At 37.6% G+C, this 119,120-nt stretch overlaps 22 protein-coding genes across 26 annotated transcripts; 7 read left to right on the plus strand and 15 right to left on the minus strand.

The window, feature by feature from the left end:
• Positions 1-2,579: 2,579 nt before the first annotated feature.
• On the plus strand, positions 2,580-7,047 carry LOC126790094 (ankyrin repeat protein SKIP35). Of its 2 annotated transcripts, XM_050516332.1 has the most exons (4): positions 2,580-2,693; positions 2,903-3,887; positions 4,262-4,694; positions 5,974-7,047. In XM_050516332.1, exons 2-4 carry the CDS (start codon positions 3,235-3,237, stop codon positions 6,778-6,780), a joined length of 1,893 nt encoding a protein of 630 aa, XP_050372289.1. In that variant the 5' UTR covers positions 2,580-2,693; positions 2,903-3,234; the 3' UTR covers positions 6,781-7,047. The 2 variants fall into 2 exon arrangements, with proteins under 2 accessions (XP_050372289.1, XP_050372224.1); XM_050516267.1 differs by lacking the exon at positions 2,580-2,693 and having other exon boundaries at positions 2,741-3,887.
• Positions 7,048-8,642: 1,595 nt separating this feature from the next.
• On the minus strand, positions 8,643-10,223 carry LOC126791030 (protein AUXIN-REGULATED GENE INVOLVED IN ORGAN SIZE). The gene is made up of 2 exons (XM_050517424.1): positions 9,866-10,223; positions 8,643-9,545 (listed from the first exon to the last, which is right to left on the minus strand). Exon 2 carries the CDS (start codon positions 9,190-9,192, stop codon positions 8,776-8,778), a length of 417 nt encoding a protein of 138 aa, XP_050373381.1. The 5' UTR covers positions 9,193-9,545; positions 9,866-10,223; the 3' UTR covers positions 8,643-8,775.
• A 9,579-nt stretch (positions 10,224-19,802) lies between these two features.
• Positions 19,803-21,817, minus strand: LOC126786548 (uncharacterized). Its single transcript, XM_050512397.1, has 3 exons — positions 21,677-21,817; positions 20,540-21,513; positions 19,803-20,014 (listed from the first exon to the last, which is right to left on the minus strand). The coding sequence occupies exons 2-3, from the start codon at positions 21,479-21,481 to the stop codon at positions 20,009-20,011; spliced, it is 948 nt and encodes a 315-aa protein (XP_050368354.1). The 5' UTR covers positions 21,482-21,513; positions 21,677-21,817; the 3' UTR covers positions 19,803-20,008.
• Positions 21,818-21,955: 138 nt separating this feature from the next.
• LOC126786536 (RAP domain-containing protein, chloroplastic) lies at positions 21,956-24,915 on the minus strand. Its single transcript, XM_050512386.1, has 4 exons — positions 24,863-24,915; positions 22,892-24,659; positions 22,698-22,780; positions 21,956-22,518 (listed from the first exon to the last, which is right to left on the minus strand). Exons 2-4 carry the CDS (start codon positions 24,651-24,653, stop codon positions 22,450-22,452), a joined length of 1,914 nt encoding a protein of 637 aa, XP_050368343.1. The 5' UTR covers positions 24,654-24,659; positions 24,863-24,915; the 3' UTR covers positions 21,956-22,449.
• Positions 24,916-25,121: 206 nt separating this feature from the next.
• On the minus strand, positions 25,122-30,254 carry LOC126800171 (inactive glucose-1-phosphate adenylyltransferase small subunit 2, chloroplastic). Its single transcript, XM_050527460.1, has 11 exons — positions 30,117-30,254; positions 29,716-30,008; positions 28,662-29,578; positions 28,142-28,432; positions 27,788-28,057; positions 27,532-27,702; positions 26,599-26,702; positions 26,377-26,488; positions 26,137-26,235; positions 25,735-25,854; positions 25,122-25,385 (listed from the first exon to the last, which is right to left on the minus strand). The coding sequence occupies exons 3-11, from the start codon at positions 28,857-28,859 to the stop codon at positions 25,269-25,271; spliced, it is 1,482 nt and encodes a 493-aa protein (XP_050383417.1). The 5' UTR covers positions 28,860-29,578; positions 29,716-30,008; positions 30,117-30,254; the 3' UTR covers positions 25,122-25,268.
• Positions 30,068-32,558, minus strand: LOC126800185 (6,7-dimethyl-8-ribityllumazine synthase, chloroplastic). Of its 2 annotated transcripts, none has more exons than XM_050527501.1 (8): positions 32,375-32,558; positions 32,124-32,266; positions 31,953-32,048; positions 31,495-31,590; positions 31,301-31,379; positions 31,044-31,090; positions 30,879-30,938; positions 30,068-30,365 (listed from the first exon to the last, which is right to left on the minus strand). In XM_050527501.1, exons 1-8 carry the CDS (start codon positions 32,508-32,510, stop codon positions 30,327-30,329), a joined length of 696 nt encoding a protein of 231 aa, XP_050383458.1. In that variant the 5' UTR covers positions 32,511-32,558; the 3' UTR covers positions 30,068-30,326. The 2 variants fall into 2 exon arrangements, with proteins under 2 accessions (XP_050383458.1, XP_050383466.1); XM_050527509.1 differs by having other exon boundaries at positions 32,124-32,257; positions 32,375-32,548.
• Positions 32,559-32,586: 28 nt separating this feature from the next.
• LOC126800172 (4-hydroxy-tetrahydrodipicolinate reductase 2, chloroplastic) lies at positions 32,587-35,584 on the plus strand. Its single transcript, XM_050527475.1, is given in 10 exon segments — positions 32,587-32,990; positions 32,992-33,173; positions 33,176-33,217; positions 33,347-33,480; positions 33,569-33,623; positions 33,626-33,642; positions 33,816-33,917; positions 34,537-34,646; positions 34,734-34,821; positions 35,161-35,584. Coding segments are annotated over 10 exon segments (1,203 nt in total). The 3' UTR covers positions 35,230-35,584.
• A 366-nt stretch (positions 35,585-35,950) lies between these two features.
• On the plus strand, positions 35,951-39,978 carry LOC126800163 (poly(ADP-ribose) glycohydrolase 1-like). The gene is made up of 10 exons (XM_050527447.1): positions 35,951-36,257; positions 36,344-36,529; positions 36,940-37,043; positions 37,251-37,455; positions 37,597-37,701; positions 37,858-37,976; positions 38,228-38,371; positions 38,941-39,160; positions 39,296-39,358; positions 39,682-39,978. The coding sequence occupies exons 1-10, from the start codon at positions 36,006-36,008 to the stop codon at positions 39,841-39,843; spliced, it is 1,560 nt and encodes a 519-aa protein (XP_050383404.1). The 5' UTR covers positions 35,951-36,005; the 3' UTR covers positions 39,844-39,978.
• A 125-nt stretch (positions 39,979-40,103) lies between these two features.
• Positions 40,104-42,974, plus strand: LOC126800176 (thioredoxin-like fold domain-containing protein MRL7L, chloroplastic). Its single transcript, XM_050527489.1, is given in 6 exon segments — positions 40,104-40,313; positions 40,410-40,987; positions 41,146-41,227; positions 41,321-41,430; positions 41,530-41,703; positions 42,826-42,974. Coding segments are annotated over 4 exon segments (891 nt in total). The 5' UTR covers positions 40,104-40,313; positions 40,410-40,427; the 3' UTR covers positions 41,669-41,703; positions 42,826-42,974.
• On the minus strand, positions 41,878-43,194 carry LOC126800201 (uncharacterized). Its single transcript, XM_050527521.1, has 2 exons — positions 42,860-43,194; positions 41,878-42,484 (listed from the first exon to the last, which is right to left on the minus strand). Exons 1-2 carry the CDS (start codon positions 43,192-43,194, stop codon positions 42,148-42,150), a joined length of 672 nt encoding a protein of 223 aa, XP_050383478.1. The 3' UTR covers positions 41,878-42,147.
• A 10,439-nt stretch (positions 43,195-53,633) lies between these two features.
• On the minus strand, positions 53,634-58,151 carry LOC126786373 (uncharacterized). Its single transcript, XM_050512183.1, has 6 exons — positions 57,803-58,151; positions 56,901-57,095; positions 55,593-55,709; positions 55,288-55,437; positions 54,942-55,000; positions 53,634-54,114 (listed from the first exon to the last, which is right to left on the minus strand). Exons 1-6 carry the CDS (start codon positions 57,956-57,958, stop codon positions 53,979-53,981), a joined length of 813 nt encoding a protein of 270 aa, XP_050368140.1. The 5' UTR covers positions 57,959-58,151; the 3' UTR covers positions 53,634-53,978.
• A 783-nt stretch (positions 58,152-58,934) lies between these two features.
• LOC126790203 (outer envelope pore protein 37, chloroplastic) lies at positions 58,935-62,019 on the minus strand. The gene is made up of 6 exons (XM_050516364.1): positions 61,609-62,019; positions 61,432-61,521; positions 60,720-60,893; positions 60,441-60,535; positions 59,846-59,966; positions 58,935-59,252 (listed from the first exon to the last, which is right to left on the minus strand). The coding sequence occupies exons 1-6, from the start codon at positions 61,966-61,968 to the stop codon at positions 59,121-59,123; spliced, it is 972 nt and encodes a 323-aa protein (XP_050372321.1). The 5' UTR covers positions 61,969-62,019; the 3' UTR covers positions 58,935-59,120.
• A 479-nt stretch (positions 62,020-62,498) lies between these two features.
• LOC126805088 (la-related protein 6B) lies at positions 62,499-66,570 on the minus strand. The gene is made up of 10 exons (XM_050532190.1): positions 66,091-66,570; positions 65,442-65,523; positions 65,076-65,170; positions 64,886-64,957; positions 64,581-64,660; positions 64,383-64,482; positions 63,994-64,041; positions 63,846-63,914; positions 63,344-63,496; positions 62,499-63,026 (listed from the first exon to the last, which is right to left on the minus strand). Exons 1-10 carry the CDS (start codon positions 66,505-66,507, stop codon positions 62,757-62,759), a joined length of 1,386 nt encoding a protein of 461 aa, XP_050388147.1. The 5' UTR covers positions 66,508-66,570; the 3' UTR covers positions 62,499-62,756.
• A 247-nt stretch (positions 66,571-66,817) lies between these two features.
• LOC126805087 (inositol 1,3,4-trisphosphate 5/6-kinase 4) lies at positions 66,818-71,272 on the minus strand. 2 transcript variants are annotated; one of them, XM_050532188.1, is made up of 12 exons: positions 70,896-71,272; positions 70,683-70,718; positions 69,978-70,176; positions 69,653-69,747; positions 69,267-69,335; positions 68,908-69,107; positions 68,546-68,699; positions 68,034-68,147; positions 67,834-67,896; positions 67,489-67,625; positions 67,228-67,384; positions 66,818-67,057 (listed from the first exon to the last, which is right to left on the minus strand). In XM_050532188.1, the coding sequence occupies exons 1-12, from the start codon at positions 71,007-71,009 to the stop codon at positions 66,914-66,916; spliced, it is 1,482 nt and encodes a 493-aa protein (XP_050388145.1). In that variant the 5' UTR covers positions 71,010-71,272; the 3' UTR covers positions 66,818-66,913. The 2 variants fall into 2 exon arrangements, with proteins under 2 accessions (XP_050388145.1, XP_050388146.1); XM_050532189.1 differs by lacking the exon at positions 68,034-68,147.
• A 109-nt stretch (positions 71,273-71,381) lies between these two features.
• On the minus strand, positions 71,382-74,430 carry LOC126805089 (probable uridine nucleosidase 2). The gene is made up of 9 exons (XM_050532191.1): positions 74,266-74,430; positions 73,765-73,880; positions 73,613-73,672; positions 73,329-73,514; positions 73,145-73,249; positions 72,829-72,925; positions 72,372-72,479; positions 72,142-72,277; positions 71,382-71,691 (listed from the first exon to the last, which is right to left on the minus strand). The coding sequence occupies exons 1-9, from the start codon at positions 74,315-74,317 to the stop codon at positions 71,583-71,585; spliced, it is 969 nt and encodes a 322-aa protein (XP_050388148.1). The 5' UTR covers positions 74,318-74,430; the 3' UTR covers positions 71,382-71,582.
• Positions 74,431-74,580: 150 nt separating this feature from the next.
• LOC126792310 (uncharacterized) lies at positions 74,581-76,507 on the plus strand. The gene has a single exon (XM_050518767.1). It carries the CDS (start codon positions 74,581-74,583, stop codon positions 76,396-76,398), a length of 1,818 nt encoding a protein of 605 aa, XP_050374724.1. The 3' UTR covers positions 76,399-76,507.
• Positions 76,508-76,682: 175 nt separating this feature from the next.
• On the minus strand, positions 76,683-81,831 carry LOC126791048 (uncharacterized). 2 transcript variants are annotated; one of them, XM_050520790.1, is made up of 15 exons: positions 81,535-81,831; positions 81,216-81,429; positions 81,038-81,130; positions 80,867-80,957; positions 80,587-80,650; positions 80,125-80,168; positions 79,793-79,963; positions 79,619-79,717; positions 79,159-79,227; positions 78,484-78,622; positions 78,182-78,380; positions 77,794-77,909; positions 77,628-77,664; positions 77,129-77,306; positions 76,684-76,968 (listed from the first exon to the last, which is right to left on the minus strand). In XM_050520790.1, exons 1-14 carry the CDS (start codon positions 81,667-81,669, stop codon positions 77,143-77,145), a joined length of 1,635 nt encoding a protein of 544 aa, XP_050376747.1. In that variant the 5' UTR covers positions 81,670-81,831; the 3' UTR covers positions 76,684-76,968; positions 77,129-77,142. The 2 variants fall into 2 exon arrangements, with proteins under 2 accessions (XP_050383489.1, XP_050376747.1); XM_050527532.1 differs by lacking the exon at positions 81,216-81,429 and having other exon boundaries at positions 76,683-76,968; positions 81,535-81,665.
• Positions 81,832-81,946: 115 nt separating this feature from the next.
• Positions 81,947-84,039, plus strand: LOC126805119 (probable thiol methyltransferase 2). Its single transcript, XM_050507054.1, is given in 9 exon segments — positions 81,947-82,217; positions 82,291-82,436; positions 82,513-82,599; positions 82,809-82,859; positions 82,862-82,911; positions 82,986-83,085; positions 83,272-83,318; positions 83,448-83,526; positions 83,772-84,039. Coding segments are annotated over 9 exon segments (846 nt in total). The 5' UTR covers positions 81,947-81,985; the 3' UTR covers positions 83,826-84,039.
• A 118-nt stretch (positions 84,040-84,157) lies between these two features.
• Positions 84,158-87,447, minus strand: LOC126781933 (ankyrin repeat-containing protein At5g02620-like). The gene is made up of 3 exons (XM_050510525.1): positions 86,291-87,447; positions 85,619-86,028; positions 84,158-85,238 (listed from the first exon to the last, which is right to left on the minus strand). Exons 1-3 carry the CDS (start codon positions 86,796-86,798, stop codon positions 84,387-84,389), a joined length of 1,770 nt encoding a protein of 589 aa, XP_050366482.1. The 5' UTR covers positions 86,799-87,447; the 3' UTR covers positions 84,158-84,386.
• Positions 87,448-88,962: 1,515 nt separating this feature from the next.
• On the minus strand, positions 88,963-90,588 carry LOC126794151 (polygalacturonase-like). Its single transcript, XM_050520815.1, has 4 exons — positions 90,121-90,588; positions 89,741-90,030; positions 89,405-89,633; positions 88,963-89,269 (listed from the first exon to the last, which is right to left on the minus strand). Exons 1-4 carry the CDS (start codon positions 90,565-90,567, stop codon positions 89,039-89,041), a joined length of 1,197 nt encoding a protein of 398 aa, XP_050376772.1. The 5' UTR covers positions 90,568-90,588; the 3' UTR covers positions 88,963-89,038.
• A 2,732-nt stretch (positions 90,589-93,320) lies between these two features.
• On the minus strand, positions 93,321-94,900 carry LOC126794517 (polygalacturonase-like). Its single transcript, XM_050521264.1, has 4 exons — positions 94,421-94,900; positions 94,043-94,332; positions 93,711-93,939; positions 93,321-93,562 (listed from the first exon to the last, which is right to left on the minus strand). The coding sequence occupies exons 1-4, from the start codon at positions 94,889-94,891 to the stop codon at positions 93,344-93,346; spliced, it is 1,209 nt and encodes a 402-aa protein (XP_050377221.1). The 5' UTR covers positions 94,892-94,900; the 3' UTR covers positions 93,321-93,343.
• Positions 94,901-105,252: 10,352 nt separating this feature from the next.
• LOC126786981 (polygalacturonase-like) lies at positions 105,253-107,572 on the plus strand. Its single transcript, XM_050512934.1, has 4 exons — positions 105,253-105,690; positions 106,618-106,907; positions 107,016-107,244; positions 107,354-107,572. The coding sequence occupies exons 1-4, from the start codon at positions 105,253-105,255 to the stop codon at positions 107,570-107,572; spliced, it is 1,176 nt and encodes a 391-aa protein (XP_050368891.1).
• The last annotated feature ends 11,548 nt before the right edge of the window (positions 107,573-119,120 follow it).

A 119,120-nucleotide genomic window follows, 5' to 3' on the forward strand; every position in this document is an offset into this window, starting at 1 on the left:
GAAAACGCAGAGCGGCTAGGGTGAAGTTAGGAGGTATACATAGCAAATAGGGAGGTGCAACTAGAATCTCCCATACAAGTATTAAAGATTTAATTTATTTATTATGTAAAAAAACACGATTTTGAAAGTAACAAACATAATTTATTGGGTCGCAACTAGAATCTCCCATACAAGTATTAAAGATTTAATTTATTTATTATGTAAAAAAACACGATTTTGAAAGTAACAAACATAATTTATTGGGTCGTGAGTTTGATTCAATCGGACAAGTTGTACCATCTTAGTTGAAATTTGATAAAAAAATAATTATGGAACATAAACTCTCGACAAAAATTTTCATTGTCGTGTATGTATTGTTAATATCATGAACATGAGTAGAGATGGTTGGACTATAAACATTATAACTGAGATATGTCGTGAGTTTAACTCACAATATACTCGTTGTAACTTATTAGTTGTTGTATTTAATATAAAAAAACTACGAATAAGAACATGTTAAAGTTCACTACAAAAATAAGAAAGTATGCTGAGCTAATGGGAGGGGCAACAACAACCCAATTAAAGATCCAAACTTAGCTCAATTTATTCGGGCGAAAAGGAGAGTAATAGTTTGCTTGAGTTCACTTAGCTCAATATAGTGAAGCAGCCCACCAAAGCTCGCATTGTTGGTTAGAAACAATGCATACCTAAATTTATTACCTTCTCGGTCATAAACAACTTTATCTGACTACCGTAATGTGTGAAATTTGATCATATTTTAATACGCAATCATGTTGACATCAATCTCAATATTAAATTAGAACTACTAGTGACATGTAACGATCATTATATTGACATGTCCAAATACCAGTATTATGAACATGTGAGATGTTGTCAAACTTTAAACAACATCACATTAAAAAAATTACTCTCATGCCATAACATTAAGTCATTAACCAACTAGTCCGACAACAAACTACAAGTGCGACAAAACCAAAGGCTCACACGAGGAATCGACCGGACGGGCACTCTCACAAGAAGGAAGATCAAGTAGAATAATATTTGTGAGTTGATAGATAGAAGAATATGAAATAATCATAATCATATTAATTAAGGGAATAGAGCTTATGGAACCGTTTTTGGGTAAATTTTGAAAATCCCTCAATTATCCATACATGAAAAAAAATATTGCATAAACACAATCTAATACATTGAGGGTACAACCGTACAATGGAGAAAACAATTGGGAACAAACCCAAGACCCATGTTTTAAGTAGTTTTTTTGTTTAGAATAATAAATAACCTCATTAGGCATCAAGCCAACCATGAATAAATATTGCTAGGTGAGGTAAGAGCAAGTTCCACTGCAAAGAAACATGCTTATTATTACCTACAAAACTACAAAGGAAAAACAAACCAAAAAATAACCAAGCAAACTTGAGTCCGTCAAACACAAAATAAAACGAAAATGCAATAAAAATAACTTACAATTTGAGAATAGGACTTGATGCGAAGGTATCAGGCCTAGACCCAATGGTGTACCTTTTAACCAAAACGCACAAAGAGAAACCCTACCCCAAAATTAATGTGTCAGTCCCTTAATAACTTTTAACAAACTAAATCATAAAAATAAAGAAGGAAAAATGGAAGTCCAAGGCCCAACTCTCCAAGATGCACTATTGCAACCCATAAGAGCAGGAGCCCAAAGACCCAAGCCACTCTCCCCTCTCTCCAAACAGTATAATTTGGAAAAGCTGTTAAGAGAGCCTATCGCCGATCAGTCTGGTGGCTAGCCGGCTTGGAGTGCCATGATCGCCACCCTTAACGTTAAACTCCAACTAAAGGAAGCCTAGCCTGCTATTAAAGACATTGCCTCAGATCCCTGTTGAAACAGATATAATCACCCTTGCACTGATCCACACCGCACACCGCCGCAAATCTAATTGGCCTCCAACTCAAGCCCGCGACACACCATTGTCTCCGTAAGCCAGCAACATTCCTCCTTTTTAAAAGCTATGCACCAGAACCCACAAAGCTCTCCACAACCGCCTCATGGAAGAGAAGGACAATGGAGAACACCCATTGCAGGCGAGAAACGAAGTCCTTGCCGCCCTTCCATGCAAATTCTACGGTTTGGTTTTTCTCTGCTCTGCAAGAAGTGGAGCGTCTAATGTGTTTTAAAGATTGTTTTAATTTCTCATAAATTTTATGTTTTAAGTAGTTGATTTCAAATGACCAGGTTTTTAGGAGTTGATTTCAAATTCATAAAATAACAACCCATTATCTATTTTTTTGTATGCACGACGCAATTTTAGTTATTAAATAATTTACATTCAGATCTTACCGTGTATTTTAATAATTTATTTTAACTTATATCGTTCAAACTGTATATGAAAATACACGACCCGCACTGAAAATACTCGGTCTATTTTTCTTCTTTTATACACTTTTTTATTAAAATTTCAAAATAAAAGGCCAAATAACTGGCAACAGACTAGTATTATATCAAGTAGAAATAAATAAAAAATAAAAGAATGATATGTCGTGTCGTGTATTGGACAATGTCAATAATTTTCCCAAAAATGTAAATACCTATTCTGGTTCAGGACAAAAAAAAAAGAGCAAAAAGAAAGGGAAGAAGAATGAATAATAAAAATCACAGGGTATCGCTCTCTTCTGTGAGTAGCTTTCTTCTCCACCACAATTAATCAGAGGTAACGACTATCTATATTTTCAATTCCATGTCTCTTCATTTCAGTCCGCTTATGAATCCTACTATTTAAGCCCTCATTTTCCATGCCCTCGCTGTTTCCTTTCATCTATTTCGCTCTCATCCTTAATAGATTCGGTTCAAGTTATAGGTAGCTGATTTTTTTACCTCTTTGTTTGTGAATTGTTGATTAGAGTGGTTCTGATGTTGTAGGGTTGGTTCTCGATCCCTGATATGTTGCTGGAATCCCTTTGATTCGCTAGGAGGAGGATATCAAGGGTTTTCCAGGTACTGACATTTGATTTTGGATGGTTACGATCGGTGGATTTGAACTTGTATAGGAATTCGGGGATTTTAGGGAGGAGAGATTGAGCTTCAAGAAGGAAGATTACCAGTTGGTATTTGATGGTACAGTAATTAGAATCTAGAGAAATTTCTAGGTATGTTTAGCTTGATTAGAGGGGTTTTCGCTTGTTCTATTATCTTAAATTTTGAATAAAACAACGTAAATAGGGGAGTAGCACCGTAGTCTATAGAAGGTGGCGATGGAAAAGGAGATGGTATTTGTTGAAGACAATGGTGGTTTAATTCTGGTGTCAGATGAGACTAACTCCGAAGGCCCCATATATATCAATATGGAAGATATGGAAGCCGAAGAGAGTGAAATTGATGGTCCAAGGATTGGACTTGAAGGTTATGCAGCAGAGAAAGCGGAGGGAAGTAATGTGGTTTTTTCAAGAGAAGGATCCCTTGTAAGGAAAGAGTCTAGAATGTCCACTACCTGCAATTGCAGTACCAAAAAACTCAAAGCTCGAGTTGCCATGATGGATTCCAACCCGGATAAGAAAGAGAAACTTTGGCAAGAGAAAAAGCTCAGTAGACAAGATAGGATTGAATTGGGCCGCTTGTTTCAGAGTGCTGTGAGTTCCCATGATTGGGAACTTGCAGAGAGTTTGATCTTGTCAGCTGATCCACAAACTCTAAATGATGCTCTCTGCACAACTCTGGATTCGATTTGGTTTTTGACCACACAGCAAGAGCTTTATGGGATAACTGGCTTAATTAAGAAAATCATTGTTAGTGGTGCATATGACTTTACAAGAGCTGCCTTGAGAACTTCATTTCTTGCTTCATGTGTCTCTGCCTGTCAGAGCCGAACAATGAGTCTTGCAGATACAGTCACTTTAATGGCCCAAAGGTAAGACCGCTAAGTGTAGCAATTTTACAAGAATAAAAATTCCGCGTTTAGCTATTCTCTTTTACAAGTCCTGCGGGTTCTTTTACTGAAAAACTGTAGCGAATAAGATTATTGAAACCGTGTGCTGATAGTTACTGTAATGCTATAGGAACCAAAGTTATAACTTCCTTCCCTGTGCAAAATGGTTATCCAAAGTGTTGAAAAAACCCCCTCTGTTTCGCCTACAAATGTATTCCGTGTATACTTTTTTTATTCTGCTTATTTATATCCTTGAATCATTTAGCGTGCAATGCACATTTTTTCTCTTCATCCTTGTAGTGACCTTTCATTTTTCTCTCTTGTTTTTTTTTTCTTTATGCCTTATGTTTTGATAGATTGCACGAGCGTCTACAGGAATGCAATGGAGATGAGGTCTTAAAGGCAGAGGCTGGTGCTAAGGTTCAAAAATTTACTGAATGGGCTTTGAAATGTATAGGCTTCCATTCTCGTTGTCAGGGTAATAAAGATAGGGTTAATAGCAGCTCAGGTGTTGAAATTCAACTCCAGTTATCTGCATTTAAGATATTTCTAGATATTGCTGGTAACCAGCTATCTGGGAAAGACTTCACGGAGGCCTTTGATGCTGCTTGCTTTCCCCTAACTCTCTTCTCTACTTCTTTCTATCCTGGCTGGGCTTCTGGGATATCAGCAACTGCAATTCAAGGTCTGCTGGGTATACTGGTGGAGGGGGGTGCAGACAATGTTAATCAGTGTTTCCTTGAAGCCTCTCGTTTTGGGAGTACAGAGCTTGTGCGCATCTTATTGCAGGTGATACTAGTATTTCATCCAAACATCATGATATTTTTTAAGTTGGCTAAGCTTTTAGATGTTATTTTTTTCCACTAGTACTTGGATGTTATGGTTGTCATACTAATGTTTTGCACCCAGAAGGCTGTAAAGTATATTACTACATCGTAGCAAAAAAAAAAAAAATACAATAAGCACACCATCGGGGGACCTTAGAGATAAGGTTGGCATTATCATGCTAATTTACGAGGATGCCATTTCCATACAAGCTAAAACTGGATGTAAGAACAGTAGGTAAGCAAGGGTTCAGTGCAGAATCTCAAAGGCATAATCTAGATTAGCAATTTTAGGTGTTTCCTTTTGTTTTCTGCAGGATAGAAGGTATATGTGAAACTTTATGATCTTGACACTTTATCTGCTTCTTTCCCTTAACACCTATAAAAAAAAAGGAAAAAAGAAAAAGAAGTCTTAAGCATCCGGTTAAGATCGATGTAAACCAGCCCATTATATATATGATTCAATATGCCAACTATTAAACAACTTATTGGAAACACAAGACAACCAATCAAAAATGTCATGGAAAGAATAAAAAAGAATGATAAGTAAAAACTAAAGGAGTTATTGGTTGGATCAGGAATAAAGTTCAGAGTATATACTGGTCTAAGGTCGTTCCTAGTAAGGTGGTTTCTTAGTGTAATATAATGAATTCTTAGACATTTTCTCTGACTGTTATCAGAACATGACAGGAGCAGAATGTAAAAGGGTAAGCAGAAACAAAGGATTATTCTTTTTTTCTCTTATGAATGAACAAATTATATTTATGTAACTGTATAGATAACTTATACTGAACGGCTCAGCTCAATTCGGCACTGTTCATTAGTTGATGATCAGTGGATTGGGGAATAGTATATAGGAATTGTATATCTTTTTCAAGTTTATTTGTAACCAATGGAATGTACTGATTTTATAACTAGTAGACCTGTTTTTACTTTAAATATTGTACCTTATTGTTTGGTTTCACATCTCATTGATTTTATTTAACCAGTTCCTGGTTATTTTTCTCCCGTTTCTTCTTTTACTTATATTTGTAGATCTGGACCATCGAAATATTCATCCACAAAAACTTTGTTTTATTGTTGCTAGCATTGTGTTCAAATGTATTTTTGTACTATGAACTGCCTATGTATCAAATCCTGGCAAATTTTGATAAGAAGATCTTGTTTGAATGTTTGCTTTATGGCCAATCATCAATGCATTCTGTTGTCTCATCTCTCCTTGGTATCTGGGTTTGTTTTGGTAGATTGCACAACGGAACAGTTTGGATGTGGACGTTGACCTGGCTTTGGGTTTTGCATCTCACTACTGCAAGATTGGTACTATGGAATGTCTTGTTGAAGAGGGTAATGCCATAGCCTTCTTGGGCCCTTTGATGAGAGCTGCAGAGAGGGGTTGTATGCAGGTGGTTGAGTGGTTTGTGAATAGGGGTTGCCGAGACATGGAGCTATGCCTTGCTCTGACAGCTGCAACATCTAGCAGCCAAGTTGATGTTGCTGCCTATCTCCTTCCTCATGTTCCCCATCATGTTCTTTCAGCACTAAGCATTGAAATTCTGAAGGCTGCTGGTGAAAGAAGTGGTGGGTCTCTTGATGGTGTTGCATTTCTTCTCCATTCTGACTTCTTAGGAGACCCTGCAGCTACCTATGCTGTTGCCGATAATATTGCTCGGTCTGACGACGAGGGTGTAACTCATGAGCTAAGGGCATTTCTTAGAAAGAATTGGTCCGAGGAAGCCTTCTTGGATGGAAGAAAAGAGGAACAAGAGCATTACATGAACTTTATGAGGATTTTAAAGTGGGGTGGATCTCCTATATGCTTAAGAGATCTTCCAGCCCCACTGAGGATAACAATTGCTTACCTGCCACTGTATAGGGAATGTGTCAAGGCAGGGGGCTGTTTGTTGTCACAAAGGCTGAGAGGGCAGCTTATTGAAGCTGTGAGAACGCTTGGTGGTGGGGTCTTAGAAGGGGTGAGCCAGTGCAAAGAGCTCTTAGCTTTTCTGGAGCACCATCTTCCTCCGTTTTTTCTTCAACCACCGAGCATTGTGTAGCAAGATTTCTTCCCAATATTTTGGTTTTTGCTTCTGTATTGTATCTCACGATCTGGCATATGTAATGAATAATAACATGTTAGCTCGGTCAGGTGACAAAGCTGAGAATCTGACATTTGCTAATTTTCCGTATATTCAATTTAGATTACTGCACATCTACATGAACGTATTCTAGGGTTCTGAATGTGTATTGATGTATCATTTGTGATACAGTCAACTAAGCAGTTGAAAAATCATGGGCTTGTATTTCCGACTAGGCGACTACAGTTATATATAACATTCATACTAGCCTCAATCCATTTCATTATGTTGATTACCGGTTGAATGATGGCAGGTTTACAAGGACAGTGGCCCCCAAGTTCAAACAGCAATTGGAATGCTGCAACAGCATACTGAGATGGGCACTCATCAGTCATCACTTGCTAAGTCTTGTGTTTAGAGTAGACATGCCCGAGCATCATCAGAGATGTGAATGAATAAAATCAATAAATCATATCACACCTCTTTTTTCTTGTATATCAAGGCCCTTTAACTTTTTAGAAATTTGTTAATACATGTCTTTTAGGTAAATGATAATAATAGGGTACCACTTGTAATTAGAAATGATGAAAAGGTGAAGCCCATTATTAAAGCCCAACACTCAATCTTATCAAAATGCAAGCGATTGTAATGGATAAGAACCTAGAAGATTCAACTATAACTCCTCCATATTTATTTAAGAAATATTTGATACCTCGTCAAATATTGAAAATAAATTTTTCGCACACCCTTATTATACACGCTCTATACCCACCACTTTAAGTAAATATCAAGTGTCAATTTTCTTAACAAACTTATAATTCTAATATTATAAATAATTTTTGGCATTTACTTTGGTGGTGGGCATGGGATGGACGACAAATTTACTTCCTCCTGCGCTATGTATCAAAACCTTCAACACTTGATTAAATCTTGATAAAATAGTCCCTACTCCCTAAAAACGACACTGGACCATTACTCAGTCAGCAACACGACCAACAACCCCAACCTTATCAAAACCGTCGCTCAAGGAGGAGAGATAACAAGCCAACAAATTCAAGACAAACTAAACAAAACAACCAAAAAAAGAAAAAGAAAGATGACTCAGGCCTAGGCCCAAAGAGGACCCAGGCTCTGGACCTCTGGTCATACCCAAGGTCCGGACCGAAAGGTTGAGATGGTGGCCCTACCACTACCGCCAGCTGTTGACCAAAACGTGTCCAGTCCTTGTCTACACGAAGTAAACCCACCATGAACCACAACCACACCGCGGTTTCGACCCGGATTCGAAAAACCCAGGCAGCCAATCGACGTACTCTCTCCTTAGGAATGACACTGCAACTCCACGCCTCTCCGCCGAACGACCGCCGGCCACACTTGGCTGACACCCTAATCCTTGCCAGTTGAAGCATCTAAGCCACCCAATTTTACGGCGCTCTCGATGAAAAGGTGAAGTCTTTGTTGCACATGATAATGGGTATTAGGTCGCCTCTTTTTACATCAAATTGATATAATGGTCGCTCATTTTTCATGAAAATGAATAATACAATAAGAAACAACAATTGTATTATTTGTATCAACGCATGCCTCACATATGCCACTATAAAATGTAAGGACTTTCGAAATCTCGAGACGAATTCATGTCAATATTCATTTCGAAATGTTTTTTTTTCCGATAATAGATTGGGATATATACTCAACCAAATATCAGCCGGACTGATACCTGTGGGGGAGTTTTACGCTCACTCTTACCAACTCGATCTCTTGTGATCTACTGTCATGTTTTCGCAAGATGGAGCCAATGTGAAATGCAAATAAAATCTCAACTAATTACGAACTTTGGATTAGTACAAAATGCGGTTGTATTGAACATGTTGGTGAGAAGAGAATTACAAAATTGTACGATGAACAAAACTCAAAAGAGGAGACATTAATAAAGAAATGCGCAGCATCCAAGGAAACACGATTTTAGTTTACTTACACTGTATAAGTCAAATCCCTCACATTGGAAGGCATGAAAGCCAAGATCATAAGCACTGCTAGAATGCCAATGGGTAGAAATAGCAACATGAAAGGCGGGGGAGGTAATGGTGGAAGTATCAAAGGAAGGATCAGCAGAGTCGCCGTGAGGCATACAAGCAAGAGCAAGGACTCGAGGCTAAAGTAGCTTGCTGGAATCAGTCTTCTGCTGCTACCCCTACCGTGTGATAGTGATCGACGATACAATAAAGATGATCTCTGATGATAATGTTGATGGTCTAGACCTACATTATGTCCTTCGTCCCCTTGGGGTCTTGCTTTGACATCCATATTAAGGCAACTTGAACAATGAGCTTGCAAATCAATAAAGCCTTTCGAAAGTCTCGCGTCTGCTTCAGGAACTTCAAATTTCATTTATACTAGTCCTTGGCAGCCCGCCCCCCAAAAGTGAAATTCCAGACCAAAACTCAAAAGTCTCTAATCCAGAAATGATGCCGGTTTTATACAAATCTGATATGACAATAATGCGCAATGCTCCACATGCAGAGATCAGTAATCCATTTGCGAAAGCTGAGTAATACAATCAATCAACAAGGAACCATAAATTCTCTTTTCTAATAAATATGAATCAGACTGATCCTTGATGCTTCTAGGACGTGAACAAACTTGAACGCGTACTAGATCCAAACCCCAAATCACAAGAAAACGTCACTGATTCCTCAGGTTTTTAATGGACAAACCATGATACGCCGTCCCTGAAAAGCCAACTGCAGAGAAAATTTCAATCAAAACCAGCATTGAAAGCGAAATCATTGAATCAGAGAGCATATGCTATTTAGCGGCGATCTGCATACTGGCAATCAAGTCTAAAATGCAGGTGTGGCAAAAATTTATTTCTAAAGTTTATGCCTTGTGCCTGAAACAAGCCTAAATATAGAGAGAAAAGGAGGACACCATGTAATTCACAAATTCAAACTGTTGCGTTTTCATCGATGAGAGTCAGTTTTTTTCTGGTTATAAAAGCAAAGCAATGATATAAAGCTGTGAACAGAAAAAGAGTATTATAAGAGGCCAGGAGTGTTGATACCTGTTATTGTGTGGTGTTGTCTGATTAGGGTGATCTTGGTGATAAAAGAATTTCCAAATGAGGCAGCAAGAAAGAGAGGTGGTCTTCTTTTGCATTTCAGCCACAAAGCTCTCCCAGAAAACTGCTGTTTCTCTTCTTGTCAGATTGAAAGATTGCAGAAGATTAAATTCATGAGAGGAGGTTTGAATTCTGAAACGGGTTGTTTCCAGGTTCAATTAACTAGAGATTTATTTTGATAGAGAGAAAATGAATCAGGGAAAGGAAGAAGAAAGGAAATAATATATGAATTCTTTGTATTATTATTACCAGCCATCCTTTGATGATTATTATTATGTTGAAATGTACAGACAAAGAGAGAAGGGGGGAGGGAAATGAGGTTTGGTTCAGTGAATTCCATATTCAAGTGGGGGCTTTGCTGACATGCAAGTTGCTGGTTTTGGAAAATCAGGGGGATGTGTCCCCCAAGGTTCTTCACCCCTAGACACTCTCTCTCTCTCTCTCTCTCTCTCTCTCTCTCAAATAAATAAAAAGACTCTTCTTCTCTCTACGGCAGCTAATTCAAACCGGACCAATATTCATTTTATATATTGTTTCTTCAAAAAATGATATATTTTAAGAATAAATATTTTATTTTTTTTTGTATCTGCGATATTTCTCCGATATTTATGATATATCCGATATATTTTCGATATTTTAGAAAAATATTTGAAATTTTCACTGAAAAGAATTTATTTCAACTTGAGGATGTCTCAGACTCTCGGAGATATGTTTTTGATTAATTAACCACCTCGAGCCTCGAGGTATATCAAAAAAAAAAACTAGAAGGTAGTCCATCAATCGGTTAATTTTTCATAAAAAATATCCGGATGAGGATTAAAGGCTCAAGTCTTAACTAAAAAGAGTGTAGTCATATCAGTGATAAGTGTTCTTTTTGACTTTGAGGAAATCCAAAATAAAAGATTACAGAGTAGTGTCATAAAAGTCATAAGAGGATATCCATAATTCTATGAAGTTAATTATCAATTTAGTTATCTTATTTACGATTATGGTCATGGAGAAGTATATGATCAATTATCGAGTTGAATTCATCTTTATTATTCATTTCTCGGAGAAACTGTTGGCAGCTAAAAAATATATATGACTATCGTGTTAACTATTACAATTCTTACTGTATGATTTGTATATATTAGACAGAGTATTATAATTTTGTTGACCGTGCGTCTCTCTAATTGGAAAAGTTAGACCGAGAGAGAAGCTTGCCAGTCAACGGGATATTAGCGGGTCAAGAAGGTTTTCAAATTGAAAATTGGGGCTGAGGTGGCGGTGAAGACTATGGTGGTGGCGGGGAGGCTTTTGAAGAAGGCTTTCCCAGTTGGCCAGTTTTCAATTCTTGTATAAAGCAATTTATTATTCATGTTTTTACCATGATAAGTTTTTTAGTTAATTATAATTTATCAGTGTTAATATTAGTGTTAATGCCTTATTAAATATTATATTAAATGAATTGTTTTGAATCTAGGGTGCCTAGAATAAGTTTTGTCTCAGATCTCTTTAGAAGAAAGCCCAACTTCAGCATCTTACCTTTTCAGACTCGTATTCTAATTCAGACAAACAAAAGCAACCAAAGTAATTTTTGACTTGCTTTGTGTTTGAGTGCTTAATTGATTTGACCTGTTGATTATTCATATTGGTTTCTACTTTTCTTTTTTCTTAAAAATAAATATAATTATATTCGTCTAACATATAAGTACCCACCACTAGCCCTGTGTTATTTGATTTATCCTAAGATGTTTTATATTTATAATTGTGAGGTCGCGAGTTTGACTTATAATAGATTCGTTGTAGTATTTTAGTTATTTATTTGATAAATAAAATTAAAATACCAATAACTAAAGTCTAATTCATGCGTCTTCTCATCCAATTTTGCCTTCTTAAAGAGAAAATGCTAGGGGTGGGTACGAGACGGGATGGGACGGGACGGAGCTCATCCCACGTCCCGTCCCACTCTTTTGAATCGAGACGGGATCGGAACGGGACGAGGGTTTTTAAGAATGCATCTCACTCGGGATTAATCCCGGTTGGGACATGACGAGATCGGGACAGGAAGAGATAAATCCCACCTTTTTATGAAGTTAAATAAAAACCTATATTTTTATTTTTTTCATAACAAAGTAACATTTAATAATGAAATTTTAACAAAAATAATGCATATTATGTTCAAAATATTATAAATTACCATTATTATTTGAGTGAATATAATTTTAGAGTTATTAAGAACATAAATTAGTTTCATTTTGATACAAATATATAAGAATTTTTAAGTTTTCATTAAATGTGGGACGAGACGGGACGAAGCGGGATATAAATTATTCGTCTCACGTCCCATCCCACTAGAATGAAGCGGGACGGGATTGAGATTTCCGTTTTTTATGCCCACCCCTAGAAAATACAACTTTGAATCAAACGACACGTGCAAGACAACAAACCCTTTCCAGCGGTGGTGGCAGGAGAAACAAATGTGTTTGGGAGCACAAAATCTGGTTTTCTTAGAATGCTGAAGGAGATGGTGTGAAATACTCATAATTTGGCTTTTAATTGTATCACGGGTAGAATACATAAGAAGTTATATTGTCGGACTGTTATAACTAATTACAAGGGTAAAATTACATAGTTAATACAACTTATGGGTAAACTTCTTAATCTTATGGGTAGGGGCGGATCCAAAGGCTAAGAGTGGTTGGGCTTGAATTTTGGCAAAAAAAAAACATAGGTATATACATTTTTTTTTGGTAATCAACAATTAAACACCAAAGCTTTCCCATGTTTTAAAACTCTCGGCTCCTCTCGGTCTCTTAGTCTCTCTATTAACTGGTACGTCATCTCTATCAATTTCCAAGTCCATCTCAGTCTCTCACCATCATGAATTCTACTTCTCCCTCAATCTTCTTCTCTTTTTGGTAAACATATTGTAAGTATAATCAATAGATTATTTTCAATTTGAGGAGAACTATTAATTGAGTTTTCTTATTTTATATGATTTTGTTATAGTTTGTCTCTAATTTTGTTGGGTTTTTTCTTAGAATCCCTGAGACAGAGGCAGACATGGAGTGAGATGAATCAAACATTGCTGTAGTGGTTTTTGGGTTGTCAGCATTCAAATACTGAATTGGGAATTTGAATATGTTTTTCTTTTTGGTATGAAGTCTAAGCTTTGTTTGATGATTATTACTAAATTTTATTCATAATCTTATTAATTTACGGTAGTCTAATTTTAGTCTTTTAGGTTTTATCACAATTAATTTGATATTGTTGTATTGGTATGGTAATTGCTAGTGTGTTTGCCTACATTTTGTCTAATATTGCTACTGTGTTTGCCTACTGGTATGATTATGTTTTTCCTAGTATGAACTCTAATATTTTTTTTACTTGATAGGAAACATAAGCCCATCCTAACTCTATTCATGTATCCGCTAATTAGGGGTGTTAATCGGTTTGAATGGTTCGGTTTATAGGTGATACCGAACACCAAACCGTTCTATTTATTCGGTTTGGTTCGGTTTGGTTTTTCACTTTTTTTTTCAAAAACCAATTGTGTTCGGTTTGGTTCGGTTTGGTTTTTCTCTGGTTTATATCGGTTTTTCTTTCGGTTATTTTGTAAAGAAAATCAGAGTTTCTTTCCTTTTCTATCTACTTGATTCTTAACGAAATAAAAAGAACATGCGGACAGATTTGCAAAATTCTATTTACAAGATATAGTTGCTTCACAAATGCATACAATTGCAAAAAGCCACTAAACAAGTTATACCACATTAGTAGGCATGTTGTCGTTCCAATATCTAAAATTCAAAATATTAAATTTTGACCGTCAGATGTGATCAACATATTTAAATAAGGATATGGTAAAAAATTCATCTAATGTTGATAATATTTGGGTCTCGATCGATGTGGTCAACATTAACTTAATTTCATCTAATTAAGTGAATTTGTTCTTACCCCCTCCTTCTTGACTAGTTTTTGTGGATTTTTTCATGCACACACTCTCACATATATGTGATGTAGCAGCTCGCGTAAAATTTTCAAAAATTTTACGTTCCAGGGATAAGGCTACCCATAGGGGATAATAAGCGTATAAAGGGTTGAACGCCTCGATCGGGACACAAACGTTATCGAAAATATGTGATTTTTTTACCATAACCATATTTCACAATACGTAACGCATCATGCGGACATATTTGCAAAATTCTATTTATAATATATAGTTGCTTCACAAATGCATACATTTGCAAAAAGCCACTAAACAAGTTATACCACATTAGTAGGCATGTTGTGGTTCCAATGTCTAAAATTCAAAATATTAAATTTTGACCGTCATATGTGATCAGCATATTTAAATAAGGATATCGTAAAAAATTCATCTAATGTTGATAATATTTGGGTCTCGATCGATGTGGTCAACATTAACTTAATTTCATCTAATTAAGTGAATTTGTTCTTACCCCCTCCTTCTTGACTAGTTTTGGTGGATTTTTTCATGCACACACTCTCACATATATGTGATGTAGCAGCTAGTGTAAAATTTTCAAAAATTTTACGTTCCATGGATAAGGCTACCCATAGGTGATAATAAGCGTAAAAAGGGTTGACCGCCTCGATCGGGACACAAACGTTATCAAAAATATGTGATTTTTTTACCATAACCATATTTCACTATACGTAACGCATCATGTGGAAAAATTTGCAAAATTCTATTTATAAGATATAGTTGCTTCACAACTGCATACATTTGCAATAAAACCACTAAACAAGTTATACCACATTAGTAGACATGTTGTGGTTCCAATATCTAAAATTCAAATTATGAAATTTCGACCGTCGGATGTGATCAGCATATATAAATACATATATGGTAAAAAATTCACTGAATTTTGATAAAGTTTGGGTCTCGATCGATGTGGTCAACATTAACTTAATTTCATCTAATTAAGTGAATTTGTTCTTACCCCCTCCTTCTTGACTAGTTTTGGTGGATTTTTTCATGCACACACTCTCACATATATGTGATGTAGCAGCTCGTGTAAAATTTTCAAAAATTTTACGTTCCAGGGATAAGGCTACCCATAGGGGATAATAAGCGTAAAAAGGGTTGACCGCCTCGATCGGGACACAACCGTTATCGAAAATATGTGATTTTTTTACTATAACCATATTTCACTATACGTAACACATCATGCGGACAAATTTGCAAAATTCTATTTATAAGATATAGTTGCTTCACAACTGCATACATTTGCAAAAAGACCACTAAACAAGTTATACCACATTAGTAGACATGTTGTGGTTCCAATATCTAAAATTCAAATTATGAAGTTTCGACCGTCGGATGTGATCAGCATATATAAATACATATATGGTAAAAAATTCACCGAATTTTGATAAAGTTTGGGTCTCGATCGATAACATATTTAATTATGTATATTAAAAATATCTATAAATAATATAATTTCTTTATAATATATATATATTCGGTTTTTCGGTTCGGTTTCGGTTTCCAAACGTCCCAAACCAAAACCACACCAAATCTTTCGGTTTGGTGCGGTTTTTTTGCGGTTTGGTGCGGTTTTTTTTTTCTTCGGTTTTTTTCGGTTACGGTTCGGTTATGGTTCGGTTTTTTTTCGGTTTTCGGTTTTCAATTAACACCCCTACCGCTAATGTTTACCGAGACACAATTGTGTCAAAACAAAGCGAACTCACAAATTTTAGTGGGGGCACATGCCCTCACTTGTCCTATTTGGGCTCCGCCAATGCTTTTGAGTTAAGTTTAGGTCCTTTGGATCAGAATAGCAATGGAACATAAGGGGATGAGATTGGCCACCTCGCAGGTTGGATAAAAGGAGGAGACACCCTTATCATGTGAAGATGTATCCGACGTACTTAAAAAACAATATAAACGTCTATATTTTAAATTTTAAATTTTAAATCTTAGTCGTTAATTTGGAAAAGCCGAAGCTCTAATCATAAGAACTGGAACGGTCTTCTATGATGGTATACTCATCTACTTGAAAAAAAATGGATAATTAATTTTGAATGTGTTTTGTTCTGGAATAAATGATAATTGATTTGAAATGAGAAAATAACAGGGTGGGAAAATGGAGGGCAAGTGGAGCAGAAGGTGTAGTGCAATTTATCCGACAACAGGCCCGCCGGGGTGGGAGATAGGAAATTATGATGCAGCGGCATCAGAGCATGTGGCATGTGATGTGGACCATTGAATGCTCTAATCTTCTTATTACCCACCATCTCTAAATTCATTTCAGATCAATGCATCTCTTAATTCCAATTGCAGTGCAAGCATCTGCATGTATCACGTAAATCTTTCTTTTTCCATTCAACACGCCTTCAGGGCTAACTGAATTTACCCAATTCCCATCCTTCAATTCTGTCCTCGCCTAGATGCACCCCCTTTCCTTGATTTGAATTTCAAGTATCCGATTCCTTGCACTTTCATGCTCCACCCACTTCCCTTCTCATCACACTGGCAGCACCCTATCTGGCCCATTTGGCTTCAGCAAACAAATTGTTTTTTTTTCCTTGACCTTTTTCATTGTATGAATCACACGGTACATACGTTACCATTTTGAGTTAAACACACTTGTCATTTCAAGTAAGTACACATTTTGAAAGTGATTTTGCTATACTCTATGGCAAGTCCAAATTCTTTCAATAACTCAAAAAAGAAAGACCAAACTTCACCTTTTGGAGTAAGATTTTAGAATCTCCATGATTTCCAGATCATTGAGGGACATAGTCAAATCCATTAATGTTCAACGAAAAATACATCTTAATGACTTTTTTTAATGGAACCCACTGAATTTTTATAAAACAAATGTTTGAATAGTCATTACATACTCTTATATTGTTGTCGTGCAATAGACAAGAGATCTCGAGCCAAAACTCAAACTTAGTACATAACATATGTCTATTATTTGAGAACTATCACTAAAATGAAACATAAATAAAATAAAAAAGAACCTTATTCTACGACTTATAAAAACATAGCAATATGTTAGGAATAAATCTAAATCATATCATTACTCTTAAAAGGGTCATCATCAACAAAAAAAATCAGAGCTCGAAGGCCCATATCCAAAACCGGCCCAGTGAGGCTTGTTCTCTTTGCCTCCACCACGTCAGAACCAGCTCCACCACCGGAGGACTCCAATCACGATCTCAGAGCTTTATTGTTGGCGCCGAGAGTACTTCCCCAAGGCAACCACGAGCCCTGCAAAACACAATCTCTAGCGCCGCCTGATCTGGAGGCCGAGGTGTGTGCAGACCAACAAGCTCCCATCCGGCTTCATCCTTATTATGCTCGAACTACTTAGACCATAGTTTTCCTCAAGTCCTTATCATCCTTATCATGAAAATTTCCGTATCTAAGTCCAAATACAACACTTAGACCATAGTTTTCCTCAAATGTACGATACTCTCCAGGTATGACAGAGGTCGTATATCCTAGCATGCAGTCTATCCAAGTATGACATAAATTTAACATGAATGACTTATTATGTTCTAGAAAATAAGAGAATCATGCAAACCATTACTTTAGGTACAACAATAATTTAATTCACAACTCTTAATCACAAGAAGCTAAGTTGAATATATTGCAGGTACGCCTCAAATTCATCTTCTAATTACTAGATGCAAAGCCCTAAGGTAATCAATCAAGAACTTAAACATAAAGCATTAATTCAAATAATAACTAAGAATTCATCATAAAGAAACTATAAATTCATCAATAAAAACATCAAACTACATAAACAATCATGATAGGGCATCATTCTAACCCTAGAAAAAAGTTTTAACAAACCATAACTAACAAAAACATAAAAGAAAGGTATGGTGAAGATTGATGGATGGTGTCTACTCCTTAGGTGTCTACATTGTGCTCTCGAGACCTCCACCATATGAAATTCGTTGCTTCCTTATATATGGAAGATTATTGTTCATCTTTGACTTATGTTTCATTGTAAGACTTGGTTTTAGACTCCTGACTTGATATGTGTTGTGGTTAGGTTGAGATTTGACTAAATGTATGAGATGTTGTACGGTTAGATAATGTAGATCTACCTGTCTGGAAAAGGGCCTTCAAGTCTTCTATCTGCCTTGATCACCTGTAAAAAGCAACCAAGTCAGAAGTCACTGGTGTGCCGGCCTATGACTCTCTGACACCTAAGTTAGCAAGTATTAGGTTCTTAAGCTTGGGAGGTTAAGGACTCAAGATGACATTATCTTTTTTGGAGGTTTATGGGTCCGTTTCTAGGCCTTGGGAAGAGTGTAGCTCTTCCTCATATTCGATGTGGGAGGAAGCTGTGTGAAAAGGCAGGAAGCCGCCATGAGCAACCCATTTTTAGCCACTGTGGGCGGTGTAGGCGGTGGTTTCGGGGGACGCCGACTGCCAGTTCTTGGAGGTAGCAGTGGTGGAAGCAGTTTTCTCCTTTGGCCTTACTCGGAGGTTGGCCGGAAGTGAGGGAAATCTCGCCGGAAAAGTCCTCGAGCGAGGAGGTATTAACAATATGAAACGGGAAAATCTTGAAACATCTCATGTAAAAGTAGGAATCCATTTACTCTTTTCATTTTCATCTGAATCATTGACCTTGATGTGTTGAAATTGATGCATTTGTGCCATGAAACTTGAGCTATCCATGAATGCTAATGAACCCGGGCATGTCCAACCTCTGACCTCTCGTTACTCAAACGATCATAATTTCCTCTCAGAGTGTCAAAATAAAATAAACTTCCGCATCGTTCCAATAGTATAAGGCTAATGGTCTGATTTGATCAGTGACTCTCTTAGGCGGTCGGCAAAGTTAGATGTTATGCACATGCAAATTCTGACAATGAAGTTTATAATCGTTATTTAAAATTTGTTAGCTCATTTTAGCATTTTTTCTTATCTCTTTGACACAAACCTATAAACACACTAAAATAACATAAATCAATAATAAATTAGAGAACTAAACATATAAACAAAAGATATGATGCATAAAAATATAGAATAATATGAGCACATAAAAAATCTTCCCCGCTGCCACCACAAAAGAGAAGCTTCGCCAAGCTAGGGTCATCGCATCGATCCGTTGCGGCCCAAAAGGCCAAAACGCAACCGCATGGCAAAACAACAGAACGGTAAAGGAGAGACTTGTCAACCACCTGGAGCTGCTGTCAAGATCCCAACCTGCCGCTATAGTATGATCAACGCAAGGAAAGCGCAGCCGCTTAGGGGAAAACCTAGTTTTCCATTCACAAGGTCGCTCCAAAAAGAACGGAGGCCTCATAGTGTTTTCCTTTATAGGACGTCTTCTTGTTTTTGAAATCTTTTATACATCTTAATGACTCACCATAAGGGCCGTCACATTGGCTATTATTACCTACGTACTTCACAACACTTTTATTCAACTTTTTAAAAAGAGCGGTTTATGCGTATCCAAAACCTATATCACACGAACAAACATGGATACATGATTTAATGATGTTGTGTAGAAAGATCTGCCTCAAATTCTCTGATATTTGATTATTGCCGATACCCCCTGATGAGGTCCGACAGTATATTCCTCATGCTCCAAACAGAAAATGAAAACTTTTACCCAAGACCAAGCTGAAACAACTCAGTTCATAACACCAAACTTCCAACCCAGCAAGCTAATGGAAACTCAAAACTCGGGATCAGATATCGCCGCCGGCGGATGCCGCATAGCCTAGAATTATAGGGTTTGACCTTTGCTCTCGAAAACTCGGAGCCCTCCCTTGGCAATAACTTTGCTGGCTATCCAAACACACTACGATGCTGAAACTTTGAGAAACTAGACAATAAAATGTGCAAAGCCTCCACAGTAAATAATATATGACAACAACACATAACTTTCTTATATAACCCCTATAAAGAAAAAGCTTATTTATATGATAAGTTTAAATTTTATCCAACATTTTCTGCAAACAGATAATACACTTCGACAGAAGTTAAAACTTCAAGTTCAAGCGCCTTAATAACTATTATTTTCTAAAATACTCGTACAGAAAAACAGACAACAAGCAACAACCACTAGTTTGATTGCAAGCAGATGCCAATGCCAAACCCCTCCCACTCTAGTCCTGCAGATCAAAGTTTATGAAATTCGTTACCAAACAAGCCAATGCGTGAAATGCAAATCAAGAAAATAATCAGGCTAGTAGAGTATATAATTCCCAAAAGCATGTTAAAGAGCAGCATGACACAGAGTTTAGTTTGAGATAGATGACATCAAGAGCAGGATTTTGCCATATTCCATGTTAATAATCCGTAAGCACGACTTTGTTAGTTGGTAAAAGGGATGGTGTAGATAACAAAGGTACGTTGGAGGGGTACATTGTGATTAGCAATACAGAACAATAATGCATAAGGTACCATTGTTTAGTCATTGAGAGACATCAGTCTTATGTATCCACATTGCTTTGCTATAAATCATGACCCCTTCAAGATATATATTTCAGGTTATGGTTCAAGTAATCAATCTAAAAAGAATATAGACAAATAATATAATCATGTAAAGAATGCAATGCATATACTACTATGTACAGAATGTAATGCAAATACTATTACGTAGCAGGGGAATCAGATCCAGTGAGAAGATTACATACCTCATCATCGTCATCACCTCCGTCTTCCTTGCTCTTCTTGAGGCGTGTGGTACCCCCCTCCTTGACAATGGGTAACTTCATGGCCCCGAAGGGAGTGTCAACATCGATGTGGCCTTTGATGCTATAGCCAGTACCCTTACCCCGAATCATATCCCAGAGCGCAGAGCCAAAATCCTTAGGCCGGAAGGTAATAGGAACATCAACAAAAGTGGTACCCTTCTTTGCAAGTGTGGCAGATTTGGAGAGCTCAGCGCCTCCGATGCTGACCTCAGAGAGCCAAATCTCGTAGTCTAAAGCATTGAGGCCCAAGTCAAAGTCATTCATGTTCTCGAGCTTCAAATGGAGCACTGCAACAGTCTCTTCAAAGGAGAATTTTTGAAACTTAATTTTGTCAACATCAACATCAGGTTTGTAGGGTATAGGAATCTCCCCAGTTTTCTCAAGTGGGAGAGTGAGCCTGCCGAGAACAGGGACATCCACAATGAGATCAACCTTGATCCTGTAGGGAATAATGCTTCCAGGCTCGATATCATTGTAGGTGCTCTTGATGTCATCGAAAATCAAGTGAAGTGGAACTTTGACAGTCTCTTCCCCATGGGCGTGGATTGTTCCGGCGTCGGGGATCAATCCGGACACGAGTTTCCTTCCATCACTTTCGATGAGGTAGTTGATGTCAACGAGCGGGATGGGGACCGGATTAGGATTCTTAATGAGCACATCCACCACAATCTCGGCCTTCTCAAGATTGATGCAGGGGATGTGAACTGCAGCCACATCCGCAGTGGGCTTACCGAATCCGATAGCTCCCTCGATCTTCTCCCCAATGTCGTGAATGAAATCCTTGACCTTATCAAGGAAGCCGTCGCCTTCCTCTTCTTCTTGTTTCTTCTGCCCCTTGATGCCCCGATCTACTCTTTCTGCGTCATTATAGGAGGATGCCATCGATACTAGTTGCTTGCTCGATCAACAAACGCCTTAAAAATAGATTAGCAACTTCAAATCAAATGAGTTGGTCAATCATGTACAATTGAAGAACAGAAAGCCAGCAGCAACGGATGATTCCGGAAGAGAGAATTGGTTCGATGAGATCTAGAACCATATAATCTTGAAACAAGCCAGATCCAACCAAAATGTTACCTGGAGCCGATCGATGGAGGAGACGAGCAACAGGCACAGCCGAGGATCAAACCAATTATGATTTCCCGTTTGCAGTTCTGACTTGTATGACTTCTATCACTACATCACTCCTCATCTTCATCTTCATCTTCCTTCCAATTTCCAAATAGGGGAGCTTGCTCAATAAAGTAATACTTAATATCTCTGGCCCCACGTACACGCACACGCATCACATATTCTTTATTTTCTCTTTTCTTTTCCTTTTTCAAAATTGTGGCTCCGGTCGACCCCTCCTCATCCAACAACAAATGTTTCTTTGTGAATTATATATTGCGGGATTCAGTTGATATTCAGATGGAAAATAAACCTGACTAATGTTTCATGTCTCGTCTGAAACTAACTACAGAAGTGACTAATATGAAACGAACTACATAAATGACCGGATGTGAAGATGCACGCCATGCATCGGAGATGCTCTGATGATAATATATACAAACTGTTTTCAAAGCTACGTTATCAAATATTGACAATAATCATCAACTCATGTTACAATTGCCAATAATGCACTCAAGTTTCTTGACTCTCAGAACCGATTCATCACCAGGGAATGTCAAGGGAGAGCACTAACGGTATATACTGATACTGCATCTCACTTCTCAGAATGACATTACACTAGTTGGACTTGCACCGATATCTTCTATTAACAATTTAACATGACATAGGGTGCCTGATTAAATGTACTTATCTGCCTTTCTTTCGTCCCCTCTCTTTCACCTTCATAGTGCATACCACGTCTAAAGGTGATCCTTCAGAATTTCTCTTAGGTAGTCTTCCTGCTGAAACCCACCTTCAAGTTCTTCCCACTTCAAAAAACAAAATGCAATCATGTTAGAGAACCATATCCAGAAGTTTGCTAATGATGGATCAGACTTCACAATTTACTGGTAATAAAACTTTTAATCTGTGCACTGGGCGCATATACTCAGCACAAATAATCTGAACATGATAAACATTTAAATAGTCCATGAATGTGAGAACTCACCTCTTGATGAGACAAAGACACAACTTTCCAACCAGCAGCAGTTATGTAGCGGCGTTTGAGTACAGTGTGTCCCAAGGGAGCCACTGCACAAATCAGAAGATGTTCAAATTGATTTAATTAGTGCGAGTGCAATCTTTTGACTCGAATGAATCCAAGCATACAGACATCTTGTACATAAGCTTCAGGATACTAACCAGTATTTCTTGAGAAATGAGTTGGGCCATCAATCTCCAGAGCAATCTTCTTATCAATTACAACGGCATCCAAGGTGTACCCATCCACAACATACTCTTTGATCCAATCAAGGCCAGTGCTAACAAGAAGATGAGCAACCTCCTTCTGGAAAGAGGATGTCATTTTCTGATTAAATCTCTTAGTTTTACCGGCACGTGCTATTTTCTCCTCTAGATCTCTCTTTAGAGATAAATGAAGATGTGGACACTCAAGCTTCAAGCACTGGTTCACTAGATGAACTTGAGAAGCAAACATGATATCCTCCCTATACTGTTCTGAAATTCTTTGCTCCTCAAATTGGCTAAGAGTTTTCCACACATGGGTAAAGAAATTGCGGTCCATTTGTCCTAGAACAGCATATGACCATGCTATGTTACCAAGCTGATCCCTTCTGAAACTGAGCACAGGAGCATGTGCAATGCCATTGATGTCAACATCTCCAATGTTGTCTATACCATTTTCTCTGTTGAGGTATGATTGCTCTTTGTTTGGGAAGCATATAAATTGGTGTGCATCTTTGAAAACATTATCTAGAGAATCCAGCAAAGGTTCAGCAGGCTCACATAAAGAAGCAAAAGCCCACAAAACCTGAGCAAGCTCTTGCTCTTGGAAAGTGTGAATGATATGAGATGCTCTCTTTGATAACTCTGGAAAAAGATCAGAAGCAGAGTGCTTCATGGAGGCAAAAGCACCCGCAATATTAGCGACATTCTGTGAATTGAACTCCTCAACCTCGGTTAAGGCCACCTCTGCAACTCTATCCATTTCTGACAAGTATAGCAGATCACCCCCTATCTTAGACAATGCCCAGGAGATATTAGAAATACCTTGAGCTGAACAGTCGGGTAAGGCTGTCATTGCTATTCCTACAAGCATAGACATCTCTCTTTGACGAGCAAAAGCCAATCTACGTGTCTCCAGCATTGAAACTTTTTCCATGTTCTTGGCAATTCGATGAAGAGCAGTTGCAATGTTCAAAGGGGAGAGGGGTGAGGGACTCAAGCCTTTCCCTACAGCCACGATTGTCTCTGCAGTAACCTCCAAAACTTCTTCTGCAGTTTGTGCTTCAACAATCGCCTTGTTCAAGTTAATTTCTTTCCTTCTATCAGATGGCCCTGAAAATTGGGAAAGCCGCTGAACAAAATCTTGCATGGTCTTCTCCTTTTTCTCTTCAAACATCCCACCTCCCAGCATACTTACGGTTGTTCTTAAGTCGGTAGAACCATCTAATGCATCTACACCTTGCATGTCAAAGTCTTCCTCTGAATCAAAACCTTCTAGTACTTGTTTGCTTTTCTTAATCATTTTCTCTTTCGTGGTCAGCTTCTTCTTGTTCTTTTTCTTTTTCCTCTTTTTGGTAATCATATCTTCCATTCTGTGAGACCAGCCCTTGGCTTCAATAGATTTTAGGGCAGTCTTTCTTGCCCTCACACACCAATCCATGCCCTCAGTATCTTGAAGTAGCTTTGATGTAGGTTGTTTTTTTTTCTTGTTCTCAAGCTCTCCAAGAAACTCCAATTCCCAGTCCATATTACCCTTCTCTTTTTCCTCTTCATCACTGGCGGAGCTAATGGCAGTAGTATTATCTCTGCATATATGGAAGCAGTTTCTTCTTGGAAAAACGAGCTCAACTTTCTGGGCGAGGAGCCCAGTTTTCGTCACCGGAGCAATTTGGGGTTTCAAACGAATTTGATAAGAGAAGGCATTAAGTAATCCTTGCATGTTTACCTAACAAGTTTGAGAATAAGAAGCCCAACTCAGAGAGTATTCTAATGAATCAACTTACTGAGCTAAAGACAGAAGAAACTCACCCATTCCTATAACCATATAGAAGGAAGCAAAAGATGCCCAGAAACAATATACAGTGGCAATAAACAAGCATGCAAATATAAATGAAAAAGAAAAGCACATGAGAAAAGTAGGAAACTAACCACTAGTTTTCTGGGCAAGTTGGATTTATCGAGCTGCTCCTGCTACTCCATCTCTTTCATTTCCGGTTGAGCCACGAGGATAGCAGCTCTGCACCCTTTTATACGGTCCCAACTATCCGGCCCACAATAGAGCCCATTCTAAAAAATCTTGGGCTTTAAAACAATTATGGAATGCAGTCGAATAAAGCAAGCAAGATTAAAAAGGGTGTGGAAATTACACCCCAACTTTTCATCTATAATATTTCATTGATTATAATGGACTACAATACAGCTTGTTTGAATTGTTAAAATCTTGTATTGATGGCACTTGAGTGCTATATATTTGGTATGAATGAACCAAATGAAGATGTACACGTTTTAGTTCATCTCATTAACGCTAAAAGAATGGGAAACTGTTTTAGAATTCTCAGACAACAGTGCCATCTGGGATTACAGCACTTCGAAGAACAACTACTATCCCCTCACGAATGACATAGCCATCAGCTTCTCTGTCCCCTTCCTGGGCATTGTCTTTGTTAATGATCTGCACTAAACCACCATAGTCACTTAAAGCTAGCCTGCTGAGTTATATAGTTAATTATGAAGAGATGAAATTCATGCTATCATTAATGATTAATGATACATTGGCTGGCTTCTGTAAATATGGTAACTGAATCATAATCTGTAGTGCTACTGAAGATCCTTCTATTTGCATAAACATAAAATAACACTACACAATCAATGATTCTTTAGTAAATGGCTATTTGTTGTTGACTGGGTGCTGTTGTTGTTTTAGTTTGCAGATGATTATGTCACCAAAGAAGGTAATGGGAGAACTCCTTATACTTGTTACCTAGAGAATGTACAGTGTCGTTAGCTTATAGGATTCATACCATTACATTCTTGCCAATCCTTGCATTCTTGTCTACAATAGCTTTCCTTATTTGAGTAGCTTCACCAATTCCGATGGGAATGTCTGCCCCTTTCTTGTTTTCACTATCTTCTGCCTTTGACTGCGAATGAATGGCCATTGTAGATATAACAGAAGCAACAACATGACTAGAGGATTTTGATACTGAAGTATGCATCAATGCATGTATTAATGAGACACTCACACAAATTAACAGTGAAAATTATGCAGGTAATTTTGATATGAAGTGTGAAAAAGTAAAGTGGGATGAGAAGACTAATTAAGAGAGATATTTTGTTTTCAAGTACATGATTTCCCACACCCCTTAAATATTCACAAACGAAATCAATATATGCTGGGATAGAAGATATGAGATGCCTCTTACTTGATAGAAAGTTGAACCCATGATCACTGAATCCTCAACAATTGCTCCAATTCCAATTCTTGACCTCATTCCAACTACTGTACCTTTGATCCTGCAACCCTAATCTTGTGCAAGTCAAAAAGTATGATCCGGAAACATGCAAGACAAAGTTCAGACTAATCAAAGACTACATTCATCATACACTGAGAAACAATAATCCATCATACTTTATTTTTTAATTATATCAATGCTTGGGCTTACATTGAGAACACAACCGTCTCCAACTACACTATCTGTTATCACAGAATCAGTTATAAGAGTTGGAGGCAGACAATGACGCAAAGTGTGGATTGGACTTTCTCTATCATAGAAGCTGCAATGAAATAAAGGTGAAGTCGATCTGTCTTAGTTCAATAAAGGTCCAAATATAACATAAATAAAATACCAGGACATTCAGCCTTTTCCCCTATAAAAGTTACTGACTTATATCCCACGTCTGTACTCTTTATAGTTTGCATATTTGCTTGGTAGAATGCTCCAATGTTCCTCATGTCCTCCCAGTATCCATCAAATGCATAAGCTTGTACCTGACCTCAAAAGAAAGAAAAGAATCTTTAGTACAAGTAACCATAATACTGAAGCAGCAAAGGCTACAGGAGAACTAGTTACTTGCATATATCACAGGATTTACATTATGTATAGGGTAAATTCCTCTTATGGTACCTGATGTTTGGCTACTTGGACAATTTGGTACCTGATGTATGAAAGCGGACAATTTGGTACCTAAAGTTCTCAAATTTAGGCCATTTTGGTACCTCTATCAATTTTGACCATATTTTCAGGGTTATTTCCGTCATTCTAGTCATAAACTCATTAAATTCACATTTTTCTTCATTTCTTCCTATAATTGCCTCTCTTTGGAGATAATTAAATTGATATATCTACTTTACTTAGCATCTACTTCGCATATATCGAAAATAAATGTTTTTCTTAATATACTTATTGTATCATAATTATTTTCTGCAAAGGAAATAAATTGGCTTTATGCAATTGTAATTTTTATCAAATTTTTTTTAATTACTTATAATTAAAATTAATTTAGATTGATAGCTACATTATGAAAACTTATATACGTAAATCATCACAGATACTAAGTGGATGAGTTATCAAATTTCTAGTGATAACTTAGAAGCAATTTGGAGGTATTATAAAAATGAAGTAAAGTTGAGATAAGATGACGAAAATAACCCTGAAAATATGGTCAAAATTGACATAAGTACCAAAATGGCCTAAATTTGAGAATTTTATGTACTAAATTGTCCGCTTTCATACATTAGGTATCAAATTGTCCAAGTAGCCAAACATCAGGTACCATAGGAGGAATTTACCCTTATGTATATTAGTAATAGGCAAGACCTTCATTCCACGAGATATGGCACCCGGAATCACTTCACTTCTAAAGTCATTTGCCTCGGGGAAATGCTCTTCTAGGAGCCTTTTTAATGCATCTCTGTTGATGAGATAAATTCCCATACTTGTGATAATGGTACTTGGAGCAGTACTGTTGGATTTACTTGAGCCGTCGGCCTGAATTTTCAGTTATAAGGGTTCCTCATGCAGAATATAATAAGAGGAACCATTTCTGGAAATAAGTGTGCTTAAGATAACTCACTAAGTGAATATTGGCTGGCCCTTCGTCCAACTTCAATCTGAACTCCAAAACTTGATTTTCAGAATTCACATCTAAAAAGCCAAAGCCAGGGTCATGAATAAACCTATGAACTGATGCTGCAACAGTAATGTCCGCCCTATTGTTTCGATGGGCCTTGATGAGTTCCTGGTAGTCCATTTTGTAGAGATGGTAACCAGGAAGGACCAAGAACTCAGACATCGGATACTCTTCCAGCAGCCACAGGCATCTTCTAACAGCATCAGCAGTTCCCTAAGATCAAGGTATTAGTCGTTTTAGGACAGAGGACTTGTAAGTATCTAACATAGAGAATTAAAAAAAAAACGACTTCCAGACCTGAAACCACCCATTATTATCAGGGCTTTGATATGCTGCAATTATTTCAACAAACCCGTCATTTCCAAAACCAAGTCCAGAATAAGCCCTGGAAATGTGGGAATTGAGAGAAGTCGAGTTAAATTGTGTTAGAGCATATATCCTGTGTATATTACTGCTAATGCAGTTGCTCACAACTGCATCAATCAGTCTATAACGAGCTGCGATTGGTATGGCCGCTTCTGATCTTCTCTTTGTCAATGGATGGAGTTGTGATTCTGGTCCATCCCCAAATACAATAGCTGCCACAGTCTGGGGTGAATAAATTAACATTAATTGTAAAAATGTGATGTAATTTGGAGATGCCTTAACACAAACCTTGTTAAAGAAGAAATGATTGCACTAGTATATATACAATATATTATCAAGCAAATCAAAGAACAAATGTGTTGTGATAAATGACCAGGATTAGTGAAAGCATGAGTGGAAGTTAAGCCTCAGTTTTATGTAGGATTTGCAGGATATAAGCAGGAAGTTAAACCTGATTAATGGGAGGAAACAATGCAGTGGGAGATTGAGTTTGCTGTGAATTGGATATCAATGAGCTTGGAGAAACACTAGAATGAAGCTTCAGTGAACGCTTTTCATGATTCCAATAATCTGATCCAACGATAATGGGATGCTTTGTTTGAGTATTACTATTAACAAGGGAGGGAAGACAACCCTGCAAGATCACCATGACAATGTAGAACGGCAAGTTGCAAATTGATGTATATGCTGATGTATCAAGGCATATATTGCTTCCCTTCCTCCCAACTGAGTAAAGATTAAATAGAGAGAACAAGACGGGAATATTTTGTTTTCTTCCACCTCATGACTAGTAAGGAACTCTTCCTTCATGGCCAGAGGTTAGAACCTAGAATCAAGCATTTGGGTTTTCAGCAAATCATTTTTCTAATGAAGATGTCCCTAACTAACACATGAAGGATGCCTTATATCAATCTTTCTGCTGTGTATGTATAACTTTGATTCTAAGCTTCTTATGCCTTTTGTAGTTTCTTTTTGTTGTTTTCAATTGTGCTGTCTGTCTTATAAGACTTGAATCATGGTTAACAGATGCACAAAGAGACTTCTGCAGCGACAGCTTGTTCAACATGAAAATGCCAACTGCAGATGACCATTATGCCCCAACACCCTTCTGTATATGCTATTGGGTGAACGATTGCTTGAAATAATAACTCATAAAGTAGTTTATAATTTATTCTAGGGGTCCAAGAAAAAAAAAATTAAAGTAAATAAGTCGGGCATTAGTTCAAAGGGAGGGAGTAAAAAGTAAAATCTGAGGGCATATTTGTCACTTAACTAGGAAATGCAGCTTGAGCGTTGTGGCGACTGTAATTGGGATTTTGGAATGAGTGGGGTTGAAGGTAGGCATTGGGTCATCTTTTATGCATCTCCCTGCGGTAGAACAAAATTATGTTATCAAAACCTTGTTGAATATGGAGAAATTAGGCGTATTGATTAGGACTTCCCGCATGTTTTGATACATATCCAAGTAAAGTGAGATCTTTGAAGCATATTGGAGGAACACTAACTTGGATTTTCTTTTTCATATATTATGTGTTGAGGGAGTGTAAATGTGACGGAACTTTCAAGCTCATCAGTCCGCCCTCCTCATCCCTCTCAAAACTACGCTTGTGTCCCAAGAAAACTAAGCAACTAGGTTCACATTATTGTCCAGCAGTGCTAATAGACAAACTGCAAGTCTGGTAATCAACCGGACATTGTCTCCAAACACTGCGTCATCGCTTGTAACAGCGTCATTGCCTGTCCACTTCCCAGATCTGAAAGTTCGGGTGCAAATGTACAGGAACACAAACAAGCTAGTCTGCCATCAATACAGTTTAAGTGGTACTTGACCCCATTTGGATGCGAAATAGAGACAAATTTCATGTGGCAAATCAAGAGACTTTTATTCAAAACTCTTTGTACTTACTTTCTGTTTCTTCAACATAAAGATTCATCTGGCAGGGCTTTAGTAAATCAACAAATAGCCGAACTCTGGGCTATACGTCTACCATGTCTGATCATCGCCCACACATTTTCTAACAGTTCAAAAATGGAACAACAACACCAAGCACATTGATTACAGACGATGCAGGTCAAATTTAAAATTCCATCCTCAAGAGTCAAAAGTAAGAACACACTACTTCAATTGGTGCACAAACAAAGATGCCATCTCGATCTGCAATACAAGTCAAACTGTCAAAGCGGTGTACCAAAATATCAAATACACATAAAATAAATTTATTTTTAGAATGATTTAGTAAGATACAGCAAATAAAAGAGAAAAAAAGAATTCTATTCTCAGCATGGCTCCTATTCAATACCCTTTTGTTTCACTTAAAATATCAGAGAATCAGAATTCTAATGTCTTATCTAAAATAATTGTTCTTTTACACGACAACCATGTATATTATTACAATGAAGCCCTAAATGTATTACCTTCATTTTACTCTTCTTCTTCTATCTTTTTTTTTTCTTAAGTTTTTGGGTGCAAAGGGACGCACCCTAGCTGGGGTGTGCAGATTCTGGTGATATATATATATATATATATATATATATATAGATTTTACCGTACGCTACAATGCAACATTTACTCTATAAAAATATTTATAAGGAATAGCATAATATAGGATAACGCTTCATTTCCAAACTAACGGAATACAGCAGAGAAACTAGTTGGTTTTAGACTTACAGCTGTCAAGGCAGTCTCCGCACCCTTATTACCAGATTTACCACCAGCTCGATTTAAAGCCTGCAATGTAATGATGGCACAGTAAGATCAATCCGCGCCTTTAATAAGAATATAGGACTAAAAAGTAAATAGTGCTAAATTTGATGACTTCATTGAAAGGTTTACCTGCTCCATATTATCACAAGTTAAGACACCAAATATGCATGGCACACCTAGAAACACATATAACAAGCTTATATTAGGAAACATTATTCATGGAATAACATAATAAAGAGAAACATGAATACAATATTGACAATATGACCAACCAAATAAGAGGTTCAAGGTTTGGAAAAAATATCGTAACCCCTCGTAACACTAAAGTTAGTGAGTACTAACTCCAAGACACAACTATTTAGCAACAAGGGAAACCAGGTACCAACCTGATTTTAAGCCAGCTGAGAGTACTCCAGATGCCGATGAATTAGCAACAGCATCATAGTGGGTTGTATCACCTCTTATCTACTGACAACAAGCAATTTATAGATTAGGGTGCTAGATGAAAATACAGCACAGTATGTGAACCTCTCATGGAGAGACATTATCAAAGATGCACAAAATTTGAATGGTACTATACCACAGCTCCAATGCATAAAACTGCATCAAACCTCCCCGAACTTCCAAGCTTCTGTGCAACCACACCAATTTCAAAGCTACCAGGAACCCATACCACCTGAGGAAGAAGCAAAATAAGAGTACCAAGCACAAAGTTGGTAAATAATTATTCTTTGGGTGAAAATTACTGTATTGACATGTCTCTGAATTGCAAAATGCTAAGAGGTAGCAGTTCTGCACAGTTTCACCCATTTTCTTTTTAAAAGTTAAGTTCATTAAGAAGAAAAAACAGAGATACGAGTCCTAAACTTCTATCTGATGAGATCCTGAAAGGATTTTTCCTTGAGCAATTACATGACCGACAGAAAGTTCAAACATGAAGGAGAAGCAGTCAAAGTATGCAGATAATGTGGTGAGTTGGGAATCAGAATATTTCATTTTAGTAGAATGATTAATAGGTATGAAGCAAAGGCAACATACATCAATGTCCTCATCTCGAACAGAATAATTCTTGAAAGTAGTCAAAGCTCCCTCTAGCAGTGGCTTTGTGATTATCTCATTAAACCGTGCCACAACCTTGAACAAAGAAAACAACAATTATTGATGATACGAAATGAAGATTTAGATGTTCTAAACAATACAGAAACTGACCACTGCGAAACGCAGGCCGTGAGCGGTGGTGACGGAACCCACGAGATGGCGAACAGCCGCAGTTTGAGCAAAAGAGGAACGCTCCTTCCTTTCAATTGGGGTTAGAGTTGGAGTTGCTATTGCAAATGCAGCAGCTGCGACCACTCACCATTACGAAAGATGCAAACTTGGATGAGTATATATTAGTTTTTGCAGAAAAAGATGAAAACTTGGATGAGTAAATAGTTTTGCAGAAAAAGATGGAAGCTTACGTTGAGAAGAAGAAGAAGAAGATGAAAGAGAGAGGAGTGTTTTGGGTAGCTGGTGAATCCGACGGTGATGATGACATTCGCTGAATGGGAGGCGTGACTGAACAAACCTCTGGGTTGGAGCGGAAGCAGACGCCATTTTGATTTCTGAGCAGGAGCGGCAGCAGCAGCAGCAGCAGCAGGGTTTCTTTTAGATTCAGGTGTCTCTCGTCAATATGGCCGTTGGATTACTCTTGTGGCTCAGATTGGACTTATGTCATGACCCAAAACCAAGTGAGGGTTCGTCGGCTCTTCCTTCCAATGTAGTCAAGGTTTCTATATTCATCCAAGTTTTAATCTTTCTCAAAGTTCTCAACACATGCCTTCCTGCTCGAAAGGTGTTAAAACCCCAAAGCAGGTGTGAGATGGCGTCCTTCCTGAATGCGCCAGCCAATTGTATCTCTGTTCAGCCACAAAAGCTCACACTGTTGGCTCCAACTGGGACCAGTCGAGGACTGGCTACTACTTGCAGTTTCCCCTTGATCCAAAGACCTGTGAAGAAGAAGAAGATGATGATGATGACCCCAAAGATGTCCGTTTCAGCCGCCGTGCCCCTTGAGAACCCTACTTTGCAATCATCAGGTAAACGGTTGTAGTGGTAAGATGGGGAAGGCCATTATCACTGCAGCGGAGTCTGCAGGACTTAATGTGGTTCCCTTTTCCTTTGGATCTGCCCAAGAGTGTGGCCAAACCGTCCAAATTGGCACAAAGGACATTCTAGTGCATGGTCCTTTTGAAAGAGAAACCACACTTAAATCTCTTCTAGTTTGATTGTGGTTGACTTCACTGTCCCTTCTGCAGTAAACGGTAATGATCCTAGTCCTCCTTATATCAAGAGTTTTAACGTCAATTCAAACTTTCTTTTGCTTATTACTGTTTTTGATAAATGGTTAAAATATTTCTTTATTCTTCTGCATCTTTTTTTGTCACATACAGATAATGCAGAGCTATATTGCAGAGTTGGAGTGCCCTTTGTGATGGGAACAACTGGTGGGGATAGGGATCGGTTATATAAGACCGTAGAAGAGTCAAAAGTCTGTGCAGTAATATCTCCTCAAATGGGAAAACAGGTTTATCCTTAATACCCTCATAGCCTGTATATCATTTACAACTCTGAGGCCCTCCCCTTAGTACTTAATAATCTTTACATATGAATAGGTCGTAGCATTTCTTGCATCTATGGAAATTATGGCTGAGCAATTTCCTGGAGCTTTTCTGGGTATTCCCTGCAGGTACTTCAATGTTTCTTGTGATCTATTACTGATATGATACATGGCTGAGAGATATTTCTAGGTTTTTCGCTTTTCTTTCTTCTGCTCATTTACATTGGATAAATATTTGAGCTTCTGTTTATTCACTTTATTGTCTTAAGCAGTGTGACTGATTCATCTTTCTGAAAGTTTAGGTGATGGAATCCCATCAAGCAAGTAAACTTGACACATCTGGTACTGCCAAGGCTGTTATTTCAAGCTTCCAGAAGTTGGGAGTGTCCTTCGATATGAATCAGGCATGCTAAACAGTACCTGTTGTTTTAGCTTATTATAATTTTGAAATGGTTAATTGTAGCATCTCTTTTCCTCGTCCTTATCCATGCTTCGCTCTTCTATCTGTTGGGGTGTCTGAAGATATTCAAACCGAGTGTCATTATGTGTGGTGAGAAGTGAGAACAGTGTGGTAAGGACATGGCAAATGAGAAAGCTATTTAGCTGCTTTATCACTGTTTGGAATTCATGCATTTTAATCGCATATGACAAAGAAGATACAATGGCTTTGTTTATAACTTTTTACAAAACCGCTGAGGTAGTGTTATTATTATTATTATTATTATTATTATTATTATTATTATTATTATTTTTTGCGTTAATAATGGAACATTAAAATTGGTGTTGTCTGCTAGGATCTGGCTACTATCTGGGTGTAGTATTTTACCTTTTTGCTTAAAGTGATCTTGTGATTATATTCTGGACAGTTAGAGGCCCTAAAAATTGAAGCTTACAATTTTCTAACTAAAAAAAAAAAGGGGAAATTTCCCTCTTCCTAGATCAACTTAACTGCTTTGTCTTGAAGTGTATAAGAATTAGGTATTTCTTAATCATTTTGTTTAATCGTTTAGAAATTTATATCAGATCCAATTGATAAGGGATCCCCAGCAACAGCTAGAGATGGTGGGAGTTCCAGAGGAGCATTTGTCTGGTCATGCATTTCATATGTATCACCTGACTACACCTGATCAAACGTAAGAAGAAAGATTCTCACTTCTCTCTCTAGACCATTTTGCGTAGTGTTTTAATCTTGTAAATCTTTATCAATTTTCCTTTTGCAGGGTCTCTTTTGAGTTTCAGCATAACGTTTGTGGTAGATCAATATATGCAGAAGGTACAGTTGATGCTGTAATTTTCCTTGCTAAGAAGGTAAGATTTTTATCGCTGTTTTGCTTTACTAGTTATCATAATGCTCTAATTGTGCTACATAAATTTATCATTCAATATATGGCTTCAACTGTAATCGCCATATGCTTACTGTTTGTTTTCTTTTAAAGTCAATGGGTAGATATAAATCATATAAATTTGGAATGAGCTGTCATAGGAATGATAGGATACTGAGAATCTTGTTTCTGTATGTGTATACTGGGATAGTCCTCAGTTTTTTAAAGCTAGAATAACTGTTCAAATGTGTTTGGTGGTATACTGAAATACTGGTAGGATTATCCAGTCCTTCACTTTATTACATGTCATCCTGCATCAATGCAGGTTCATTCAAAGGCAGACAAGAGGATATACAATATGAGAGATGTTCTGCGAGAGGGTAACATGCGGTGATAGTTGCTTGCATGCGAAGGGTTTGGTTGTTTGTTGATTAGCTTGAGAAGTTAGGATGTTGGTTGGAAGATCTTGGTAGAGGAAGATATGGAATGAAGCTGAGAGGAGCAGTTTTGACTTTTTTCGTTTAGAGAATATGAAAAGGTTCTTGCTCGTGTTTTAAAAAACTGTGAGAATATGTGAAGCATACTATGTTTTTGTCATGTACTCTAATATATATGTCTTCTATGTTAAGTTGTTGCGAAGTTTAATTGATGGGACATTTCTATTGTAAACAGCCAGTTTCCCTTCAAAAACAAGGGATCCAACAGGCCAAGGTTTGGGAATATGAGGATCTCCATGCTGATTGAGGAAACTTTTTTTCCGAACCCTTAAAACTTTTTCGCATGCTGCTTAGTTTTTGTGTGCGCCATGACAGTGGGTGAAACCGGCTATGCAGAAACGACACTGAAAGTGTGAGAGATAATGCCTCTACTAGTCCGACTGCAAAGAAGCACAAAAATGATAACCAAAATCATCAATACTGTCCATGTTTCAGAATAGTGAGAATACACATGACTTGTAAAAATGTCGTAGCTTTATAAAATGTATTGAGGTGATGAAATCCCATCAACTAAGTAAAGTTGAATATTTTGACACATCTGTTGCATCTGAGTGAATGGCTTAATTCTTAAGAAGAAAAAAGGTTTCATTTTTACTTAAAAATTATAAAGGCAAAAGGACAGTATATAAGTGGAGACGTAGAAGTGTAGAAGAGGGGTGGAGGAAGATCGAGCATGGAAGAGAGGGAGGACTTGAAGTCAATATTAGGCTACTTACCGGTGGTGGCACGGAGCTGGAGTCTTTTCTGGCCGTCACAGGTGGTGGAGACACTCAAGGACTTGGCCAGAGGTCCCGATCACAGTCGGGTCAATTCCGGAGAGGTTTTATTCGTAGCCATCTCCGACCTCAGGCGCTCTCTTTCTGTCTCTTCCTCTCTTCCTCTCTCTCCTTGTGCCGCAGACGGGTACGCCCTCTTCTTCGATGAGGTAGGCAACAATTGCATTACTGAATCACATGTGTTTTAGACTTAAAAAAATCACGACTACAATTTGCTTCGATCTTGCTGTTGCAGATCATGTCCAGGGAGGAATCTGCGAAATGGTTTGGAGAGGTAGTTCCCGCTTTAGCAAATTTGCTTTTGCGGTTGCCCTCTTTGTTACAGGTTCATTATCAAAATGCTGATGGGCTTATTAATGGACTCCAAACTGGTCTTCGTCTACTTGATTCGCAACAACCTGGATTAGTGTTCCTCAGCCAGGTCTAGTTTCTCTGCTTCAATTCTGCCCTTTCTTTTTGTCTTTCACATGCATGTCTCACTTGCTGCTTATGCTTTGCGTACTAACAAGTTCCAGTATTTGGCTGATTTTCTGATGCTGTCTCCGAGAAAACTGAATATTTTGAGTGCTGAAGAGTAAAGACTACATCAAATTCATTTTGGAAGGGTGGAATTTGACCTCTGAGAATTTGACTCATCCATTTTGTGCTGCTTTTTTATTTATCTGAATAGATTCGTACTGATCGAATATAGTGTGGTAATTACATGTATGACAGCTGTGCTCTTGCATAATTATGACACTGGTTTTTGTACAATCACAATCCTTCTTTACTTTGAAAGAACTTCCTACATTGTGGTAGAGTTTTGCTGAGTTTTGTGTACGCTGTTTTCAGGAACTAATTAGTGCTCTTCTTGGATGCTCTCTGTTATGTTTGTTCCCAGTTACTGATAGAAGTGTCAAACATCTCCCAACTATCAACTTTGATCATTTGTTTGAGTATGTGACACACTCTTTCCTTGGAATCTATTTCAATATTTGTACTTTTTACAACTTTCTATATCAACACATTCAGTGGTACACATAGGGGGTGCTATTTTATAGTTATCTTGCCACTCATTTTTTATGTGCTTGTTTGAGACTGTTATTAAATACATTCTAATGTTATTTACTGAAATATACTCACCATCTCATGCTTATTGGCAGCACTCTATATGACAGTTACAATCAAAAGCAGGAGAATAAGATATGGTGCATCATACATTACTTTGAAAAGATAACTTCACGCATGCCTATGGGTTTTGTCTCATTTGAGCGGAAAGTACTTCCTCTGGAACAAACTCCCCTAAAAATTTCATACCCGAAGGCTGTGTTTTGGAGTAATTCAGTCATTCCACTCTGTCGTTTTGAGGTAAAAGATGACAGATGGTTATACACAATGCCACAAGTTATAAGCAGATGAATTGTTGTTAATTCTGTGTACCAAATCTTTTGGTAATTCACTTCATGTAATCACAACAACTTGTTAAGTTTTCTTTGCATGCTATTTTAGGTTCACAGGTCAGGCTTGATAGAAGATCAATCGAGTGGAGCTCTGGAAGTTGATTTCGCTAACAAGTATATAGGGGGCGGTGCCCTTCATAGGGGTTGTGTACAGGTCTGATTATATATTCATTTTCTTCCTCAAATATGTTCACCAACATATATGCTTGCATTCCAAGTAATTTGTTTAGTTACACTTCTCCTGATTCACACACGCCATGTGCTAATTGCTGACGCACCTAATATTCTTTTATATTATCATCTGACATAGGAAGAGATCCGGTTCATGATCAACCCTGAGTTAATTGCTAGTATGCTGTTCATGCCTTCTATGGCAGATAATGAGGCTATAGAAATTGTTGGTGCAGAGAGATTTTCAAATTATACGGGGTGTGTACTCTCAGCACATATACATACATAAAACTTATGCTCTTCATACATATTTGCAGATGCATTTAATGAATCAAACATGACTCTTCTTATTGAAAGCGTATGTATAGTTTTTTAAGATTCCAGGGTTTATCCTGATCCCTGAGCATTAAGTACTTTACATATGTGTCTGTGTGTGTGTGTGTATTTCATCCATTTAATTTGGTCACTGTCGAAATGATTTCTGACTGATTTCTGTTCAAGTGGTGTAGCTATGCTTCTTCATTTCGTTTTTGTGGTGACTATGTAGACGGAAGGGATTCAGACTCTCTTGGAAGACGTAAAACCAGGATTGTTGCAATAGACGCATTATGCAGCCCAGGGATGAAACAGTATAAACAAGAGCTACTCCTCCGGTATGTATATTTTAGCTAGTTCTACTGCAATTAAACATTTATTGTATAAAATTAATAGGACATGGTGAGATGATATCAATTGAAAATTTCGAAGTGCTGGTGAGAAAGGGCAAACTCGGTACAATTTGGACAAGCAATATAGTTGAGATGCACAAGTAATTTAGGTACTGGCCATGACAGCCAGCTGCACCTGCAAATCAATGTACTGTCCCCTTTAGAAATGTTGCACATTCTAGATATAGAAAAACACGAGAAGTCCACAGGCATGTTCTTTGAAACAGGTAGACAGAGTTCAATGATTTATTGTTGTGCTGTGATGTAGATTTTTTTTTTGGGTCAAGAACTGTGATGTAGAATATATCCATAGAGAATTAAGTAAACTTCGGATATGTTGGCTATTATATGTACTTATGTAGATATGGTTCTACCTTGTTGATTTCAACAGGATTTAATGATTTCTTGTTGTGCCCTTATGTAGAATATGCCCATAGAGAAATAACTAAAGTTTGAATATGTTGGACTATATATATGTACTATCATAACTTTAACTACCTTGTTGACTTTAAAAGGGAGACCAATAAGGCGTTCTGCGGCTTTCTTCATCATTCGGAAAATGAGGAGTACAAGAGATTAGTTCAAGAGAGTGAACGATTGAACAGTGATTCTGCTGAAATTCAGTCTTCGGGTTATGTGGATGATATTGGGATTGCCACTGGGAATTGGGGATGTGGTACTTTTGGAGGAGATCATGAAGTGAAGACCATAGTTCAATGGCTTGCTGCATCTCAGGTAGTTTTGCGGAGAGATGTAATTTTCAAGATTTATTGGTACACTCAGACAATTTTACTAGGACTTCTGATGTTCAAATAAAAATAAAACGGGTTAGTAGCTGAAAATGACTGTTTGAGGTTGCATTTGTTTCAGGCACTAAGACCTTTTATTTCATACTACACTTCTGGCGTGAAGGCCTTGGAAAATCTAGACCAGGTACTGATTCTTATTGCTTGTAGTGAACGTCATTTTTTCCCTCTAACATAGCTGCTTGGCTAGCAAAGAGGGACTTCCTTTTTGTTGATGAAGTGTCTCACCACTTGCAAAATTAGTATGCGTACCAATGAATTTGAGGACCCAACTGTATTTCTTGTAATTGATAGCACAGATAAATGAATTTTATAAACAAGCAATTAATGAGATATTTGCCTATCCCATATGTTTTCAGTTTAGCTATGTGATTAATCTTGACTCAGCATTATGCCCCAATTAATTAACCAGACTGAAAGCATATTCACTCTCTTCATTTTGTGGTGTAGGTAAGCCAATGGATACAGCAGCACCAATGGACAGTAGGAGATCTCTGGGATCTGTTGGTGGAGTACTCATTGCAGAGACGGAAGGGAGATACTAATGATGGATTCTTTACATGGCTTCTTCCATCTCTACTTGCCTCTGATCATACTCGCATGTTGCCTTGATTCACTGACTGACTCTCCTTGTTGTAGCCTGTCTTCCTATCAATCCTATGTGTTGTGTATATTGCATTCATTCCTCTTTAGTATTACTAGGCTGTAAAGATTATTTTCATACTGAAATGAATGGGGTAGTTTTTTTATTTATATTTATTATTATTAGTATTATTATTATTATTATTATTATGAATGGGAATGAACAAACAGGGCGGTTGAAATGGATTTATTGCATATCATGACGAGGACTATGAACCAACAAAATTCTACTCCCCCAACAGAACTGTAATGTACTTTTCAAGGTGGGCCGCTCAGTCCGCCAGGCCCAGGTAACCAAGAGTTCGCGCCTATCAATCTGGCGACCCAAGCCCATTTTGTCACGGTTACCTTATCTGTGAGCTTGTCTGCTATCGGCTTCCGGGTTTTAGCTGGGGTTTTGCCAATTCCAGGTTCATCTACTGCGATTAGGGCTAGTTCAGGTCAGCTTTTTCTCTTTTTATATACTTTTGTTTAACTGAATCTGTTTCCAGCTACATGTAATATGAACCGTTAGTGAATCGTTGGTTTGCTTTTAGATATTTGATGCCACTGAAATGGCTCTGCAACATACCATGTATCTCTTCTCCTCATCACCAAAGAACAATTATTCATTGATTACATGTCAAGGGCATCCATTCAGTGCAGTCAGAACCAAGAAAATAGAAGGTTCCAGATTGCGTGTCTCTAGTTCAGGTGACAAAAGCGACCCCTATTTGCTGGATTCTGATGAGAGACGCGAATGGAGAGACAAGATTAGACGAGTGTTGGATAAGAACCCGGATGTGGAGGAGGAATCAGACCCTACTGAGAGGACCAGGAAAGTGCAGGACCTTCTGGCTAACTATCCTCTTGTTGTGGATGAGGATGATCCTGAATGGCCTGATGATGCTGACGGCCGCGATTTCAAGTTGGATCAACTCTTTGACAAGATTACTATTAAGAACACTCCCAGGAAGAATGAGAATGATGATGATGACTATAGCGATAATCAACTAGTGTGGCAAGATGATAATTACATTCGTCCCATCAAAGATTGAACAACTTCAGAATGGGAAGAGACCGTGTTCAAGGACATTAGCCCTCTGGTCATTCTTGTACATAATCGCTATAAAAGGTTGCCTTTCCTTCTTTTGTCTTTCCGATTTTTAACTTGTCGTTCTTATATCATCCTTATTGAAATCTATGTTTTTATTACTCAAAAATATACCAGGAAACTGCTATCTAGGTTACATTTTCTGTTTCAAATTTGTTAACATTTATTACTCTCTTCAGACCAAAAGAAAATGAAATAATTCGGAGTGAACTGGAGAATGCTGTACAAATTATATGGAATTGCAGGCTGCCTTCACCAAGAGTAAGTGACTAGGAGTTCTCCTTTAATTATTACATTTTGTGTCATTCTCCACACTGGATCATCCTTGCCATTATATATTTTCTTCTTCAACAGTGTGTTGCAATTGATGCTGTTACTGAGCCTGACTTGGTGTCTGCTCTCCAAGTGTCTGTCTACCCTGAGATAATCTTCACAAACGCTGGCAAGATATTGTATCGTGAGAAAGATAATATTTATTTTAGAATCACATACGCTTCATTCTTGATTCGGTTTCTGCCTTTACAGCATGATTTCAACTCATTTTCTTTCTTTTTCATTTTTCTAGCAATACGAAGTGGAGATGAGCTCTCAAAAGTAATGGCCTTCTTTTACTATGGAGCAGCCAAACCGCCTTGTTTGAATGGAATTCGAGTTGGGCAGGAAGAAGTTACATCAACTCCTCCTATCAATGCCCAACCGTGATGTTAGAATGACGATGTCTTGCTGATAAAAAAACGGTAATTTCACCTCTAGTTGCTATTGTTGTATATTATTTTCTGATCTCTATCTGAAATTGAAATGATCAGAGAAACTAGTTACTGGTTCTACTGATTTCTATTATATAAATTAAGGGGTCTTCCACAGTTGATGTGGAAACTATGAGTCCATGGATGAACACGTGATAGTCAACATTCCAAGTAATTTTTCTTTTCACTTAGGCATTGCCTGCGTATACAAATATAGAAGGTCTATTCTAGTGCAATCTATGCTTGGCTATGTGCACTTGTATGCACACAGCCTTACACACAGGGTTACAAGACTTATTTTTTCTTTTTATTGAAATATGATTTGTATGGCTTAACTGTAGATATGACATTGTTCAGTTTCTTTCAAAATATTTGAACTGTGTCAACGGTTAGATGACTATGGGGCCCTTTAAAGTATGAATTCTTGAAATCAGATCACTCATTGTGAACACCACAGCAACAGAAGGCTTGGTGGTAGTGAAAGCGGAAGGCAAACAGCTGGCCACGGTTTGAGCCATTAAACTTGCAGTCGGCCACACCCACAGTTCGTTTCTTTTTGTCACCTCCAAAAACAGTGAGGCATTTTCCTGTTCTGCGAGAGACCCAGAAACGGAACTCACGGTGATTAAGTTTTTTAGGGGGACTATAAGACTTCCAGTCTGCTTCTGCTAAGCTTTTCAGCGATCTCAATGATCGAAGGCTGACCTTGCCATGCTTGTCCGCTGTGAGATAGGTTTGTCCGCCCGAGCATTTGTCCATGTAGTTGCTAAACCTGCACAGTTTGACACAAACAATTAGTTGACATTGCAGTGCTATCTTGCTCATGAACAATAATCATTTGGTTTTATTTAAAAACCTGAGATCAGATTACATTTCTTAGCCTGGGAATGTTTATAGAATGAGAATTTACCATAGCTTCTATTTAACTGTACCAGACACTCCTTAAGAGTACTAGATTGTTTGGTTAATATAAGCTGCCGCAGATAAAGATAACTGCCGTAAAAGTGAAGGGCCTTGACTCCTGAGGAATTAGGCAATTATTCTGATATATGCATATTGCATGTTTGTTTACTAAGTGGTTCCGTCATTCTTTTTTTTTTTATTCAATTGCAGAAACGTAACAAAGTCAAGTAGGATAAAGCGGTACCTGTGATATCCAGAAGCTGAACCAGAAGTTGATTTCCAGCCAAAATAAGCATTGTACTTTGTTGACTGGCCACCTTTGATATCTGGCACTGAATAAACTCCTTTGTCATGCAAATCCACATAGTCGGACTGTAAAGCACCAGCGATAAGAGTGTCGTCAAATGCTGTCATATGTGGGTAGGCTTCACTTGGGGGGCATGTGCTGGAGTCGCATTTGGAGCACTGGTTGCAAAGCCGAACACTCTTCAAATGCGGGACTGGAGTTGCTGCATAGGCTGTAGTCGTCACCAGTACAAGCAGCAGGCAGAGATAAAGGCAGTAGTAGAACCTCCCCATGCTTTTGTAATCTGCTGTTCTGTGCCTCTCTCTCTCTCTCTCTATATATATATATATATATATATATATATATATATATAACTCTATCGTTGGTAATTCCAAAGTAGACACTATTGGCTCTCTTGTTCTTGATTTTGCCACTTGTCTTTGTTTTGAATCTCCATTGTAAGGAACTTAAGTTGGGATCGGTTGTCAATATTATTATAGAGAATAGCTGGTAATAGCTGTGACTGTCATTCATAATGCTTTGATATTGATGGCTAATTAGATCCCATTGCAAATTTGTAATGTTCCAGTTTGGCTATATATGAAAACCATTTTCTGAGCCTGTCCATATAATTAATGGGCCGGACCCTTAGGCCCGGATGTTAAATTTAATAATGAGATTCTTGCACCGCCAGTGTCACAAAGTACGAGTCCAACAGCAGTTCATAACTTGCATATTAGAGATCGAGCAGGATTTGGAAGAGATCGAAGACTACTAGGTAGAGCGAGCAATGAGAATAAGAACAATCAAGTATATCCTTGGAGTATATGCGGGAGTCATGCTGGTATATTCTTTTTCTGTAATAATAGGAGGTCATTGATGGATCACGATCTCTATAACCATCTTGATAATCATTACCGTGGAAACCAAGTAAGATACTAAAGATACTAAAGGAAATGAAAGCTAAAATAAACTAAATAAAATACTAAAAATTCAATATTTATCAATATCCTTACAAACATACTATTTTGCTTTATACAGTGATATATAAACTCTAAGACTTGTTTTCAATACAACCCGGTTCATTGACCTATTTCATGGAGGTCCAAACTGAAAAGTAGCCCAAGTAAGATGTAGAATCGTTACAATCTCACTCGTGAGCTAACTAGCAGCTAGAGCCTATAGACAAAGTCTCTGCATACTCTTCTTCTTTCACTGATCGAATAGGATCGTCTCGATCTGGCTACGTTATAGTTTGCAGCAATGGATATGTTTGTTTATGGTCATCTAATCATTCGATTTTACCATATGCTTTATTTGGGCTTATGATTAGATGACCATCAGCAAACATATTCATGAATCGTCATATATGATATGCATGCAATAGCTCGATCTCTCTCCTGCCGGCGCCCCTCCTTCAATATAGTTCCACTCATCGGGGTTTTGACCGGCAGGCCGCAGGCCTTGAGGAATTCTTTTTCTTAATTTTTGGTGCTAAATATTTATCTCTACTCGTTCTATAGAATGAATGTACGATGTTACTCACTTGTTCACTTAATTTCATTCAAGTTTCCACGGAAGAGCTTGTCATCTCAATTCCGAATATAGAGTTCGATAATATGTATGCATAGAAACTTGATCAAGCATAACTATATGTAGTCTATACATGAATCTCAGTTTGAATATTATTGTAGACTAGTTGATTATGTGAGATGAAAGGTTACGAAGTTATATGCATCCATGATTAGATATTAACTAAAGATTACATTATCGAGTCGTCGTCTGTTAGGCTTTACACGAGACATAAGTTTGAGAATACGTGCATGTAAACTTACTACTCATCCAACTGATCCAAGTTCCTATATTGATAATCATTTATGGCACTGTACGTATTACCATACGCATGCATGCATCATTGAGGTATCAAGATTCAAGCGTAGCTATTGAAATGATCTTGCTCTATCATAAGCGCGCCGGGTCATGCCTGGTTTTAAATTTTGATGAATGCTCAATGATATGTAACAACCAAGTAATTCCAAGAAGCTTAGTTAGCCAATGTTGATGGCGTACAACAAGAGACCATATATATATATATATATATATAGAGGCTCGATCCAAGACGGACATTCGCACAGCCTCAAAGTGCAGATGTCTCAGTTTTTTCCACGATCACACGCCGGCGACAATGTTTCTATTGCATGAGCAACTATAAATGCATCTTAGACGTTGTTACCATGAAGATGAAGGCCCAAGGAGAGCAGGTTTGAAGTTTCTGGGCAGTTGTCTCACTTGAAACTGCTGGTTCGTTGGAATAGATCAAAAACCAGTCGGCGACGGCTCCACTGGCAAAAAGAAGCTCCAAGTAGAGGCTTGGACTCCGTACACCAGCAGAAGCTACGTTGCCAGCGCGTGATCGTCGAAAAAACTGAGACATCCGCACTTTAAGGGTTGTGCGAACATCCTCTTGTGATCCCCCTGTATTATATATATATATATACTGTTATAACAAAAACAGATTTGGTCGAACAAAATTCTTGTAAAAATACATTAATAACCGTAAACTATAATTTTAATAAAAAAATTTAATATATAAAGGATATAATAGTAAAAGTCAAATTAATAAGATTCAAATATTCAAAAAAAAAAGGATCATGAAGTTATCATGGAGATCTAACTACTCCTTATAATAACTACACTTCACATTTAATTTTCCAAAAAACAGGTTTCCCATATACGTTTGTGTGTGGACTGATGCTATGTAAGGGTTGACAATGGGCCGGGTCGGGCCCATTACTATCGGGCTCGGGCCAAGGCCATGTTTTGACGATTTTTTTCAATTTTTAGGGCCGGGCCGGACTTACTATTAAAATCGAGGCCCACGGGCTACTACAGGCCAGGACGTGCTCATTATATTTATGTGTAATATATAATTTTTATAAAAAATAAAGATATATATATATATATATATATATATATATAAAGAGAAAAAAATCTAGTTTGGGGTGCAGGAGGCACACAACACCACCTGCAAACCTCTCCAGAGACTTTCTCCGTAGGAAATGGCATGTGTCGGAGTTTTTTTCTTCAACCATATTTGGAGAAAGAACCCCAAATAGAGAGGATAGAGTTTAGAACCCAATTCCCGCCCCACTCCCTAAGTGAATCTCGTTGTTAAGACATATAGGGCGAGTTTGACATTGAGGTGATTAATATAAAATCAGTTTTAGCTGTATTGTGAGAATAATCAATTACAACTGTGTCGTGAGAATAATTTTCAAAGTAGTGTTTAAGTGTTTGGTGAATATTAGTATAAAAATGTGGTGAGTTTACATAATGATATTAAATTAAAAATAGAATTACTTGTGTTTTCTTGAGGAATACAAACATTTTTCTTGAATAGGAGGAATACTATATTTATTACATTATAATTTTTTCTCGAAATATTTAGGAAATTACTCTGGTGTAGCCACTGTTAAAGTGATTTGTTAACAGGGAGATTTGTTCAAAGGCTTAATTGGCATGCAGTCATATAGATTTGGTGACTATGATGGTGAAGAAATATTGGGCGAAATCACTTAGGCGAGTGGTAGCCGAAAATCGCTTTCAAATATTACCCTGGTATATGTGTTAATCATATTAAAGTTTGGCTAAAGGCCAAGTGCAATTAAACTTGGATAGGGTTGTTCATGGGTTCGATTTCACCTTTTTTTTTTCATTCATATTTATTTCTCCTCTTTCCTAATTCTTTCCATGTTCTATTTTTTTCTCTATTCTTATATTTTACAACTATGTCTAATATTTTCTATTAACAAATCTATATTTATTTCTACTCTTTGCCCATTTTCTCACTATTTCTCTTTAATTACAACATATTATTTACAAATTCTATAGATATTTTAATTTTCTATCAAAAAAAGAAATTTTATGCATAAAACCAGCCATACATATTCTCTATTCCTTGTTTCGCCATTGTATTTATTACCAGTATAAATATATGACTTGTGGAATATTGAATGTGATTATCGATCTGTAATCTGTGTATCAATTAAACATGTTAATTTGCTTGTTCGTTTAGGAAAATAAAGATAGACAACTAAAGAAGGTAACACAAGGAAATAGTTTGAATATGAATGATGTATTGAACTGCTAGTTTTTACAACTGAATTATATTTGCAGCTACAATGGAAACAATTATATATAGACTAACAAAGCAAACAGCACTAAGAAAAGAAACTACACTAAGTAAGCACTAGCTAAGAAAAGATAGCACTAACAATAGCACTAAGTAGACAACACTAACAATACTCCCCCTCAAGCTGGATCGAGAGAATGTTTCGAACCAAGCTTGAACAATAGACGATGAAACTGAGCAGTAGGCAACATTTTGGTGAACACATCGGCTAGTTGATCAGAAGAACGCACAAACGAAGTGGTCAGAATTTTGCTTTGGACTTGATTTCGAATGAAATGACAATCCACTTCGATATGCTTGGTGCGTTCGTGAAAGACAGGGTTCGCAGCTATGTGCATTACTGCTTGATTGTCACAGTGTAAAGTGATAGGATTCTTGCACTTGACACCAAGATCTTGAAGAAGAGCCTTCAGCCATATCAATTCACATGCAGTAGAGGCCATTGCCCTATACTCAGCTTCTGCACTTGATCTTGCCACCACTGACTGTTTTTTACTCTTCCATGTGACTAAGTTTCCACCTACAAATGTGCAGAAACCAGTCGTAGACTTTCGATCAAGGGTGTTGCCTGCCCAATCAGAGTCAGAAAAACCTTCCAAAACAAAATGACCATTATTTTTCATAAACACTCCCTTAGTCACTGTGCCCTTGAGATACCTTAGAATTCGTTTGACCAAATGCATGTGTGTAGATGTAGGAGCATGCATGAACTGACTCACCAAGCTAACAACATATGAAATATCTGGTCGTGTAATTGTGAGGTATATGAGTTTACCAACCAATCTTTGATATTCTGAGATGTGAGGGAGAGGATCACCTGATGCTTTAATATCAAATTTGCTTGGAAGAGGGGTAGGAGTTGAACTGCTAGCCTTCATGTTAGCTTCTTCTAGTTGCTCAACAATATATTTCCTCTGATTGAGAAAAAAGCCAAAGGGTGATTGATCCATTTCAATTCCTAAAAAGTACCTCAGTGCACCAAGATCATTAATGGCAAACTTGGTATGCAAGGTACCTTTAAGAGACTGAATTTCTTCATCACTGTCACCAGTGATAATTAAATCATCCACATAGACGAGAACAATGAGTCTTCCAAAAGTACCACTTCTGACAAACATAGATGAATCAGCCATGCTCCTTTTAAAACCACATTCACGAAGCACAGAGCTGAGCTTAGAATACCAAGCTCTTGGGGATTGTTTAAGACCATATATAGCCTTATGCAATTTGCACACAACCCCAGCTTCATTTGCTTGATGATGCCCTGGAGGCAGGCGCATATACACATCTTCTAATTCTCCATGCAAAAATGCATTCTTAACATCCATTTGAAACAAGGACCAATCAGAATTGACAGCCACATATAACAATACACGAACAATGTTCATTTTAGCAACTGGTGCAAATGTTTCCTTATAATCAACTCCAAACGTTTGAGTAAAACCACGAGCTACTAACCTTGCCTTGTGTCTCTCAATTCTGCCATCTGAATGAAACTTGATTTTGTAGATCCATCTGGCTACTTTGTGGCCTTTTGGCAATTGAACAATGTTCCAAGTATTATTTTCATGGAGTGCTCAAAGTTCATCTTGCATAGCCTTTGTCCACACTGGTGACTGATTGGTCTCTTCAAATGATCTAGGCTCAGTGGTGTCACACAACTTGTTAAGAAAAACTGAATGGTGAGCTGACACATTGTTTAGAGTAGCAATATTACCAAGAGTATGTAGAGAAGTGGGAGTTTCAAAACCAAATCTCACATTTGGTTTCCTAGTTCAACTAGGATACCTTCTTTCTGGTGGATCTGCCACATTGTTCTCGACGTCAGGCTCAATGACTGCAACTGGATCAGGTTCAACATCTTCAGGTTGATTAACTACAACATCCTCAATGACCTCATCAACATCATGAACAGCTGAAGAGAGTTGATCAATGTAGTGATCATCATTTGGAGCTACAGTGTGAGGGACATGAACCACACTAGGTATAACTGGCTGAGGAGCTGCAGATTCAAATAGCTCCCCCTGAAGATCATTATCTTTAACATGAAAGAATGGTTATGTTTCATTAAATCTCACATCTCTAGAGACAAACAACTTCCTTGATTGAGAATCATAACACTTGTATCCCTTCTGTGATGAGGAGTAGCCAAGAAAAACACACTTGATGGCTCTTGGATCTAACTTGTCTTGATTCTTGGCATGAGTGTGAACATAACACACACAATCAAAAACTTTGAGATGATCAATGTTTATTTTTCTTCCTTTGAGAACCTCAAATGGTGATTGGAAGTTAAGAACTCGACTAGGAAGTCGATTAATGAGATATGCAGCTGTGTGAATTGCTTGAGACCAGTATTTTTTAGGAACATGAGCATGAAGCATAAGAGCTCTAGTCTTCTCCAACAAATCTCAATTTTTTCTTTCTGAAAGACCATTTTGTTGAGGTGTACCTACACAACTTGTTTGATGGAGAATGTCTTGTGAACTTAAGTAATTTTGCATGACTTTGGATGTGTATTCAGTCCCATTGTCGGATCTTAATATGCAAATATTTGAAGAAAAATGAGTTTTGACCAGATTATGAAAGTCTTGGAAAGATGGAAATACTTCACTCTTTGATTTTAGGAGATACAAAAACGTAGTTCTTGTAAAATCATCGATAAAAGTTACATAAAATCGATAGCCATCAAAAGACTCTACCCTTGCAGGTCCCCAAACATCCATGTGAACTAACTCAAAAGCTCGAGATGTTTTTAAACTAGAACTAGGAAAAGACAATCTGGTAGATTTGGACTTATGACAAGTCTCACATTCATGAGTGATTTTATAAGAATTAAGAAACAGAAATGACATGACATTTGATGAAGGGTGAGCTAATCTCATGTGCCACAGATTTGGAAGAGGAATGAGGCTTGTATCTGCAACAAGACTTTGATGAAAACTTGAAGAAGCTGAAATGTAGTAAATGCCATTTAGGAAAAACCCTTTACCAATCTTCTGTTTTGAAATACGATCCTGAAACACAACACTATTAGTTGAGAAAAAAACATGACAATCAAGAACATGAGTGATTTTTCCAACTGAGAGTAGTTTGAATGGGAATGAGGGAACAATCATGACATATGAGTACTTATGATTAGAGAAAAGCTTAAGTCTACCATTTCCTAAGATTGGAACTTTCTTTCCATTTGCAACTGACACATGTGAGGGAGATTTGAAAGTGTGAAAATCTTCTAAATGGGATGCATCATTAGACATGATCTGATGCACCACCACAATCCAAAAGTCATTATTTTTGCACAAATCTAAGGCAGTGGAAATTGCACAAATGATACCTGGAATCTCCTCTTGCCCTGCAATATTTGAATCAGCAAGATAACCTGCAAACTTGCCAAGCATGGCAGTAGTCCCCTCACTGTCACAGTTGCATTGTCTCTGTTGAATAAAAGCTGCAAACTCATTGATGAGATTGATGGGATTTGTAGTGAAGTTGTTGAGATCTTGTGAGTTAGAAGAGCTGCAACTTGCTTGATTAGCCTTAGGAGTATAGACAGGTCTAAACTGTCCCCTCGAGCTTTCATGAAACTTGTTCTTCAACTCAGGATGAAGAATCCAGCAAGTTTCCTTCACATGACCTACTACAGTCCTTTCAATCTTTTCACAGTGTGTGCATTTCAGATTTGGGCGTCTGCCTCGATATGGTCTGTTGTTGCTAGCAAAAGCTCTAGCATCAGCAGCCCTCTCCTCTCTTTCAACAACAACAACTTCAGCATTTGTCATCACCTTCCTTCTTGTCTCTTCTCTTTGAATGGTGGTTCTCACTTTGAGAAGAGTAGGCAGCTCTGGTGACATGAGAAGATGACTCTTGATATCCTCATATTTAGCTCCAAGGTTAGCAAGAAGCTCAAATATTTTATCTTCCTCTTGTCTCTTCAAAAGTATAGCTCTCTCAGTGGTAAAGGGCCTGTAGATCTCGAGCTCATTCCATTTTGCAGTTAATTTGCCAAGTTATTCAGTGAAGGTTAGATTACCTTGTCGAAGATCAGCCAGCTCCCTCTTGATTTGGAACACTCTAGCACTGTTGTTTAGATCTCCATACATGCCCTTGATTGCATTCCACATGTCAAGAGCACTTTCTGAGTATTGAAAGATTGATTGCAGCCTTGGTTCCATGGAGTTGATGATCCATGACCTGACCAGTTGATCTTGAGAAAGCCAAGCATCATACTCAACATCTGAAGTAATGGGCTTATTTGCTTCCTCGTTAATGTAATTTGTCATCTGCCTTCCTCATATAGCCAAAGTCATGGCATTGACCGATTGAATGTAATTGAACTCATTGAGCAAGGTGGAGGTGAGACGAGATGATGTGTTGGAGTCAATGACATCTTTGGAATCATATGAAGAGTTTCCTGCAAGCTTATTCCCTCCGGCCATGATGAAATGATAATGAAGATGAAATGAAAATCAGAAACAGAAGCAGGTCCTATGAGGATCACCGCTCTGATACCATGAAGAAGGTAACACAAGAAAATAGTTTGAATATGAATGATGTATTGAACTGCTAGTTTTTACAACTGAATTATATTTGCAGATACAATGGAAACAACTATATATAGACTAGCAAAGCAAACAGCACTAAGAAAAGAAACTACACTAAGTAAGCACTAGCTAAGAAAAGATAACACTAACAATAGCACTAAGAAAAGAAGCTGCTGCACTAAGTAAGCACTAAGAAAAGATAGCACTAACAATAACACTAACAATAGCACTAAGTAGACAGCACTAACAATAACAACAAACTCAATACGTCCAACACCAGTAGTATGAACGTGTCGTGAGGGTTGGTATCCATCGGTTTCCAGCCAACCTAATTATTCGGTCAAATATATCGACATAGAACACCACTAGTCTAAAAAAAATCACATACGAAAAGCTCTCTCTCTCTCTCTCTCGCGTATATAACTAATACAAGATCCAGCCATCCAGGGAGAGAACAAATTAACCAACATTAATTAATATGAGAATTTGCAGAATTTTCTTCATAATTTCATTAATTACCAAGCAGAGGATTACAAATTCATGGAGATGAAATTACTAGCTAGCTGCCTAACTAGCGTACCACAAGCAACTTACACAATTAACATATGCTGATTTGCGCATGACTTTTATAGCTAGGAACAGTTTCAAGCTAGGCAGCACCAGAAATGCAGCATGATGAGAACAACGATGATCTATGGCTCCTAAATCGGACAAGTGGCTTTGCCCCTCGATGATCGACAAAGGTTGTCATCTGCTGGTTGTTCTCATGGTAATAATTAGTGCCCCGATCTAGCTCCTCCGCGACTCCAAATGAATAGCCTCCATCATGATCACCAACTACAGAAACAGATTTGTGTCGTCTGTGGTGAAGATGATGATGATCAGTTGTAGCATTCTGTAGGATATTAACAGCAGGTGGTGTGATGTAGAGGTAATTGGCTTGAGTAGCGCTTCCATGCACAGCTGCTGCGGCGCTACTACTAGTATATTGATGACTGTGAGCAACGTCGTCGTCGTCTTCGACGAAGAAGTACGGGGTTTGAATTGATTGACTCCTCCTGTGTTGCTGCCGGCTTCTGTTCTTCTTAATGGCCTTGTACACCAATGGGATCAGACCCTCCATATCTTTATCTTCTATATCTAGCTATCAGATTCCAGAATCGATCACCTGCCAATGTTAGGCTGCTAGATCAAGCTTCTTATGTGCGTACGTACGCGATCGATTTATATATATGAAGCACTCCGCTCGATCAAACCATTAATGCAACAAGCAAGTAGCACCCCCTTCCTACTCGAGCAAGCCGATGATGTCTCTCTCTCTGTTAAGACGTTGGACTAGGGATTTGGTTATTTGTGATGGTTAAATCGTCATGCTTCCATTTCTTGCATTATATTAATTATTTGATTGCAAGAACTGACGATAGCTAGGGGCGGGCCTGGAATTAGTCAGTCCAACTCGTCATTTAGCTAGTTATTGACTAACAGGCCAATCGTAACCGAATGCCATGTTGTCATGTACATCCATTATTGGCCAACTTTTCGATAAGAATAGAAGACTAATATTATTAAAGGCTCGTTGGGGGCGACTTTTATTCCCTAGTTTTAGTGATCACACTCAGTATCTCACAAAATATTAGTAGTCTGTGTGCTGCTATATATAACAATTTGAACAAGCAACCATATAAAAATAAAACGCATCATCATCGTTATCGTTATAATTGCTTTATGCCTTTATGTATTCGGCAGAGATTAAAAAGCATATCTGTGTTTTGCTGACTTGGTCAACCAGTCAAGATTAGCTTAGGATTGTCCACCTATTTGCCAATGGCATATTACTGTGTCCTATCTCCTGTGTTATGGTCAATGACTACATCAAACATACTAACATCCATGCAAGTGCAAGTGATATATAAATCTATCCCTTTTGTTACTCAAAGAGAAATGAAAACTGTATATATCGAAGTATGAACTCTGAACATGCAGCAATGATAAGTCAGCAAGGAGATCAGCCGGCAAGACAGGGTTCTTTTAAACCTATTGCACGTTTCGATCATTTAAAAATATCGCTAGGAATGTCACTGAATTCAATGTGCCGTAGCAGCCTGAGACCGGGCATATAATTATGCATAAGCATCACCCCAAGATTAAATTTACCAACAAAATATATGCTCTTTCCAATTACGAAAAGAGAAGTGAATTGGCCACCTCCCTCGCTATCACTCTACAAAATCATGCAATCTGATCCATATACTCCATCTAATTCTTTACAAGCAAAAACAAGCTCCCTCTCCCACTCCTGTCTCTCCCTCCCTAAAATGTATGGACAGAGGAAACAATAGCTTTAATCCAGGTAGAACAGTGTCACAATTTTGCGGAGATTTTTTGCTTCTTGACAAGTTTCCATTAACAATTTACTGTCATGGAATGCAAAGCATATTACTTGCTGTACATGTGAAATGATGTCCATATTGCACAACCTGCATTTCAAAATGAGAGACCGAGTAAGAACCCATAACAGAAAACTTGGACTAATTAGATATATGCATGCCTCGGCTGCTATTATTATAAGGTCACAGTTACGGTATTTTGATAATCAGAATCCTTATAATCTTCCCAAGACTGAGATTGAAGGAGGAAAAAGAATATAACTCAAATCTGCACTTATGGTCCTCCCATTAAAACTTACAAATGAGAGTTGACAAGAATAAAATATCATTCGCCAATAACAACAGAAGCAGACAAAAAAGAGAGTGAGAGATAGGTATCTAATGCAAGATAATGCATCATATAAGTATATTTTTCCAGTTTTTAGTAAACCTAGTAAAATAATCTGCACCTGAGCAATATAAGTAGATGTAAAGAATAGTATGCGGAATTGCTTGTTGGACAAAATTTTAACTCAACGATCTTGACAAAGTCTGGGTCAAACATTCAAGCTGACCTACAAGCTAGCATAAGCTTGATCGTGGTAGATGGCAGTGGTGAACTGGTGACTTACAAGCTTAGACATCAAGAGGCTATTTCAGCTTCTGTCTAGACACAGTTGTTATTTTAAAGGGGAGCATGCTTCAGTAAACACATCTTTTCCCCACCCAGGTCCAAGTCTTTAAGGTGATGCAAAAGAAAATCATAGCATTTCACCTCAAAGTGGAGATGCTAAATATTTACTGCTTTCGAGAAATTAATTTCTTATCACATTTTAAATCTTTTTCAGCATGCCACAAAATATAGATGAGTGCCGCTATAATACTGTATATTGAAACAATAAGAAAAAATAATGACATAAAGCAGAGCTATTATCGACCTGCTGGCTTCTAGCAGCGGTAGATGATCGTTGTGAGGCTTCTCTATCACATTCTTGACCTGAAAGTTTCATAATATCATCATATACCATGTGTATTAAATTCTGTTCTTATAACGCAAAAGGATTCATCAATGATCCGGCAGTCACAATCCTAGAACACAAGACCTTCTATAGAGGTCAAAAAAGTTATTACAGACAAGTAGCATAAAATCCAAGAAGGAAAAAACAGAACGATACTGAAAATTATGATGCAAAAACCTATTGATAACTGCAATTCTATAAAACTACAAGATAAGTGTCATTAAAGATGAAAAGCTCTTCAGAATTGTTCCTTCCAAATTCTTACTTTTGATAACAATTCCTGGCTCTCAGGAGGTTGCTTTTTCAAGCTTTGAGGCAAAATTACAGTAAGCAGTTCTGGCTTTTCTGCTCTCAAAGCGCCCCTGATAACAGCTGCATTAGTACCAGATGCCCCTGATGTATAGATGTGATTTTTCTGCAAAGAAAAGTGCACAAACAAACAAGGGAACCAATCATTTATATTCAGCATTTAACTGATAAAGGCCAATATTATCGAACATTTGATATTCTCAGTCAGCACTCATTCTCATTATACAAGTATGTAAAATTTCACTTATTTACAACTCTTACAGTGATAACCATTGCATAACTAAGTATCTCAATAAGTTCTTGATGCATGAATCCCATATTCCGGGTCCCAAAAAATCCAATTGATCTGGGCCCTTGTTGTTGAATGGCTAATAACTCCTGCACATTGTGTTATGCAAAAGAAACAGTAAGCATCAGCAAAAGTTAGACTCAGTAATTCAAGTTGCTTTCAATCATGAAAGTTAAAGATTGAACAAAGTGACAAACTACACTTAAACATGCATAAATATCCAGGAGATGGGAAACTAAGTAGATGCTGCAAAATGAATAGCATGATATGAACTGTAACTGCTAAAACTAGAAAGAAAATTACTCCAAAAAGATTATTAAAAAGTATCAAATAAACATTAAGAATGCAGAACTGCCTTTAACCAAACTTTTGTTTTTTAAAAGTCACTAGATACTATAGCTCCAGATAAAGCTTTTGGGTAATCACATATTCACATATGACACAATCAAAACAGGTCCAAACTAGTATAGAAAACAGAAGATGTCTAAGAATCTCCATTTTATCTAGGATCCTTTATCTAGTGTCCTAAATTTCTTTTTAGCCCCCACATTATATGTTTGTTTACTAAGCTCTGGCTGAACCCAAAAATGAAAACAGATGTACGCCAAATTAATTACATTTATTGTCCCTGGAACAATTTCTGTGCTGGACTGCTGGACAAGTATTACTTAGTGTTATTGAGAAAGAAATAATGCATTGCTTATGGTTTCAGCTATATTATGTGGTATGCTTGACATTGCAGGAAGATTTGTCATTTTAAATAAATATCAACTACAAAGTGTAAACATGATGATGAACGGTATATTTGTAATTTCGTCCTATTAAAACAAGTTGATAAATTTTTCTGTGTGTGTTTATACCTGAATATGTATGTTTGATTGTGTATACAGTGGGATTAACTCATTCTATGTCCTAGAGAAGAAAAATTGTTTGTATAATAAGAAGAAAATATCATGTGTATGCACCCATAGACAAATACATTACCTCTTAATGGTTTGTCCACTTGAATTCTTAAAAAACCAACCAAATTTTGAATTCGTAAGATGGAATTTTGGAATTAAACTCTTTAATATGACTTCTTGTTTGAACAATGTCACAATGCACCTCGAGTATATACTTCATACATATACTTGAGAGCTGTCATGTTTAAATTGGCACCAACAATAAAAATTGACAAGGTTTGTTCAAGGAAGCACGCATGAATGCCACAGTGACCACCCATGCTCACAGAGAAAGAGAGAAGGAATGATATGAAGCCAAACTGATGAGTACTAACACACCTGCAGATAATCCACATCAGCTGCAGGTCTAAACTCTGAAACCATGACTGATCCCGATCCTTCAACAACAGATTGAGCTTGAGTTGGGATTTGGGTGCCTATATCTTCATCGGATCCAAACATTTGCATGCCACTCTTGTCTTCAGTTGATTGATTATGTATATCTTGATCTCTTCTCATATGTCCGCAAAGCCACTATACCAGTACAGAAAAACAGAGCCCCTGGTAGTAAATCATTAGTGAAAACCAACTGCCCACAAACAGTGGTGATAACAAGAGTTCGAGCTCAACACTGTTTTTAACATGTGCCACTAATTTTCATCCAAAAAACATTAGTAACTACTTATTGGTTGTAACAATCAGCCTTTCCACAATCAAACAAGAACAAAATCCTGCCTGAAAAGATTATAAAAGAGGGCTCTTTGCCAATAGTGAAATATGTGATACCTAGAATTGCAGTAATCAATGCAAAGCCTTAGTGGTGAAGACTTGCATTGCTAAGTGTTCAAGGTTTGATTCATAAAGGGGAGAGTTAGCATATCTAAGACTGCAGGAATGCAGATGGAAGAAGATTCTAAAGTTTAGAGTAAGAAAGACAAGAAATGCTCTTTTATAAAATTTGCAATAAGGAAGAAGCCAGAGTAGAATTATGGTGATGCAAGACACAAGCTTGATAATTGGAATAACCAAACAGTGTAAAGCAAATGAACAAGAACAAAACCTCATTGATTGTAGCCTGTTGTGATAACACATAAATGAGACCCAATCCAGGAAGTAAGGATTAACAATTCAAAGGCTTAAAAAGTATTGTCTTTTCCATCACAAAAGATCTAATAAAACATTCTGGGAATCAACAAAGCTGTTAATAGCAATGGATAGGAAAAACAGAGAAAAAGAGGTACCTTGTGGCGTTTGGAGTGGGATAAGGTTGAGTTCCAGGGCAGAGAGGAGGAGGAGGGTTTGAAGGACTTGGAGAAGGGTGAGAGTTGTAGGGGATATTGGGGAGTGATGGTGGGTGTTAGAGGCAGCAAAAGCCTCAAAGGTATGGGGCTGCTCATTCCTCCGAGCTTTCTGTGTTTCCTTTCTCTCTCTCAGATAATTGGGAAAATCCAATCGGAAGAACTAACTGTGCGAAACGAAATGAATAAGGAACATGGATTTTGGTTTACCCCCCAATCTCAATCTCAATTTCAATGGCTACTGCGGCCTGCGTCTGCGTACCTCCTTCGCTCCCTTCTCTTTAGCTATTCTTATTCTTATTATTTTCTATTTATCTTTCATTCAGTTATTGTTTTTGACCTCCACACAACACTCGCTAGCTTTCAGTTTTTCTTTTCACACATATTCTCTTGGACTACTGCTCTATATATACAATATTGAATATTCTACCCGAATGCACCTGAACAAGAATACCAGAAACCACAACTTCATAAACGCTGTGGGATTGGAAAGTGATGAATTCTAGTGGAGCTGCAGGGGTTAAGAATGTTGTATAAATTTCCACTGGATTAGATACAGCTCTCAGCTCAGCTCAGTACCAACTAAACAAACAGAGACACAGGAAAGAGGGACCGGAACATGGATGACGTTCCAGGTTGATGACAAAACCATACCAAAGAGGGGAGCCAGCCACTTGTTTTCCTTCCTTCCTCTTTTGTTCTTTTTCTCCATAGCATCAGATCCAGCAACCTCATCCTTTTCTATTCTTATTCCCTTGTAAAAAGCTACATGACTTTGTTGATTTTGAAATTCAAAGGCCATGCTAAAGTCCTAAACCACCATTGCTCAAAAACTTATGTTCCACTTTATCATTCTAAATGGCTTATTAAGTTTGGGAGCTTTGGCTACACTTTGCCAATCGAAACAACAGTTAACCTTTGGCTACAGGGTCGGCAAAGAGAGACATTATAAGCACACACGACCTTTTGGTGCTGATCTCGATTCAAGAGTGATCAATATATAGAAAGCAAAAGCACATCTTTTGTTTTTTAACTACTTCCCATTCCCATCTGCCTGTCACACTGACTATCAAAATACCGATTTAACTGATTAATATAAAACAATTGAACCTGTTGCACAGCAAGCAATCGCATAGTTAGAATAGCAGATGTTGTATCACATCTATACTGTGTTATGATCTGAAATAGAACCACAGTTGAACACGTGTATACATAACTAAGGAAAGAAAGGAACACCGTCATCAGTTTTACAACAACGAGACTATATATCCCATCTCTTTTTAACTCGGAACATCAAGGCTGATGATCTAATGTCATCTTGCGGTACTTGGAGCATGAATTGAACCTTCATCTTCAATGGAGCTGTCTTTGCTTTGCCAGCTTCATCCCCAACCTGAAACAGGATGGACTCCCATTAATATCACTTTATTTATGTGACAGTTTCTCAATCAGATCAGACTTCTCACCTCAGTACTGATTAGAGTGATTCTGTGATGGAAATCTAAACTTTTTATTTTTCCATCCAAATTTTGACTCACGATAAATAATAGCAAAAGTTCTTAAATCACAGTCATCCTAATAATTATAACGAACTATTGCACTATGTAATTTTTAAAGACAATGAGAAGTCATTTTAAAGACATGCAATTTGATAATTCACAATACAATGCCAGATTTGGTGAATGCACTGGGGGGTGAATGTGCGCGCGCGTGAGCGCACTTGCACGCAAAGGACTTTTCTAACACCATATGTATCATATAGTTCCTTTAAACTGTCTTGTTAAACAGTGCAGGCTGTTCAGAAAATGCCTCTTTTCGTGCCAAGTGGTAAACTTTTCAAGCATTCTCCTTGTACAAAAGTTCCAAACTAAAAATCTAAAAGTCACTCTGGCTGTTGCAACCTCAACAATCGTGATTCAGCCTTTTACAACATTGTAACAGATCCATGAGATTTGAAATATCAAATAAATATATGTAAACACTTACCCACAGAGACGCCCAGCCAAGGCGCACCTCTGAATCATAACCAGCTTTAAGTTTTAGGTCCCTGCCATATGTGTGCTTGTAAACCGCACTCCAGTAGTTGGAATCAAAATTGTACCAGTAACTGTGCATGAAGTCACCATAATATGATATCAATACTTTTTCCAACAATATGGATATAGATGAAGTCAACAAAATGGAACCTGTAAATTTTTATCTGCAACATATATACATCAAACTGCTCGACATAGCTTGGCAGATGGGTGGAAATTACCCATTTTCACTTCTATCCTCAAAGGCTTGTAAAAACATTTTTCAAGAATCAATCATGAGGAAACTGATTAATTATTGGAGACGTGATTTACTTGGCAACATTACAAGAGCACACAAGATTTAACCATATAAGACTAGTAGCAAAGAACATCGAACATGTTATAGTAAGTGGTCAACTCAATCAGAGTTAGATCGCATAAGCAAAAAACAAAGCACCACATTTGTTATTTTATTTCATATAACATTCATATCTACACAACCAAGCAAGTGAATAATGAACTCAACATACAAAACCAAAATAAAAGATACTGAAGTGAATACTAACCTCAACTTGTCTGAGGGACCAAACCGACGCTTAAAAGCAAATGACAATGCATTTGAAGGCAGAGAAATAGATGGGATAAAAGACATCTCCTCATCCTGTAATAAATTGAAGAACAGTCGGCAACAATGTTTGAGGGCTAAACAACAGAATGGAAAAATACAGCTTAAAGAAAAAGAATACATTTGTAGAAAACAGTCTTCTGGACTGCGTATCAACACAACAAATCCAAGTATCTTCTGCAAGTGACAAAGGAAAAAAAAAAAGGAGACATTAATTTACCTTAAATGAGTATCGTAACTTGATATCATCCTCTGCAAAATAAGCAGTGCCGAGCCCGTTGAAAATTTGGCCTTTAACAGTGCCACTCATAGAATATGCTCTGTTTATCTGCTCCTCCTCCTCTTTTTCCACGAAAGAAACTTCACCAAGGGGGAATTTGAGAGTAGCTTTTGGCTGCAGCACCAGAAAAGTAATTAAGGCAATAAAACTTTACTATAATTCCTTTTGGGCATGCAAGAAGAACCGTTTCATGTTCTATGGTGCAACAAAATTGCTATTCTTTTAGCACAGCTACAATATCAACAAGAGTAATGTGAGTGGAGCTTTGTGGCAGCGGCAACAGGAAGATAGTGAACTACTTAAAAGTATCTATTTTTCTATTTGTACTAACACAAATGCATGTTGGAAGTTGGAACTAGTTGATACATTGAAATCACATGAAAGAACAGTTTGACCAATTCAAACATCCAAATGAAGGACTTGAGTACGTAATGTCTTCTGAAAACTGAGGGAGACAAATCATGAATGATGAGGTATGTTTCAGACAGATCAAGGTGCAAAAAGAGAAACAATTTAGGAATAATAATAAGATTGATTCATCAAAGGAGATGCAGCATCAACCAATCTTAGCTCGGAAAAAAGACTTGACATTGTGTTGTTGGTTAGAGTCAACAGAAAAAAACCAAGTGTAAAAGGAAAGAGAGAAACAGACCAGACCAGCAGAAGGGAAAGTAGAAGAGAGTTGAAGTGCATAGCCAGGGTCAGGGAACTTGGCAAGCATGGAAGCCTCTCCTTGTCGTGCCTAAGAAGAAGCCAAACAAACAAGGTGAGTTTAAGTTGAGATAAGAGATAATGGCAACAAGTGAAATGAAAGCAAAAGAAGGAAGACCTTGAGATCGTGGGAAGCGCGGAATTGCAGACGGGGACCAACATCGACGGAGCTATTGAGGATGGTGGATTCATCTTCAAAGTTGTAGTGAATGGAGAGGTACTGAGAGATGAAGGAGACTTGAGGCGGAGAGACCACCTCGCCCTTGTGGTCGTTGCTGAAGGAGACCTTGAGCTTGGCCACACTATCCAACAGCTTGCAAGACACCTTGTGGAAGAACACCGAGGAGTCGCTGTCGAACTCCGAAGTCACCCGAACGGAGGGCCTTTTGAAGAAGCGAGCAGGCGGCGGTGGTAGAGAATCAGCGGGGTAGTTAGGGTTTGGAAGGGCGGGTGGTGGTGGTGCTGATGAGTCTGCCATCACTCCTCTCGCTCGGTTCGGTGTGGATTTTAGGCGGAAATGTAGATGAGTATCGACTGATGAGTCGTTGCATTTGTCTTGCTTATGCGGCCTTCTATTTTTTTCTTTTCTCATTTTCATTTTGCTTTTTTTTAGAAGTAAATTTTTATAAATAGAATCCGAAATTTTCTCTACAGTGGACGTAAAATATACACATTCATCCCTACCTAAAACCAGCAATGGTTCAACTGTAACCTAATCTATTCTAGAATCAATACCCAAGAAGAATTTTTGCTCCACATTTCAATCTTATTCATTGTCAATTATACCACATTGATTAACTCAATTTCATTTGAAGAAATGAAGTTTATACCGGCAATTTTTTTTATCCCTTTATCTTTTTACTGGCAACAAAAGATCAATTGGGTATTTGCGAACCTTCTGCGACTCAACCAAATGTGTGCCGCATGCCAATAGAGGAAGCTTGCAGATGGAAGAACAAAAGTGTGTAACGAACAGCTCTATTCCAAGTCCTTTTCACTCGCATTTATCTATAGGTAGTTATGGTTCCTCACTTTCTTTTTTTTTTTACCTACAATGAAAGATAGAAAGGTCCTGCATCATCTTTACCTCAATACAAACCACTGAGAAAAATAATTCAAGTTAACACAAGTGACCCTTAAACTATGTTGGATTGACAGCCCTTGTTGCCATCAAACAAGCGAGAATCCCCCCAGCATGTACTTGCAGCCACCGATACAGAAAAGTAAAAAAAAAAAAAAACAAGAAAACTTCTCTGAAGTGAGCACTCATTGTGCAATATTAACAGAAACTGGCCTCCCCCGACCCAATGCAAATCCTCTTGTGCCATCCGGCATACGAGGTCCTGGAGGCTGTTTCACTACACCTACACCTATACCAGACTGCTCACTGCTACCAATCGTACTGTTGTGAGGAGTTCCAACATGATTTCGATTATTGTGGTGGTACTGACCCCGCCCACGCCCTTTGCCGCGTCCTCCTTGTCGATTACGTGCTTTTCTTTGTCCGCTCTCCTTATCATTGCTATGTTCCTCACCCTGGCAAAATTAAGATAAAAATTATAATCCTCACTTCAAGAGACAATGACCTGATATAATTAACACCATGCCCTTAAAGTCTTAAATTGATGCCCATAAAGTCTTGAATTGATGCCTGTTTTTCGTTAAGAAAAAAAAAAGTAACCCTGAGAAACCGAGGCGAGATCTGATAACATATACTGTATATGCAAACTGTGGGGCTTTGGTTTTCATAAAAAATTAAGCGTACTTTTTTGTGTATTACAATCATTAATTTTATCATGTAAAGAAGTCTGTACAACATTTAGTGGTAAATTAGCAAGTCTGTTTGCACTTACTTGTTCATGTGAATGAGCATCAAATTGCCGGGAATAATCGTCTGATTGTTTCTCATTGGCGTAATATATTTGTTCAGGCATAGAAGCATCCTCTTCCGCTAATTGCACTTCCCCATCCTGCCCCTTTTTCCCACGCACTTGACCAGGTTTTGACTGAATGAAGGAAACAGAAACTTATCAATGGATTTCTTAATCAATTAGATTCAATGGCTTAAAAGATCATTCAGTCTAGTAGTATGGGACTAATCCAGCACATGTGGTGCATCACTATAGTAATAATATAAAAAAAGCATGCTTATATTATTACATAAGCTAATAGACAATAATTCTGCATGAAATGAAATATTTTGGCCACTAAACCAATTTTTCTTAAATTTAAACAATAAGCCACATTTCTGTTCATTTTGGCCAAACAATATGACCTTTTCATTCTGACCAAAAAGATAATTTCAGGAACTGAAACAGAACTCCACACCAATATAGAATCACTATTTTTACATACCATTCGTTTAAGCATTAACCGGACTCTAAGTCCACTCCTCCAATTCCCCTCATCATTAAGTTCAACCACCTGCATGATATAAATGCCCATTTACCTTCTCCAAAGAGCACGGAAATGCCATATTAAAGTTGAATCAAGGAGTACTTACAGCTTTCTCCGCCACCTCAGGGGATTCGTATTCCACAAATGCATGCAACTACAGAAAAGGAGCTATCTATAAGTGTGTGTATAATAAAAAAAAATTAATATAAGCAAGAGTAACAATTTATTAACGCTGAAATAGAGATCTAGTATGGTTTCTTAATATTGAACATCTATCTAATATTTTGTAAGAAACTTTCCTCACCATTCACAGCTAGAGCATCAATACAGCCACTGCAATGTTAGTGCTTGTAGTGGTGTTTTAGAGTAGGTTTGGCTACAAGTATGAAAATGATCATAATTGCAGAGCCAATGAAAGTCTAATTAACACTGCAATCCATAAGCTATTCCAAGCTAATGCATACATATAATTTATGTAAATGTATGTATGTATACCTTGTTACTAAAATGCATGCCATCTGCTTTTGCTGATCTGGATGCTGAGGCAGAATTGTTATTTGAGCTTTGTGGCTGACAGGTACGAATCGTCTTTACACTGTCAAAGAACATACACTTATTAGCAAAACAGTTCATGAATTTGTGATCACCAAATAAAGGATTTTGAGTTAAAAGTCCTAAAATTGATCTTAGTACCTCCCAGCAGCAGAGAAAATCTTCATGAGGTTTTGGTGGCAATGATCCTCGGGCAAATTTTCAGCAACAATAATGCGAGACTACATATCAGAATGAATGTTACATGATAAGAAACAAAAGTTTATTTTTACAAAAGCTCAAGAGTTATCAACCTAAGCAAGGATATGAGCACAGAATGATATTATGTGCATCTTATATAATAGCACAGTTCACAAAGTTCTTGACATAAAGGATCAAAATAGCATCCAAGACAAGAAAAAAAAGCATATAATGATACTAGGAAATGGGACGAATACAACACCTACTTGCAACTCTTCCATATCTGACTGTGTAAGGGGATGCTGACGTCTGACCTTCTTCCCATCTTCATGCACTACCTACAAATTACGGCACCATCAGTAACTCAAGAATAGAACTTTGGAACCAAAGGAAGATTCCTTAAGGACAACAACAACAGCATCCTATGAAGCCAGAGCTCAAACAAGTAAAACTCACAAGTTTTGAGGAATTCTGCAAAACAGTTGCAAGCTGGGAATGACTATTTACGAGGGCCTTTATCTTCTTGAAAGACGCAACAACAGATATTGGCACTATATCAGAATGAATAATAACCAGTTAATAATGATCAACCCACAGAATTCCAATACTGAATGAATATACATTCTAGCATATAAAACTGATTTGCACCACCAACAAACAAATGTATATTTCTGCAGGGACAAATCTTGCCCATTAACTTGAAAGATAAGCATCAGATTAAGCCTACTACAGTGCCCACAAAAACTGAATCTAACTCTCTCACACACATCAAAAGTCATAAGCATTTTCTCAAAGAAAAAAAAAACGAGATTAGTAACTTACCAAATCCTTCAGGGTCTTTATTTATGAACCTCATAAGATGATCAGTAGTAGCTAAGTTGAGATCGCTGAAATAATACTCCACCTGCACATGTTAGGTGAACAACAAGCCTATCAGCCAATTTAGAAAGCAGGGACAGTTGAGATAACAACTATTTTATTAGATACTAGGATTTTACCACCATATATATTGTCTAATAAGTATTAATGAAGGCATACCAGAGATGGTAAAAAGGTAATTAAAAAGCTACACTAATAAGCCTCGAGACAGTGATTGTCTCTTTGATCAGTAAACCTTGTACAGATCTCGCAACTCTTATCCCTCTACTCCACTAGAATTTGATCTTACTAATATGACTTCCTCCTGGCATTGTTATGGTCACTCCATCGAAATAGACAGTTTAAACACATATGATCAGTTCAGGCTTAGGTCCGCTGTATTTCCACAACTACACTAGAAGCTTGACCTACTGTTTCCTCCTTATCTACTTAAAGGTCAAAATCTTGTCGGCTAGGGTTCGGTCCAGGTCTTGTGCTATTTTACTCTATTACTCTTTAGCATCAGTGAACCTAAGGAGGCGATCACTCCTTCGAATCCCCTTACCAAGTGCAACGTAGAAAACTGAATCTACATATTCACACAGCATCTCACCTGATTCAAAATCTTGGAAGTAGCTTCATCAGAAAGCTTGCTGTGAGACTTTGAGGGGGTGGTGGAGGAGGAGGTGGCATGATCCACCGGAAATTGATCATCCGGCGGCGGCTGCTCTTGGTCTCCGGCAAATCCGGGAGCGTAATACTGATGATGATGGTACTGAACCGGCAAGTGGTGACGGTGATGGACCGGCAGCACGTGAGGAGGCGGAGGAGGGACGACCTGGATCGGAACATGGAAAGGCGTGGGAGTGAGAGGCGGAGAGTAGAGTGGCAGAGGAGGTGGGGATGCGGCGGTGGGACTCCGATTGGGAACGAACTCCGGGGCCTGGGCGTTGAGGCGGCTAAAGGATGCGTTTCTGGAGAGAGATGGATCTAATACAGAATCCGACAGAGCGGGCTCGCCCTGTGCCATTGTTGATCTTCTTAATCGCCGGCGGGGCGGAGACGACAGTGGAGAGGACTTCTCGGAGTTCAGGCTGAACCCGATTGTGGACTATTTATACCATTTGATTTCCCCCATTTCCCTTTTCGGACCCTTCTGTGGGCCCCACCAACTATTTCTCTCCTGGGCTGGGCCTGTGGCGAGTTGTCTGGGCTTAAGAAACTCCCAAGAAATGTACATTCTCCAAAGTCCAAATGGTAGAAATTTTATTGCTCAGGGTGCAAGGCTACAGAGATTTATAATGGATTACACATCTTAACTCCACCTTCAGTATTCAGTTATTACAGGGGGGTGGGTTGCTTGTTTCTTCTAATCACCTGCCCTGATCAGATTACATCTTCAACTGAAAGCATGTTACATTCTATAGCTAGCTACCTCACACTTGGTTCTTCCTTTTCAATTCAAATTTCCTCTTAATAGCGTCCCAAAACGCAGGGATGGCAACTACATTCGGTACTTCCTTGAATGATGGAAGGTAATTTACATCTACAATGACATGGTCACCGCTACCTTCCTGGATCTGCATCCACAACACAAAATATCCATCAGCCATACACAATTAATCTATAACTACTTCTACACGCTGGAAGACACATTCCACAATCGATACAATCACTATAAGCCTTCAGCTTCATCTGGTGATATTGCAGCTTTTTATAATAGAATAGCAAACATAAGTTCGGTACTTACTACAACATCAAAGCCAAAGACGGTGAGGTCAAGCTTTCTCATAAGAAAATTAGCTGCACTGGTAACCAACTCAAGATCAATGCATTGCTTTGTGTCCTTCGAGCTGTTATTGTCTACAGAGTTCGGATTCAGTTTGCTAGTGGGCAAGGATTTTAGGCTGTCAAGAATATCAACATAATGCAAGTCACTGAATACAGGCTCTTGAACATAGCAACAAAGAAAAGACCAAAACTAATACGAGGGAAAAACAAAATGCATCACCTGTCAAAGACCAAAGGTTTACTTCCAGATAATCTAATCAAGGTATCTGCATTTGGTGTGGAGCTCTTAACTGCATGGTAGACTTTCTCACCCAATATATAAAATTTGTAGAGTGTTGAGGAATGATCCACATATTCCTGAAATTCCAATATTCCATTTTCTATTTTCAACGAAAAATACATAAAATAGCATGAAATGAACCATCCCTGAATAGTTGGACACTTATTATGTTGAGATATCACAATGCATCAAATTGGAATAAACAGGATTCTTATACTGAAACCCAGATTAGACGCTATACCAAGTTCATCAATTGATAATTAAATATGACTATTTTTCGCTCACCTGAATAATTGCCGGTAGAGGAACAGTCAAATCCTTAAAGTCTTCAACTCTAAAAACAATTGCCTGTGGTGTAAGATTAAGCTTTACTTTTATAGTATGATCGAGTTTATGTCTTTGGCTTAATAATACATAAACTTCTGCAGTTCATTCGAACAGTATTGGAAGGAATTAGCAGTACTAGGAATAGGTAAACAGATTACCATACTATGAGCATCGGCTACACCACAAGCAACTTGAGGTTTTACAATACTTGGAAGAGCTAGTTTAGCTTCAGATAGCATTTCAGTTAGACCAGGATGGTTAAAGTCATCAACCTGTGCATATTAATATAAATAATAAAATACTCGACATATAACTACATTTAAGAAAACCAATTTCTTGACAACTTAACGCCCACCCATGCCAATAATATGAATCTCATGATATCTGCAAACAATGGAAGTGCTTAAAACGATACAACTGACCAATTGATCAACTCAATCAGTTAACACAAACAAACAATATCAGAATAGGCCAATTTTTTTTATCAGGGTTGTTAAAGCTATAAATGCAATCCATATAAACCACTCAAAAGTAATTACGTTCTTAGCAGCTTGTAATTCTGTATAATAAGCCAGCAGGACTTTTCCTGGCTAGTTATGCTGCATATTACACTAAAAATAACTAGTACCAAAAAAATATTAAGAAACATTATGAGATGGAAGAAAAGAACCTTCAGATAATGGGCCCCCCTAATTGCACAGCATTTTCCAGTTTTGAGATCCTCCAATGCAAGTAGAATCTGTTGAATTTCCAATCGATCCAACACAGGATTTATAGAGTTAAGTGGGTCAATCACACAGAGGTCCTGGTGATGTTCCATATATCTGAGTAAGAAAAAAAAAAAGGATATCAGAAGAAGCCAAAGGAATAGTAATACCTAATTTAGTGCCCTGTTACACAGTATATGAAATTTCAAAATATCTGGGTTTAAGTTTTATATCTGACCAACATTGAGACGTTTTCAGTCCTCTTTGGACTAGACCAACTTTGCTCTATAAAGAAAGAAAAAGATTAATAAGTTTCACGAGTCACCCTTGCAATTCCTGCATGCCCCTGCTGTATGTTATCTTTTTAGAGGAATGTAAGCTCTTCAAATCAACAGACATAATTTCATCAGTTGCTTTATGGAGAAGTACATCAACATTTAGTAATTGAGGTGATAGGGGAAGTTCAAATGTGAGGGGCATGAACATCAGCCCATTTTGAGTAGGACACATGGGGAATGCACCTCTCTGCAAAAACCAAGAAAATTTATAGGCTTCAAAATCCAATCACATACACTTGTTATGTTTTACTAGAATACACATCTTTGAATGCTAGCCATAATTAACACAACATGACACTGGGAGTCTAGGAACAAATGTCAAAATCCAGTAGAACAAGCAGCTCACCTTAGCAAAATCTTCTTCACGAGAAGGCTTCATAATATAAGCAACTGTCACAACACTGTTTCCAATTGCCTGTTTGCAACATGAAGCACAAAGATCAGAACCTATAAGCAATATGAAGAAGGCATTATTTTCAGAGATACATAAACCGCTCCTATAAATCTCTCCTCTATTCTATATAAAAACAACTTCAACAATGAAGCCATTTCTCATCTGCCTGTGCAGTGAGTTTAATGGTAGAATGGTGCAGCAAAGATGACATGCAGAAAGCATACTATGTTTCCAAGCAAAAGAGATTAATACTTTAGAAGCAAATATCATATAAAATACTATTTGCCTGGTCTAAAGTTAAAATAGTAGATTACAGACAAGTAGCTACTCTATGAAACCTTCTTATTTAAGTGGCATATTGTCAAAGGTAACTCCTGCAGTTTGTTTATGTAAATCATGCTTGAACTCCCACATGCACTGCTGCCTTCAACCTCTGAAAGAAAAATCATATGAACTTTAGCCAGCGATAAGAGAATATTGTCCAAAATGTTGCAGACATGTTCAGACCTCAAAGAAATTTAATTACAAAGGTCGTAAAAATCACCCTCACTGGAGATGTTATAATGACAGTATAGTAATGCAACTTTTCCGGTAATACACATATATGATTAATGATGCAATCCACACACAACTGAGTGTGACACCAGAATAACTGGTACTCACTCATAACAACCACCAGCCAACCACTTTTGCTTAGTGGAGGGAAGATGTCTTTCCTGTTGTCAGATGCCAAGTACAAAACTCTGCCTCCAATTTCACGCCAAGCTAGTGCGACCTCATTTATAGAATTATCTATAGAGGATGCATCTAAGAGGAAGGAATGGAGGGAATACTGCATTGCAATCTCTTTCAGAAGTCTGACCTACAGAAAGCAGGAAAACAAAAGTGAAAAAAAGGTTGGTAAATAGTTGGCAGAGTATTTCAGATGCAGATGCGAGGAGCAGAAGACAGAATTGTTTCCTCTTTGGTCATCAGGGTGTCATGCTCTAGTTAGTAGTATAATGTCATAACATGCTCTAGTCAGTAGTATAATGTCATAGAAAGTTTCATAAATGGAAGACATACTTGAAATGAGAAGAGTACCATCTGGAAAAGAGACTTAAACATTTAAACAGCATTTTACTTGTTTCTTTTAATCTCTCACTAGTTTAATGTAATTGTTAGGAAAACGATCGAGTGTATAACCAGCAGAACACGCATGAATTTAAGAATGTCGTCATTAATTCAGTGACATAATAAATTTTGTGAGTGGTTTATGAATATTCGTTCATTTGATGACAAGATTGAACTAGTGAGAATACAGTTAATTAGGAAGAAGAAGAAGAAGAAGAAGAAGAAGAAGAATATGCAGGAGATGGGGAAAGGTACCTTATGAGGTTCAAGACCAGGTCCATAAGAAATTCCCTGCATAGAATACAACTTATCAGCATTTCTTCATTTTCTTGTTGGGAATCCAGTACACTCGCACTGATATATAAATATATTCATGGGTTGGTCCTAATTTCTTATCTCCAATCTATAAAGACTGAATATTTATTACCCAGAAAAAGGAAACTAGGAAGAAGAGTAGGGTTCGAGTACCGTAAGGATGTTGGAATGGCGGAGCTGACGGAGCAGAGTGTGGGCAGCTGGTAGCAACCCAATTGAATTCTCAAGTAGCACACACTCGTCCAACATCACTCCCCCAACCGCCATCTCTATCTTCTGCCACACTCACTGTCTCAGTCTCAGCGGCTCAGCCCCAGTGAAAAAAGTAGATAGAAGAAAGAGAAGAGGTGTCGATGCTCTACACTAACGCGATTGTGATGTGTCAGACAACGGCGGGAATCGAATCAAACCACGACGCGTTTCTTTCCCTCTCCTCTGTATTTTGTACTCACTTATTTTCTACTTGTACTTTTGGTCGAATCAAACTACACGCGTCACGTCTCTTTTCCTTGCATACTTGCATATCGAGTTAGGTTATGGAGCTTCGATTGCTGATTGCTACTTTATTGATATTGAGGGAACTGAACGTCTGAACTTGAATGTAAAAGGGATTTAAGCACACCATCATTAGTTCATTACTGCCAGCAATCTAATTAAATTACATACAATGTTTCCTTTGTTTCCATACATGATTGTATCATAACATTATTATGGTGAAGATGCCTTATATACCAAAGCAACATTCAAGCACAACCGTATGCAATCGTCATGCTAAACACTAATGAAATGGAAGCCAACTCTTCAAACGTTGGCTCTATACTTCAAAGTTCAACCTGCACATCAAGAGTCCATGAGCCGTTCCATGACCAAGTTTAACACGGTGGGAGCATCCACAGTAACCGCCACCTTCACCGTGGGTTTCTCACACCATTCTGTGACTTCACCGAACCTGATTATTTCAACCAAAATAAATTGAGACATGAATCAACACTACCGCTAAGATTACACAGAACTTTGCAATTATACTTCATAGAGGCTTCAACAGGAGTAAGGTCAATATGTTGCTTTATAGGGACGCACCGAAAACCTGTGCAACTAAGTAGCAGACCAGACAGTCACACAGTACACAAGGTAATCCAATTGGTATCAATACGAATACTTTTCTCTCTGGTAGAAGTATGCAGCAACCTATACTAGAATTCAGTAAGTCCATCCACATTTTATACTAGCCTTCAGCTAAAATAAGTAGAGTCTTAGCATTGACAATAAATTAAGACTCCTGTTCTGCATATACATTGGTATATATACAGACCTTTCAGAATTTCATAACCTCTTTCTTCTGCAGTTAACATGTTTCTGATTTATTTAAATAAAATCAGATACCTAGAAGGATACTTACTTTTTCTGCTTGTTATACAAAATTGTGAGCCCTCTTGTGATGCCGCTTGTCTGGACTCTAACAACACCCTCTGTGTAAGTTAGAAGTGAAGGATTAACAGCTGCCAGAAGGGCTGTTGGATCATGAAGGTAAACTCCTACGCCATGATAGAAACTACAACTAGTCAGTTTATGATTACTACTTGTCCAATGAATTGAGTTGCATCAAGCCACGTTAATACACCAGCCAACCTTTTGTGCTATACGCATCATGATGGTAAGAGAAGTACACATCTAAAATTTTGCACAAGTACTGCGCAAATTTTCCACCTGACTTTGCCAACTTGTCTCGATCAGCATCTTCATGTGTCAGAATAAAAGTAAAATAAATAGAAGTATGAAAGAAGAATGTACGATAATTGTAGTCGCCAAGTTTACTAATAACCATTAATCAAGTGGTAACAATCATGTTACTTTTTTCAGAGAGATCACTGACAATGCAAAAATTAGAAGTTCCTGGTGAACCACAGAAGAAACGGTAAGTAAATTTTGCCGAAGATCACATATAGGCTAATGGTACTCCAACTGAGATTTAATGCCTGATCAACAAAAGTGCTCTCAATGGATACATGTTTCAAAAAGAGAGAGAGAAATCATAAAGCTATAAAGCAGTACCGCCTAAAGGGGTAAGAGATGGCATTTATGGTACCTGTCAAAACAACTTGATGGGTAACATTTATGCCCACGGCCAAGATATCTGCTCCACTTGTAAATACTATATCTGCAGCATCTGGATCCCCAAATATCTGGTAACCAAGTGCACACAAGAACATATTATCAACACCTTACTTAAGCCTTTTCTCATGAAAATATAACTTAAGGTGGACATCCACTGAAATATATGGTTGCAGATTATTTGAGCTCTTTCCACCAGCTGGTGATCAAATACAATAGCTAGCTAAACACAAAAAATTTGAGTAGAATCTAAGTGGACTTTGAAGCTAAATACATATTAAATTGCTTACATTAGCCTCCGCTGCTGGATTAACATTCCCATTAACTGCAAAAGAACCACCAAGAAGAACAATCTGCCCAATGTTCTTTGCAAATGCAGGATCTAGTTGTATAGCCTGTATCAATAAATAATCAGTTACATAAGATTACGAACAAATTTCAAATGAGAAACCCTGCAATGAATCAAAATCTGACCAGTGCAATATTTGTAAGTGGGCCTAATGCTACCACAGTGACTTTTCCAGGGTAAAGCTTTGCTTGTTCCACCAGAAAAGATGTAGCAGACTGTTCAATTGGCTTTCCATTTGGTGGAGGGAAGTTTTGGTTTCCAAGTCCATCCGCACCATGAACAAAATCAGCAATACGGAGTTTTGTACCTTGCTTTACAGAAACAAGTGGCAACAATTGGTATGAATTTCAATCACACTCAGACACATATATTATTGAAAATGAAAGACCAGGAAGTGGTGAAGAGATACAGTGATAGTGACATGGGATCCTTCAGCCACGGGGATATCAGTTCTCCCTGCAAACTCCAACTAAACCATAATGCAAAGTAACAATCAAATGCCTGATTAAACCAAGACATATAGAAACAAAAGCTAAAAGTACTAAAACTATATAAGTTTACCAAATGCAAGGCATTTCTTGTGGCGAGAGTCGTATAAACATTTCCGTATATAGTTGTGAGTCCAATCACTTCCACCTCCGGCGACTTCAATGCCACAAATATGGCCATGGCATCATCTGCATGCATTGTCGACTCAGATTGATTGGTAGAGAACCACATTTATCATCAGAAACATAAAACAGAAAAGGCACAATCTTGTTGAGTATTGTAGCTAAGCTGGTTTTCAGCGGTTCCTAATTTAATGAAGTCTGAAAATTGATTATAACCCTGATATTATTCATTTTATTTGAATCAGCGTAACAACTTTCTGAAAATCAAGTTGGTGAGCAGGTGGGGAACCAAAGAGATGCAACTCAGTTGATCCAAATCTGAATTCAAAGGCAGCTACAGATGCATGGCAACCCATATTTAAAGCGTGAATCTTATCGAGTATCCAGATAGTTAAACTTGGTATAATTCAAGTTAGAGTTGAATACTTTGGAGGGAAGGAAGAAGGCTCACCGATACCAGGATCGGTGTCGATGATGATCTTCTTGGGTTCAGTGACTTCCATGCTTGCAGCCTCCTGCTCACTGATGATGTCACTCGGTGAAGATGCTGAACCGATGGAATAGTTGGCAGACAAGTTGAGATTTCCGAACACCACATCACCAGAACATTTTATAACACGGGCGTGGAAAGTGGCAGTTCGAGAAATATGTTAAAACAAGTGTGGGTAGTTTGGGTAAACTAAACAAGGTCTGCCCTTTCCCAGTTTCCCCTCCTTAATGATTTACAGATCTGCAGTATACAAACAGAGTGAGAGACTGAGAGGCTATGAACCGATCCTTGTCGTCAAAGGCGGCGAAGAAGCCCTCTCCGGCGCCGAAGAGGAAGAAAATGGATCAGAGCACTCGTAACCCGTTGAAGGATGTCAATGCCATAAGCACCACTAGCAACCACTGCAGCGAGGCTTCATCAACTTCATCTTCAATCTCCATCGAAGCCCCACGAGGCTGCCTCAGGTTCTTTCTCTCTCATTCCTCTTCTTCTAATTTGAAAACTCCTATACGCCCAAGGTGCCCTAAAACTCTCTCCAAAACCCCTAAATCAGCTCCTACAGTGAGGCCTTCAGTGCCCAAGGAGAACCAACACAAGTTAAAACTCAAGTCTAGTTCTAGGAATGGCCTAAAGTTGAAAGCTTGTCCAGTTTTAAACTCAAAAGGAAACTCCTTTCAATCTGGTTCTGATCTGGGTCAGTCCAATGAGCTCAAATCAGATTGTGGTGATGGAACCCTTACTCCCTTACCTAAGAAACCTACTAGGTTGGGTTTGGATTGCAAACTCGTTAAGAGTGATAGTAAAACTCCTCCTATTGAGGCCTCTGTGTCTCCAGAGATACAGTTTGGATCGTCCGCCGTGTCATCAGCCTCGCTGGCTTGTTATGCTGCCGGCCATGTTCTTTCGGGGATCGCCGACAAGAGGAAGTGCAGGCCCAGGGGAGTTCTCAATGTTGGAGAGAATGATTCAGGCTTTGGGAAAGGGAAGGCTTTATGCAGCTTTGAGCGAGTGGAGGAGGATGATGGTCAAGGAATGGTTGGAGATCCTGATGCTTCTATGGTTCCCTTACCCACTGAAGCCTCAATGCATTGGCTTTTATCACCATGTAATGAGGAAGATGAGGATCACAAGGAGCATTCGGAAACTAGTACTCAGAATCCCGGCGTGTCCCCCATTCATGTTCACGAATTCTCTTCAGATGTATGCTGCAATGACAAGTTGAAAAGTAGTACTCGCCGTAGCAGCAGGATTAATACTTGCATTTCTCCTGGTGGAGTTCCTCAATTTCAAGAATTGTTGGAGCCCTTACATGAGCATGTGCCTGTTTTCTCTTCACCCCATTGTACACCCAGTGGTGAGGCTCCACCCTTGAAAGATGAAGAACAATACATATATGATTTTGATGCTGAGAATTCTCCGTTTTCTGTGGCTTCACTGAGTAGCGGCAATGTCATTGTTACGCCGCAATCAGACTCAAGTGCAGGTAGACATGCTGGCCTGTCATGGTCTGATACAGACAACCATACGAAACATTATGATTCTCAACTCAATTCAGTGGCTGAAGCAATTCGGATGGCAAGCTTGTCCCCAGACCGTCATGGGCTGATTGAGCATCAGATTGATTCAAGTTTCCAATTTGATTGTTTAACTACAACTTGCAATTCAATTAGTCGAAAACAGAAGACGTTGGATGATCAAGCTTCCTGGCATTCCAACTCCACATTATCGCAATCCCAGCTGAGGATATCATGGAGAGAAGGCTTAATGAGCCGTGTGTATGACATGGATGAATGTGATAGCTGCAGATGTTTATCAGACGAAGAGGAAGATATTGATAGCTGCAGCAATGATCTTCCCAAAGAATCCTTTCAAAGTCATGAAATCGCTAACAATGTTGGGGGGGATCATATTTTACCTGATACTTCATGGTCTGTTGGTATACTGGATGATAAACCAGGAGTTGCTGAAATAGTTAAAGAAGATCTTCCTCCTCAATCATGCGCGGAATCCATAAGCACTGATGGAGGCGGCCTTCTTGCTTCAAGGGATTCAGATTGGAATCTCTGTTACAAGAATGAGCTGTTCCATGTTTAACTAATTCATCTTTTCTTGTATGATTGTATCAGAGCAAGTCCGATAATCCTGGTGGTTTTTCTGCTGGAAATCTATTATTACCACTCAGGGACCATTGTGGTATCCTTTTTTGTTTTCCACTTGTTGTCTGCAAGTTGTTTTTACCAGAGTTTAATTTCAGTCCTGTATCATGTTAATACCATTCAGTTGAGATCTTTATATTATACCATATGAATTTTCTCTAGAAAAGCAACTCCTCTGAAACTCAAAGAATACAGTTGCTTATTAAAAAAAATGCAGTTGCTTAAAAATATTACTTTGATTCACCATTGTAAACTACTATACATATATCATTTGGCAGTTTGGCAGTACTAACAGCAATCTAGAAATGTTTATTTTTTAAGTTTCGTCTCCAATCAGAAATTTACATTATAGCTGCCACATAATTCATCTATGTTAAGTCACTTCCAGGCCAAGGCCTTTCCTGGAAAAATGTATGCCAAAATTTGAAATGTCACTGAGGAGCTGCTAATGAAACTCCCTTGCTTCAGCACATGTAGAGATGGTGTTGTCTCAGCAGCAACTGAATAACTGAAAATCATCATTCCAGTGTTAGAAAACTCAAAAACTAGATAAGAACTTGGGATTCCATGAAGGTAATGACCACCTTAAAGTCATAACCAACCTACTTGAGCACGAAGAAAGGATTCCCGCAATTTTAATACGCAAAAATACATAGGATAAAACGAACCTTTGTAATTAGCATTAGTTTTCGTCAGAGAAGTTGTCATCGCTATCTTGCTCGTAAATCTGGTATTCTTCATCACTGGTAAATGCATCTTGTATTATATCGCCCCCAGCTTCTGGGGATGGAAAACTACCAAAAAGCTCCTGTAAATGAGCTCTTGAAATGTTCTCCATATTAAGATCTAGATATATATATATAGGAAATCCAAAGTTTGCAGGTTTTGTACAATTTTCAAGTAGTAAGCATTAGATTGCCACGAAATTCTTTTTACAAGACTGAGCCATTGCTACACTTTATTTCTACACTAAACAAGGGAGCACATCAACACTCACTATTCATGTTAATTGATGTTTATTGGTGATTGGTGATTTCAATTTTTAAAGTATTGCAACAAGGATGGAAAAAGTTTTAGATAATATGGACTCTTGTTTCAATCAATTCTTAGTATAAAGAAGAAACAATTGTTAAACTAGTCCATCATAATTTAACCATAAAAGGATACATGAATGCGGCTGCAAAGAAATTTCACCATCCTCAACCTACAATCAAGTTAACATGATATGAGTCAGCAAACGGACCCCATTAAAACATTAAAGATGCAGAACATGTATATCTCTAAAAAGTGATCTAACAGATAATGATTGAGAAAAAACAGTTAACAGAATCACCAGATCATTTTCATCATATCTATCTATTGCTTCTTCACCATTATCAGCCTCAATATCATCTTCTTCCTCATCTTCAACATTGTTGGGTTCCTCAGCATCTACAATGGTTGTAAGCTCTACCAAAACATACTATAAGTTACACCAAAACTAGTTTGAATAATCGTAAGTGCGTACACACACACACACACACATTGTTGGGTTCCTCAGCATCTACAATGCCTGAAAGCTCTACAGAAACATACTATAAAAAACTCCAAAACTAATTTGGATAATCAAAATTGTATACACACACACACATATGGGAAAAACAATGATACACATATATCAGTAATTAACACAGGAACTAATGAAAGCAATAGCTTTACAACAAGAAGTTTTCCTCTTGTACCTGCATTGGTTTGTTGCTGGATCATTTCATCACGCACTAAGTTGTCTTTAGTACATAACTTCTTTGACTTTTTAAAGCTTTCAGTAGCAGCTTTAAGCAAGTGCTCTGCACCCGGTTTTGGGTAAACAGATAGGAACCTCACCTGAACACGATGTTTCAAGTTCTCAAGCAAGTTATATGAAAACCATCCCGTCTCCGGCTGCACACGCATAAGCAAAGTGTCACCAATTAGAAAAACGTGGAAAACATTGGGGAAATAGAAATAGTAAAACTGCTGGCATAGCTTGATTCAAGATACTTACAGAGCACGATGCCTGAGTTGGAGCCTTTTTTATCTGTTCTTGAATGTAATCATCATTGAGTTCAAATAATTGCAATGTGGTATGGCACTTGTAAGGAAATACTCGAAATGAACATAAATCACTCCATTTATGCTTAGTTCTGCATAACAGCACCCAAGGAGAAAGTGTAAATCACCCAAACAACTGGAATGGCAGGAGTAAATGCGATTCTTCAGGGCTTCTAGCCAGAAAAGATTAATTTGGAAAAAGAATGTAGATCTATATTGCAACAATTTTAATTGAAAAGTCCATGATGAGCATCCTCCACATAATGGAAGATAAACACAGTGTGGATAACATCTAGGAGACCAGGACCCGACATTGTGATAATATACAAAGTAGGGGAAGCGTAAGATGGCTGATGCTTCTGGAAGTTTATGGAAAACTGTATCAGTATTGCATTCAGTATGATTGGTATTCAAGACCCTTTAACAAAAAGTATAAGGACAAAAAATACAGGAAATCACAAATAAATTAGGCTGAAAATTAAACATGTAGGAACGGTCATGGTGCACACCATCACGACATCAATGAAATAACTGAGTTTATATATTTCTCTTTTTCCTTGTGCGAGTTGAACAAATGTGAATATAGCCAAAAGGAAGATTAAAAAAAAGGTTTGAAAGAAATACTTACAGATTTCCTGAATTAGCCTCGCAATAATCTTGCAAAGGTGGTTTTACTCGATAATCAATTTTCTGATATCTGCAAGAACAATTCAAGTAAGCAAAATTGAAGATATGGTCCGATCATTTTAAATTTTTAACTAAAGCATCTGTGTGCGTGTACGTGTTTTTAATATGGTGCATTTTGATACAACTACGAGCATCCTTCTCTTCTACATTGTAAGATTCATGACTTAACTTTAAAGACAAAAATAATAATCTCAAGAGAGCTCCGTTAACAGAAAGAAAAATAATAATCTGGAACATATTTCCCGTGGAGAAATGTTATATATATATATATATATCTTCTTAATTTTTTGAAACTAGGGTGTCCGGATGACTGGATCTTTGACCCGACTAATCCCTAGGCTTCCCACCTGACTAAAAGAGAATAAATATTAAATTATATTTTGCTTTAGAATAAATCTCACATCCGAGAATTAGGATCTTTCCGGGGATCAAACCCTTTCTTTATCCAGAACCTGAGAAATGGTCCACGTGAAAAGTAGTATGCAACTCTTGAAAGGAGCCTGCAAAAAGAGAATGACCTCAACCAACAGAACAAAGACTAAGAATAGAAGATACGGAGTACACAGGTAGATAACCTTCTCAGCATGTGATCTGAAAATTTGAAGCCCTTATTAAGCAAGCGTTCAGTTACTGAGTCCTTAGGCCATACAGGCCGCTCATCAAACAGGTTCGACACGGCCGTCTGTGACTCCCACTGATCTGAATCTTGAGGTATATATTCCTCCCAGTTTGTTCTCTTAGGAATCTGTAAGATTGTTAAGTACAACATATGCACAACTATGGAGGAACTCAGCTGCGGTTTTGGTATTTATAATTTCCATGCCATGGATAAAAAGTCACAAACCTTTCTGCTACTTTGAGATATATTTTTTTAATCAAAAAAAATGCATAAAAAACTATTAGGATATCAGTGATTCCGAAGTCAATTGCCAGAACTGGCTCCATATCCATCTGGGAGAAACAAAATAAATATCAATTGAACACTATGCGGCTACTTTAGATCTTTCATAATAAGCTGAAACAAGAACTAAACACTGGTATCTATCGTACTATAGTCTATATGTAGGCAATGGTATCAATATGTTACAAGATAAATTTCTTATCAAAGTGAACATTAAGCTTCTGATTTAAAGTGATTATTTGTTTTCTCTCCTTTTTAACTACATAGTATAAATGTATCATAAAAGGGCAGAAAGTGCCAGGCATGGGAAATAAGAATGACGAAACACCCTTAAATTTTTTTTTTTTAAATAGCTAACATTTTTAGTTCCAGAAAATCAAACGGAGATGAGCTTCAAGAAAAACTCCATAGCATTCGGTCAAGAACCGATCAAAAATGTACAATTGAGTTGGCATCAAATCTACTCACCTCCAATTGATGCTGCAAAGGTTCTTGATTCTTTTTTGCACTCAATGTCCCCGATGGTCTCAACCTGATAGATAATATGAGATTAATGAATTGTGGAAACACTGAGTCACCTAATGGTTTTCCATCTTGAGATACGATAATACTGACAAATTATCTCTAAAGAAAAAAAATGAATAATTTCCTTGAAGACATCCCCCATGATCAATATGTATATAAAATCAAAAGGACAAGAAGCATATCTGAACAAAGCCTATAAGAAGCTATAACAAAAGAAACTTACACTAAATTGTCTGGAACATCTTTGGGTGCAAAAAGCTGGGGCAGTAGAATCATCACATCCTCCTTATCAATATCCATAAGACCGCCTCTATCTACAAACAGATAGATAAACAATGTACATAAATTTAAAACAAGCTACCAAAACAAAAGCAATGAAGATAAAGAATGTTACCAGACTGTGGCTCCTCTGTTTCGACCCAATTTCTCTTTCTCTTGCGCGCAACATCAGCATGGACAGCAATGACATGCTGGTAGTCCGCCATTCCTTCAAATAATTAAAAGAGGAAAATCAGTTTTGAATTTGTAAAGAAAAGCCTTAACTTGAAGAATTGAAGGAGGGCCATTCTAATCATCAAAGTGATAAGCCTGCGGGAGACGAGCAACAATATCAGCGCAGAGGTTGACTTGATCAGTTTCAGGTGTGGGGACTTGATCGGACTTGGTTTTAGAAATTTTAAGCAGAAAATTTTTGCAAGGACGAAGGTCGCCAAAAGCAGGATGGGAATAGGGGTCGTCGTGGCGAAAATGGAGCTCCAACCTGTTGCTGGAGAGTGAACTACAAGCCTACATACGAGGGACAAATTTGACATAAACTAGACTCCTAATGACTAATGTAAGAGAAGAGAAGAGAAGAGAAGAGAAGAGAAGAGCGGAAAGAAAAGGGAGTACCTTGTGGATTGCTTGGGTGCCGCCGAGTGTGTCGATGGCGCGAGACATGGAGGAAGGATAACCCGGATAGTGGATCCCCAAAACTTGGCTGTTTGGAAGACACCCAGATATGGTCCCATCTTTAACCACCCCCATCACTGCTACTACTACTCTATTGCTTTTGGATTTCCGAAAGAAGCCAACTTTTCATTCAACGAGAATCTGAGCAAGCTTCACTGGTTATGATTTGGGCTTTGCTCAGGTGACGACTGAGGAGCTCCTTCAGGCGGCACTCGGCATTTGTTTCTTCTTCTTCTTCTTCTTCTTCTTTTTTGCTTTGTCATTTGGGCCTGGTTGCCACGTCTGTCTATTTTATTCTTTTCTTCTTTTCTAGGCATATTTCAGTAGAAAAACAAGCCACATCTCCTCTCTCTCTCTCTCTCTCTCTCTCTCTCTCTCTCTCAGCCTATCTATGTTCCCTCATTTTTCTCCATCATTAATCAGGAGGAATTGCAATCTCAATCTCAAACTCAATCTGCTGCCTTTGATTCCAAGACTCCGCCACCTTGGTGCGAACCAACTGAGGATGATGATGACGGAGAAGAGAGAGCAAGGAGAGCCGGAGGCCGAGAACCATAAACCTGTTCCTGCTCCTGCTCTTGCTGTTACTAAGCTCCAGCAACTGTTGCACGCAGACGCTTCAGGTACATAATATAGTATGCCTTTTCTCTCCATTTACTAGTGAAAATGATTGTATGTATGATATAATTAAACTAGGTGACGGTGGTGGTGGTAATTGGGACAAGTGCTGGGAGGAAGGTGTGATCCCTTGGGATTTAGGACGGCCAACGCCTGTTATTTCTCATCTTCACAAGTCGGGAGACCTTCCCAAGGGCAGGGCTCTTGTCCCTGGATGTGGCACTGTATGTCAAACACCTTTTCCTTCCTTTCATCTGTTTAATCTGCTGTGACTCTTCAAACACATCATTTGGATGACAGGGTTATGATGTTGTAGAGATTGCATGCCCCCAACGCCATGTTACTGGTTTAGACATTTCAGACAATGCCATTAACAAGGCACTCCAGGTCCTCCTCTTTTGCTATAACCTACACTTTTTAATATTCTTCTTTCATCTCTGTTGCTCTGTTTGCATTCATACAATACTAACATGCATGCTGGCACACTTGAACCCTATGCACACTTGAACTTTCTGATAGGATTAGGATGCACGCTCAGTTGGTCTTTGGTTAGTTTAAACATTACTTACATATTTTATTTTTAAATGTCATGGCAGATGTTTTCCTCACTACCCAATGCAATGCATTTTACCTTCTTAAAAGGGGATTATTTTTTACCTGGCATCCAACTGAGTTGTTTGATCTCATATTCGATTATACGTAAGTTGCCTCAAAATTCACTCTATTCAATTTCCATTCAAGCGTATCTTCATTGTTCATGATTTATGCAACAGGTTCTTCTGTGCTATTGAACCAGACATGAGATCAGCATGGGCACAAAAGATGAGGGATATCTTAAAACCAGATGGAGAGCTCATAACACTTATGTTTCCCGTAATCAAATACTTGTTCTTATCCTTCTTTTTCTGTGTGCATCTCTTCTTTAAAAAAAAAAACCACCCTAGTTTCATTTTCATTGTTGCACATGTCCTTCTAAATGTTCATTTCTTCACAACCTTGCTTTGCCAATTTCGAATTCGTTTTGCATAGTTCTGTTTTACTAGAGCTATCTGATGGCAGATGGATGATCATGCTGGTGGACCCCCATACAAAGTGTCAGTTTCAGAGTAAGTTCATGGATCTGTTCTAATTGTTCATTGTTTTCTTCTTTTGAGTTTTTGAGCATGTACATATGATACTGACTTCTTCTAACAAGAATATACTCATTATTCTTAATCTTTCATTTAAATGTGCAGCTATGAAGAGGTGTTGCATCTCATGGGCTTTACAGCAATCTCCATCTTGGATAATGATCTAGCTGTTCGACCTCGCAAGGTATGTATAGAAGGTTGCTTTGATAAAACTGATCAAAGGCATGAGACTGTGCGTCAAGCTGATACATATAAGTTGCCTATTTATGTATATGGAGATACAGCACATGTACTAGCTTTTGCTGCTTTGCACTTTGTTTTGCTACCATGAAAGCTTCACTCCAGTTGAGCTATTGATCGTTTTGCACTGAACTATTTATATAATGTAGCATCCCTTTCAGTTCTAAATTTGTCATTATGATTTTGCAGGGGCGAGAGAAGCTAGGAAGGTGGAAGAGGTCGGCAATCAGATGTTCTCTTTGACAAGGATTATATTTCTGCTCAGACCTCCAACTGAAAATTAGTGATATACGAACTGGTCATTCATGAATGACTCCCATTCCAATTTGTTCATGTGCTATTAGGACATGTGAGCCTGACCATGTCAGTGTAATATAATTGTCATCACTCACCCTTCCTGATAGTATAATTAGTAGTTGCTGTATGTGTTCTCGTTCAATGTGCTTTGGACAACAACAAAATTAGATTGTGCAGACTGCAGGCGAGAACAAAGACATTCTTCAAATTTTTAAATCTGAGATGGCCAGAATAGGAGCCATATATCTTCTCATATTTGGTTGCTTAACCCAATAATACTCTCAGATAGAGAGGCTTCCTACATATTTATACACATGTCCTCATTTACATCATGTGCATTGGATCATACAATTAAAATCTGACTGGTTAAGCAAAAACCGTCATGGTTCCTCCCAGTCTAGTATCCTAAATACACAGGTCCCCTGCCAACCAAGCCTTGTGTTTGATCTCACATCGAAGAGCTTGGTCCAATCTCAACTTGCATCCATCAATTGCACTCGAAGCTTCTTACAATGCATACATCCTCTTATACTCACTATTCAAAATCTCATGATCCGATGCCACAGATATGGAGAAGGAACGGGACCTGCTCTCAGCTTTACGAATGTTCCTCAATTTGGACTCTTCCATCCTGTGTAGGAAGACACAGTAGCACATGGAGCCAATAGTAGTGAGCATGATCGTACTGCCTATAACAGTTGCATACACAGCAAGCCACCTTGACTGTGAACCCACCACCACAAAAGTCAGAGAAATAAAAGCAACAGAAATGAAGAGGCAAGCCAGCCACATGAGCTTGTTTATCACAAAAACAAGCTGCTTTTTTGCCTTCTGTTCGATCACAACCACAGATGTCTGCACTACCACCACAGCAAGGGAGATGAACAGTGCCAGGCTGTCAAACACGAAGAAGATGATGAAAGCAGCATCTCTTGCTATGTGTGCTTGACCAAGTGTATACCCCGGTGTATCAACTTCTACATACTGCCCCGGAATGGTGAAGATGGCCGCAAAAGCAACGGTGGCAATGAGCACAGCAACTAGAGTGGCGGAGTTTATAGCATTGTTGAGGCCAGTTATGTGGAGCTTCTTCAATTTCTTTGCAATTTTCTGGACTCTGGCACCAGTTTGACGTGTCTGCCGGAGTTGGGACTGGACATCGTGCTTTATGTCACTCACAGTCTGCTTCAGCTGCTTAGCTGGATTTGAAGGTTTTCCAGAATTTATGGCACCTGCTTCCTTCAACACTGACACAAGTTCAGAACTTCCAAACTTCTCTGCTATATCAAATGGAGTCTCCCCACCCTTGTTAATTGCGTTGATATTGATTCCCTCAATGGACAACAAACAGCGTACATTCTGCAATCAAATTTTACGTTTATAATTAGGAGTCTCAGTAGATATTTGTAAGCTAAAAACCGAGGGAACTAATCCATTTCATTCCAGAATTTAAACTTATGTCATCATATGAAGGAGAAAAGTTGCTGCCTAATACTACATTGTATCCTTCACTGACTGCAATTATAATAACATAAAATATTCATAGGAAATTTATGTTACCAATTACCAATTTGCTAACTTCATGATTCATTCTATACAAATGGAACATGAAACCACTTATGATAATTACAGGCGTTATCATCACTGCATTCTTGAAACTTGATCGGTGATGTAGATGTACCATATTCCATATAACTTAAAATAAAGTGAAGGTAAAGAGAGGAATATTGTGTAGTCACCTCAAGACGACCCTTCCGTGTAGCAATATGCAGTGCTGTGTTTCCCTTGTTATCTTCCACAGCCAAAACAGAAGGGTCAGGTTTTATCAACTCCAGCACAATCTCCTCATTCTGGCCTTTCACAGCCATGTGGACCGCAGTTTGGCCTTTTAGGTCTGTTCTAAAAGCAGCAGTTGGATCCTTGCCAAGTAGGGATTTGACAACTTCCAAGTGCCCCATCCTTGCTGCTGAATGAAGCACAGTCTTACCGTTGTTGCGGGCTATCTTAGCAAGATTTGAGTCTGTTTCCAGAAGTAGATTTACAATCTCAATGTGCCCTTGCGTAGCAGCTGTGTGCAAGGCAGTCGAATTTGATAGGTCTGTGGTCATAGCCAAGTTGGGAAACACTTGCAGAAGTTCTTTCAGCACCTCTGAAAGCAGCAATATTGAGTGGATTAAAAGAAGTAGAGGTAATTGGGGATAAAATACACATACAAGATCACAGTCCTAAAATATATCAATAGTACATTAAACTGCCTTCTGCTTTCTGTCTTCACAAAGATATCATTTTTGATACTCTCAAGTGATACCAAGCTAACAATATAATTGCTCTATATATCCAAGTATCTACATGCAATTGAAGCATAGAAATACATTGAATTGGCAGTAGCATCGTCTATCTTGGTGACTTACCAAGATGACCCTGTCTTACAGCAATGTGGAATGGATCATATCCATTTTTGGCTGCAATAGATGCAGATTGAAGGTCCATATGTTTCAACATTTCCCTGACAACAGCGGCATGACCATTCTCCGCAGAGGCATACAAGGGAGTCTCTCCCTCCTGATTTGTCTTTGACATCAATAAATCAATAGCGTCACTACTACTAGTACTAGTGTTACAGTTGCCAACAATCTCTTTCACACTAGCTAAATTCCCTGCTCGAGCCGCCATATGGAGTTGGGAGTCACCTCTTTTACCAGGTGACTCCTTGTTCTTCCTCCTTTCACTGCTACCGCCCCCAATGAAGCTCAGCTGTTTCTCCATTACTATTCGAAAACTCTTCTGCTTCTCCATAAGCCCGCGAAAACTCTTCTGTTTTTCCATTGCACCACGAAAACTAGACTGTTTGTCGATTGCCCCATTGAAACTCACTTGCTTTTCCATCTTTCTAGTCCGAAAACTGCTTTGTCTCTCCATAATATCAATGATGATGAAACCAAAAAAAAAAAATCTACCAATTAATCTGAAACAAAACTTGGGATCTGGATTCCGAGTTTAATACCAATTAAAACTGATTGCTGTGATCAAAGAAAACCTGATTGCTATGATCAAGTAAACAGTTACTCCACTACAGTCCCAGTTCCTGGGTAAATTAGTTGTTGGAAACACATGGAAGTTGAACTCGGGGATATGTCTCAAATTCTCAATAAGCAAGCATGTTCTCCAATCTCATCCTAGTTGGAACTCCGACTTTGTTTCTGATACATCAAAAGCTGATTCTTTTCCAAACTGATTTGAAATATTGGATTCAAGAATTAAAACGAAAATCCCAGAAAGCAAGTAGCAAACTTATAGGTGAAGCAGCAGATGAGATCAATGATACCAGTAAGTAGCTTGATGATGAGCTTTTTTCACGAATACCCAGCAAGTATCGGAAAATCAAAAGTTAGAGACATACCAATCAAGGCTTGAATAGAAGAGAGAACTATGCATGAATGATTATAGATCGATCAGAAGCTCCTTTCTCTCCTGTGGCTGGCTAGCTCTGCAAGTTTGAAGCTTTTTTCGAGAAAGAGCCTATCAGTTGTACGAGAGTGTGAGGACAAAGCCATCATAAACTGTGTAGTGTACACCAACTAATAATTATGTATGAATTAATGAATGAGGAGAATATGTATGAGACGGCAAGAACAAACCACTGCTGACAACACCATCCACACACTGACACACATGATGTTTCTTACTTTTTTAACCATCTGCCCTTAGATTCTATATCTCACACTCTCACCTCACTGTTATAGAAATTGTCTTATTTTAATTTCTTGCACAAAATCTCTTATTCTCTTTCAAATTTACACAGAAATGTAAGCTAGCTAAACCCTAAACACATATTTAGTTTAAGTCAATAATCCATGGATATCGTTAAAATGCTAATTAAATAGAAGACATATTCGTGTTCATGAGATGTACATTGATATATTGTTTATAAAAGTAACACTATATGATTGATGCGGTGAGTATATACCATGTTATATATCTAATATAACAATAATATTAGTGCAGCATGTGGGGAGACTATGATGCTGATGTATATTTCAATTTAATTTCAATCCCATTAAGATATGAAATCTGGGATAAATTATTTCACATTATGATGTTTATTATGTTTATGAATTAATAAGAACTTATTGTGGAGCGTAGAGATCGATTTAAAATTGTATAGTCGATCATATTATACTAAGCGTGATTGACTTCTACATTTCATAATATTACATGCATCCGTCTTTGCATTATAAAATAAGACATAAACTCCATATCTATGTACAGTCCGTAATTTATACATAGGCGCCTTGATCATAATTCATAACCAGCTAGAATCAATGATGATTTTTTTTGTTAGAAAAAATAATTGAATAAATTATTTAAAATTAAATTTATATTCATTAATTAAATTAAATTATATTTATAATTAATCATGAACATATATATATATATATATATATAAATTCTCCGTAATTAATAGGTAAATAAAAAAACCCAAAATTCACCGCGAACTGCAAATGATTATCCTCCGCATCCGGATACAGTATGTGCATATTGACGGTGATGGTGATGGTGATGATGATGATGATAGACTCTACGTCGAGCTAGCTGCTAGCTAGTTGACATATACCTAAAGTTTGTTGGACGAAAATGACATGTATGCATGCACAAGACCCAGGCATCCTTATTTGACCAAACTGATCGACCCTCCGGGATAGGCCTCCAACCACATAATTACTGAGTTTAAAGTCAAACGAGAACTAGTGTCTAAAGAGAGTCATATCGCACACATACGAACATGGCACACGTACCGGAGTCAAAACACTCCGTCCCTATGGAATGCGGATGCAGCAGCCGCGGCCTGATATAAATCCTAATTATTAAGCAGGTACCTTCTGGAATCTGGACACTTCTTTGTTCTAGGACTTTTCCACATTGATATTACTGCAATACTATTCGAGACTACCTCAGTGCATGCATGGAACACATGAAATTTAGAGTAGCTAGTAATCCATACGCGATACATCCAATTAATGGGCGATGGCAATATGGGATTTACTGCAACACACAACCATGGAAGCTTAATTATAATAACTGCATCTCCATATGGTGTGCATACCCATCCATCGCCACTGATCCTAATAATCGTAACAACTACGTACATTTATAATCATCTACGTACGCGTACTCAGGCAACTCTGGGGCATGAGTACTCCGGTGCTGGTTCCAGCAATGTTGTTGCATGAAGATGTCGCTATCTTATTCATGTATGTAAGCTTGATGTCATGCAACCTAATCGCTCTGCACGGATTACTTGAGCTGCAATCAAATGTTACTGCCTCCGCCGATCTCGAAGTTCCTTGTATATTCTTGTATGTTACTTGACTAATCTTCACACCAGAACTCTGTACGCATGCATATATAAGTCGAATTAATTGGTATGTAATGTCGATCAGTATGTGATGGAACTATTAGAATGTCAAATTGTCAATAGTTAGGTAAGTGGTGTAACTATATATTAGGCATTACTAAGTACGTACCTGGTTCGGGCAGCCTTGGTTACTTGGGCAATAGTTCTGATCGACGATGATGGGGTTCTTAACATTTCTCATCTTGATGTTCTGGAAGAGAATGTTGGTCACAAACCCAGTGCTGGGCCTAGCCCATGACTTTATTCGAACTCCATTATCCGATCCGGATAAAACTGCATTGGTCAACGTGACATTCTGGACCCCGGGTTCGTTCCCTTCCTTGCCTAAACTGCCAATGCTGCATCATCATGGATAATAAGTATCACACCAAGTCAAAATTGATCACTATTAATTGCCATTAAACCCATGCCAAAACTAACTTTGATTAGGCTTTGACTTAAGTACCTGACGCCGTGCCCAGGGCCGCATTTGATGTTACTCATGTGGAGGTTTTTGGTCCCGGGACCAATTGATACACAGTCGTCGCCGGTTTGCAATGTTGCCCCGGTGATAGTAACACCAGTTGAGGTCTGCACATGAATGCCATCCGTGTTGGGGCTCTCATCCGGAGCAACCAGCTTTACGTTTTTGACCAGCACATTGTTGCAGCTGTTGATCACAAGATGACTTAGCTGACTGTTGATGGATACTAAACCACTTATCACGACGTCGTTTGCCCAATTGAACGTTATCGACTGCACATATATAAGATAATTTAAGTTAAAAATTTGTTACTCATGCAGCAATTAATGTAAATCTTGATCGAGTGATTCATGCATGCGTACCCTAGCTCCTACAGGGCAGCTCTTTCCGGATTTCCTGCAAGCCCAAAAGCCAGCTCCCTTGGCGTCCAATGTACCACCGAAAACTGCAAGTCTATTGACCTTAATGAATAAGATCCAGTAGCCGGAGTTTCCAAGTGCCCAATAATCAGTAGGGGCGATCAGGGTTCCGTATATCTGAACGTTCATTTTACTCTTGCAAGGGCCTCTGAACACCGCAGCTTTTAGCAAGAACCTTCCTTTGGGGACGTACATGGTGGCTGTCTTAGCAGAGCCACATGCTGCTGCCCATGTCTTGACAAACGCTTGGGTTGAGTCTGATTTGCCGTCTGCTTTTGCACCATATTTCATCACGTTATAAGTCGCTGCTGCATTCGTTAACCCAAACAAGGACATCATGAAGAAGAAAGAGATGAGTAATAGGCCTCCGCAGTGATTGATGATTCCCATGTTTATTTCTGGTCGATATATATGGATCGATCAGTTATAGGTGGAAGGAACAAGGAAGGAATTACTTGGATTTGGATATGATTATATGACCATAAAGAGACAATTCGCGGAGGGATTTATAGTGCTCCGATCGATCAACACTTGTTATTCCATGCTACCCTTACTTTACATGTTATCTATTCTTCATCCATCTTTTAAAGTTAGAGTAAATTAGAGAAGGATCGTTATATGGCTGCTTATCATGGACACGAGCAAAGTCAATGACGAAAAAGTATTATTGTAGTTGCACGTCGTTGGCTTAGGTACATGTTCTCTGGGTTTTGTTATATGTACGGAGACATATGAATGTGATAGCTTCTATAACAACATAACTATATCGATCCACACATAGATTGTTCATACAGAGAGACAGAGACGGCAGCATGTTAGTTGGTTAGTTAATTAGTTGGAGGGTGAAATGAAGTGTACTAGTGTACGTTGGAACAATTATTTGATTATCACGGTGGTTAGCTTAAAGCCTTAAACTGATAAAAAAATCGAGAGGGCAGATGATCGAGCTAAGCTTACGTAGGGAGTGAGCTAAAATAACAAGCTAGTCCTGGCCTCCTGATCAAGCAAGCTAGCAGTACGTAGTACGGTGCTCCAATATTGCATTCATTCTGCCATTAGCATATGCATATATGCATGTGCCACGTGAGGAAACTCCGGAGGAATATTAGGCGGAGGAGTCGCCGAGCTAACAGCTCAGGCAACCATGTACACCGGTCAACTATAATTAACTGACATGATGAATATATACCCAGCACTCCAGCAGCTTTTTCATGACTCCATCCATCATCACCTCCTGATAATTGAGCCGGTTCCAAAGCTGCTGCTTGATTTTCCATACGACATATATACCGTATAAATCCTTCCAACCAATCGTTGATCAGTAAGTAAGGTTTCGGCATGATGACTTTAATTTTAGACCATCATCAGATTTATTGCTCCGTACATTAATAAAATTCTAGTATACATCAATATATGTTATACATCTCACATTCAACGGGGTTGATATTGTTTTGTGAGTGAGGTCAAAAAAATAATATTCGTTGTCAACCGTCGGATGTGAGATGTATATCATACATTGATGTATAATAGATTAGCCCAAATAACTCACCTGATCCTTTTATCTACATTATCTATCTCTTACATATTACCAATGATCGACCGATCGAGCTGCGATTACACTGTTTCCTTTTACCGTTTTATGTCAACACGGGTTTACATATATACATCGACCGAGGCTAACCATCTATGTAGCACCGACACTCCTTTGAAGTGTCGGAGTGTCCGACACCCGATACGCCACGTGGCGTGTCGGAAAATATTGACTTTTTTGACACGGCCCTACAGGTTGACCGACACGCCACCTACTGTTTTCGACACGCCACATCAGCATTTTTATTTATTTTTCTTTAAAAAAAAAACCTAAGCCCTAAGCTTTAACACTCAGTTCCCACCTCGTAACTTTCCTTCTGTTTTGCTTCAAAGCAGAGAACGATGCAAAAAAAAGCCTTATATGTAATTTTGTGGTGGGAATTGAAGTGGATCTCTCTGAAATTCAAGAACCCAAGAAAGATTTAGCTGCTGAGAATCTGCTAGATGTGAAGAAGAAGAAGAACATTAATATATATATATATATATATATTAATGTATATCTAAACAGTAGCAGAAGAACATTAATATATATATATATATATTTTTATACATTAATATATATTAAATTATATATAAATTACCGTGTCGACGCCGTGTCGGGATCTAGATTTTTAAGATTTTCCGTGTCGCGCCGTGTCGGTATCGGTCTCGGTGCTACATAGCTAACCATATAGGGAATTGAAGTAGAAAAACAGAAGTAAAGAGAATCGAGAGAGGTACTAAATTTAAACATTCAGCCCGGAAACTATTTGATTCTCCGATTATGTGACACATGTGTGTGCGTGCATAGAGAATTAGAGATTTAGTATTACACGATAACAAACTGATCACGGGTTTTGGATTAGAGCATCCGGCCGGAATGATTTCTATATATATAGATCTTACATGATCGTCGATCAATCCTTGTTCAGTTTTAACTCAAACTCGCGCTATTTTTCCACCATGTCAGTTGACTTCAAGTGCTAGCTAAATAAACAATGTCCTAAAGTTTTGAGATTTAACTAATTCTTTCTCGTTTTGGCAGTATAAATTATTAAGGCTTCAAGGTAGTGGAGGCCAAATAAACCAAATGTGAACGATGTCCTAAAACTTTAGGATTTTTACTTTTTTTTTTTTTTGGTTTTGACAATACTTCATTCTAGCTAGTTTATAAATTATTTATACTAAGAAAAGTCATCAAGTGATATAGGAATCTAACACTTCAAATATGCTTGGAACTCTCCCAAAAAAAACCATATGAGAAAGAATTTCAAACCTACCTTTAAGTTGATCGATCTAAAACGAACAAACCCTTACTTTATACATACTCGATGAATCAAATGTATAATATTGACGTACGTACTATTCAAATACCAATAGAATTACATATATACACAAAGTAACCTCTCTTAGAAGAGAAATTACTGGCAGTAGGCTTGTAGTATATATGCAGCTGAAATTGAAAAATTACACAAGAAAACCAAAGTATTACAGGAACGGGGAGATATTATTTTCATATGCATATTTATGTACATAATACATTAATTATGTACACCGCCGTGTATAGCAGAATTTTCCCATAATACATGCATGATGATCAAAAACAACTTTTTGGTATGACTACTCCGCTTTTGCTCCCACCGACATTGGCACAAGAAGAAGTGGCTGCCTTGTTTAGATAAGTGAGCCTTATATCTCTCAGCTTGATCCCCCAGCATGGATTACTAGGGCTGCAGTAGAAGTTCATGGCTACCTTTGTGCCTGATGTGCCCCTTATGTTCTGGTATGTCACTCTGCTAATCTTCACGCCAGAGCTCTGCACACATATGGAAGTTCTTTCACCATATATATACATTTTCCTTTTCGATCAAATCGTTCATTATATACATTTTTATTAGCGAAATAAATGAATCTTTCAAACACCCAAACAAAAAAATAGACTAGCATGATCACTAACTAATTACCTGACGAGGACAATTTTTGTTACCAGGGCAGTATTTCTGATCGATGATGACGGGGTTGTCGACATTTTTCATGACAAGGTTGCGGTAAACAATGTTTCTTACAAAAGCAGTGCTAGCTCTGGCCCATGACTTGATCCGTACACCGTTTTGCGTTTTCGTGAAGACGGAACTTGTTATCGTCACGTTTTGCACACCATCTTCATTCGCATAACCACCAAGACTACCAATGCTGCATATCCATGTAATTCGATATTTACAAGGATCACATATATATCATGCTCGTGGCCTGGAAGAGAACTATGTATGAGTTACGAAGAAGCATACATACATACCTTATCCCATGTCCAGGGCCACAGGCAATGCGTTCAATCCACAAGTTCCTTGCGCCGGCGCCAATTGATATGCAGTCATCTCCGGTCATTATGGTGCTCTTCGTAATGGTAATCCCAGACGAGTATTCTATGTGTATTCCATCTGTGTTAGGGCTACCGCTTGGGGCTCTGATCCACACGTTTTTAACATGCACGTTGTTGCTATTGTCAATGGCCATATGCATAATCTGGCTGTTCAAGGACCTCAATCCATTCACCACCACATTACTACACCAAAATATCGATACTGACTGCATGCATTCATGCAAACGAATTAAGAAGTAATTCCATTATTAATTCAGACTAATTAATTACATAGTGTTATTAAGCAAGTAATACCCTGGCTCCTGGTGTGCAGCTCTTGCCGTATTTCCGGCAACGCCAATATCCAGCACCGCGAGCATCAACTGTCCCCCCGTTGATGGAGAGGCCTGTGACCTTTATGAACAAAATCCAATTTCCGGAGTTTCCAAGTTCCCAGTAATTTGAAGGGGCAACTAGAGTAGTACTGCTTCCTGCTCCCATCTGAAACACAATTCTGCTACTTCTGCATGGCCCGCTGAAAACTACAGGTTTCAACAAGAAGGTGCCGCGAGGAACATATACAGTGGCGCTTCTATGGGAAGAGCATGCCGAGGACCATGCCCTGAGGAATGCTTTGGTTGAGTCTGTTTTCCCATCTCCTCTCACACCGTAGCTCACCACATTGTAGGTTACACCACCAGCTGCATGCGAAGATTCAAACAACAAGGGCAAGGCTATCAAAAAAGTTATAGCAACAGACACAGCAGAAAGAAGCTTATGTGCCATTTTGATTGATTTCGCTCTTGCTTTTCCAATGAAACAATTTAATTGAAACAACAAGATGTATCAAGTCCATATATACTATGCAGCAACTTATGAGATCAATTAAAATATATTGGTTAACTTGAATGCAACGTACTCATCTCATGAACATATTCGATCATGATAATACGTATTCTGGATTTCTGGCTGGCCGTACTGATCGAGCTGTAGTTCTGTTAATGGTTTGTTGTGGATTACAATTCATGATCGAATAATCTCATGTGGAGTATATCATCTGTTTACTCAATCCATCCTTGCTCATCTCGATCAATCTAGCAGCATCTTGATTTCTTGGTGTATTAAACTGTTAATATATTTTTCTGTCTCTTAATTTTTATTTCAGATGTTCGATGAAGGCTATTTCTGCAGGGACAACAACGCCTTTCAGCGGATCGAGTGGCATTTTCTGGTGAAGTAGAAAACACTGAATCGACTCGATCATAATCATATACAGCTAGCTAGCTAGCAATTATATATATTCGATCTGGACCTGAATCATTAATGCCATCGATCATGGGCTTGCTTTCAAGGTTAACAAAAATTAATGAGGGAGACGTATATGGGATCGAATTAGGAACCCTTACATAAAAAAAAAACCAGAAATACTAGGTAGCTAGAGTGGATCATATTGATTGCTAGCTAATATATATGTGTTTCCGTACGCGCGTTTAGATAGTTTACGAAGTGATCCTACTTAATAGTTATGCACACCAGTCACAACTCAAAACAGAAGCTTTGCTGATATCACATCCATTAGACTGTTTTCAACGTTCATGTATATATATATATATACAGCCCTTCTTGGCTCCGGAGGGCCGCACTAAGATTTTGGTGCGGATTTCCATCTTTTTATCACTTTTTGATCACATTTTCTCATTTCCACCGTCTAGTATCTAGATAATATTGTGTAGATCATCTCTGCAAACTTTCAGCCGATTTGGTAATCGTTAAGGCCCTCAAAATTGCGTTTTTCTGTTAAAAATATGAACGGTAACGGTTCGACAGAATTCGGTCCGTCCATTTGTTATTCGATTTTGAGGGCCTTAACGATTACCAAATTGGCTGAAACTTTACAGAGATGATCTACACAATATTATCGAGATACTAGACGGTTGAGATGAGAAAATTCGATCAAAAAGTGATAAAAAATTGAAATCCGCACCAAAATCATTTGTGCGGACCTCCGCATTTGAGAAAATCTATATATATATATATAAACAAATTTACCCTAGAAAAAGATACACAGTAGATTAAATTTTATCGATTGCATTATATATGAAAGAACTGCATGCACCTAACAAATATAACAGTTGCTGACGTGAAAAAAAGGGTACGTTGAATCCGATCAAAACTGATACTTTTACAATGGAAAATGAGATTTGAACACTCTAAATTACAATCCACGCATAATTTTCTCCTCAAATTGTTCTATAAGTTCATGTTTGACATTTTCATTGTAAAAAGATAATTAAGGGCGTGTGAATTGTAATTCAAGGTATGCATATTTTACTACCGGCCCTTTCATAATATACTTTTGGAGTGAGCCTCCCCACATCGTGATATGATCCTTTTTAATTCTAGGCCTGACAGGCCAGAGTCGGCTCAACCCTAAGATATGGAGACCCACATACTACCTGGCATATGGCTTTTCCATGCCAGGTGTAAAATGGGCATGACATGGCCGGCCCTAATCACAATATGTGAAACCCGAGCCCGCTCTTTGGACGGATAAAGTTTGGGCTTAAAAAATCCACCTATGGCCGGGCCTAAATTTGGCCTGAGATTTTTTAAATAATAAAATATTTTAATGTTCATTTGAGAAAATTTAATAGAGATAGGAGTTGAACTCATGAACCCCTTCTTATATGAATAACACATTTGTTGATTGAACCAACATACAATTAGTTCTTAATATTTTAAATCTAAAGCAAAAAAAATCATTATGAGCCAGGCTACGGGTCGACTCTATAATATATCATATGGGCAGAATTTTGAGTCGGCCAAGGACTTAAAAAGTATTACTCATACCTTACCCATTCCAAAACGGGCCGAATAAATCTCACTCATCAGTTGGGCCAAGCCGGCCCAAGACCCAATTTTTTGGGTTTAATTTGGGTATGCCCGTCAGCCTTGTGCTTAATTTACATGCCTATTCAATTCTATTCGAAAATATTATTTTGTCAATGGCTAAAGACTAAATAAAGAGCCCCTAAAAAAACTAAATGAAATGGCTAATTTTAGGAGTCCTTAAATACACTATAAATGTGCTTTGACTTCCTTGACGATGTTCCTTCATTTTTTGTTATTTTTATTTTAAACAAAATATTGACCACGCTTTATATTTTGATGAGTTTGACAATTTAGTCTTTCGACTTTTAATTTGAACCAATCACTATTCTATTTTCAATTTCGGACCAAAATGAGTGTTAACTTGCTGACGTGAAAAATATTTTTTCATTTTTTTCTTCAGTTTTTTTGACTTCCTCAAATGCCCATAAGAATAGTTGTTTATTACTATTTATTTATTACTTGTATCTTCTTCTTCTCTTTCATATCGTGTTCTTTCCCAGTCAGTTCTCTACATTTTTTTTCTAATTAATCATGTTTCTTCCTCACAGTCTCTTTCGTCCTTCCATCTTCTTATATCAAGAACTTAACTTCAATAATCATTCTCAATCTCTCCTGGCATGGTATTGTTATCTCCTTCTTAACTTAACTTCAATGCCGGCGCCTCTAATTGTAAGGCAGTCAGTCCGCCGACGACGCCGACAACCACCGCGGCCACCGCCCAGCCCTGTCGCAAAGGCGCAACCCACCACACTTTCAAAATCAACCCAGCGTCCAAGTTTCAAGAACCGATCCAAATCTACAAAGCAAACCCGACAAGCCCTTGCCTCCGCCGTCGCTACTTCCCCATCTCGTTCCACCCCATCAGTTCTAGTTCCACCCCGGACGAAATCTCAACCAACAATAGAGTGCAATGCCATAATCACTATCAGAATAGACCACTGTAACCCTAAACCAATCAGCATGGCCGACCACCTCCAAGTATGCCTCTCTCCCTTGATTCGCCACCAACAGACCAGGGAGCTAGGCCACCAACTGACCCACTACAAATCCCGTCCGACAAAGACGTCAAAAGACGCGCTGTCAGACGGAAACCAAAATTTTCCTCGAAACCCTAGAGTTCGGATATCTCAGAGCTCTCCGAGATATTGGAATTCTTGATTAATCTTATATGCAGAAGTGAGAGCCAGAATCATAACAAGAAGGATAGAAGGAAAAAATTTCCCTTGTGTTGGCGAAACGGTGTTGAGGGAGTCCGGCTTGGAATGAATGGTTTCGATCTTTCGGAGAATAAGAAAGAGAGCAAAACGAAAAAATTGAGTCAGTAATCCAAGGGCATTTGAGGAACTAAACTTTTAGGTGGGAAAAAAAAATCGACGTCAGTAAGTTAATAGCTATTTTGAACGGAGTGTAACAGAGTGGACCAAATGGTCAGAAAATTGAACGTAGAAAAGTTCAAATGGAAAGTTGAGTGACTAAATTGTTGAACTCATTAAAATAATAAAAATATAAGGAGGGACTAATTTTTTATTTTTTTTATTTTTGAAAAATATTTGTGTTCGACGTGTGTATCCATACCCTCTCCTATTTTTATATTTTTGGTATTGTAAATTTAAAATTTTAACCGTTAAAAAGTTTTATTAATCAATATAGATCATCTCTGTAAAATATAAATTGATAAAAAAATGGTTTGACAGGTGGATTAAATCAAACAAATGAACAATTATGGTGAAAGTTAGTAATCTTATGATCAACTGTTCATTTGTTTGATTTAATCGACTTACCAAACGATTTTTGTTTCAATTCATATTTTACAGAGATGATCTTTATTAATTTATTGAATTTTTGAAAGATTAAAATTTTTAAATTTACACCAGCAAAAGTATAAAAATAAGAGAGAGTATAAACGCACACATTCGTACTAGTATGAACACAAATATTTTTCTTTAACTTTTTTTTAGCCTTAATCGTCAGTTTCCTATTTTCCTTTGATGGATGAGCTATGCATTCATAATTGGGCTTTGGACAAACGGCCTGGATCTGAAAGTACGTAGTCTACTTCTTGGCCCAGATCGGAGCAAGAAATATTTGACGATCCTTAATTCCTCGTGGTAAAACTAACATTGTCCAGTGGTTTCTAATTAGTATTCATACTAAAAAAAAACAAAAACATTAAGTTATAACCATTTTTATACCTTTTTGGATCCGAACCCTAATTCAAACAACTAACTAAGGTACGTACCTAGTGGAAACACATCTTAACAGTCGACTTGAAAAATTAAGTTAATGACTATAATTGCGCACTTTCTTACTTAGTTTCTCCATTGACGAAATAGCCATGTGGTTTACTAATTAATTCACCTGTCCTGATCATGGAAAGCTCATACGTAGTCTATACATGTACAGTAACTCGATTGAGTGATCATCCCTTTAATTATAACTTCGTTTGCAAGAATTACTATTAATCTATATATGTGTTTCTTCTAAATTCATGCACGTACTTTCTTTCGGTACATATTTTGGCATGGATATGGACCAAACTCGGATGTTACGTACATCACTTGATAAATCTACTACCGTCATCGTCAAGTACGTTGTTTACTGCTGACCCGCGAACAAAGATACCCTTGCTTAATTTATTATTAGCTATTTGTTCTATCTAATTATCTATACTACTGTCTTAATCACCTAACTATATATACTTAACATAAGAGGAGTGATGTTTACATATATGATATTATGCACAAATATCCGACGCGAATTCACTAACACAATTTGACATGCAATATTTTTTTTACTTTGATGATATATATATATATATAATACTTCTCGGCTGCGGACGTCTGAACTGTTTTTCCGTTCAGATTTATGTTGTTGCTCCTCGATCCGACGCCGGTGACGCATATTCTTTTCGTCGGGGTGACACCACACATTTTTAGATACTGCTCCGATGAAGAATAAGGCGAATGTGATCGAGATCGGAGGTCTTGCAACAACCTCACTCAGAACTTCACAACTGATCATGGTGGAACTCTGATTCTGATCTTTTTCGCCTTTTTCTTCATCGGAGCAGCGTCTAGGAAAACGTGGTGTCACTTGGGCGAGAAGAAACGGCGTCGCCGGCGTCGGATCGAGAAGAAACGGCGGAAATTCGGATAAAAAAACCGTCCAGACGTCCGTAGCTGAGATTTTTTGTATATATGTAATAAATATATAGTATATATATATATATATATATATATATTCAAACCCCAGAGTGTTGTGATTAGTATTATGTTTTGGATTGCATTGTTTGAAGTTTAAATGTAGTTAGTTACATTTCAACGTCTACGCACCCACTGTTAATTAGATAGCTAGTGCAAATAGATCATGTTAATTGGTCGACTAACCTTTTCTCTGATAAAATGATATGAGGTTCACATTCAATGATTTGTTTAGGGTGGAGTACTCCATTGTATGGAGCTCAAAATTCTTACCATTTAAATCCAAATTTCCAAAATCTAGTAGTCCTCATTACATTTTAAGGTCAATTTTTTTTTTGTACACACCCAATCTAGTGTCTCCATATAATGTAGTGTTTCATAGTAGAATTTTCCTCACATCCAAAAACCAACTGAAAATTGATGGAGTGGCCCAAAGTCCCAAACCCTTATAAACTCATATGTTAGGTTTCAATTCGCAATTTGAGATGTATATTCTCAACATCCCTGCATGTGTGGTGAATTTTCAAAATATACACGTGGACAACAATTTGGGTGACGTGGAATGCGTGTGGCCATTCAAACATGGACATGGGTAACCCGCTCTTATACCATGATAAAGTGATCTGGAACAAGTTTTAACAGGTATGAATGTTTGTCTCATCCTTATGTGAATGGATAAGTCTTTTGACTACACTAGCATGCAAATTCCAAGACTCTTACCTTACCTTGAGCAGTTCTAGGGTTTTCCTAGGGCAGTGATTCCATCATCAATCTCTGGGATGACTGTTTGTCCCTGGAAATTCATGCGGGGCCTAGACTCGGTCATGCCTCCTCCTCCACCGGCCCCGAAAGTGCGCACCTTTCTTATTTTCTCTCCACCTCAACTGAGTCTGCTATTTCTCTGAGTCAATTACTATCTCATGTTGTTCATGGAGATAAGATCTATGTTAAGATCAATGAATCCTTATGCCAGGACCAATTGAAGGAATTCAAAACCAATCTTATTGGTTGATTATTGTTACGTTAGGGTTCTAAACCTTTAAGGTCTGATGCCTTGGAAAGTCTGTTAGTTGCTCAATGGTGGCCTTCTTAGCCTTGGCATATGGTACAACTTGGTAAAGGGTACTTTGTTTCATTTTTCCATATAAGAGGATATGCGTCGAGTATGGGGTGGAGGTACCTGCATTAGAATTTTTAGAACTTGTTTAAGTGGAGAGAATAACGAAAAAAACGAGATATATATATATATAGAGAGAGAGAGAGAGAGAGAGAGAGAGAGAGAGAGAGAGAGAGAGAGAGAGAGAGAGAGAGAGAGAGAGAGAGAGAGCAATCGAAAGAAAAGAAGATGAGAGAATGAGGCACAAAACATTTATACACAGTAACAGTCGAGTATTTAAGCGAGAAAATATGACATGAGACGAACTAACAATGTTCATAAGCAGTTTGCACAATGCATCACCAAATTTAAGGACTAATTGTAAGTGAATTAGAGTTTTTAAAAACTGGTTAAAGTGGATAGAAGAACGAAGAAAACGAGATACATAGAGAGAGAGGGAGGGAGAGCAATCGAAGTAGAAGAATAGGAGAGGATGAGGTAAAAAAAATTATACCCAGTGGCAGTCGAGTAAATAAGTGAAAAAATATAACATGAGTTGGGATAGGGTATGATTGTAAGCGAATTAGAGTTTTTAAAACTGATTTAATTAGATAGAATAACAAAGCAAGCAAGATACATAGAGAAAGAGCAATCGAATGAGAAGAAGGGGAGAAAATGAGGCAAAAAAAATTATACCCAGTAGCAGTGGAGTAAAAAAGCAAAAACAAATAGAACACGAGCCGAACTGACACTATTCATCACCAAATTTAGGCCATGATTGTAAGCGAATTTAAATTTTAAAATCTGATTTAAGTGAATAAAATAGTGACGAAAACGAGATACAGAGAGAGAGAGCAATCAAAGGAGAAGAAGATGAGAGAATATGGCAAAAAAATTATATCAAGTGATAATCGAGTAAATAAATGAAAAAAATGCATGAGACGAGCCGAGCTGAGAGTGGATGAGCCGAGCCAAGTGAGCCGAATCTGTTCATTCTTATATTAGTGTTTTGCAAGAAACGGTGGAGAGCGAGAGATCCTGAGACTCTGAGAGGGGAAAGGAAGAATGACTTCTATATCTACTTGAATGGCAGGACCGTAATTAACAAAAAACAGAGGGCAAAAAAGTAAATGGACCCGAGTTTAGCTAATATGTATAAATATTTATGTGTGTTCGTGAATGAAACTGCAGTCACATGGCAGTTTAGCATATGAAACTTCTCTACGTATTTACAACTCCTCCTTCACATGGCAATGGGGAAACCTAATTCGATCACCTTCTTAATTTCTTCTTTGATTAATTAGTTTATTACTAAATAAATACCTATGATTACGTTGGTTATCATGGTTTCGATCACCAGTACTAACGCAAAATCCTTGGTTTCATATATCGTTGACGCCAGTATCAATCATTGAACATGTACTTCACTACCTAGTTACGTATAGCTAACGCACATCATATATCACTATATTCAAGCTATATATATCTACTTTGACCTGTATACAAATAGTTATAAACACATAACTTTTGAGAATAGTTTATGTCCATACAGCGTCTTTCTCAACATTGGCACGTTAATTAATCATCAAAGGAAATGCATGAACTTAAGTAGAGGCATTAGCTAGCTACATACACACACATGTATGTATATGAAATGAAGTAATTGCATGCTATTGGCTGAATACAGTACTCTTCGATCGCTCTCGCATGCCTTTGCTCAAGCACTTTTAATCACTTTAGCTAAATAGCTACCAATGCTATAGCTTATCGTAAATTGAGAGCTCCGTTTGGCAATTGTAGAGCACGCACAATATATATACTGCATGATTTGAGTCGAACCGTAGTTTGTAAACAGTAATGTCTCAAATTGCAGGGAATAACTTGTGGAGGGCATTGGGAACCAGAAACCTGAAATTAAACTTGTGAGCAGATAATTAAATTGCTCCATCGATATTGACGAAGACAATTGTAAATTGGTAATAATTAACATGGGGTGGTGTTGTACTTGTGCCCAATGGTCTAAATATCGCTTATTGGTATTGTATAGGTGAAGGGTTAAAACGATATATCGGAGATATATCGATATATATCGGTTTTATCGGATTTGTTTATTTTTAATAAAATTTATAAAATTATACTTCAATATGTACCAAATAAACTAAAAAAACGGTACCAAGTAAACTAAAGAAAATAAATACTTGATTTTGTGACAATTAAAGTACACGAACGATATCTAATAATAAAAATATGAATTTAAGAATGATTATTTAGACTTAAAATTCATTTTTAAATATATATGAAAAAATGAAAAAATATATTTCGAACACTACCTGTGCCTCGGGATCACATTCACATGGCTTGCTCTCATTGATTATGTCTAAATTCGGTTAAGCTCGATCAACAGCACAATTCTACCACGTCCGTATTTGGTAGCGCGCTTCAGAAACCCCAATTCATGCCCTAAACTCATGAAAGCAAGAAAGAAAATTGTGTGGTTCAGACCTTTCAGTGGGTGTGTATGTGTAATCTCCCATTTTCCATACAAAATGTAAAATTATTTAAATTTTACTCTTCATGTTTTTTTATATTATTTTCATTTTTTTAGATTAATTGGATATATTATTGAGAACCAGAACATGGTTCGATCAATTAATTAGTCTTGCGCATGAGAATTACGCCGGCTGCTTCTCCGCCTTCTACGTACTTCCTTTATCACGTACCTCTCCCTTCTATTCCTATATAGATTTAATTATTATTTTGCATCTGCATCATTCATCAAATTACGTACATTAATTATGAACTCAAATAATCATTACATATGCATAGTAATTGTAACAAACAAGAGATTTGGCATGCCAAATTTTCTGTCTGTTCCCACACACACAAACACTAATAACAACCGGAAGAAATCGAAATATACACTACTGGCGGAAAGCCCTAATGGCGTGCATGTCTAATTACTTAGAATATAGAATGACATGAATCGATCTGCGTTAAAAAAAAGGTACGTAATTAACAGTTTAATTAGTTCCATATTTGAGGTTTGAGTAAAATAAACACTTAAAATTATCATTATGAGTTGATTCTCTATATGATAAGTTTTTTTTTACAATGTATTATTTGTAAAATTTACTTTAAACAACCACGATTTTAAAAAACAGGTGAAATATTAGAACAAATACATTTTTTTACATATTTAAAACTCATTTTTTTTCTTCACTTCAAATACAAACAAAGCCTGCTTAGAATGTATTTCATTATCAATATATATTTTTATTTACTTGAAAAAGAAAAGGCTGTAACTCTTAATTTGATGTACGTAGTATAAGGAATCACGTACTTAATGATCGCGCGCATAAAACTAAGGGGACGTTCACTTTGAATAAGTTATTAATTGGTGTGAACGCAAAATATCATATGAACTTGGCGGTGTGAAGCAAGATCAATGAAAAAACAGTAGCATATGTATATACTATCACGCAAAGGAATGAGTACATTGATCTATCACCTGATGATATACGTACTATTGTAACAAATTAACATCTAAATTGAATAAGTATACATGCACAAGGTCATTTTGATTAAGAAACGAGGTGAACACGCTAAAGCTAGTGTAGTAAGAACTGATCGAGCCATTTATCCCTCCAAGTCTAATAAAGTTCCTATATATATAGCAAGTTAGCAACCTACGTAAAGACATTTCGGCGCCGTTTGCTTGCTTGCTTCAGGCCTTTTTTTCTGTTACAAGCGCAAATTAATGAAATACTTAAACATATATAGTTTCTCTCCAGCTCACCTCTTTTTAAGACTATTAATACCCCATTCAACCGTTTCAACTTCCTCGTAATCAACCTTCTTCCAATTCTCCCCAAGTCCTCCTTCCGATCGACTCTGCAGTATTATCTCAACTTATTTAAGACACGCACATTCTCTCTCTCTCTCTCTCTCTCTCCTAGCAAATGGCAAACTTCAGAAGCCTCATTTTCTTCTGTTTCCCATTTATTTTCATCAACTCCGCCATGGCCAAGGCAGTCACCTTCAGCGTGATTACGTTAGGAGCCAAACCAGATGGCAAGACCGACTCAACTAAGGCCTTTCTCTCTGCATGGGCTAAAGCTTGTGCCTCGGTGAACCCCCCTGTGATTTACGTGCCGGAAGGGAGGTTCTTGCTCCGCAATGTCGAGTTCGACGGACCATGTAAGAACAGTCGCATCAGCTTCCGCATTGCTGGCACCATTGTTGCTCCATCCGATTACCGGGTCATCGGAAATGCCGACAACTGGCTCCTCTTTCGGCACGTCAACGGAGTCACCATATCCGGTGGAATTCTTGACGGTCAAGGCACTGGTTTGTGGGCTTGCAAGGACTCCGGCAAGAGTTGCCCCAGCGGAGCCACGGTAAGCAATTACCATAGCAATTTTTCCAATCTAATTAATTAAACTTGTCCTTTAGCTAGGGCTAACATTCTCTATATATTTAAAAATCAAACAAGAGTGCCTCATATTAGAAGAAAAGTTGAAGAGTCCATCTGAATTCTACTCTAGCTAGTACCATTCACCGCATCCGGTAAACAGCATGATTAGTGTACGTTAACTCTAATTTCTTTCGCTTTCTAGCTCACCAAACTGGTCATATGTATGCATTAGTTACGTGTAGGTTTATATTTTAATTTTGATGGGAAGATGTATAGATGTCTAACCGTTTCACTAGCTTAATATAAAAGCATTAGTCTCCTTGCTTTACTGACTAAAGTTGAGGATTTTGAGTTAAACTTACAAGGAAATAAGTAGTATATTGAAAGTCGTTTCTTGACTCTTAATTCGGAGATAACCCTTCCGTCCCTTGAATTAAGTATATATAAAGCGATGAACCATGCATGCACTGATGCATTATGCATATATATGAGGGTTCGTCTGGTGTACATCGCTGTGCACCATACATCAGGTGCTCAATGGTTGGCAAAGACTGTCATTTTATGCACGCAGTGGTGGTGTGTTTGTGCGGTTGAATGATTCGGCGTATATCATACAGCCGCGTAAGATAGATTTTTCCTAAATATGATCCCAAATTCCCAATACTCTTATGTCCGTCAGTACGTACGTTGTACAGTGTTTCTCCTAAATATCGATCTCAGCCATTGATTTGATAAGTTATCGGACAGAATAACTATGAATGAGTAAATCATCCAATGCATGTGCACATAGCCTGTTTTTCAATATCGATCAGCTAGTGTACTATAATATTGATTGATTGCATAACGCGCAGATGCTTACTTAGCATGAATTATGTGTGTAATAATTAGCTAATATCTCGGTTACATGCAGGCATTGAGTTTTTCCAACTCCAACAACATTGTGGTTAAGGGATTGGTATCTCTAAACAGCCAGATGTTTCACATAGTCGTCAACGGTTGCCGTAATGTGAAAATGCAAGGGATTAAAGTATCTGCCTCCGGCAACAGCCCTAACACCGACGGCATCCATGTTCAGATGTCCTCAGGCGTTACCATTCTCAACTCAAAGATATCTACAGGTGACGATTGTGTCTCAATTGGTCCTGGCACTTCTAACTTGTGGATTGAAAATGTTGCGTGTGGACCGGGTCATGGAATTAGGTACTTAAAATTACTTTATAAGTCCATGAGTGATAAATTGATTATACTTTTGTGTAGTGTATATTAAAATGTTGGAAGTTTCTGAGAGATGGTACTGTTGTGGTACAGCATTGGGAGTCTAGGCAAAGACCTGAAAGAAGCTGGTGTGCAAAACGTAACAGTGAAAACTGTGACCTTTACTAATACACAAAACGGTGTGAGGATCAAGTCCTGGGGGAGGGCTAGCACTGGATTTGCAAGGAACATTCTTTTCCAACATTGTGTCATGAAAAACGTTCAAAATCCGATCCTCATCGATCAACAATATTGTCCCAGCAACAAGGGTTGCCCTGGTCAGGTGAGAAATCATGAGCTCACTTTTTTGGGCCTTGTCATGTATGGTCTGAGCCTGCAACACCATTTATTCTTGCTAAAAGGCTTGAGAACTGGCATTTGATGTAATACAGGTTTCTGGAGTTAAAGTCAGTGATGTGACATATCAAGACATACACGGTACATCAGCAACGGAAGTTGCAGTGAAATTTGATTGCAGCTCAACGTACCCATGTAGCAAAATCAGATTGGAGAATGTGAAGCTCACATATAAGAACCAGGCAGCTCTAGCTTCATGTAGCAATGCTGGCGGAACATCTGCGGGTACCATGCAGCCTACAAGTTGTCTATAGTAGGACTAGTTCTTGGGGATAAAGTAAGAAGACAAATTATATAGCAAATTCTACCCTAGAAGATCTTTAGTTTGTGTAGTACGTACGTAGTTGATTGTTTGAATGATTTGTAGTCGTTTCTTGAGCCTGTGGCGTTGGCAGCTTCGATCCTATATATTATATGTTGATCGAGCTTCCTCTCTAGCCTGGCCTTGCGAGCTTCCTAGTTAGTTGCTTTAAGTCGTCCTGGTTTAACCCTTTGGTGGTATTGTATAGTTTCTGCAATTTTTTTTTCCTTTTCGATGAATGAGATGAAACAAAATTTAGGGTACACAAACAACATGAACGATATACCTACTGGATAAGGCATTACCCTCTCACACATGCTTTAATCACCCTTGGTTTATTGAACTCGATCATCTGTTTTTATTATCTACCAATATGCAACGTCTGTTAAGCGTCTACTCTCCGAGAGCCCATACCATTTTTTTAGACGGTGTCTGGTGTCAGTGGCAGAGGTAAAAATTTGGATGTGGTCACGTGTGGTGTTGTTCTTGTGGATCAGTTCTCCATCACTAGAAATCGGCGATCGACTGGAAATCACCCCAATTCAAAACTCACCCAATTTAGAACTTAAGCATATAAAGTCGATGAGGTAAACGAACCAGAGAATGAGGGAAACACCATTATGCTCCAATCCAAGAAATTGAGGATATAATCAAGCTGGGGGTCAAGATTATAAGTTGTGCTCACCGATTGGAGGCTAGAGAAGCTCGTCAGAGCTCTGGAATTCTTGCCGGTCGATCGAACATGCAGTTATTTTTCAATTAAATCGAAATTGGGGCAGAGATGTTTAATTGTAGAACTCCGACGACCTATTCTCATACTGGTAAGACTAGTTATCAATGGTCTAAATATATGTTATCGACATCGTATCGGTTTTGTAAAATAAGGATATAACGTGGATATATCGGATTTATCGTTTTAGTTAATTTTTAATTTAAATTTAATATATTTATAAACATATACTTCAAAATATACCAAATAATATTAACTACTAAGTATTAATTGAACAAAAATAGGTGCACAAAAGATAGATTGAGATATTGATTATGCATTCATGCATTATAAACTCCCTCATCATCGGAATCAAAGTCAAACTCATCTTCTCCATTATTTTCATCCTCATCTTCTGAGATAAAATAATTTTCATAAAACTCTCTTACCTCTCGGACTTCCCTCAAGGGTGGTACCACACTACTCACTTCGGACACTTGTTCATCTATTGTCAAATCTTAAATGACATTACCTTCAACAAGCCATTCTTGTGCTTCCCTAGCTTCTTTGGCAAGTAGTACCTCCTTTCCCTTATCCTTCCTTCGGTTTTTGTTGATGATTTTGGTATTAAATTGAACATATACCAACTTGCTCATCCTTGCGGTATCTAGCATATTCCTCTTCTTTTGTGTGTATCCCTTGAAATGTGCTCTAATTTCTCTCACACTCGGATAAGCTTGTGGTTGCGTTGAAAGATCTGAAGCTACGAAGGGCGAAGCAGTGAAGCCTTCTGCCTATTTGCGTTGAAATTTCTCAAAACGACATCGTCTCCTTAAAAAGAATCACCGAAAAAAAGTCACATGAAAAAGTCAACGGAAAAAAGTCAATGAAAAAAGTCCACCGAAATATCGGGTCAAACCGTTTGACCCGATATATCGCATGTTGACTCGATATTTTGAGTTGACCGATATATTGAGGCGATACGGCATTTATCATATCGGTTTCTAAATATCACTGATATATCCCCGATATTTAGAACACTGCTAGCTATATAGCTTCATGCCAGCCCAATTCTTCCACTAATTTCTCGAATTCAAAGCCTACGAATTCGACCTCACTCTTATGTTGCCGAAATCAAGTGAAAAAGATTATGATCTGAGATTCCGATCTGGGAATCATCAAGTGGTGGAGTCACTGACACCATTATAATGGAATTAAGTATACACAACAAACAGGAATGCCAAAAAAAAGTTAATTCGGGGATTCTTCACTTTAAATATGGCCTCATCATTTTGCGGAAGAAGCTCTTCAACCTCTGCTATGAGATTTCCCAAAAAATGGGTTCCTCAGACAGTCCTCCTACAGTCTTAGCCACTCCAGTCTCAAATTTGACGACTTCGCACGTGTGATCAAGGGAGTAAAGTCTAAATCAGACTTACCCTCCTCCACTTCCACAACTCACCCTTTTTTTTCTCTAACGTCTCAGAGTTTAACTGCCGTCTGGATCTAATTCTTAGTTGACCTGTCTTTGACAGACACGTAAGCAAATATGAATTAGGCTCTCCGAGAGTGGGCTCTTACCAAAACTTGCCCTACCAATATATGGTAAGTACGTTATAAGTGGCCGGTAACGGGTATATGTATGGCCATTTCAATCAGTCACCAGTAGAGAGATTAGTTGCAACAACATGCTATTAATTAATGGTACGGTCGGGTCTTGTTGAAGTGGTCTGATGTGTCTTTTATTGTGTTAATTATTTCTTTTACTTAGTTATTTTGTTATGTTTTATATGTTCAATTAACTTTATTTGTTTGTATGTATTTTGAAGTGGAATAAAGAAGAAGAGAGAAGAAAGAGAGAGAAATCCAATTCCTAACTCGAATATCTTGACAAGAATAGAAAAATGTGAAACTCCGCTAATTTTTCGAGCACCACCACTTTTGGTGATGGCGTGGTGCCATACATTTTCGGGCTAATTTTATGGAGAAACAATATATTGTTCTATCACAACTAGATCTCATTTTTTTAGTTGAGATTTAACTACACTATTTTTCTCTATTTCTCACAAAATCATGGCTTCCCATTGTCTAAAAATCCACACTTATATTATGCAAAAATTTAATTTGATTTTGGGTGTAATCATCACCTCTAGGTCCATCATTACCTAGTCATCACTCACTTATTCAATGATTACTCACTTCATTCACTACATCATTATCTCTCACTTTTCTCTACTTTTTCCACCACTATTCTCCTCTATAAAAACCTTCATCACCACCGTCTCAAAACACACCATTTTTCCACAACCAACCAAGAGAAAGAGAGGGAGAGGGGAGAAAAAATAGAGAGAAGAAGAGAAGATAAATGGGAGAAGATGGACAGGGAGAACCGAAGCGAAGTCACATTCCATCTCCTCAAACTACAACTCACATCTCCTCAATGTGCTAAAATCTCATCAAGCCTCCACAAGAAAAAAAGAAGTTCGGTCTCTTCTCCTTTAATTCATCTCTCATGTATTCTTTGATGCTTTTATTCAAGATTATGTGTAACTAAATTCCTTGATAGTTATGGGCTAATCAAAGCTCTAGATATGTCTTCGATTTCATACTCCAATTGATTTATATAATTTTAGATGAGAATTTCTTCATGGATTGTTCATTGATAATTCTATTGCATGTCTCATTGGGTCGATACTTTGATGCATGTTTTAAGGTTTTATTATCTTGAATATGTATGTGACGGACATATCTTTGCATATTTTGTGAGAGATAACAAGTTCTTTGCACGTATTTGTGTGAAGTGATTCCTTAGTAATCCAAGGCTACTGACATTGACCTTAGATTTTTTATTATTACTCAAACGTTCTTAGATCTTCATGATTTTAATTATTTTGGTCTAGATACCGACATTTCATATATCAATTAATTGAGAATATAGTTAAGTCGATACCGACATTTCGCTTAACATGACAAGTAAGAGAACGTAATACGATTAATGACCTAACGACATTGACTTAACTGTGAGTGCATTCATCTATAATTATTGACATTGTTTTGGAGTGATTGAAGCATATCTAGTGGTGGAGAGAAGTTCCTACCTATTGTTTTTCTCATATTTACATCCATATTTACTATTTAATATTCTATTTTTAGTAATACTTCTGTCTTATTTATTTTTGTTCACCAATCAAGCCAATTCCGAATACCCTCAAAATTTGTGTGGTAGTCCGACACTGTGACTAGTGAGTGTCTATTTAATGTCGTAATTTTTGGTTGAATCTAGATTAGCTAATTAATTAAGTTTCCGCTCCTAGGTCGAGTCTGCCAAATTTATGATTTACGCGTATGTTTATCTTTTTTAAGTCTTAATTTCACAAATTATCTGCGGGTAATGACTTATCATGGCCATGGTTGTAACATATTAGCAAAATATGAAGTTTTTGCTAGTTAGTCCATGAAACTAGCAGTTAATTAGCTGCATGATGATCACTACTTTCCATAATTAAGGCGCTGATATATGTGGAAAATATGTGGGAAATATGTGGATGCGGCTCAACGTGAGTCCACTGATAGATTCATATATTGCACTCATTGCAGTATATATGTGTGTGGAGGATTTCAAAATACAATCTTGATAAGCCTGATGTGTGACAAATTTGATGCATGTCCTCGTATTCAAGCGGATTCATATGAAAAAATTAACAGTCTGACATTACTATCCCATCTTATTAAACTACCATGATCGATCGGACTATTATTTTGCAGAACAAAGTTTTGCGACGAGTTGACAAGATAGAATCAGTCAGTTTAGCCGTACCATTTATTGTGATTGGTTAGATTTAAGTCTCTTTAATTACCTATTAGCATGCAAACCTGGAGGATACTTTATACAAAAACATTGGATATCCGTACCTTTAAGGCTTTAATTTGACTGGATCGATTCCGAGATCGGGATGGAGGGTTGACTTTTTGATCAAGATGAATTACTTATATATGAGTTGATTACTATTGACGTAAGAGCTGCAGGGATGACCGGCGGTGTAAACAACACGAGGGGGGCGGCGTTGCTCTTTTTCTGGCATGGGTTAGGTATTCTTCTCATTGCTACTGTTGGAGATCGAAGAGTGATGTTATATTTAAGAAGTGACATATAAAACAAAGATTATAAATAGGTGGATAATATCGACTTGTACGCGGGTTACCCACGTCCACGTGTGAAGCCCAAATGACCACAAAAACTGCACGTCACCTAAAATGTTGTCCATGTATATGACTTGAAAATTCACCACATGCACATGCGGGAGCGTGTTGAGAATATATAACATAAATGTAGGATATTATGACATAGCCTGTGAGTTTATAAGGATTTGTGCCACTTCATCAATTGTCAAATGGTTTTAGATGTGAACCTCATATCACTTTATCATAGTATCAGAGCGGGTTCTTCTCCATTTGCGTCTCCAATCTGTCGTGGACCCGATTTTAATGTCATTTTGTCATGGACCCGAGTTGGGTTTCATTATCTGTCGGAGGGTTTCTGATAGAGCGTTGGTTAAAACGTCTATAATAAACCCTGTAAAACATCATCGTTAGTATAGAATAAGCAGAGATCGTTTTTTCCGGGAAATTGAAGGGAACTCTAAACTTTTAGTGTTAACAAATAATTGGGGGTTTGAGATTGATTATTAACTACTAAAATAAACCCTAAATTACTATTTACATGATCGACTTATCTTTAACAAACTTAAACCAAATTTACCATTACACCACATACTTACAAGTTCGAACCTATCATGCATTCTAATTCGACCAATTACATACTTTTTAGACACCAATACAATTAGAGCCTTAGGAGATCATCTAATCATGCAAGATTTCAATTAACATTTAGATTGACTTAGGGCCTAATCTAAATTTGCATGCAATCGAATTCAATAACACTTAGTGTAGAAATCAAACAAGATTACATTTAAGCACCAAATCTTTGTTGGAGACATGTTTCATGTGTGGCGTCACCCACCATGGTTTCACATGCAAATTTCCAGAATTTTTTACCACTTTTAATCAACACAAACCGAACCTACTTAGGGCATGATTCGATATGTGTCAATATGATTGATGAATCTAGCACTCAAACACAATCTTGGGGACTGCATCCAAGCACTAAATTCATATGCACATATCTGAAAATTATCTAAAAGTATGAGAAAGATTATTAGAACACAACAATAGAAATACAAACTCATTAATTATAAGAACATAGATTCGGCATAGTCTCAAAAAAATATCAAATAAAATCTGAAAATTGTAAAACAAATACAAAACCAATATTTCCACATAAACAACAACTTACAATCTTCATAGACAAAGAATTGTAGATTAACATAAATAGACGAAGCCATGGAGATGAGTTGCGAGAATCACACGTTGTAGGAACCTTGGAGGTGTGTCTTCAATGGTGAAACTCGGTGGAGATGATGATGGTTTTGGGGTGGACGGCTTGGCTAATTTGTGAGGGAAGTTTATGGTGGTGTTTTGGTAGAGTTTTGGCTCTTGAATGCTAATGAGAAGTGATCTTATTTGAGAGATGAAGCCATGTATATATAGAGGAAAGATGGAGGGTTTGAAATTGCTTCTTTCTTCCTATAATAATGTCATGCTTTAATCCCTTAAATCATGGAAAGTTTTATTTCTTAAAACATGCCATGCTTTAATCCCTAAAACATGCCATGTTTTATGCCTTTAATGATCATCTTCTATTTAATTGTTGCATGACTTGGCTCCATCTTTTTTTCTTTAATTATCTCTTCAATCCAATCTGAAAATAAGAAAATAAAATCATAAGTAAGAGATAATTAGTTTCAAAACCTAACAAGGATTCCTAGTCAAACTAGGACTCTAAACCAATTATGCAATTTAACTCATGTAAGCACAAAAATGCATCCAATACCGCTTAAGACTCTTACTACGACTCAATGACTCAATAATACAACAATAAGGGCTAAGCAAAGTACAAATTGAGGTAAAAACATGTTAAGAACGTCGCACAAAATGCTCATATCAGCTTCCGCTTGGATTATCAGCAATAAAGTCTGCAAATGTTATACCGTTGGTTACTTGATCTTGATTTATTTCGTCACAGTGTGTGAGATGTTAATATGTCACGTGCAAACCTAAAAATTAGAGGACGTGTTGAAGAGGAGAGATCTCACATCTAAGAAGTGATAAATAAAGTGGAGATTATAAATAGGTGGATTATACATAATTGTACCGAGGTCTTTTATGATTCAACACCTGTGAAGTGGCTAAGTTGGGACAATATAATTACAGTTAGTCCACGAGTCATGCTTGTCGATATTTAACATCTACGCCACTATTGATTGATTTATGGGAAAGTTATTTCTCTTTTCCTATTCTGTTGTTTAATTTAGTATTATGCATGAGAATCGAAGGACTTGGTATTGCTGCAATTGCAAGGAATATGATCGAAGAAGACCAAATCGATCGAGGGAGGGGTCACGATCCGGCGCGCCATTAATTGGTTCCCTCACATGGATCTTACATACGAGTATATATATCAAGATCTTTGTACGGTCTCTACCTAATAGAGTGATTCTAAATGTACCTAACAAATATATAAGTAGACCAGCAAAAGAAAAAGATGATTTTATCCTCATATGAAATGACATTAAGAGTCATGGTTAAGCATGATGATAACAAAAAGACCAATAAAGTCTACAAATGTTATACCCAGCAACTGTTGATACATACCCACGAACACTCACTGAGTTGATGAATTGTTTATTCGAGCGTAACCTAGACCACTCAAAAAAGTTTTGGCCAATGTTTTTGAATTCTTTGCATTGGAGTGTTGGTGATGGTAAGATGATATATTTTTGGCAAGATAATTGGTTGGGTAAACCTCTTGCTACTAGTGTTTGAGTAAGTAGCTATATTCAACTTCATGCTAAGGTGAATGATGTTATTGTTGATTCTCATTGGGTTCTCCCAGCATATTTTATTTCTTCATTCCCTCAAGCAGCAGAAAAAATTGAGCGCATTGCTCTGCCTGATGCAGACACATCTGACTCTCTTTTATGGCTGCACTACTCCTCAAGAATTCTGACAGCAAAAGAAGCTTTTGTTTTCTTCTCAAATCATGGTGAGCATAAAGATTGGGGTAAAGTGATCTGGAGTAAAACAATTCAACCCCGCAAAACTATTGTTGTTTAGAAGGCTCTTCATGGGCGTTTACTAACTGATGATGCTTTACAACGGCGAGGTTTTTCACTTCCATCTCGTTGCTCCTTTTGTGGAAGTCATGCAGAATCGGATACACATCTTCTTTTGCATTGTTCTGAAATTGTTGCTTTATGGAAATGTGTTTGCCTTCTATTTTCTCATTCATTCTCGCTTTGGAGTACCCTTGATGAAGTGTTTAATGATGTTGGTGTTTCAGCTTTCCCAAAACCTAAACGTCAACTTTGGTTTATAGTCTCCTATAATTTAATTTGGTTTATTTGGATTACTAAGAATCTAGTGCGTTTTGAATGTAAGATTTTTAATATATTGGAAGCCCAACGTCATCTTTTGGAATTGTTCAGAGTCTGCTTTGCATTTTTTTCATCCTTACAAGAAGCATCACGAGTTGTCTATTTTTTCTATTCTTGGTATATCACAACTGTCTGCCAATGCTACCAGCTTCATCCCGTTTGTTGATTAAAGGTTTCTTGGCTGAGAGTTTGCTATTTGCTAGGGTTTTTATATCTATGATTTTGCATGTGTGGGTGTACACATGCTGGATTGAGTATTTGTTTATCATCTTTGTTGAAATTTATCAGACATACGAGGTCAGATTTTTTGCCCCCTCCTTTGTTAAATAAATAAATTAATTAAAAAAAACCTATAACCTGTTATTTTTCATTTCAATTACTTCAAAGGTTTAATATCAATGTTATTGACAACGTTGGGAGTGCAATTATGGGTTCTTAAGTATTGATTTTTGTATTTATGAAGTAAAACCGCAAGCTTTCTTTTATTAAAAGATTCCTATTTCATATCCATGAGGAGGACGTTGAGTGATTGCTTCCTATTCTCTGGTACAAAGTTACAAACAGATTCATATTAGATATAGCTAGGATTGGCACGCCCAAAGCAAAGGAGCGCGCAATAGGATTTAAGAGATAAAGAAAACATCCAGTGAATTCAACCACATGAGTCAAAGCATTCCAATCAAATATATAACATCTTTTAGAGTTCAAATCGATCAAAACTCTCATAAGCAATTTCAATTCAGATTAAAATAAAACATTGCCGATGTATCATCCAAGCCGGGTGATTTCTGCTGCATTTAGTTAGTAATTGGAAAGTCCCCGGTTGTAGTTAGTAATTGAGTGGGTGCAAAAAGTTTTTTGGGTTTACATAGAAATTTAGTAAGTACATTTAGAAGTACCCTACCTATTAACTAAATTTTCTTCTTCTTTTTTGCTTGGTTTACCCTACTTATTCATTCATCCATTTCATCGATCTTGCTTTACTGCGCTCTTTTCTCAGGAAATTAAACCATAAAATATATAACAAATTCTAATAAGTACCAGACAACATTTTGATTTATGAAAAACTCACTTCCTAATTTATACCATAAGTTATAAATAAGGACTACATAATAACAAGTTGCCACATGTCATATGATATTTTACTTTTTTACTCATCTTTAGCTCATCACATTTAAGAGAATTCAAAATTCATTCTCACTACTACATATAACATCTACATGTTTGTTTGTTACTGTCAACTACAAAACTATCTGCTACTGTTAACTAAGAAGTTATTTGCTATTGTTGATTAAGAAACTACCTGCTACTATTGACTAAGAAGCTACATGCTACTATCGATTATGAAACTAACAGCTACTATCTAATTAAACAACCTACTATTGTTGAGTATGAAACTAGATGCTACTGCTGACTTGAAATGTGCTACTGTCGGCTGAGAAGATACCTGCTATTTTCGAGTATGAATCTAGCTGCTATCGTCCACTGTAAAACTTACTGCTATTATCAACTGTAAAACTTATTACTACTGTGTGCAAAATTTGAAATTTAAAGTTTCTAAAAAATATGCAATATGGTACTTAAATGAAAAATCCATGACGTAAGAAACAACTTTATACATTGGCTCACCTCTAAATTGTCGGTGGTTTGGCCGAAAAATTTAAAATTTCCGGAAAAATAAAAAATGAGGAGAGAAAAATTGTTAGATCTCAAAGTGGTAATGTGGTATATTGATAATTTTCACAAAAGTAGTGGTAGTTTAAACATTTCAGCACTAATTCATTAACCAGGTTTGAGTCCACTTATTTTTTAGCATTGTATAAAAAATATAAAAAGTATGTTTTTATTTAGGATTTTTGTTAATTCAAATGTTGTATAGTACTAAGTAATTTTCTATAAAATATATGAAATATTACGTATAATTTGATGATTTTGATCGATTCCGTACACGGTACACCTAGGCCCTAGCTTGCGGCCTGGCAAGTGCGCGCAAGACTTCAACAACTGCATGCGTGATGCTGTATGTCTGGATTTAAATTCTTCAGTGGAAAGCTTACAAACATGCATGCGATAAAGTGCATGATACATAGACTTTCAGGATTTGTTTTTTCTTTTTCAAAAACTTATCAAACTATAATTTTGAACCAGAAACGGAGTAGTATATAACTATATATTGATTGCATATGCTCAACTTTGAACATAAGCATTAAAATTGGGTTTCCGTACGTTGAATTTGAATGGATGGGGATCAAGTTGAAGATGGGGATGGGAGAGCTGACTAATTTTATTTTATATTCTTACGAAAGAAATCAGCTCCAATTTGGAAACTTATTGAACATGGGCGAATTTTCATGGATGATTAAATTGGGGATGCTTGAAATATAAAACTAAAAAAGAAGAAAATAGTGAAAAATATTGATAGTGCGATTTTTTTATTAATTGAAACAAAAATAGATACAACAAAAAAAGTTAAACTACCTAAATTTAATATTTCCGTTTTGATTATGACATTATATAATCTTAGTCTAATAACCGATAATCATAACAATATCTACATTAAACAACTACCATTCTACCAACATACATAACCAAACAATTCAATAGAACAGTACAACACAAAAGTCACACAATTCAAAAATCTATAATTTTATTCCATTAATTCATATATCAACAAACAATTAATTAAGTTAATTAGATGAAAAATACATAATGATTACTTCGGAGAAGTAAAACATATGTAACCGATGCAGTGGAATTAGTGGATGGAAAAACCTTGCTTCTTCGCTTCTTTTCAGAAATATTGCAGCAACGGGGTCCAATGAATACACTAATTAGTCAAATTCAACAATCAAAAATATTAATATGAGTATCCACAATCAATTGGAAAGATGTTGAAGCAAACCCTAAATTGAAGTTAAAGAGTGAAATCCAAATAACAGCCAACACTTGAATTTAATAAAAATCTCAACTTGGCCAGAAATCTAAAACTCTCAATTCCCCTATTTCAATTCTTTCCAAAAAAATTAAAAGAGAAAATAAAAAAGAGATTGAAAAATTAAGAATTTCTTCATCTTTATTGCGATTCTCTCCGCCGCCACCTAACTTATTAGTGGAGTGGAGAGCTTTAGTTTTGGGATTAGGGGCTTAGGGCTTTAATTTTGGGGAAGAAGGAGATCAGGAGATGAGAGAAGATGACGAGATTGAAAGAGAAAAAAAAGGTCTTCTATGTGAAATTGGAG

The sequence above is a fragment of the Argentina anserina genome, chromosome 1 (assembly GCF_933775445.1).
Source record: "Argentina anserina chromosome 1, drPotAnse1.1, whole genome shotgun sequence".
Classification (NCBI taxonomy): Eukaryota; Viridiplantae; Streptophyta; class Magnoliopsida; order Rosales; family Rosaceae; genus Argentina; species Argentina anserina.

What these genes read in the sequence shown, in the direction of transcription:
- LOC126790094 (XM_050516332.1), top strand. Translation starts at nt 3,235, where the DNA reads ATGGAAAAGGAGATGGTATTTGTTGAAGACAATGGTGGTTTAATTCTG. An exon ending in GTCACTTTAATGGCCCAAAG is followed by an intron (nt 3,888 to 4,261) that starts GTAAGACCGCTA and finishes ATGTTTTGATAG; the next exon opens with ATTGCACGAGCGTCTACAGG. An exon ending in TTGTGCGCATCTTATTGCAG is followed by an intron (nt 4,695 to 5,973) that starts GTGATACTAGTA and finishes TTGTTTTGGTAG; the next exon opens with ATTGCACAACGGAACAGTTT.
- LOC126791030 (XM_050517424.1), bottom strand. Translation starts at nt 9,192, where the DNA reads ATGAAATTTGAAGTTCCTGAAGCAGACGCGAGACTTTCGAAAGGCTTT.
- LOC126786548 (XM_050512397.1), bottom strand. Translation starts at nt 21,481, where the DNA reads ATGGCATCCTCCTATAATGACGCAGAAAGAGTAGATCGGGGCATCAAG.
- LOC126786536 (XM_050512386.1), bottom strand. Translation starts at nt 24,653, where the DNA reads ATGCAAGGATTACTTAATGCCTTCTCTTATCAAATTCGTTTGAAACCC. An exon ending in TCATTTCTCAAGAAATACTG is followed by an intron (nt 22,781 to 22,891) that starts GTTAGTATCCTG and finishes TGATTTGTGCAG; the next exon opens with TGGCTCCCTTGGGACACACT. An exon ending in TGTCTTTGTCTCATCAAGAG is followed by an intron (nt 22,519 to 22,697) that starts GTGAGTTCTCAC and finishes TGTTTTTTGAAG; the next exon opens with TGGGAAGAACTTGAAGGTGG.
- LOC126800171 (XM_050527460.1), bottom strand. Translation starts at nt 28,859, where the DNA reads ATGGTGATCTTGCAGGGTTGTCTTCCCTCCCTTGTTAATAGTAATACT. An exon ending in TGTTTCCTCCCATTAATCAG is followed by an intron (nt 28,433 to 28,661) that starts GTTTAACTTCCT and finishes TATTCACCCCAG; the next exon opens with ACTGTGGCAGCTATTGTATT. An exon ending in GGCCAGCCAATATTCACTTA is followed by an intron (nt 27,703 to 27,787) that starts GTGAGTTATCTT and finishes CTGAAAATTCAG; the next exon opens with GCCGACGGCTCAAGTAAATC.
- LOC126800185 (XM_050527501.1), bottom strand. Translation starts at nt 32,510, where the DNA reads ATGGCGTCTGCTTCCGCTCCAACCCAGAGGTTTGTTCAGTCACGCCTC. An exon ending in ACGGCCTGCGTTTCGCAGTG is followed by an intron (nt 32,049 to 32,123) that starts GTCAGTTTCTGT and finishes TCTTTGTTCAAG; the next exon opens with GTTGTGGCACGGTTTAATGA. An exon ending in CTTGTGATAATATGGAGCAG is followed by an intron (nt 30,939 to 31,043) that starts GTAAACCTTTCA and finishes ATTACATTGCAG; the next exon opens with GCTTTAAATCGAGCTGGTGG.
- LOC126800163 (XM_050527447.1), top strand. Translation starts at nt 36,006, where the DNA reads ATGGAAGAGAGGGAGGACTTGAAGTCAATATTAGGCTACTTACCGGTG. An exon ending in AACTTTGATCATTTGTTTGA is followed by an intron (nt 37,044 to 37,250) that starts GTATGTGACACA and finishes GCTTATTGGCAG; the next exon opens with CACTCTATATGACAGTTACA. An exon ending in TTCCACTCTGTCGTTTTGAG is followed by an intron (nt 37,456 to 37,596) that starts GTAAAAGATGAC and finishes ATGCTATTTTAG; the next exon opens with GTTCACAGGTCAGGCTTGAT.
- LOC126800201 (XM_050527521.1), bottom strand. Translation starts at nt 43,194, where the DNA reads ATGGGGAGGTTCTACTACTGCCTTTATCTCTGCCTGCTGCTTGTACTG. An exon ending in TCAGCTTCTGGATATCACAG is followed by an intron (nt 42,485 to 42,859) that starts GTACCGCTTTAT and finishes CAAACTGTGCAG; the next exon opens with GTTTAGCAACTACATGGACA.
- LOC126786373 (XM_050512183.1), bottom strand. Translation starts at nt 57,958, where the DNA reads ATGAGCAGCCCCATACCTTTGAGGCTTTTGCTGCCTCTAACACCCACC. An exon ending in CCCACTCCAAACGCCACAAG is followed by an intron (nt 57,096 to 57,802) that starts GTACCTCTTTTT and finishes GTACTGGTATAG; the next exon opens with TGGCTTTGCGGACATATGAG. An exon ending in GCCAGGAATTGTTATCAAAA is followed by an intron (nt 55,001 to 55,287) that starts GTAAGAATTTGG and finishes TGAAACTTTCAG; the next exon opens with GTCAAGAATGTGATAGAGAA.
- LOC126790203 (XM_050516364.1), bottom strand. Translation starts at nt 61,968, where the DNA reads ATGGCAGACTCATCAGCACCACCACCACCCGCCCTTCCAAACCCTAAC. An exon ending in CTTTCCCTTCTGCTGGTCTG is followed by an intron (nt 60,894 to 61,431) that starts GTCTGTTTCTCT and finishes CTGGTGCTGCAG; the next exon opens with CCAAAAGCTACTCTCAAATT. An exon ending in GGTCCCTCAGACAAGTTGAG is followed by an intron (nt 59,967 to 60,440) that starts GTTAGTATTCAC and finishes CTTCATGCACAG; the next exon opens with TTACTGGTACAATTTTGATT.
- LOC126805088 (XM_050532190.1), bottom strand. Translation starts at nt 66,507, where the DNA reads ATGGCACAGGGCGAGCCCGCTCTGTCGGATTCTGTATTAGATCCATCT. An exon ending in CTGAGGTGGCGGAGAAAGCT is followed by an intron (nt 63,915 to 63,993) that starts GTAAGTACTCCT and finishes TATATCATGCAG; the next exon opens with GTGGTTGAACTTAATGATGA. An exon ending in GGTTAATGCTTAAACGAATG is followed by an intron (nt 63,497 to 63,845) that starts GTATGTAAAAAT and finishes TCCTTCATTCAG; the next exon opens with TCAAAACCTGGTCAAGTGCG.
- LOC126805087 (XM_050532188.1), bottom strand. Translation starts at nt 71,009, where the DNA reads ATGGCGGTTGGGGGAGTGATGTTGGACGAGTGTGTGCTACTTGAGAAT. An exon ending in GCCATTCCAACATCCTTACG is followed by an intron (nt 70,719 to 70,895) that starts GTACTCGAACCC and finishes TATTCTATGCAG; the next exon opens with GGAATTTCTTATGGACCTGG. An exon ending in TTGGCTGGTGGTTGTTATGA is followed by an intron (nt 69,748 to 69,977) that starts GTGAGTACCAGT and finishes TTTTTCTTTCAG; the next exon opens with AGGTTGAAGGCAGCAGTGCA.
- LOC126805089 (XM_050532191.1), bottom strand. Translation starts at nt 74,317, where the DNA reads ATGGAAGTCACTGAACCCAAGAAGATCATCATCGACACCGATCCTGGT. An exon ending in CGACACCGATCCTGGTATCG is followed by an intron (nt 73,881 to 74,265) that starts GTGAGCCTTCTT and finishes CAATGCATGCAG; the next exon opens with ATGATGCCATGGCCATATTT. An exon ending in TGATGCGTATAGCACAAAAG is followed by an intron (nt 72,278 to 72,371) that starts GTTGGCTGGTGT and finishes ATCATGGCGTAG; the next exon opens with GAGTTTACCTTCATGATCCA.
- LOC126792310 (XM_050518767.1), top strand. Translation starts at nt 74,581, where the DNA reads ATGAACCGATCCTTGTCGTCAAAGGCGGCGAAGAAGCCCTCTCCGGCG.
- LOC126791048 (XM_050520790.1), bottom strand. Translation starts at nt 81,669, where the DNA reads ATGGGGGTGGTTAAAGATGGGACCATATCTGGGTGTCTTCCAAACAGC. An exon ending in AACAGAGGAGCCACAGTCTG is followed by an intron (nt 80,958 to 81,037) that starts GTAACATTCTTT and finishes ATCTGTTTGTAG; the next exon opens with ATAGAGGCGGTCTTATGGAT. An exon ending in AAAGATCCTAATTCTCGGAT is followed by an intron (nt 79,228 to 79,618) that starts GTGAGATTTATT and finishes TTGTTCTTGCAG; the next exon opens with ATATCAGAAAATTGATTATC.
- LOC126781933 (XM_050510525.1), bottom strand. Translation starts at nt 86,798, where the DNA reads ATGGAGAGACAAAGCAGTTTTCGGACTAGAAAGATGGAAAAGCAAGTG. An exon ending in TGTAAGACAGGGTCATCTTG is followed by an intron (nt 86,029 to 86,290) that starts GTAAGTCACCAA and finishes TGCTGCTTTCAG; the next exon opens with AGGTGCTGAAAGAACTTCTG. An exon ending in CACGGAAGGGTCGTCTTGAG is followed by an intron (nt 85,239 to 85,618) that starts GTGACTACACAA and finishes ATTTGATTGCAG; the next exon opens with AATGTACGCTGTTTGTTGTC.
- LOC126794151 (XM_050520815.1), bottom strand. Translation starts at nt 90,567, where the DNA reads ATGGGAATCATCAATCACTGCGGAGGCCTATTACTCATCTCTTTCTTC. An exon ending in GCTGCCCTGTAGGAGCTAGG is followed by an intron (nt 90,031 to 90,120) that starts GTACGCATGCAT and finishes ATATATGTGCAG; the next exon opens with TCGATAACGTTCAATTGGGC. An exon ending in GGCCCTGGGCACGGCGTCAG is followed by an intron (nt 89,634 to 89,740) that starts GTACTTAAGTCA and finishes ATGATGATGCAG; the next exon opens with CATTGGCAGTTTAGGCAAGG.
- LOC126794517 (XM_050521264.1), bottom strand. Translation starts at nt 94,891, where the DNA reads ATGGCACATAAGCTTCTTTCTGCTGTGTCTGTTGCTATAACTTTTTTG. An exon ending in GGCCCTGGACATGGGATAAG is followed by an intron (nt 93,940 to 94,042) that starts GTATGTATGTAT and finishes ATGGATATGCAG; the next exon opens with CATTGGTAGTCTTGGTGGTT. An exon ending in ACAAAAATTGTCCTCGTCAG is followed by an intron (nt 93,563 to 93,710) that starts GTAATTAGTTAG and finishes ATATGTGTGCAG; the next exon opens with AGCTCTGGCGTGAAGATTAG.
- LOC126786981 (XM_050512934.1), top strand. Translation starts at nt 105,253, where the DNA reads ATGGCAAACTTCAGAAGCCTCATTTTCTTCTGTTTCCCATTTATTTTC. An exon ending in GGACCGGGTCATGGAATTAG is followed by an intron (nt 106,908 to 107,015) that starts GTACTTAAAATT and finishes GTTGTGGTACAG; the next exon opens with CATTGGGAGTCTAGGCAAAG. An exon ending in ACAAGGGTTGCCCTGGTCAG is followed by an intron (nt 107,245 to 107,353) that starts GTGAGAAATCAT and finishes GATGTAATACAG; the next exon opens with GTTTCTGGAGTTAAAGTCAG.